Source organism: Lytechinus pictus, chromosome 7, assembly GCF_037042905.1.
Source record: "Lytechinus pictus isolate F3 Inbred chromosome 7, Lp3.0, whole genome shotgun sequence".
NCBI lineage: Eukaryota > Metazoa > Echinodermata > Echinoidea > Temnopleuroida > Toxopneustidae > Lytechinus > Lytechinus pictus.
Genome location: NC_087251.1, coordinates 28198110 through 28342288, shown reverse-complemented (window position 1 = coordinate 28342288; position 144179 = coordinate 28198110). Strand labels below are relative to the sequence as shown.

Sequence of the window (144179 nt, the reverse complement as noted above, 5' to 3'; positions counted from 1 at the left end):
CTGATAGAATGACGTTAATTACCCGTCGCCATCACACCATATATGAAAAAAACGAAGATATAAGTGATCAAGACTTGTCTGATTTGGTAAACACGCAAGAAACTGAATTTGGAAACCGCGCGCTGTATAATTATGTATAGGCCTACAGTACACAATACAACCAGGGAGTTGGGAGTCTCCCTGATACAACATCACGGCAGACGGTACAGTACACAAGTCTATGGCTAATGTTGTGCTGCTTTGTGCGATCCGATTGATTATGTGTGTGTGTGTATTGTATATGTAATCTATATACGATAGTCTACGCTCAAAAACCTTATTGTAGGTATCAGGGGAAACATACACGATCCGATTCATTTATGATGTTTTTGTGTGTTTAATTTGATTTCTTTTATAAATTATTTACAACAAAAAGTCCTTTCTTAGGTAATTAATATTCATTTTATCGGTAGATCACACCATATTTCTCAACCCAGTAATCTTCCCTGCTGTTAACAAAGACTAGCGGCTGAACGGGAGGCGTGTCCACTTTTAACGACTTTCCCTCAAAAATCTGAGGGAGTGACGTCACCGCTGAGCAACTGTTCTAGACGATATTTTTCTCGGAGTACAGGTTCTCGGTTTTGCGCGCACACTCGGCGGGGCGTACGCACGGAATAGAACGTATATATCGGTGAAAACAAATTCGTTTAATATCGTCTAGAACTAGACTATGGCCAGGGGGGAGCAAGAGCCAAAAATTTTCCGGTCATTTCATGGTATGAACAGGCGTAATGGTGTAATGAGGAGACGATTTTGAGAGGGTTAGATATTGCGTATCGGGCAGAATTTATCTTTTTTTTTTAAAGTTGCGAGCGAGCGACCAAAAATTTTGACATTTTTAATACAAAAATCCAATTTTGTGATAGACTTTGACATGATATCCAGAAAATAATATATTCCTTTTTTGTGGTCTGTACGCCACTGTGAACAGGATTCTTTGGACAGTAGCGTGAAGAGTACAAAAATAACAAAAAAACAAGGGGCGCAGTATGGTGTATGTGCTAAAAAGCTGCTTAATATAAGTCCCGAGCGAGCGAAGCGAGCGAGAAAAAAAATCACCTCTTCATGAGAATCTAACTTTACATTATATTCAGTAAATAAAATCATATCCTACACTTTTCCTTTGCTTTCTTTCCTCCTTTTTTTGTTCTTGTTTGTGGAACTTTTGGGGACCATGGCCAAAACCTTCCAAACTCATATACGGCAGTGCTATGCGGTTGGGGTCTGGGGCGGAGCCCCCGGAACTTCTGCTATCAAAGCCACTTAAACCTCGCAGATTGCCGCTATTTTTAATCAAATCTTATTTTATTCAACCCAGATGCGTAATGAACCAAAGTTGGGGGGTAAAACATAACAATGTGGGAAAATTTGTAAAAGAAGTCTCCAGCGAGCAAAGCGAGCTTAAAATAAAATTGCCTAATGAAATTGAATTATAATTATGTGATAGTTTTTTCCATTATATTCAGCAAATAATACATTTTATTGTTTCCATTCATTTCATTATACGTTGTCTCCTATAATTTTCTTTTATTTCCTCTTGGATGTGGAACCAAGACACCCCCGCCTGTACGCCAGTGATTGAACGTAAAGCTTAATGTAGGAAGGGTCCCTACAGGGGTGGGGGTGTTATAGAGCCATTTGAAGGTTATAGATAAAGAGCCCCTATTGCGTGGGGTCTGGGACAAATCCCCGGTAGCTTATTTGCATAAAATTTAGCAAGCTTATAGCACAATGTTGTATATGCTGTTCATCTTTCTTCCCGTTTTTTTTTAAATTTTCAATCCTCGGCAGCCCGGTTGTGTTATTAAGATTTTTTTTCTTGTCCCTTTTCTTTGTTTTCCAATTTAGCTTGTCCAATTCCATTCTACCTTCGCTTCCCGCTATTGTTTGCCACTTTGTCATCTTTTAATTTATTTCCAATCATGCTATTGCATTACATAGGCCTATTTCGGAATGATTTGTTCTTTCTTTCGTTCCTTTCCCCGCTTTCGTTCCTTTTCCATTAAAAAAAATTTCTTCGTTTTCTTTTCCCTTTTCCCTTTCCTTTCTTCCATTCTTTTTCCCCTTTCTTTCTCCTTCCTTTTTCTCTTTTTCCCGGTTTTCTTTATTTTCCCGGTGAAATCCGCCAGGGTGGCAGCTTGCCCCCCTGCCCCCCGCCTGTTACGCCACTGGGTATGAGTCATTTCTTCTCTGAGTCAGACGACTAATCCAGGTTTCAAAGCAAACAATCTCGACTTCACACTTATCTCGAGGGGGTGTTATTCAAAGACTCTGTGAAAATCAAATATAAGATTTCATATTTGATAATGGGCAATTCAATCTTTCGATACGAGTGGTATCATAGAGTAAGATGAAATTTGATAAACTTTGTTACAGGCAGTACACAGATGGGAGGAGGGGGGGGGGAGGATGTAGGGAAGTTGCCCAAGAAATACCCTTTTATGCTAAAACTTGAAAAGATATTGGCAGTATATGTATTTGATTATCTGATTTCAAATTATCCAGAATTTTCCAGGGGGTTGGCATTTTGGTTCAGCAAAACTTTATTCAACTCATCTTATTTGTTGAGATGGACTTGGCCTTTAACTGAAGTAAAAAGGGGATTTTGGTTTAAAAAAAAGGGGGTGGCCAGATAGCATATTATAGACGCTTATTGTCATGACGGTCATTTAGGGATGTTAAGAGTATTTCATTATTTTTTTTCAAGCAAACAATATCAACAGACAATGGTTTAAATAACATTTTCGATAATTTTGATGGGGAAGGATTTTTTTTTTTTTTTTTTGGGGGGGGGGGGGCTGGCACAACTTGACCTTGATTCAATCGAGACATAGAAATCTCTTATACAGGTATTGTCAAAGAATATTGAAATCTAAATCAAGAAATCTAACTCTCGAGTCAGTTTCAAAAGATCAAATATTTAATGGTGGAATCGACAAACTATCTTGTACATTTTTGTTGATTTGCAGCAAAAATGTGCACTTCCTCACGGGAAAGGTGTGTTCGGCATAGAAGCGTTCCGAAAGATGTTGGTATTGAAAAATAAAACTAAATGATCTCTAAAGTTCGCACCCCCCAAAAATGCGCAGGTTTTAAAGGCTGTATCTTTAGCTCAGCATTTAAAACTGAAAAAAAAATCTTGCGAATGATTTTTGCATCCCACAAACACTTAAACTATACAAGTATACATTGCATAATCTGCTTTTCAGTTTGGTGATTCTTCGACGCATAATTCAGGTGGATTTCGTTAACATTGTCGTATGAAGGGGGGGGGGTGGGGTGAGGGACTCTTGCCCCTCTCCAAGATTTTCAAAGCCTATTCTTCAATGGCAAATGCCACAAAATTCTACCAAAAGAGCGCACCAGATCATTAAATGAAATTCAAATTAATGTCCTCATTTTCAGCACAATCGTTTCGCCTCCTCACTTAACATGCTAAAGGCTTGGTCCCACTGCACTTACGGATGCAGAGAGGATGTAAAACGGAAGACAATCTTGCCATCGGTTGGAAAACGTTATGTATCCGTTGCGTACTCTTCGCATACGTCTTTCAAATCCTCTTTGTACATTGCCTGTCAAAGCGGATGTAAACGGATGGAGCCCAAAAATTTTGCTTTTCCGCCTTATCCGTTAAGAATATGTTTTTGTGTCCGTCGGCCAGTGGGACCAGGCCTTTATATGCAGGCATATTATTAAAGATATCATTTGATATTGCCGCCCCCGCATGTTCACCACTTTATTTTCGCAAGAAAAAAGTCCGTGTGCTCCACGAAAACAAACAAACATAACCATATAGAGCGACTGTAGGGTTGACCCCCACCCCCCGCCAATAAAATGTTGTACCCTCTCGGACAGTGTTGACCTAGACCCAATTATAGTAAAACTTGAGAACAAATCCCCATTAATTCAAACATTCACATTTTTTCTTCGACAGTTTAGGTAAACAATGACCCCCACAGAAGAACATCTCTGTTAATGATTAATCCATTCATGTATGTTTTAAACTCAATAATACTACACACGACACCGGCACCCCAGCTCACTGTGGATACGGAGGGGGAGTTCATGGGTCGATCCGTTTCATAAAGGGTTATTACGATGGTTTGTCATTATTATGCAGGGGCCGCGGAACCGAGGCGGGGGGGGGGGGGGGCTGGGGGAAGGGCTTCAACCCTCCCCATTTAAAAAAAAAATCCGTGTACCAAAACGTAAAGAAAAATGACCGTTTGATTGTATTTTTTGCACGGTCAGCCCGGCTCCACTTTCGGCTCAGCCCCCCTCCCCCACTTTCAAAACCGTTCCCCGGTCCGGTTCCGCGGCCCCTATATGGCAACTTAATACTATGGTAACAGAGCTCCGCAGCCAATGTAAGCTGGTAGCTAGTTAACAGAGTTTTTTCTGGAACGGGTCATGTATCATGCGATGGAAGACATGCCCGCTTTTCTTATTCTACCATGTCTACTTTCTCTCCCCCTCTAATTTCTTCTCCTCTCTTTCTTTACCTTTCCTTAGCCTTTTCTTTTCTTTTCTTTTGGTATTTGTTGTTAAGTTGTATACTCTTATGTAGGCGTATCCCAACACAAGCACCGCCTGCTGCTTTCTGGGCTTTTACGCCTTCTCCTATGTATTGCATTTACATTCATTGTTATATAAAATTGGATGTAACCTGTGTAATGTCCATTGGAAGAAAATAAATGTTGAATTGAATTTTCCCTAGATCAAATATTATTGTGGAGTTTATCAAGTGGAGCAATTAAATGAAACGAAGGTATTGACATGGTTATTTTAAAGAATAATCTGAGGGTGTTCTTTTTTTTTCAAAGCGTGGGGGCGCGATTCAGAACAAATGAAAATGAAAATTGACCAAACGTATTTCTGTTGATAAGTGACGGCACTATTATGTTACATTATACTATTTAAAAAAAATCAAGTTGCGATTTTCTAATGTGTGATAAAACTAAAATTCATAAAGGAATGAACTATAAACTAATGATTCGTTTTTATTTATCGAAGACTGCACTACCGATCTACAAACCCATGGTCTTCTTTTAGATTTTTTTTTCTCGATAGAGCTAATCCAGGCTGATTATGTTTCCCATAGCCAGTGGCGTAGCTAGGATTTTATCCCTGGGAGCACTGGGGGTCTTTGCCTTTTAATGGGAGACAATTTTTTCTGTGTGTGCATGTGTCACAGGGGCGGATCCAGCTTTCGCCAATAGGGGGTGGGGCCGATCGGCCGCTCAAGTTGATTTTTCTTTGTTTGAAGGGATAGTCCTCACAGTCACTTCTCAGCTTTATTCTTAAAAAACAACAAAAATATGAAATGATCTCTTATAAGTCCCATATAAAAAGTGCGAGTGCGAAGCGCGAGTTAATTTTTTTCGTCTAACTTTCATGCATTTTGTCCTGAAAATTCAACAATATGGGCAATGTTTGTAATCCTGAACGAGATGCGTATGTAACTATATAATTACCGCAAGCGCCAGCAGAAATTTTTAATAAACATTCTGGCCTGATCGAAAAGGGACCTGTTGAGGACTGTTTGCACTACCCATGAAGATCGTACATCTTTAAACAATTAAATAATACGAGCGCGAAGCGTGAGCTGAAAATTTCTGGCATTCCGACCTGAAAAAAATTAATTCTAAGCACTTTTCGTAATCATGAAAGGGATCAGTATGTAAACAACTGATGCGAGCGCGAAGCGCGAGCGGAAGAAAATCTAGATTTTAGACCTAATAACGGGACACTCATGATTTGTAAATCAAGGAAAAGAAGGGTAATTGGGTATATTCTTACATTAATATTGCGAGTGTGAAGCGCGAGCAGAAAATTATTGATATTTTGATCTGAAACTGGATAATTTGTGCACGTTTTAAATAAAGAACAAGCGACCTATATCAATAAACATGCGAGCGCCTGTTTTAGATTTAGACCTAGAATCTGGATATTCTGTATACATTTTTTACTCATGAAGATCTATATAATATCAGCTCGAAGCGCGAGCTGAAAAAATTATATTCCGATCTGAAAAAAAGGGCCAATTTAAGCAATATTTCAAGCAATGTGTATAGGAAAATAGTGAAGTGGATGTGGATCATACTAAATGATGCGAGCGAGAAACGCTAGCTTTATTTTTTAATTATTATTTTGACCTAGGACCGGGACATTCTAAGGACATTTTGTCATCATTTATGAAAATTATGACTATCTTCCTATTATTCCTTAGCGCGAGATGAAATTTGTCGATATTCCATTCTGAAAATGGCCAATTTAGTCATTAGGAATTCATGAAAATGTTATTTTCTTATTTATTAATCTAATATGCTAATAATGAGAGCGTGGAATTCGTTGATTATCAAGGCTTGAAAACTGGACATTTTAAGCATTTTGTAGTTATGAATAGGACGCATGGGTTAACACATTTTTTTATACATTGATAAGAGCGCAAAACGCAAAAAGATTTTCTTTTAAAATAAAATGTAATGAAAATGAGATTTTAAGTAGCTAGTAATAGAAATGATATAGCTCACCAATCAAAATGCGAGCGGGCAGCGCTGGCTGAGGCCTAGTACGTTTTGACAATCACATCTGAAAAGGGATATTTTGAGAACTTTATGGAATACACGAAGAAAATATCTAGAACTTGGCAAATCAGATAATGCGACCGCGCAGCGTGAGGTGAAAATGTTAATATTTAGACCATAAAACGGACAGAGCACTGACTTGAAAAAATCAATTTGTAAATCAGTAAAAATAATGAAAACTCGATATTCGAGCTGAAATAATATAGTTTGTATATTGACTTCGAAACTTGATATTTTAAGCTCCATACTATCAGCCTATATTGAGCAAGATATGAATCTCATCGAACAGGAAATGCGAGCGCGAGCGAAAATTTTATATAATGACATAAAAATATTTTTTTAAGGTCTTCCCTCACCTTATTTATTCACTCGTCTTCCTCCTTTTATTTTCTTTTATCTTCCCCCTTTTTGCTTCTTTTCTCCCCCCTTTTTTTGCTCCGCCAACTTTTTTTTAGGGGGAGGGCACCTGCATGGGGGCACACTAAATCTCAGGGGGGGGGGGCACGTGCCCCCCTTGGCCCCCGTAGCTTCGCCACTGCCCATAACGGTTGCCCTCGTCGGAGGGAGGGGGTAATTTTTTTCAGGATCCTATAAAATGATGGGGTTGTCATCCTCCGGCCACCAGATGAAATATCTCAAGTATTCGTTGTGTCTGGATGTTTCGATGAAAACAAGGTAAAAATTTGCTATTCAGTAGGGTAATATAGGCCTACACTTGCCCCGTATTTTTTTCTAGTCATAAACTAGCTGCCCAAGTGAATCACTGCATGATCGTTCTCCCCCAACTTTTTTTAATAAATCACACCCTAGATTTATACACATCAAAATGAACAGTCATATTATTACACGTGTAACACATTTGAAATTTTTAGGTGTCATAAGTGATGAAAAACTTTCATGGAGAAACCATATCTTAGATATCACAAACAAAATTTCCAAAAATGTTGGTATTAATCCACAAACTCAGCATCTTTTTACCCCAAAACAGTTTTACTCTGTATAATTCTCTTATACTACCTTATACATTATCTTATTGCAATGTAGTATGGGCTAACACATATCCCACGAAGTTGAACCTAATATATATGTTACCAGGATGTTACAAAAAAGATTATTCGCATAATTATGTTCATTCTCATCTAGATTAGCCCAGTCAAAAGAATTGTTTATCAAATTCATATTCTTACTGTATTTCAACTAAATTCTTATCACTGTGCATTATTACTTTTAAACATAAACATAAATGACTTCATAAATCATTATCATCAATGCTGAATTGTAAATTCATCTGTGCATGATTATAACACAAGAAACAAAAATAAATATGATTTATGGGCTGTTATTAAATTGTGAATCATTTTCATTTAGACATCATGCACAGTTGTGTTGAATAATCTCCCCATCGCAAAAAAGTATCTAAAATCAGTGTATGTTTTTTAAAGAAAATTGAATTCTTATTTTGTCTTTACTGCACTGCCTGTTTTTGGTTTGGGTTTGTGCGGACTTCGTATTTTGTTTTGTTCTGCTTGTTTGTTTTCATTGTACAATTATATGCCCATTACCTATTCATAATTAACCTTAAATATAATCTATAAATGGATTTAATCTAATTCTATATTGTATTATCATGCAAGGATGGTTATCTAGACAATTCCTTTTGGTTTTGTATGACCACCCTATTCCAATACTGATGTAGTATTTTTATATAGTATAATCTTGAATATTATAATTTTAATCTTTCTTTGCTCAAGTGTTCCTACAATTGTATGATATATGTATTTTTAGTGGAATTAAATAAATGAATTGAATTATAAAAAAAATGCTATCATAATTGCCTTTGCACAAGAAGTGACCACCCCCCCCCCCTCCTACACACAAACACACACACCAAAAAACCCAAAGTTTTATTTGATTTGTTGCCGTTAAACAAGTTGCCCCTGTGTCACATGATTTAAGTCTAGTATTACATTTTATTTTATTCTATTCAAAATACTCCTCCATTCACTCTATCGCTGATTGTTAATAAGGAATCTTTTAATAAAGTTTTTATACCATGCTTACTTTGTTATGGATTTTTTTATTCCTGACCTTACGGAGCCCGGTGTATGGAGATAAAATCTATCGACCAAGTAGCCCCATGCCCCACCCATAGAAATAATTATGTACACACGTGGATCATCATGGCTGCCTGTACAAACAACGTGGAATTGGGATTCGTTGAAAAATCACCACCGTGGCGTCTGCTCAGTCAATTTTTCCCAAGTAAAGTAGGTGGAAAGCCAGCATGGTTGAATCTCAAGGAGGTCCCGAAATCTAAAAATTTGTTTTGTCCCAATTGCAACAAAACAATGACATTTTTACTGCAAATATATTGCCCACCACCAACCGGCGACGAGGATGACGCGACCGCAGAAGCGACGGCGCAGAGCACCTGTTTCCACCGCACGCTGTACGTCTTCTGCTGCAGAGAAGCGACTTGTCACCAAACATCAAATTCGGAAGACCAAAAAAGTCCATTTGCAATCTTTCGGTGTCAGCTAGAGAGGAGAAATGATTTCTACAGTTATGAACCACCGGATGAAGACAGTCAAGTTCCAGAAAAGGACATAATTTCTCCCAAGCAGTTTGATGTTTTGTTGTGTGACGTTTGCGGGTGCAATGCAGGTGACAGGAAATGTGGCAAATGTCAGAAGGCAGTATACTGCTGCAAAGACCATCAAGTTATGGATTGGAAAATCGGTCATAAAGCAAAATGTGGCAAGGAATTTGGTAGGTTAATTAGCTATCGTTTAAAAAAAAACTTTTACTTTTAAATATTTTGGAGAAAATGATGTCACTCAACTTCTCAAGCAGAAGAGGCGCACGGCCAATATTGGAGACTGTCTCCAATGTGGGAGATTATCTCCAATATCAGAGACTTTTGTAAAGAATTTGGGTATCCAATTTCAGAGACAGTCTCCAATTTTGGAGTCCAATTTCCTTTGTTTACATTTGCTGCAAAAGGATTACCTTGGCGGCAAATAAAAATGTGATAAGCAGATTCCTCATGAAAAATTACCCCTTTTCACCGTCTACTTTAAATATTCACCGTCTACTTTTGTTTTGATAAGGATTTTTGTTGTCAATCACACACAAAACAAATGGGCTTCTGACCTCAGTGAGACAAAAAATTTTGGGGAAAAAATCATGCTTTTGTTGGTGTTGTTTTTTTTGTCCTTTTGCAAAGCAAGTCTCCAATGTGGGAGATTGTCTCCCCTATTGGAGAGAGTCTCCCATATTGGCCGTGCGCCTCTACTGTCAAGTGATGAGTAGACTCGTGTCGTAGTCAGGTAGGACAAAATAAAATTGAAACATCATTTTACTAAAAAGCATTACCTAAATATATTCTTTATTAGCATTATAATCACAGACATTGCTCAAAACTTACCTCAAAATTCCCTAAATAGTGAATAATAAGGCTTAAATACTCCATAAAGTGTGCTGGAAATGCATGTACATGTATGTATGTACATCCCTATGGCTATAGGCTGTACTGTGACTCTGTGTGGGCTAGTGGATGAAAACAGGCATTTTAAAGTCTTTTTGTTGACATAGGACTGTGAGAGTCTCTGAGAGGAGCTCTAGAAACATGTCACATAAATAGATAATCAACTTGGCTGCCAGAAAATGTGAAGATGTCGCCAAGTTTAACTACATTGTTCACTCAAATTTTAAAGAAAATTTGAGGCCAACTCACCTATTGACTTTTTGGACACATGTCTACAGCTACAACACAAATCTTGTAAACTAGTGTCAGTACCTAATGTAGTCTACAGGGGCTGGCCCACGGGGCCAAGGGTTCAAGAGGGTCTATAATCTTAATAAGATTATATCTTATAAGAAGCTTTGGTAAATCGGGACAATCATCTCACTTACCCATCATTAAAAAATATAGCTGTTGAATCATGTTTCAGCTGTTTATTTGTTGTAAAAAAAATGAAACATTTTCTTCTTATTATTTTTCGGTTATGTTTTTTTTTCTTGGAATGTAGATTTTATTCCATTTCAGAACAGCAAGATATAGGCAAACATAAATTGAAAAAAGTTTAATGTACCAATTTTGAAGAACGAACGCGTATAGAGGGCGGCAACATCATGAGCAGTGCTAGATAAAAAAATGTGTGTATTGGCCGATAAATATGAATCTCAAAAAGCGAAAATATCCTGTTGAACACGTTTAGTATGTGGGATATTTTCGCATCGTAGTGAGGTTAGTGCTGTTGTCGGGAACAAAAATCCATGTCGACATGTCGCTTAAAAATTAATCCTGACATCGACAATGTCAACATGAAAAAGGGACTGTAATTTAGCCTAGGCTCCCTAACATAAAAAAAAATCATTAGATCGTGGAACATAACACTCTCAATCAAATGTATTCACCTTGACACGAGTGATATCCCCACACTAGATCTAGATCTATATAATACAGGCTCAGTTCGGGAAACATTTTCACTAAGCTAGAGTGAATTCACTTCCAAAATCACCGATTAATCCACATTTTTTTCTGGAGAATCAAGTTTTTGTACCACGATCCGGTCTCGAAAGCATTGCCCAATAACACTCGGAGCCAATTTGAAAATCACCAATTACAACAGTGATCATTGCGTATTATACGCTGGTACACATGTGCTGCAAACGCAAGCTCCTCAAATTGACAATAAAAAATAATGAAAATCGACCAATAATTTCAGTATCACTTCCGCGGCAATCCGTGCAACGATCTCCAAACGAAGGAAGTGAAGTTTTCTGTGACTTCGTGATATGAAGTAAGCGCTCAATTGCGGCGGTCACGACTTTGACAAAAACACATGTTCGTTGCTGCTCACGTTTATGTGAAAAGTAATGCATTCGAGGAGCAACGTAATATCAAGCACGGTGAATAGCGATGGGTACATATTTCCGTGGATGGGTACGGAATGCTACTACGCTACGCTCGCTATAGCGCTAGATATAGATCTAGAGCTAGAGCGATCGTCGGGATCGAGGGCGGCTCGATCGGGCAGGCCGGCCCCGCACGCGCACAGACGAATTACTGCTGCCGTGCAGCTCGCAGGTATTCTTTTTTCATTTAATGCGCTGCTAAGCTGAATAAACCTTTTAATCGCGCCAATTACTGTGGATAAATGCTTCTAACTTTTCAGCTAAGCTTTACACTCGTGACTTTAGGCTAGACCCCTTTTTATTTTATGTTTACATGTCGATGTGGGTGCGTGCATGTCGACATGTCGGAAACGTTGAAAATCCTTTGTATGTCGACATCAATGTCAATATGAGGCCTATCGACAACAGTACTAAGTGAGGTATTCATAAAATTTGGCTAGATTGTATGATAACAGTTTCAAGATGTGGAAAGACTTACAATTTGATGATTCTGAATTAAATATGAAAGTCCATATTTTGACACAATTCTGATGCCATCAGACAAAGTAAAACTTGATGATGAAATTTAGTGAAAGATATTTACTTTTGTTACCCTTTCAAGCAGGGTTGGCACGTTTTAAACGGTGTGTTTTAAAACATGTTTTAAAACGCGTTTTAAAACACCCGTTTTTTTTACCAAAAAAACGTGTTTTAAAACACCTCATAGACTTGTGTGTTATAAATATGCATGGTCATGGATGTGATTTTAGATGAATATTTTTTTATACTTTTATTTCTTAAGTGGCACATTATTTTCTTCTAACTAGATCTCTTTCTCGACACCACTCTTTTTCTCTTTCCCCCCTTATCCCCCTTTCTCCATCCCTTTGTCATGTTCCTTGAAATCCTCTTGTTCAATTGTGCACATCAATCTATATTAAGAATATTCTCATTATAACAAACATGAGTGTTGTGCTTTAAAATAAGCTCAAATATGGAACTTGAATGAAATGGAAGTGTTGCACAAGCATAATATTTTACAAATAGACTGTAAATTTGACATTGTATTCTTGAGGTACACACAAAAGCAGGTGAAACTTTGCGCTTTGTAAATATGAAGAAAAGTACTTAAATTCAGTATAAGATAGTCAGCAAGCAAACCTTAAAAGACAAGTCCACCCCAAGAAAAATGTATGCTGAAAATTTCGTCAAAATCAGATGCAAAATAATAAAGTTTTGCTTAATTTTGCATAACAGTTATATGCCCATCTTGGTCGGTATGCAAATGAAGGGGACTGATGACATCACTCACTATTTATTTTGTATTTCATTATTTTCTCATTGTCATGTGAAATAAAGTTTAATTCTTCCCTGAACATATGGAACTACCATTGTTTTAACATTTTTTGGTTCAGTCAAGTAGGTCATCTGAAAAAATTGAAATTGTATTGTTCAAACAATAAAAACAAAAGAAATAGTGAGTGAGGGACATCATCAACTCTCTCATTTGCATATCACTGAGATGTTATTACTGTTTTGTGAATAAAAGCGAAACTTTACAATGTCATACATGTAACTTATTTTATATCTGATTTCGACGAAACTTTCAGCATTACATGTATGCTTGTTTGAATTTTCTCTACAGATTGAAATCAACATTTTTCTGGGGTGGACTTGACCTTTAACCCTAACAGTCCAAGGGGACCGTAATGGCCCCCTAAAATTTCTATGATAAATCCATAAGCACGACAGGGCCATGCCATATTGTTCAAGACTATTTTTGGGATGCATGGGTATGCGAATATGATATTACACAAGTGCATGTCAGACCCTGAATTGCTCAATAACGTGATTTCATGTATAAAGCCAATGCGAATTTTTCGCCAACATTCGTATCTGTATCAATATTTGTACGATTGGAAAAATATTGCCAATAATTTCCATTAAAAAACGATTGAAAAAAACCAAAACTAACCAAAAAACTGTACAAATATTTAAATTTTTTAATTCCTCAAAATTAAATTCTTTAATTCCTCAATTAAAAAAATAAGCAGTTCAGGGGGTTTATTTATCAATTTAAACCCAAACTTGTATTTCATGCACTAAAATTGGTAAAATTGATTAAAATCAAATTAAAAGGATGGTCCGGGCTGAAAATATTTATATCTTAATACATAGAGTAGAATTCACTGAGCAAAACGCCGAAAAATTTCATCAAATTCGGATAACAAATAAGAAAGTTATTGAAGTTTAAAGTTTAGCAACATTTTGTGAAAACAGTCGTCATGAATATTCATTAGGTGGGCTGATGATGTCACATCCCCACTTTCCTTTTTCGTATGTTATTACATAAAGTCATATTTTTTTTCATTATTTCATACTTGTGTGAATAATATGTCTCCCTTATAATGAAATAAGTTGCAGCAATGAATATCTAATGCACTAAATCAGTTGTCAATCCAATTTTTCTAGTTCTTGGAGGAAAAAATTTGAATAAACCTAATTTGATATAATAAAATACAAAAGAACAAGTGGGGACGTGACATCATCTCCCCACCTAATCTAATGAATATTCATGACGACCGTTATCACAAAATATTGCTAAACTTTGAAATTCAATAACTTTGTTTTTGTTATTCGATTTTGATGAAATTTTTCGGCATTTTGCTCAGTGAATTCTACTCTATTTATTAAGCTATAAATATTTTCAGCCCGGACCATCCCTTTAAGCTTTGAAAGCACATAGTCTATAGATTATGTTATTTTCTTACATTGTGCGAATTCTTCTTACCCCCTAGATTGACGAGACCCAAAAGTATGTACATGTATGTAAATGTATGAGGAATAAACTTATAAAATGTCAACTTACTTGTTTGCATTCAATTTCAATGATTTAGTAATTTGGGGGAAAATATGAACTTTTCTATTGGAAATTCAGTAACAAAAAATGTAGTTATCTTTTACTTACTCTAAAAATTAATTTAAAACATCAGCAGCTTAAATTGTACTGTATTAAGTGTATAGTTTAATTTATTTACAGAAAATTTCATCGTTCGTTGGAAAAAAAAACGTTTTAAAACAATAAAAAACGTTTTATTTGTTTTTTTTAATAAAAAACGTTTTTTATTACAACCCTGCTTTCAAGTGATTTCAAACCAGTTTTCGAAAAATATTGCATTGTGAAAGACTGCTTGAATAAACATTTGCAAATGCTGTACTATTCCGTTTCCCCATCAGACAAATAAGTTTTAGTTGCTCACCAGGTCAAATCTTTAGCTGAGTGTTGCTTTCTCAACAGCATTTATTTCTTTTGATTTGATAGGTCTTCATGATGCCACTCCCCCAGCCAACAATAAATTCCTCTTTCCAGAGTTTGAACTTGTGACAGAACCAGAAAGTGAGGAATATGCTGCTCAAGAAGCAGAAGAGAACATAGAGAAGGGTTCTAGTAATGAAGACCTTAGACTAGTTGGTGCCGGTCTGGTCCAAACTGCAGTAGAACTGGAGAATGGCTACATGAGCACCAAGGATCTTGATAGAATGGCTAGGAAAGAGACAGATGATGATGTACAGTTCATGAACTTTAAGAAGAGGATTTCTCATGATCCTGATCAAGTATGTCTGCTTTGATGTAAAATATATTCAAGTTAATAAATCAGGGGCAAGTAGTTTAAGATTCAATCCTGATGCACACCTGCAGAAACAAAAAAGATCTGTATTTACATGTAACTGTGAGCTGCTGACCTTATTGCATGAAATCTACTGATTGCAACCAACAGGCCATGGGACTGTTATAAGCAAATGAAATTATTCCAATTTATTTTATTGTCTACTTAAAGGTCAAGTCCACCTCAAAGTTACAAACAATATTCCTTGCAAGTGCATTTTCAACTTTTTTTTTCTGATTTCAGTGCAACCCCGAATTGAAGGACTGTACAACTGACTACTGTCTATTATGAAGGGAAGGGGGTTAGCAATTTCTGCCCCTTCCACCTCCCCCCCCCACCCCACAAATCGGGACTAAGCCAAGATGAATGCTACTCTTACTGTTTTCTTTGTCACAAGAATGATGCTAATTATTCAATGAACTTTTATTCTTTAGGTTCTACGGTATCAGAAGGGCGGTCGACCCCTCTTCGTATCTGCAAATGATCAGCCAAGTGAAAAGGATATCGTGCCTTGTTCCTGTGGGGCAAAAAGACAATTTGAATTCCAGGTGATTTGATGTTCAGGCCTAGAAAAATAAAATGGTTTATTTGTCTGTAGATATCTCATAGATTTGTGTTTATAAATAATGATTATGTTTCGTATTTTCTGCATGTATGATCTTTCATGGGAAATTTGAAACCATTCTGTGCTTAACCCATCAAGGATGGCATGGGTTTTATGACAAACAGACATCACATAATGCACTCTTCATTTCATGCATATTGTCATATTGTAAAGTCATCTGACTTTCCATGTAAATTTTCAAAGCTGAGGTGAAGAAATTCTTTAACTGGTACAATGAGTTAGCTAGTTCCACTTGTCTGGGTTTATTCTAATTGTTTCCAGTTATTTTCACAATTTTTGACAAGTTTATGATCTATTTCCCATGAATGCTGATGATTACAAAATGTGATCTTGATATATATATAGTTTTTTTTTTTTTTGGGGGGGGGACTTTGAAATTACACTGTATGTTATTATGATAACAGTATTTGAAAAAAAATAACTGAATTACATAATATGCATAGATGTGAGTTTTTGAACTAGTGTTTCAATCATTTAGTGCTGTTGCACACATGCACCTCACTGAAATACATTTATGGGACTGCATACAAATTTGACCAAAATGTTTCAGCTATTTTTTGGTCACATTTTGATCATTCGAGCATGTGAAGAGTAATCCTTTGCAGTGGACCCTTTCATGTATTATTCCACTTGAATTTACACGAAAAGAATGTGAAAACTCTCTGACATTTTCACTTACCCCACAATATGAACATCACTTCAGAAATTATTTTTCCTTTTATTGGAGAAAACATCTGTTTTTTTTCCCCCCAGATTATGCCCCAGCTCCTCACCCACTTGGAAGTAGATAGCCTTGATGCAAGTATTGATTGGGGGACACTGTTGATTTACACCTGTTCAAAGAGCTGTACAGAAGGACCCCCCTACCATCCGGAATTCTTATGGAAGCAAGACTATCACAACTCGTCCATCTCATGATGTCCTGGTGACACTAGATTGACAAACGGCCTAGGAAGACGACTAAAGCAGGTTACAAACCCAACTACAGTGCGAACTCTGTAAATGTTGGTCATTTAGACTATCAAAATTGTGTTATTTTATGTTTACATGACAATACAAAATATCAAATCAATATGAATAAGGAATTACTTATGTTCATTGGATGCAGAGTTTCCACTTCAAATGGTACCCTAAAATGCAATAATTGAAAGAAAAAAAAATTCATTCATTCATTTAGCAGCTCAAAGTTATTGAGATGCATAGAGTATTTTTTTCTTTATCAAACAAATATTTATTTACATTAGACTGATTAGTCTAGCAAAGTGAATGATGAGAGAGAGGAATTGTGATTACCTTATATTTATGCACAGTTTTCTTTTCGCCTGTGCTGGTTTGGCTTATGCTGGTTTTTACTTTTACAGTAAAATTCCAGACATCATTGAAAGAGACACTAAAATATATATTTTTCTAGGATAAAGACGTGCAAAAAGAAAAATAGGCAAAGAAGCGAGGCATCTGTTGTAGACGTATGATTAGTACTCTGAATGCAATACAGCTAATGAGTACTATAACAGGTAACATAAATGCATCCTCTTCTTTCCAAGACATTGAGCAGGAGACCGTTTTCAATCATGCTCATCATCAAATGATGGTGAACTTCCTGGCTGGTCCTATGAGGCTTGTCTGGCGTCACTGGCCATGAAGGCCGAGAATTCTGACAGAAAGTCACCACAAAAATCCTATGAAAAACAAATAATATATAATATAATAACGAGAATAGTAATCAGAGTTTGTATGGTATGGTTTTGTGTAGTACACTAGTTTAAAAAAAAACCTGTAAATGAAAGACTTTATTCTAAACAAAACTTAGAAAAGTTTACAGCTTGCTCAAGATTTGTCCTGCACAAAAAAAAGAAGAAATAAGTGATGTCTCAAGTGAACAGTATATTCTCTTTCCTTTACGTATTTCTATAAATACTTGCTTGAATTTTTTTACATGTGGAAAACCAAAATTAATATCAATCTTTTTAAATAATGTGAATCCTGCCAAACATTTCCAAATAGGTCTGATTGGGGGAATTATAGAAAAGTGATAAAATAACCAGCTTAGAAAAGAGGAACTTTGGGAGGAAATTTTTTTTAACCAAGTAGGTATACATTTTGATGAGGGCTAATGGATTAAAATTAGGATAGAGGCCTTCGTGTACGTACATAAACATTTCTGACGTGGTTGAACACCGATTTGTACTTTGACACGATCATATCACCATTCCCATCCAGGTTTGACGCAGAAACGATCCAATTAATCTGTATTGATGCCTTTAATTGAGCCGTATGTCCAACAACAGGCGCAAAGCAATGGCGGTTTAACTGTAAAAGAAGCAAATGAATAAGATTCATCTTTACAATGAACCAAGATAATTTTGAACCAAGTAGGTATTGGTTTGAGTGAGGGCTAATGGAATTAGCCACATTTTGGAAAAAACAGCCTTCATGTACTTGTACATCTCTGATGTGGTTGAACACTGACTTATACTTTGATACCCCTGATCATATCGCCATTCCCATCTGGAGTTGATGCACCTGACCAGTATATATGGGTCACCATTGACTCTTTCCACATATGGGTCACATATCAGTTCTTAAGCTTTGTAAAGGCTGTGAAATTCTTTTTCCTGTAAACAGATTTGTTTTGGTGAGGTCCAATAGAATTTGCCACATTTAGGAAACAAGCCTTCATGTACATCTCTGATGCGGTTGAACACCGACTTGTACTTTGATACCATCATATTGCCATTCCCATCTGGAGTTGATGCACCTGACCAGTATATATGTAGGTCACCATTGACTCCTTCCACATGTTGGTCACTTCACAGTTCTTGAGCTTTGAGATGGCTGTGAACTTCTTTTTCCTGTAAATTGATTTGTTTCAAGTGGACAGTATTCACAAAGGTTTCAATCTAAAACTTCTATTTTCCTATTGAGTTAACATTACATCTACTGTTATTTTCTATGTACATGTGATTTTTATGCACAAAATCCCTCTTGTAGCTGTGTCAGCTACATTAGGGTTGAAAAATTGCAAACACACACTTCTAATGTCTCTGTCTAGTAAAAGATCACAACAGAAATGATCCAGTTAATCTGTATTGAAGCCTTTAATTGAGCCCTATTTCCATCAATTGACATATAGCAACAGTGGTTTAACTGTAATAGGAACAATTAAATAAGGTTCTTCTATAAAATGAACCCAGTAGATATAGGTTTTGTTCTATAAAATGAACCCAGTAAGATATAGGTTTTGGTGAGGTCCAATAGAATTTGCCGCATTTAGGAAACAAGCCTTCATGTACATCTCTGATGCGGTTGAACACCGACTTGTACTTTGACACCATCATATTGCCATTCCCATCTGGAGTTGATGCAACTGACCAGTATATATGGGTCACCATTGACTCCTTCCACATGTGGGTCACTTAACAGTTCTTGAGCTTTGAGATGTCTGTGATATTCCTCTTCCTGTGAATAGATTTGTTATAAGTGGACAGGATTCACTAAGGTCTCAATCTGATAACTGCACAGCGATGTAGAAATTGGTCATACCTGGCATATTTGCTCTCTTCTCGCATGGATCCTTTACAGAATCTACAGTTGTCTAGTAGGTTATCCTATGATAGTATAGCATGACTTAATCATTTGATCCTCTAAACATTGACATATATTTATTCTTGTTCTTCTCAATGATTGAAAAAGATGGTCTACAGCATCATCCAGTCCATTGATCCCAGAGGCATGCTGGAGAGCAGTTCTGCATCTTTGGATTGAGTCTGGAAGTCATCGTCAGGGTCATTCCTCTCGACACTATCGTTGCCATTGTTGTTGCTGTTGTCAGTTTCACCTTCTCTTTGGACCTCTTTATCAGGTGGTAGACTGGTATATTCTATACAACCTTACGTCTATATGGCGAAATCTGTTGGCCGGCCATACCTGTATGGTTTTTCACGTTCTGATTGGTTAAAACTATACAACTTTGTATAATAATGGCACCAATGGCCCGCCATACAAGCTGCGCATTGATGGCCTTCATTTTCATTTCCATCAGGGCATAGCTTCCATATTTGGCTGAGTGCCTTGGTGAATCTGCATCTCCTCCCAAGACCAACTTTTCTCCTTCTGACTGTCTGAGGAGAGACCTTTGTTCTCATTCGTAGACCCTTATGATGGCAGGTTGTTGGTAGGTTGACTGGTACTCCAGAAAGGTGTTATTGGTGATCGCCTTCAGATTCATATGGTGGAGTACATGTAAGACCTTGGTTAGACTTGCTCCAGCATACAATATTGCCTCAGACGGCAGATTTCTAGTGGCAGCATTCCCAATCTTTAGGGGATATAGAAATAATAGAGACAATGTCCTCTTTGATGGCAGGTGTCACTGTTTCGGAGAGGAACTCTTGCCTGTATTACACTTATTTGCATATATTTGGGTCTGAAGGACTTTTCCCTGCAGATGAACATTTTGAAAAAAAAACCGAAATATTGAATAATCAAATACAAGTTTTGTAAAGGTAGGGCTGATCATTTTTAATTACACAATGAGTTGTTTCTCCAGAAGTCATGGTTATTTTTAGACTTCAACATTATTTCTGGCAAACAAAACCAAGAGAACACATGCATCTGTTGAAGCATCCCTTTCCCCAAAAATTGTCATGATACATGTAGGTGGAACGGGTCTGTCTGCGCAGCCCCTCGAGCGGTTGTAGTGACCGCACCTGAAGTTCTGCATGTTATGCAGTGGATCAATAGGCTATCAGCCATTTCACACAAGATCCAGTCCTTTTTCCAATGCAGAATTGTCTTTTCCCTGAACACCTTTTTTTTTTAAGTAGAGGTCGAAGCAGAAGGCTGTTGAGATGTACTTTGACGCTGTCAAACTAAGAAACGATCCATATCATCAACCAAAACAATCAAAATAATACAATAGCTTGAGAAGCTGAGTTTGATAATTAAAACAAATCACCCTCGCTCTCAAAATGATGTAATTTTCCTTGTGTGTGTCTGTGTGATTTTTTTTCAGATGTGTATCAATCATTTCAGCGTGGCGATAGCCTTTTAATCAGTTCAGTGAGTTCTTCATTCTTAATTAGTTTGTCAACTCTTTGATTGATATCACGTATTTGAGTTGGTTTCGGCAGATATTTTGTGACCTTAACAGGAGTCTGAGCTAGTTATGACATTCTTAAAATCATTTCCATTTGTATTTTGCTTATACAAGGTAATTTCGGGCTACCTTTTTTCTTTCATTCACAATTTCACTCACTTCACCATACCTCGAATGAATTTCTTTGATAAGACTTGTTGGGTTAATTTGGCCTATGCAAGTTTGTTTACCAACACTTCTTATTACTACTGCTATTGACTTTTTCTCATTTCTGATTTCATTCTGCTCCTTACTTCTTATGTGGTCTGAATGTGGCCCTTCTTTGTTTTCAACACTTCCTTTTGTCATCATTTATTCTTGTTCTAGCTATTCTCTTTTTTCTTTCCATTTTATGCCACTCCATCTCACTCTCAACTTCATCTGTCAAATTCTGTCTATTATTTGGTTTCTGGAGATGAGATTGGAATATTGGTTTCTATTACTACTTTGAGTATACATTACTTTACCAATAGCAGCCTGGTGAAGAAATATCTGACTCTTTTGTCTCTCATTACCCTTGGTTTGACAGTTAATATATCAGAAGTACCTTAGATATCAGAAGTCCCTTTAATATCAGGTGTAGTTAGTGTGTTGGTCAGTTTACAATAAAAGCCAAAGTGATGTTTCCGATACATATTTCATTTAAAAATGTGAACAAATATCTCTATAAGAAATTGGTATTTCCAAACTACTACTAATTAATGTTCCTCAATGTTCAGGCTATTGCAATAGTTAAAACACAATATAAAAAAATATTGGACAACCCGATTTCCTGCAAAATAACCGCATAAATTGCATTTGGTCTGGAAAATCATCACTGGTGTGTCGTTGTATAGTGAATTGAACCATGTTTTAGCTTATGCGGGCATTTTAATACCGATTGATAAATTTGTAAAGTTGCTTGACATAAACGTATTACCTACCCCACTCCCATCCGCCGCTCGTTCTCACTTCCTAGCATTTGATCTTTCAACAAAATAAAACAGATATGATGTTAAGAGGAAAGAAGAGAGAACGAAGGAGAAAATGAAATAAAGAGAACCATCTTCAATTACAACGCATTCGAGTATTGAAATTGAATGGACCCCCCACACAACACTGCTAAAATGTTTTTTTCAATTTGAAGGAAAGTACTGCAAGTACATGTAGACTTGATCGATTTGCTAATACGTTGTCCTGTCTACTCTTTATTAATAATTTTCGCTTAGATGTGGTAGACATTGTTGAGGTGCCGTTCAATTTGCTCACGTGTCGGTGGTGTTGTCCTGCAGTACTTGAGACCTGCTATCAGCTGGTCTTTCGTCCTTGGCTTGTCATGCTACATGTATTAAATTGAAAGGACCAAGAAAAATAAAAACGTTTGTGAACCAAATCGATGGTGTGTGGTTCTACGAAGAAGCAATGATCCATATTACACTTATAATAATGCTACTGTCATACCAATGAATGATTCTAACAAACCTACCGGTGAGAATTGTACATCATGATAACATAATCGATTTCACCAGCATGACCCCGCATTACTTGTGATGCAATAATTCTGTGAAACAGTTCCATGTATGTGAAGTAATTTCGTGAACACATTTGTTTCCCCATACCCACATCTTATATGGAGTAACAGTAATTTCAATATGCAACTGCTTTAAGAATATAGAAATAATTGACTAAGTGTATTAAATGTAACTCATTTCAATACCAGAGCGATTGTATGAATTAAATGAACTTCCAAAGTAAAACAATCATCAGTTCACCAGTTCGCATATATTTATGGCCGACAGTATGGTTTAGTGAAGCAATGCATCTTATTGAATTATAAATATCTAGTTGTTCATAAGATCACTTTAGGCTTTATTGTGACTTTGTGAGTGTATTTAAGTTCCGTGTGTACAAAATTTGAAGTTATCTTGATTTCATAATATCAATGAGTAAATACTCACTCTCCTTTTGTAGACTTTCATGTTTCCCCAGATGTGTTCTATCAGGTTTGCATCAGGACTCTCTGCTGGGTTGCGCCACTGATTGATGTTGTTCTCCCTCATGAACTCCATAGCGTACTGACTGCTGTGCTTGGGATCATTGTCCATCATCAGTCTGCAACCTTCGGGATAAGCCTCACGGATGAAGGGGAGCAGCAGGTGCTGCTGTAGCAATTCATCGGTGAAGAACTCTTTACGCATAGTACCGTCAAAGATGGCCAGACGAGTGGTTCGTTTTCTTGAAACGCCACCCCAAACGGGCACCTTGTAGGGGTGTTTAGGCTTCCCCACCTTCTTGTTGGCTGTACCGACTCTCCCATGATAATAGCGAGCATTGTTCTCCACCCAGAATGTACTTTCGTCTGTGTAGATGATATCATGGGAACTGCTCATTTATCTCGTACATCTGCAATGCGAAAGCCAGTTGTGCCACCTTGTTATAGTTGCGGATCAGTTGACCATACATAGCTCTGGTTCTGGACATCTCTTGGCAAAGCCATTTGATATAGCTTATGCTTACACTGATGACCTGTTGGTATGAATTAAAACAATTAGGGATGAGGTGATGGATTGGAAACATAATTGCAAAATATATACGTGAGAGCTTGATATTAATTAGGAATTTTCAAAACTTAAAAAAAAGTGATAATTCTATCATTGATTGATTTGTGCATGCATTATTAAATAGAGAAAAAGCCTTTCCTGTTGAAATCATCATATTTATTGTCCACCAGTTTGGAATATGTGAATTATCAATAGTTCCATTAGCATGGGGAATCCTTAAAGCAACAAATCCTTGCTTTACCTTCTGCAGATATTCAGCAGCTAGAACTTGAGGTATCTGGGGAGGATCCTATTCCTCCCAAACATCATGAGCTATAGGCCATGCAGTTGTTCTGCCAACAGGGAAGTGTTTCTTATTATAATGTACCTGAATGCATTTTTTACAGGCCCCTTGTAATCTTTTTCAATAAGCTCCCATAATTCCTCCACTAGCTGTTGTTGCTAGCTCCTTGATCAAGAAGACATCAGGAATGACAGGCTCTCCTCGAAGTAGAGAGGCCTAGTAACGTGCCTAGAGTTTTAATTGAATGATGTGAAGAGCTTTGTTCAGGTCAAGGATATTTTCTGCAGCTGTAATAAGATGCAACAAGGGTTTGGTTAAGAATTTACAGGAAATTCCCAGGGCCTTCAATTCTGCTTGTTTCTCCATTTTTGCTGCATTTCTCTTTACCACCCACTGTGAGCAGAAGAATAGAATCAGGAAGCATTCCAACATAACTAATGATATGATCTATGTGGAAGTAAAGTGCTGCAGCACCTTAAATATGATGTTGGCATGATTCTCCACAGTGGACTAATTGGTTCTTCACATCAGTCATTATCCAGACATGCTGTAAAGGAGTCTTCTACTCCACTCTTATCCGCACTAGGTCATTTGTTCTAACAGTAGTAACCTCTCCCCTTGAACCATCAACCTGAATAAGCTGGAATCTGTCTCCAGATTGAAGCGTCAATGTTGGTTAAGCTGGCCAAAATCTATCCTTTAGATATAGCACCATCACACGGGTGAGAGAGAAATATACAAAGATAAGAAGAATACTTGAAGAACTCTTGTATTGAATTTGTATCCATGATTCCATGAAATGCCTTTCCTACTGGTGAAAATTTCAATCATTATTGAAGATTCTTACCATTGATGAGGACATGTTGATTAATGTCTTAAAACTGTAATTTGGTGTTGGATGTGACATGAATAGAGGCAAGGACCCTGCTTCTGATTGTATTCGTGTGATTCTTGTCCTCTGAGGAATGTTTCCTCCCTACTGCCTCTTGTGCTCTGGGTAATTAAATTAAAAATTTGAACATCAAATTCTGTTCAAACAGGTCCTGAAATCAGGAGGAGATTTCCTCCTGCACGTCACAAGCACTAAGAGACTTGGACAAGTTAATGGCACTGACCAGCCCCTTCCCATCCAGGTATCCAAGCTCATTTGCTGATGGTACGCCGGTTTTGCACCAGCAAACGATGGTCTGACCAAACAGAATACCGTTTTTGTTGTGGCCTTACCAGCCTTTCTTTTTGGTGGTCTGCTTGGTGCAGATGTACTCTTCCTCTTCAAAGCCGTCCTATATACAGAAGGTAAAACTACCGATGGCTGAAAAATAAAATTAAACTAAAAAAATTAGAGGGCCTAACTAAAACTACAATCATTGATTGGAACAATGAAGCAGGAAACATTGCCAAGGTAATGACAAAATGTACCTCAGAAATTTGAATTATGAAATTTCACATACCTTCAAAAATTTGAAATCCAGCTTCTCCTCAAACATCTCTTGAAAGCAGGAGGAAATTTCCTCCGGCATGTCAACAGCACTGAGGGACTTTGAAACATTGATTGCACTCTCCAGCCCCTTTCCATGCAAGTACCCAAGCTCATTGGCGGATGGGACTGGTTTTGCCACCAACAAACGATGGTCTGACCAAGCAGACCAGCGTTTTTGTTGTGGCCTTACCAGCCTTTTTTTTTGGTGGTCTGCTTGGTGCAGATGTATTCCTCTTCCTCTTCGAAGCCGTCCTATATACAGAAGGTAAAACTACCGATGGCTGAAAAATAAAATTAAACTAAAAATTAGAGGGCCTAACTAAAACTACAATCATTGATTGGTACAATGAAGCAGGAAACATTGCCAAGGTAATGACAAAATGTACCTCAGAAATTTGAATTATGAAATTTCACATACCTTCAAAAATTTGAAATCCAGCTTCTCAAACATCTCCTGAAAGCAGGAGGAAATTCCCTCCTGCATGTCAACATCACTGAGGGACTTTGAAACATTTATCGCACTCACCAGCCCCTTTCCATTTAAGTACCCAAGCTCATTGGCGGATGGGACTGTGGTTTTGCCACCAACAAACGATGGTCTGACCAAACAGACCACCATTTTTGTTGTGGACTTACCAGCCTTTTTTTGGTGGTCTGCTTGGTGCAGATGTACTCCTCTTCCAAACTGTCCTATATACAGAAGGTAAAACTACCGATGGCTGAAAAATAAAATTAAACTAAAAATTAGAGAGCCTAACTAAAACTCCAATCATTGACAGGAACAATGAAGCAGGAGACATTGCCAAGGTAATGACAAAATGTACCTCAGAAATTTGAATTATGAAATTTCACATACCTTCAAAAATTTTGAAATCCAGCTTCTCCTCAAACATCTCTTGAAAGCAGGAGGAAATTCCCTCCTGCATGTCAACATCACTGAGGGACTTTGAAACATTGATTGCACTCACAAGCCCCTTTCCATGCAAGTACCCAAGTTCATTGGCGGATGGGACTGTGGTTTTGCCACCAACAAACGATGGTCTGACCAAACAGATCACCGTTTTTGTGGTAGACTTACCAGCCTTTTTATTGGGTGGTCTGCTTGGTGTACCGGTACATGTTCTTCTCTTCCTCTTTGGGCGGTAAACCGACGGTAATACTACCGATGGCTGTAAAATAAAATTAAACTAAACATTAGAGAGCCTAACTAAAACTACAATCATTGATTGGATCAATGAAGCAGGAGACATTGCCAAGGTAATGACAAAATGTACCTCAGAAATTTGAGTAGATTAGAAAAAACAAAAGGGTTGGATGACAAATTATATACTATTAGACAAAATGGCATCTTTACCTTAACTATTTTACAAAACAAAGAATGCTGTGACAATTTGAAGAATGTCTCTCCAAATTTTTAAAGGTATTTGGAATAGGAAATAGCCTCAATTTACATACACTGCATCCCAATAAAACCTACACACTAATTTTGAAATAACTCCAAAAAAAATTTATGGTTACTGATGCATGAAAGATGCAGACATGCTCTGAAAATGGAACAAAATGGAATTGAGGTAAGAATGTTATGCCATTTTACAAGTTTTTAGTCTTGATTTGGGGATTCAAAACAGTAGAATTTTTAATTTGAATTTCGAATACAAGCATGAAGACAGTTTTTATATAAAAAGTTGTTGGATGCATATGAAAGGCCAACTCATAAACTATTTAATTGATATTGTTCAAAGTATGTAGCATCAAGGATAATGAGAATATGGAGGCTGAAATAATACAATGTATATGGAGCTTTCAGATGGACAAAATAGTGGATGGATGGTCACATAGGAGTGATTTTAGACAATGAAATGTAAGGGGGTCAATAATGGATCACAGACACTTGTCTACAAAATTTTAACAAATTTGAACGAAACGAGGAATGGGACCTAGGCAGGGCTAACGAGTATTTCATGTTAAAGTGATTTTTTTTCCTTCCTTCAGGATCTTAAGAATAAGTTAATCTTCCAGCTAATGTTGTAATGATATCACACCTGAAGGCCAAACAGGAATCGTATGAAATTTTAAGCCAATTGTTGAATTCATTGTCAAGATATTAGTGCATGAATATCACCATTTTATTAGCTTACCCTTTGTCCCTAAAAATAGCACTACAGTCTATGGACAAAAAGATAATCTGGTAATTCCGGTTACTTGCACTTTTTTTTAATTCTTATTTTCAAGATTGTAATGCTGCTCAGCATGACCTATAATTCGGGGGTATTCCCGAGATTTGTTTCTTATACACACTCTAATACAAAGCTGTATCTTTTTGGGTGACATATCGTGATAAATCCCCTAACATTATTGCAGACCACAGAACGCAAGTTGGTAGGTATTCACGGGAGAATTTGGAGAAAAATGGTTCATTGTATTCTGGGATTTCTTGAAACGATTCATCACAACCTTCTATCTGGAGGCTTTCTTTCATAACTGCGATATGATCAGTAAAAAATGATTTGAATGGAGAAGGTACATATATCAATCTGCTTCGGTTGTAACCAAATTTTTTATTTTTGGGGGGTGATTTGACATGGAATGATCCAAAGATAAAGAAATCATGTATTGCATTTATATCCATGATTTCATGAAAGACATTTCCTTCTGTTGAAAATTTCAATCATTGTAGAAGATTTTTACCATTAATCTCTAATAACTGTAACTGGGTGTTGGATGTGACATGAATAGAGTCAATGACCATGCTTCTAATGTTCTTGTATTCATGTATGATTCTTGTCCACCGAGGAATGATTCTTCCTCACTGCTTCTTGTGCTCCTGGTAATAGCTGCACAGTTGACTGATGATGTGCTCCATAATACTGTTGGTGTGACGCGGGTCAAGAATTGCTCCCAAGAAAGCATCTGTACAAGATTAGGGAGAAATAACCAAATTGAGAATGTATATTTAAAAAAAATCACGTATCGAATTTTTAACCATGATTCCATTAAATTCCTTTCCTACTGCTTAAAATATCAGTCATTGTAGAAGATTTTTGCCATTGGATGAAGACATATTGATTTCTCTCTAAAAACTGTAGCCTGGTGTTGGGTGTGACATGAATGGAACCAAGGACCCTGCTTCTGATGTTCTTATATTCGCGTATGATTCTTGTCCACCGAGGAATGATTCTTCCTTACTGCCTTTTGTGATCCGGGTAATAGCTACACAGTTGGCTGATAATGTATTCCGTAATCCTGTTGGTGTTTGGTATGTAGATGGGTCCAGAATTACTTCCAAGAAAGCATCACACGGGTGAGAGAGAAATATACAAAGATAAGAAGAATACTTGAGGAACTCTTGTATTGAATTTGTATCCATGATTCCATAAAATGCCTTTCCTACTGCTGAAAATTTCAATCATCATTGAAGATTCTTACCATTGATGAGGACATGTTGATTAATGTCTTATAACTGTAATTTGGTGTTGGATGTGACATGAATAGAGGCAAGGACCCTGCTTCTGATTGTATTCATGTGATTCTTGTCCTCTGAGGAATGATTCCTCCCTACTGCCTCTTGTGCTATGGGTAATTAAATTAAAAATTTGAACATCAAATTCTGTTCAAACAGGTCCTGAAAGCAGGAGGAAATTTCCTCCTGCATGTCAACAGCACTAAGGGACTCTGACACATTGATCGCACTCACCAGCCCCTTTCCATGCAAATACCCAAGCTCATGTGCTGATGGGACTGTGGTTTTTCCACCAGCAAACGATGGTCTGACCAAATAGACCACCGTTTTTGTTGTGGGCTTACCAGCCTTTTTTTTGGTGTTCTGCTTGGTGCAGATGTACTCCTCTTCCTCTTCGAAGCCGTCCTATATACAGAAGGTAAAACTACCGATGGCTGAAAAATAAAATAAAACTAAAAATTAGAGAGCCTAACTAAAACTCCAATCATTGACAGGAACAATGAAGCAGGAGACATTGCCAAGGTAATGACAAAATGTACCTCAGAAATTTGAATTATGAAATTTCACATACCTTCAAAAATTTGAAATCCAGCTTCTCAAACATCTCTTGAAAGCAGGAAGAAATTTCCTCCTGCATGCCAACAGCACTGAGGGACTTTGAGACATTGATTGCACTCACCAGCCCCTTTCCATGCAAGTACCCAAGCTCATTAGCGGATGGGACTGTGGTTTTGCCACCAACAAACGATGGTCTGACCAAGCAGACCACCGTTTTTGTTGTGGCCTTACCAGCCTTTTTTTTCGGTGGTCTGCTTGGTGCAGATGTACTCCTCTTCCTCTTCGAAGCTGTCCTATATACAGAAGGTAATACTACCGATGGCTGTAAAATAAAATTAAACTAAACATTAGAGAGCCTAACTAAAACTACAATCATTGACAGGAACAATGAAGCAGGAGACATTACCAAGGTAATGACAAAATGTACCTCAGAAATTTGAGTAGATTAGAAAAAACAAAAGGGTTGGATGACAAATTATATACTATTTGACAAAATGGCATCTTTACCTTAACTATTTTACAAAACAAAGAATGCTGTGACAATTTGAAGAATGTCTCTCCAAAGTTTTAAAGGTATTTGGAATAGGAAATGGCCTCAATTTACATACACTGCATCCCAATAAAACCTACACACTAATTTTGAAATAACTCCAAAAAAGATGTATGGTTACTGATGCATGAAAGATGCAGACATGCTCTGAAAATGGAACAAAATGGAATTGAGGTAAGAATGTTATGCCATTTTACAAGTTTTTAGTCTTGATTTGGGGATTCAAAACAGTAGAATTTTTAATTTGAATTTCGAATACAAGCATGAAGACAGTTTTTATATAAAAAGTTGTTGGATGCATATGAAAGGCCAACTCATAAACTATTTAATTGATATTGTTCAAAGTATGTAGCATCTAGGATAATGAGAATATGGAGGCTGAAATAATACAATGTATATGTAGCTTTCAGATGGACAAAATAGTGGACGGATGGTCGCAGAAGAGTGATTTTAGACAATGAAATGTAAGGGGGTCAATAATGGATCACAGACACTTGTCTTCGAAATTTTAACAAATTTGAACGAAACGAGGAATGGGACCTAGGCAGGGCTAACGAGTATTTCATGTTAAAGTGATTGTTTTACTTCATTCAGGATCTTAAGAATAAATTAATCTTCCAGCTAATGTTGTAATGATATCACACCTGTAGGCCAAACAGGAATCGTATGAAATTTTAAGCCAATTGTTAAATTAATTGTCAAGATATTAGTGCATGAATATCACCATTTTATTAGCTTACCCTTTGTCCCTAAAAATAGCACTACAGTCTATGGACAAAAAAAATAATCTGGTAATTCCGGTTACTTGCACTTTTTTTTAAATTCTTATTTTCAAGAATGTAATGCTGCTCAGCATGACCTATAATTCGGGGTATTCCCGAGATTTGTTTCTTATACACACTCTAATACAAAGCTGTATCTTTTTGGTTGACATATCGTGATAAATCCCCCAACATTATTGCAGACCACAGAACGCAAGTTGGTAGGTATTCACAGGAGAATTTGGAGAAAAATGGTTCATTGTATTCTGGGTTTTCTTGAAACGATTCATCACAACCTTCTATCTGGAGGCTATCTTTCATAACTGCGATATGATCAGTAAAAAATTATTTGAATGGAGAAGGTATCAATCTGCTTCGGTTGTAACCTAAGATAACTCTTCGTCATTATTTGTTGTATCAATGTTTGATTTTTCTGTTTCTTGACTCTGTCTTAAGTCGTAGTCCGACTGTGGATCATCCTTACAATTCTCTGCAAATACCCACTGTCCTTTTTTTACCCTGATGGAACTGAACAGAGCAGAGAAAGCCTTCATACACTTAGTGTATATCAAAATCTTTTTTGGGCATGAATGATGATGCCCCTCCTTTAGCTCATCCACAATACAATCTAGGAAGATTTCCACATTGTCCATTTGTTTGGTCTGATAGAAAGTACAAGAAAATGAAACAAAAAATAATTTGGTATGGAGTTGGGTCCAGAAATGCTCCCAAGAAAGCATCTGTGCGAGGTGAGGGAGAAATATACAATCTGTCATGTACTGCATTTGTATACATGATTCCATGAAAGACATTTCCTTCTGCTGAAAATTTCAATCATAGAAGATTTTCACCACTGGATTAGGACATATTGACTAATTACTGTAGCCGGGTGTTGGATGTGATATAGGTAGATGCAAAGACCAGTCACCTAAAAATATGTCTCTATGTGATCATCTGTATGTCGTTTCAAAAGAATTTCCTGCCAAATTCTTTAGATCTGATATGAAATTCATTTAGGCCTGAATTTCAATCTCACACTCACCGTAATAAAATCAGTAACCGGTGCTAAAAATTAGTTAAGTGAATTTCCTTTCAAGTAGACTATATATTTTAATTTTGTTCATATTTTTCATTTAAAAAAAAATTAAAACCTACCTGCGACAAGCATTATCACTGCTGTACATGGACCCAAGATTCAGTCCATTTTTCTGCTGGAGGGTCACCAGTAGGCTGAACTTCTTGAACGAAAGTTCTTCCTTTGCCACAAAAAGGGCGGTGGTGAATAACTGTTTCATCATTGTCCATTCGGCCGCTTCCAGTTTCCTAACACAGGATGGCAGTGTGGAAGGATGTAGGTTTGCCGACGTTTCTGTCCTCATCGCATCCATGCCCCTGTTGTATTCTTTACTCTTGTTATGTGACTGAATCATGGATATCCTGAATACTGCTGTCCCTTCAAGATTTATCAGTTTTAAGCCGTTTCAATTTCTTAATGACTTCCGATATATCAGTCGCTCTGTCTAATTCCTCTGTTGAAAAATCTTTATACAGATATGTTACAGAATCATTATTGCTTGATGATATGTTACCATTACCTAAATTTTTGAAATGGACATAAAAGTCCTGCAAAGATAGTTCATTTGATATATAATCTGAATCTTTTTTTCTTCTTATTAATCATTTTCCAATAATTTTTCCCGATTTGAACTCTTTAAGTTCCTTATTACTGAGTGAATTTGCATTGAATACTTAATGATTTTTATGCTATGGTACTTTGACCCTCCGTGTTGGACATAAACTGATCCAATCAAAATAGAAAATCCTTTCAAGTCCAGTTTAACCCATAAGATAGATTCTGACTGAGTATCGTCCAGAATTTCAAAAACGGCCCACAAATCTATCAGAAATAATTATGGCTAATCCATGAGTCCCACAGAGGGCAATAGAAATGTTCCTTTATGGGCTGTAACAAAAAACGATAACCAGGAAAATATTCAAAAATTCAAATCGGTTTTCTTTTCGCTCAGACGAACTATATCATGTTTTCCCATGAAGTCTTGTGAAAAGCCATAATCATATATCTTATTAACACCACAAACATTAATTTAAGTCCGGCAATTTTCATTTTAGTTTTCGATGAACAATTATGATTATGATCAGTATTCATGTTAGTACAGGCATTTGCCTCAATATCCTAAATGTCCAGATAGACATGAAGGTCTTTGATCCTGTCATTCCATATCTCGTGCAGGTTGTCAAATGAGTCCACAGACTCCAACAATGTGACTTGCTCTTGCACAAATACTTTTGGGCCCTCTGATCGACGGTCAGTTTGTGAAGTCGTATAGCTTGTATAAGGCAGGCTTCTTTTTCCCCATCACGTGTGACTCCGAGAACTGGCTTCATTGTGGCTAGCATGACAACATTCTGTGGCCCCTTTGCTTCTAGTCTTCACAACAGGAGGGATGCTCATGTTTTTATTGTCTGTCCCTCAACACCTTGTGGGAGAATTCCTCCCTCCCTTCAACTGTCTTGCATGAGGATGGCATCCCTTTTCTGTTGCTCATCATGTCATGGTTCCAGTGATTGTAATTCTGCTTTTAAGTAGGGATTCTGCTTGTGGAATAGGCTCTTAATTTATAGCTTTATGAAACACCCACCAGGAACTTACTAAACCCAAATTCTAACGTGATCTTTGTTATAACCAATGCTCACACTTGTAGCAAGTTTTGCTTTAGTCCTTGCATTTATCTGCAATATTATAATTGTCACACCTATCCTCCAAAATTAAACAAGGCTTGTTAAATGAAGAGAGCCTGCTCGTCTTTACCAAGGACAGTTTTTGTCCTTTCATGTCGATTTTTTTTTCTCAAATAATGAAGAAAGTTCATCTTTCAGTAATTGCATTTACCTTGTTTTTCAATTACTTTCATATTCTGTCGTCCAATAGGGAATTTGTTTTGGGATATTACAAGGTGTGTATTAAAAACATCATACAACACTTTCTATTTTAGAAAACTAACAGACCGACACAATGTTTAAGGACTTGACATTTCCATTAATGAACAGTGGTCACGTTGAAGACAGCGAAAAGCGGTACATGTTGTTCATAAGAATTGTTGACAAATCTGATGAAAATGTGATAAAAATGAACGAGAAAGTAGAATATCCCAGGTCGCCACGAAAAGCAGTCCCTCTATCCTGTTTGGCTCTTACAAAATTTGTTGTCAAGGCAGCATCTTTTTGTAAAATTTTGTTTTTGATTCATCAGGCATTAACTGATCAATTCTGACACATCCAAATACGGTAGTTATTGAATGGGTAGAAGCTGGTGATTTTGGGGAATTCTGACCAGTCTCATTTGTCCTGTACTACATTGTATTCCATTTCTGTCTTTGTTCTTTAATACTAACATTGTATTTATCTTACTTTTACAAATGATGATAAGATTCAAAAGCCCTGGCCAGACATGGGGAGGGGTGGGGGTATTGCACATATCTTATTTACCATTCATGATTTATATAGAAGACATCCTTTGTGACTAGGACATTCTCTCCTACAATCACTCCTGTCTCAAATTCTTAAAAGAATACAGGGCAACGGTTAGTAAAAGCAATGGTGCTGGTACTAGTTTGCTTTGGCTTAGATAATGACAATATATATTTTGGTGTCTCTTTCAATTGGTGATAACGATATTTATGATATATTTATAAACCTCTCTTCCAAAATTATATTTGTTTAACTGGACTGTGACATAGCAGCCCAACCTCTGACATATCAACCATGATTAATAAATCATTTTTATGCTACTGGTAATACAATGTTTGTGTTCTCTGTCAACAGTGATTAATAAATCATTCTCATGCTACTTGTAATACAATATTTGTGTTCTTTATGCTGAGAGGATTACAATATGTTGCGTGTATTTATATTGCTTTGTTTTAGTCTTTATACACAAAACTATCTTCTAACATAAACAGATCAGTCATATAGCAGCTGTATTTTAGGTTCTCACTGTTGAACCAATTAACTGTATTAAGAAGCCTAGAGTAAGTGCAATATTTTTTACCTATTCATAGTTGGTCCTACTTTTCAAGGTGATCCATGATTGGTCTCGGTCTATTTAACCCTCAATCTCCCGGGGTATTTTGATTCTTGTCATTCCCGGGGGGGGGGGGGGGGGGGGCCATTATGGCCCCCCCTTAAGATTTTGGCCGCTGATCGCTCGAGCGACGCAAAAATTTGCACGCTGGTTGTGTGCGATGTAATCTACAAGGCTGTATGGTAAAATTTTCCAAAATAATGAGATTTTATTTTATATGAATTAATTATGCTAATTTATGCATAAATCATACTTTTTGCTCTAATTCACTAAATAAAGCTCCTAGAATGCTAATTTTTGGTTAAAATATTCTTTGTAGCATTCTTAACAATCGCAATTAAAAAAAACTTCAGTTTGGAAATCAATTTCTTATGTATTTTATTGTTTTATGAATTTCTTATGTATTTCCTGGTTTTTTTTACTTTTTGTTTTTTTATTGTTTTTTCAATGGAAATCGTTCCAGACTTAATTCTGATCACAAGCAAGGCAAAATTAATTAAATTCAATCAGTAAAAGTAGAAATAATGATACATTTATGAATTTTGGCTAAATACACAATTTGCATTGGATTTGTACATGAAATCACGTTTGTGAGCAATTTTGGGTCTGACATGCACTTACGTAATGTCGCGTAATGTCGTAACCACGTATCGGGTCGTCACAAATTTGGTCTCAAAATTTGCGCGAGACTTGAAAGTAAAAAGTCAGTGAGCGGCGAGGTCAAAAAAATTTGCGCAGCGGATATATCGCGAAAATTGTCGAGGGGGGGCCATTATGGCCCCCCCCCCCCGGGAGAATTAGGGTTAACATCATTTTGGTGAATTTGGTTATCATCACAAGTATTTAAACATGTCTATACTATAAAGGTAGGGAGCCAGAAGTAATTGAGGTCCATGAATGGCCTCCATTTAAGTTGATTGTTATTATCATTATCACCCTGTTAATTCACAAGTGTTTTAATATGCCCAAAATGTGATGTCTTTGAAGTCTCTATCATTTGCTATGCCTTCAAATATTAGAGAATGGGACCTGATGGGTGTTTCATAAAGCTGTTCATAAGTTATGAGCAACTTTAAGAACCACTTTAATATGATCCTTTCTTGTGGTAAATGATACACCAAATTTTCATTGTTGATTTAGCGCTTAATAAAAATCACCAGTCTGTCGTAAAGTCACTCATAACTTATGAACAGCTTTATGAAACACCCACCAGAGCAACATCAATCGCACGAATCAAGGTAGACCTGGGGGGTGTTTCTCAAAGATTCAAGTATGACTTGATCTTAAAGACCTTGGGAAATGCCGAAGCGTATCTGAAATACAACGCGCAATCTCATTGATCAATACGCAGTAGTGTGCATTCTCTTTGCATGATCTGACCAATGCGGTTATGCCTTTCATAACGTACGCAACTAGGTAAAGTGCGACTCCCAAGTCATACTTAAGTCTTTGTGAAACACCCTCCTGGGTGTTATTTCATAGAGCTGTTGGTAAACTTACGCACAACTTTACTCAAGACTGGAACATCATGTTCTTAGGTGCTTAAAGCTACATTGGGATATATCTTCTAGCACTAGGAAGGATCATCAGTCGTGCGTAAAGTCATTTGTAGCTTACAAACAGCTTTATGAAATGCCCCCTGATCATGATTACATTGCCTAGCTAACCCGACCCAGTGTAAATACACTTGATTTGATGGTTCATCAGTGAGAACCTTTTTTTTTTCATGTGTTTTATTGAATCAAGATGATCAAGCAAGTAAACAAACTGCTCTTGTCATCAAAAAAGGCAAAAAAGACAAAAAATAAAGTCTAAATAAACAAGAAAAAAAATACCTAAAAGGGGGGAAAAACCATCATCATGATCAAAAGTGAAAAAAAAAGCTATTAAAAAGGAAGTATATACAAAAGGTTGTCAGCATGTTTTGCATAGCAGCCTGGCAATTCTCTTTAGGGCTTTCTGGGATGCCGTGAAACACCAGATTACACCTACGGCTCCTATTTTCCAAGTCATCAAGTTTGATTTCAAGATTCGATCTCTCCTTCTTGAAAACTTGGATTTCCTTCTCCAAAGTGTCAATTTGAAGTGAGCAGGCTGTGACAAATTCATCATGTTCCTTTAGTTTAAGACACACTTCATCCAACCTTTTTGCGATCTCCTCAAAACCCTCAAAGAAACATAAAAACCAGCTCGGGGGGCCGTCAACTACATCTGCATATTTGTCAAATTCACCAGTTAAGTCCAGCGGGCGTGCAATAGAAGCCTCGCCCGACTCTCCCTGGACACGTACTCCTTCGACTGCCACTCGTTTGGGTGCTGGTTTGGAGGGAGTGTTTTGTCCGTCCAAGCAGGATTACCTTTTCTGATCTATCTTTTTCCTTTTTCTTAACACCAAAGAATAAAAAGAATACTTCAAAAAGAAGAACTTACTCGTCCATTACACAGATTAGGTTGAGCAAAATTAGAAACGATTCATCAGCATCGGGCGCTCTCCGATCAGGTCCTCATCAGTGAGAACCTTCCATAACCTCCAACATGTTTACCATGAAAAATACTGGCACTCAGTTAAGTTGTCCTCGGGCTCATGTAAGTTTGTTGGCTAAGAACCTTGTTTCATTTGTAAAGCTAAGGAAAAATTCACAGTTGCAGGTGAATTGTACAAATTCTTGCCATTTACAAACATTATGGCCCATAATCTGAAGTAAACTTAGACTGTGGTATAAGTCTGTGCTAAAATTATGAGCCAACAAAGTCCAAATGTTGTTTACATTCTACGCTTGTTTTTAATCAAGTAATTTTTCCATGCCTTAATATTAAAGACTACTATTTTAGTTATTCTCACATAATTGAGAATGATTGGATTGCCAAATAAGTTAATAAACCTTTACTTTTAGAGACTTGTCACAATTAGCTATCCATAACCATAACTTTTAGAGTTTAAATTAAATGAACGTTCAGAGTACGGACCTATGAGTGCACAAATATTAATCTTTTTAGATTGAATGTTTGGTCTTTGAATATTTTTCAATGACTGTTTTCTGTACAGGGAATCATGTTGTAATTGAAATTACTTATCTGTCAGTATTTTTGTACTTTCTTTTTTTGTGTCTATTTTATGAATACTTATAAATTTTATTTATTTTGTTAAATAAAATTAATAAAACCAAATAAATACAAATGAATTTATCATGGTTGTCTTGATTTGTCATTTAAGTGCATTCTGTAGTGTATGGTATGATTAAGGGTTGTTTCACATAGGCAAAGCTTCACTTCAAATTTTAATTGTGAACACTTTACATTTGATTCCACTTGATGATACACCACCTAATCCAGTTTAGTTGAATCATGGAAATCAAAACAAGCATAAGAAAATTTCATGAAAATGCATTACTACTGTGTTTGAAAAGCAAGCAAAGTTTGAAAAATGCCATAACTTAAATAATTTGTAAACAATTTTGACGAGGTTTTCAGTGTTATGCTATTGTCAAACCAACAAAAACCAACTCTAAACTGACCCAATAGAATTGGTCTTTCTTAACCCCATTACATAAAACTTAGCAATTGATTATGGGTTTGATTTCTACAACTGATTGCATTGATTAGTGTGTATGATCAATTGTAACAATCAGCCCCATGATCAATCACTAAGCTTTATGTTATTTGGCCCTAGAGTCTGTTTCACTGGTGTGACTGTTAGGGTTGTGATTTCTTCTCTCTGTTGATTCAAATCAACTTGTTGAGGTGGACTTGGCTTTTTACGGACAAGTCCACCACAACAATTTTTTTCTCAATTTGAATAAAAAGAGAAGAATCCAACAAGCATAACAATGAAAATTTCATCAAAATCGGATGTAAAATAAGAAAGTTATGACATTTTCAAGTTTCGCTTAATTTCACAAAACAGCTATATTCACATCTTGTTCGGTATGCGAATAAGGGGACTGATGACATCACTCACTATATCTATTTTTATTCTATGAAATGTTATATTTCAATTTCCTCCCTGTTGTCCTGTGAAACAAAGTTTTATTCCTCCCTGAACATGTGGTATTACCACTATTTTAACATTTTATGGTTCAGTTAAGTTGGTCTTTATTATCAAATCTGTAAAAATTGAAATATTTTATTATTCAAACAAAACAAAAGAAATAGTGAGGGACATCATTGACTCTCATTTGCATGTCATTGAGTTGTGCGTATAACTGTTTTGTGAAAAATAAGCGAAACTTTAAATTGTAACTTTATTATTTTGATGAATTTTTCAGCATTATGCTTGTTTGATTTTTCTCTTTTGATTAAAATACAAATTTTTCTGGGGTGGACTTGACCTTTAATGATCAAGGATGAATTGCCCTCTCAAAAAAAATACTTGTAATCAATTCCTTTACACATTAGTTGTTTATTATTCAATTATATTTTGTTCAAATATACACATGTATGACAAAGATAATATTTACAAATGATTACCTTAAAAGGAATTAAATATCCATTATATCTAAATTTATACTTAAAACATTTATATCATAGATATTGAATACAATTATTAAAAAATTACATTTACTGACAGGCACTCATCTGAAATATCAAGGTATGTTTTGTTCAATCGTTAAAATTATGAATCCACTTTTTAAATGCTGATAAAGTACTAATAAATATTAATTATATGTTCTTATATAGTCATTGCTTAAGTCTTTCATATATGACACTTCTGACGGTTGTTTCATAACCCTGTTTGTAAGTTATGCATGACTAGAGCATGTTCTTGAGTGCTAAGTCAGCTACATAGCGATTATATCATATACATGTAGATCAAGTAACGGTGGGAGGGGGGGTGTTCCTGGAAGTATGACTAAGAGTCACAAAGTCCAATCTTATTGATTGCAAATGATTAATACGCAAGGAAACGTGTAATCCAGCATGATTTAATCGCATGCAACTTGGCATTTTAAATTTCACTCAAGGTCACACAAATCTTTGTGAACCACCCCCCTGGTCATCGATTGTGTGTAAGTTCATGCATAAAATCATGCATAACTTATGAACAGCTTTATGAAACGGCCCCCTTGTGCTCTACAATTATTATTCTGGCTAAACACAGGTACATGCATTTAATTGAAGAAATATCCATGTTCTTCGTAAATATACAATGAATTTGCTTGCTCATTAGAATAGGAGAATTAATTTGGGAACTGCATTTATCCCATAATTCTTGTTGCACAGGGCATGCCAAAGACATGCCACTAGTTTTGTCATTGATAGTAACATACAGAGTTGCACTGGTAGAAAACAGACCGACTAGAATACACTATGTGTTCACAACAGTTTCCATTGTCCTTTTTCCTGGTCTCTTAAGCTACGGGTAAAAATATTTAAATATACGTGTATATGGATTCTATTCTTGGGCTCAGTCATCCAGCATTATTTTCAAAGCCTTTACCCGACAATCAACACCTAAAAGCTGGGGTTGTGGCTAATGTGTGATAAAATGACCATCAATGCTTATCAGTCAACGACTAGATAAAAACTGTTTGGCCTATAAATAGGCTAAATATTTGTGTTTTTAATCGAATACAAAGCATGGTCATAATTAACTAAAACTTTTGTAATATGTTAAACCAGATTTCTCTTTGCATCAGGAATAAATAGAACAATATAGTATGCCACCATGCAATAAAATGAATACCTTTAAAGAATACAATTTAGAATAGAATTGTGATTATCCCACGTTCTTTAAACACAGATCAATCAATGAAACTTTTCATGACAACATGCTTCCAATTCTTTCTCTGATGGACTCAAGTGTATATTGATTTTTCCTCAAAAGAAGATTGCATCAGTTGAACTCAAATTTTTAAACTTCTTTTAGTTTTCTGATTTATGAGCCTTACCTAAATAGCAGGCTAACCCCATTACATCCAACCCAAGCAGTCTAGAATACATAAAGGTAACAAATTTTAGCTGTAACATTTTAATTTTGGAAATATTTCACCGTCTTGTTGATTTTGCGATCAATTGTGGAGGCACAGAAATAAACCATCATAAAATACATAATGGACGTGGTAGCCAAAAAAAAATTTCTTTAAAACAATTACCTCAATATCCAAGTTTTTTTTTTAAAGCTGACAAAATAAAGAGAAGTGTGGTGAAAAATTAAGTACTTGGCATTCACTGTGCATACATTAATTGCTGCAAAGCCTAACAAGCCTCTGTCAAACATTATCTTGTCAAGAGCAATTTATGAGTAATAATTATGAGCTACATTTGAACAAGTTAGTAAATAAGTCAACTGGCAAACTAACTGTAGGCTTACAGATGTTTGATAAATAGACCAGTTCTGAAACATATTCAAATTTATTCATACTTCTATGAGCATCAAGCGCTCAAAAAAAAAAAGAGAAGTGGATCTCACTGCTTAGCATTCAGTTTGCATGTATTACTTGTTGATATGTCTGGCAAGCCTTGGGCAAACCACTGCATGTTGGCATGAAGTAACATAGTGTGAGAGAATTTGAAAATCTTACCAAACGGTCTATTACATTGAATAGTAAAATGATCTACGAGCAACCTACAAATTATTTGGCCCAGAAAAGATGGTTTCTCCTGAATCTATCCACTTCCAAGTGAACTGAGATGTACATGTGTAGATATCATTCATATTGAGATAACAAGAAGATAGGATACAAGATAATAATAATGTCATATTTTACCCAGGGAAGCCACTTCAATTCTGAAAACTGTTCTACCAGCGGGCCCTGCATAACATGATGATGTTATTACTACCCCGGCTTTAGCACGCCTACCTTGATTGGGCGCTCGAGCATTTGAGGAATTTCTTCCTACCTTATTCACCTTACCTGGGTCGAGTGCAGCACAGTGTGGATAAATTTCTTGCTGTAGGAAAACAGGCTGTGGCTAGGATTCGAACACGCAACCCTCTGTTTGAAAGGCGAGAGTCAGAACCACTAGACCACCACGCGCCCACAAAATGTAAAGTTATTCTTCATCAGGAAGATACGACAAGAAGATCATGTTAATCTTATTTGTAAAAGATGATAAGAAACTGGATCTCATCAAGTGACCTGTCAGGATAACGAGATGACAAACATCGTGTCTTCTTGTCTTTGTGTTGCCATCAAATCGATATGATGAGATCCTTGATCTTGCCTTTCTTAACCAAGTCAATTAGAGCTCGCCAGGGATCTAATCTTCTTGTCCAGACCATGTCCACTTGATGAAACCTGGTTTATTTTTTCATTGTTCTCTCAACCCACTCTCCCCGTCTTCTTGTCCTAACTTATCTCGTCAAGCCAGTGCACTTTTAAGAAGTATCTAAAGCGTGTAGTTGTCTAATCAAAGGGGCTTCCATATTTCGAACATAAGGCAGTCTGTAGCAGCACACACCAGCTTGAGTTGTTTCTCAGTTCTCATACAAATTCAAATTGAGATGAAGATAAAGTGGTTTGGATGTTAACAGACTCAGCTTCTTCCTCTTGAAGTCCGTTGGCTTCCTATATCTGTGAAGTGAAATACAAGAAAAAAAATGGTGAAAATCGGAGTACAAAATAGGCAGGTTAGTGAGTTAATTCCATATTTCTCACAAGTTAGAAATCAAACTCATTAAAAATCAATGGAATGCTTTTATTCCAGGTATTTCACTGCTCTGGTCTCTGCAACCAATAAATGAAGCCAGTAATATAAATTAGAGTTTAAAGAATCCTGAAAATGGTAATATAAAGTCTGAGGAATATTTACATTTCATTTCTGCAAGAATAGGAGCACACAATGCACATAATCAATAACACTACAGCTTAACGAGTCACTATAGCATGGGAAAATTAAGTATTCAAAGTATTCTATCAAAATATGGTGAAAGAAATATTGAATTTCTGTATAGATGACCTAAAGAACTGTACCAATGTACGCCATGAGCGTCTCTGGACGGTGTGTGCGCTCAATAAGATATCACTATTATTATTATTCGAACCAAGTGCATTACTATGAAAAATGGCATCTCTGAAGATTTGAGAATCCAAATTGGCTTTAATCTTTTCAAATCAGTCATCATCACCAAAACAACACAATCATCATGATGCAAATCTCAAAATTCATAATATAATATATCAATATCTAGCATTAAAGCACTTGAATGTTATTATTGCCCATCTCATTCAATTAGTCTTTCACCCAAATGCAATTTATGGACATTCTCCTCTCCCTGTGTTGTCATTGAGGCATAGATTCATATCTTATGCAGCTTTTGATATAAAATATGTCTGTTTTTCAAAAAACATCTCATCCCTTATTTTCACTGACAACTGTAATAAGTTGCTGAAATCATTTGATAAGATTCGCCGAGGGCAAATTTGTGACCGAGATCACGGAATAGATGCTTCATATAATATTCTTCAGACCTGTATCCTGTGACATAACAAAAATGCATTTAATAATTTCATTTGATTGTAAATTTACACATAATTTACCATATAGGCTGATATTTATGCTAAATTCGGACATTCTATTAAGAAAATGTCATAATTCATGAAAATCATGACTCGACCATCTTTCCACCCACAGCACCCAACACACACACACAAGAATGAAAAAAGAAAAACAAATCTGCACACTGCAACCACTTCAGTGACTAGCGATTCACAGATCCAAATATAGATGCAAAATTACAAATGATTGTGTAATGTTTTGGGTATTGAAAAATTGCTTGCATTTTCACTGGCTATCAAGAAAATATGCGTAGTAATTGCCATCTATCCAAGCAGACACCATGCAAGTTGCATCTGAATATAAATGCAAACTGAATGATTTTTTTGTTCCAGACGTTACTGTTATGGATGTGAACTGATAGTCATTTACAATCATTTCAAGCTAAAGCATTACTGGCAACCAAGTACATATGTGATGGAATGGCCACCAATCCATTAAAAAAAAACAGAAATCCTGCAAGATTGCAGGTCTACAGGCCCGCAATTGGTTGAGACAGTGAATTTTTTTTCTTCTTTTTTTAAATGACAGAATTGTACAATTAACTTACAATTCTATGACAAGTGGTCCATTCTTGATCTCATCCATCTCCATGAATGCAAAACATTTACAGCTAATTGTTCTCTTCTTTGCTTTGTAATGCTTGAACTCAAAGAACACTGCTGTACCTGTGAACACATTCAAAATAGAAATCTTGATAGTAGTGATATTGACAACAACAATGATAAAAATTGTGAAATATACATGTATGTCCATTCCTTATAAAAATAACCCTTTTAAGATAAATGTATCACTATTATTCTCATTAATAAACTACATGTATTAAAATTACCATATACCCCCCCCCAAAAAATGCCAAAAATATTTGTGGCTTATAATATCAAATGAACTTATAGCATTTTTGTCTCTCTTTTTCCTTCATTGTTTTTGCTCTTCCATTCTCTAGTAGCTTGTTTGTAGGTACACATATTTACACTACCATACTATAAAACATGTTACATACATTTTCCGTTGGAAAGTAAGTTTATTTTCCGCATACCTTTGGGTAATTTTTCCAGGGGTTTTTGTAACTCCACATTTGCCTTGTAGATGACATACTGGTCCTCTCTCTTTGTAGCAACGGGTGTATCTTGTGATTTCATGACATCAACGCCAGCCATATCTAATAAAAGAAACAAAATAATCAAATTTGACTGTTACAGTAATCTCAAAACTCAGCTCAGTGAAGCTATACTGGGACACCAATCATGTCATGTTCAGATGGAGGAGACAAAGTGCAGGACATTGGTTGGATGACAAGAAAAATATAAGAGTAAGCAAGGATGCAAGTGAAAACCTGCATATTTCCAGTTACATCATAACAGAGCCAATAGTACGATATATCATGCTGTTGATAGGTAGTGCAGTCTCTCTGTACATGGCTGGGTTTCCAACAAGAATGATGTGGTCTACTCCAGGTTCATACTGTCTTGGGGAACATATTTGTTGGTGTCTATTGTAGTGTTGGAGATGGTATATTTGGCTGTATGTAGCAGAATGAGAAAGAGGATCAGGAGGAGGAAGAAGAAGTAAAAGTAGTAAGAGTAGTAGTAGTAGTAGTAGTAACAGTGGAAGTAGAAGAAGAAGAAGTAGTAGTAGTAGTAGTAGTAGTAGAAGTAGTAGTAGAAGTAGTAGTAGGAGTAGTAGTAGTAGTAGTAGTAGTAGTTGTAGTAGTAGTAGTAGTAGTAGTAGTAGTAGTAGTAGTAGTAGTAGTAGTAGTAGTAGTAGTAGTAGTAGTAGTAGTAGTGAAAAGTGGTAGTGAAAGTAGTAATTATAGTAGCAGTAGTAAAAGTAGTAGTAGTATATAAGTAGTAGTAGTAGTAGTAGTAGTAGTATTAGTAGAAGTAGTAGTAGTAAAAGTAGTAGTAGTAGTAGTAGTAGTAGTAGTAGTAGTAGTCGTAGTAGTCGTAGTAGACTTAATAGAAGCAGCAGTAGCATTAGTAATAGTATAAATAAAAGGAGGTGAAAATGACAAAATAAAAAGAAAAGAAAAAAGAGAGGAGTTATTTGATATGGTACATCTCTCACCTTTAACAGATACTGTGATGAAGGGATCAAGGTACGAAGTAGAATCTTTCAGACCAATCTTTTCGATATGAATTGACATTCCCGTCGTTCCAGGCTCATGGGCTATCCTTGGTAAAAGAGTGCCTATGGGAAAAAAATATCTACTGTTGACATCCTCTTTGAGAAAAGTAAACGAAAACACAAAGTAACATATATCCTACTTGTGTCTAAATGTTCATAGTGGTTTATTCATTTAAATTATAAGAGCATATCTTCAGAAATGCTTCTACTTCTCTTTATGGACATTCCTACTCATGTAGGCCACATTGAAATCTTGATTGTGCTCATGACTATCATCATTAAAAAATAATAATAAAAATAAGAAACAGTAATGTCAGGCCAATTAATACAGTATAGACCAATAAATGCTTATTGTATATTAAAGACAGATAAGTAAAACGAATCAGGAATGCAGACTAATACTTTGCCAAAAGACTACTGTCCTTCATCAGGGATAAGATTGAAAGCATATTTGAATTCATCATCTTACCAGTAGGTTTAATGTTTTGAGATTTGGATTGAAGTTGTGGCGTAGCATCTTCTTCTTCCTCCTCCTCCTCTTCATCTTCCTCCCCCTCGATGTCAATCTCAAAGTTCTTTCTTGGTGAATTTTTTCTGTTAATGAAACAAGGATGATAATTAATTAATTTGAAAATAAATTTCAATTCTACCAAGCATACTCACAGTTGACAGGAAAAAGGATGAAAACCCAATCAATAAGAGAATATAATAAAAAAAAAAATATTGCACACTTGATCTTCACCAAAAGAAGCCAATTGCTGAAATTGATTGAAGCCAATAGGTGAAATAACGCAACAATTGAGTTTAATTTCTAATATAGATTCATATTGAAGACAACTGGAAGTATAAGAAAAATTTACATCAGTTTGGTTTTGAACTTATTAATGCAATATTATTTTTTCATAAGTGAAATGTAGACTGTTGAAGTGTTCTTGATGCATTTTTCTATCATTTTCAAAGGCCAATAAATTCCTTTTACTGAAATTTCTGACAGCTTCCTTTATCTTTATATGAAGTATATCAAATAAATGTTAAATGATGATTGTTCATCTAATGTAACATAATATTCATAGTCATTTTCATAGCCTTGTAGAAGTAAAAGAGGGAGTAATCCTATTTTTTTTTCATTAAACAGAAAACAAGAGACCATCTATAAAGTTATGTTTTATAATGTTCCTTGCTCTCAAAAGGGCACAGTTTCAAAGTAGAATGTTTTTATTTTATGTTTCTTGGCTGCCCAATAATATGAAGGGATCATTAAAAGTTATATTGTTTTGAGTGTGTTTTCATACCGTGTCCGTAGTGCTCCTGCTGGCAAGTCTACTGGAAACTGAGAAGGTGAGCTTGACAGCAAATCTTGCAAGGCTGGGAATAAACAAAGGAAGCAATAATAGGAGGTGAGCATCTGGATTTGTAGTGATCAAACATTCTTCAAATTGGCAATGGTTATATTCTGACTGGTCCTTTTTTACAAAATGAAATTCAGTTTATAGAGTACACATGAAATTATATCTTTTAATCAAATACACGGTCTATCTGTCATAGAGTACTCTTTGTCCGTGATATAACCAAAATTTTCATTTCTTTATTATACAATTGCTGGATATGAAAACTACACAATTATGAACATGATCACTTATGAAAAATGGTGAAGGAATTTCAGTCCTATATCTAAATCCTAGAATATTAAGTTGACTTCATGAATGTAACATACACCAAAGATTAATGAACATAGAATTATGTCATAGTTTTGTGAAAAAAGAAAAAATGATGCAGCACTATGGAATGCAAGCAAAAAAGTTTCATACCTCTATCCACTCTTTTCAACTCTTCAAGTGAAAGTTCATCTGTTGCATTTGGTGACTGTTGAAATAATAAAGACAAAGAAAATTTTATATTTTGAGATTTGGATATTCAGCTCTTAGAGCTTCATTGTAACATTAGTGCACATCTGTAAAAAAAAAAATGAATATAAATTATTTCATTCCAGGTTTGGCAAAAGAGATCACTGTGCTTATGTAATAATTTACAAAATAAATAGCAGCATATATACTTTAATTGACTGCATTTTGGCAAATTTTAAAATAATCAAGATAGATTGTCAAGAGAATGAAGAATCTTGGAATTTATAGATGGGCTTGAGGCACATGATTGTGAAATATTCATTTTGAATGTGTTTACGAAAACTTTCTGCCAAATGCGCATACATGCAGCGCATCCCACGCACCAACTGCACGTCATTTATTTACACATATCGCTTGTATGATATAAAGAACAAATGCAATGCATGATTTACTGTCTGGAAATAATGGGGTGAATGAAATAAATTTTTGCCCAAAAGTATAAGGTTTTGAGAATTTTAGAGGCGATTCAGGCTGTCATTTGGGTTGTCGCCCACAAGTATATATATCTGATGATGTAGGTATAACCTTTAAAAAATATGATAAAAGCAAGTTGTCAATAGTAACAGCTTCAGATTCTTTACTGGTGGCAACAGATAACATTACAGTAGATTGCTACATGAGGAAATTGTGTGCTTGGGTATTGCAATTAGTTGACAAGAAATAGTGAGAATGACTTAAACAGATCTCCAGATAAGGTTCTTGTATGATCATAAAGATGTAATTATACAATAAATTGTAATCATAAGTCTATGCCAAATCACACATACAATTACAATCAATTCAAAATATTAATCACATGCCTTTACGATACAAGGTTCTGAGCTACCATACGACAGTAGCAATAAACTGCCATAACTACATGTATATTGGTGTGTATATTGGTATGTATATTACTACATGCATTGGCACGTACACATATGAAACACTAGAAATTTGACGTGTCCAAAGGACACAGATGCCCCCGCTTAACGCGATCAGAAATTTATTCAATACGATTGAACTTAGTATCGTGCAAAAAACAATATGCATATATATAATGAACAAATTTAGACCTTTGAACAAACTCACATATATAATGAGCTGTGACCTTTGACCTGCGGACTCCTAATTCAAATTTAGCCTGTATTTTGGTGTCATCTACCTACACACCAAATTTTTTTTAAATCCATCACATATTTTTTGAGTTATAGCGCGGAGACCAAGTGGGGGGACGGACGGACAGGGGCAACGCTTAATGCCCCCTCCGGACTTCGTCTGCGGGGGCATAAAAATACACTGTATTTCACACAAAATAGACAAGCTTCTCACCTGTAATGTTTCAGCTCTGAGACTCAGACAGGCCATGATTTGCTGCAGAGTTTTCTATCAAATAAAACCAAGAATGAGAATACATAAATGCTGGTTCAGTAATGTCAAAATCTTTGACAACTCAATTAAGCAATGAATCTTAATTTAGCTTCTAACTGAGCAGGTACATACATGTAAGAATGTGTTACCCTGTTGCATTCATACCATGCATGAAAATTAATAGACCCTGTTTCAAGTAAATTATTTCCAATGCATATGTTATTCAACATTTGTATATTTTTGCTCAAAGGCAATCATATAATGTAACAGGATTTCAGTACTGTAACAGGTGTAGAAGGTCTATAGGGAAAACATATTCAAATTTGTGTACGGGTGTGAATTTTCTTGATTATTTTTGCTCTATATTACATTTTGTAAGAACTCAATCATATTTACATTTGATATATACAATACCAGTGCTACTCTGGTCTAAATGTAGTTATTTCATGGAAAAATTCGATAATAAATATCGAAGTGAACTAATTGTTCATATGCAATCTAAAAATTTCAACCAGAATTAAGTTAAATGTTTTATCTGAATTTTGATCAATAGACTGGTTTACTAATATAGTCAAATTTATGGATTTTTCTTCCCTCGGGGCCTAGTAACGAGTTTATATTCCATTAACCTGTACCCAACAATGGCATTTCAATACTTGGAATCCACTTTGCATACATTAGTTGTTGCTATGTCGGGCAAGCTTTCCGGTTGTTAGGGGCAACCTTGTTAAACTGGTATGCATAAAATTTGAATATGTTAGTAAACCAGACTATAAACTGAATGAGGGTATGCTGATTGGTGGGATTGATTGTGTTCATGAATATTCATAGGCATATGATGAAAAGGATCACAAATCAGATAGCAAAAATAGTTAGTGAACAAGTAAATTTGCATTGAAATGAGGGGAGTACAATAACATTTATAAATTACATCTATTTTCATGACTTTTACCTTTTGACTTTCAGAGAACACAGAAGGTTTTGCATTCATTTCCTTGTTGAGCTGCCTCTCCAACCTACATTTGCAAGATAAAATTCAATTCCATTCAATTAATGTAAGCAAAGGTAAAGATTGTACCATAATGGGGAACTGCATACTGCCAATAGGCTTGTGTTACAAAAAGATACATGTATAGTTGAATAGAAAAAAATTCCAGGAAGTGTTTAGTAAGAATTAAGTGTGACTTAGTCTTGCTTTAGTGCCAACATGCACATAATATCTAATGGGTAATCTCATTGATGATTACACAGAAGAGCCTGTCCCCTGAAATCATCTGACCAATTTAGGGCAGTGTTATAGTCTAAATCCAACTCAGAATTTAAAGGAAACTTTTATAAACTCACTTAAATCTTTCTGAACCATCCCAAACTAATATTACATACTACATCTGTGGTTGAAATAGAACTTTATAAAGCCATAAAGTGTCACAAGACTAAATGATAATATCATCTTATGCATGTCATGTTAGAATACTACATGTAAGAGTAGAAGTCTTGGCAAATCTGTGAGAGTTAAAGGAGTAGAGGGATCAAGTCCACCCCGGTAAAAGTTGATTTGAATAAAAATAGAAAAATCTGACAAGTACAACACTGAAAATTTCATCAAAATTGGATGTAAAATAAGAAAGTTGTGACATTTTAAAATTACACTTAATTTCACAAAACCGTTATATGCACATGCTTGTCGGTATGCAAATGAGGAGACTGATGATGTCATTCACTCACCATTTCTTTTGTATTTCTTTACATGAAATATTCTAATTTTCTCCTCATTGTCAAGTGAAACAACAAAATCTTACTTCCTCCCTGAACATGTGGAATTAGCATTGTTGAATACTATTATGGTTCAGTCAAAATGGTCCTTATTGTCATATCTGTAAAAAATGAAATACTGTATAATTCAAACAATAAAAAACAAAGAAATAGTGAGTGAGGGACATCATTGACTGTCTCATTCGCATGTCACCAAATTGTGCATATCACTTGATTCGTGAAAACTAAGCAAAACTTTAAAATGTCATAACTTTCTTATTTTACATCTGATTTTGATGAAATTTTCAGCGTTTTGCTAGTATGATTTTTCCCTATTTATTCAAATCAACATTTTTCTGGGGTGGACTTGACCTTTAACTTACATTTGGTATTCTTCTACTGCTTCCACCACCTGACCCCAGGAATCAAAATCTGTTCCCTTGCGTAATGATGTTTGCCATCTTGTTACTAGCTTGCCTCGCTCTCCCATCTTCAGTACTGGTTTTCATTGTTAAAAATACAAATTATATAAAACATTCTGGTAATAGTGATTTATTTTCATAAAACTTAGAACTTAGATGGGTCTTTTCATTGAAAAGATATTAATAATATGCATTAAATCTAGAAATGATTGTTTCTATATTTTGTCTTTGATATTTTCTTGTAATCAAACTACATCATACTTTTCATTTTGTTTGAAGACCTTTGTATTAGACTTTGCTGGAGCAATGGTTGGTCAGTTAGTTTTAAAATGCAAGATCCAAATTTGCAAAAACAAAACAAGAAATGAACAAACAAACACAATTCTTTCTTAGAGTAAATACATTAACATTCCATAACCAACAAATATGTTCACAGAATGCAACTTGTGACACTTCAATATGCTGTACCACTTTCAATTTTATAATGCATATCTATATATATATACATGTGTATATATATATATATATTACATTATCTTAAGGCCATTATGCATACCTGCCAATATTTAGTCATTGAAAATCCTACTCTGATCACACGATTCCCAACTTTTTTCCGGGATGGTCAACACCATGCCGGAAAAGGACAAAATTTATAAACGGCAGCGAGCAAGCAAAGCGAGGAAAAATGTTGTCCATATTTACCTTTTTACTTTCATTTTCTACTAGTTATCACTAAAAAGCAGTATAAAAGCACAGTTTGTGCAATTATATTTCTTCATTTTCACAATTATCCATTGATAATGTAAAAATAATTTAGAAAATATGAATCAATGAATATTGACAAAAATAATAAAAAACTTAAACACATTGCGAAACTTACTGATTTTGGCTCAAAGTACATATAGCAGTACATTCAGTTTATTACTATTGATTGATATCATACAAGTAAACTGTGATTTTTTTTACCTGCACACTTAAAAAAAGAGTTTTTATCATATTTGTGGCATAAATAGGCTATCTCTTGTGAGGCCCTCTATTGGTGATCTAGATTTGGATTCGATATATTTTATTCCTTAAAAATATATTTTTACATAAATTCTTTTCGCAGAAGAAATATAATTGTGCTTATACCTCTAACTGTTTTGTTAGATCTAGATGATCCTGGCCTTAGTCTAATGTTAGAGCTGGAGCCAGTTTTGCAGCAGGCACCGGGGGCCTGTTTCAGGAAATGGTCTTTGGCAGAACCGCTCTACATACAAAGGAGATATCGCTCAACTATTTCACAAAGTCGTTTTGGGTGATACAAAGAATGGTCCTTGGAAAGACACCTCCAGACATGTCCTACGTAGGCATGATCTTCTTTGCACACCTCCCGCCACTGTCGGCATTGAGAGAAAATGCGTTTACAGCAAGCCACACTGACATATCACCTTTAAACATTTTGTGGGGTCATTCGATTGCATTCTGATGCATTTTATCTGGGATGGCGCCAATAGGGGCTGTCATCAATTTCACGGCAAAACTGATGTCATTTAAACTTCTCCTGGGTAATCTAGGCCCAAATTAATTTTTTTTAACATATTTTTTTCCTCACATTTTCTCCCTCTTTTCCAATTTTTTTTCAATTAAACTTGAAATATTGACATGGGCAGCAATCTCTCTGACCCCTCATGCTTTATCATTAGATAAACAACATGAAAACGAATTAAAAAAAAGAAATTATGTATGGTACAGAAAACATGTTTTTAACGTTCAGCAAAACAACCCCAAACAAAGAAATGAAAGCAAAAAGAAAATCAAGATACAAAACTATGATGTAACAAAATATGCTAAATCATTTATTTGTTTTTATTTCATTTTCATTATCATTATTATTTTTTTGTTGAGATTAATAATAATCAATGAAACTTAATTGGGCTAACTTGAGATGATGAATGAAACAAACAAAAAATCTGCTATAACAAAATAGCTAATCAAAATATAGATTAGGCCTATTATAGCTTACGAATCCATCACAATCATTACAAACGAAGATAAATTTGTACTTATAAAAGAAATGGTTATGGAAAGTCCATGCGAAAAGGGGCATTTTAAATCTTCGGGTAGGCCCTACATGTATATCATGTCAAAATAATAATGTACGTCTCGAATAATTAACTTTGAATTGTTGAACATATATTTCTTATATTCTTGAAGCTTATGTTCTTATATAAACTTCCATAAAGTTATCAATTTTAAATATGACCAACGTTTATGATCATTGTCAAATGGTATTTTCTTTTTCCACTGTGGATTGATTTCACACATTTTTCTGTTTTATTATTGCAAAGCACTTGACATATTTGCAGCAATTTTTATATTTTGCTTGTCTTCGATTAATTTTCATGCAACTTAGGTATATGTTTATACTCTAAACACTCACATTTGTATTTCTTGCATTATATCTGACAAAAAATACATAAATTTGATTTTTTAAATGCAGCCTCTCATATTTTCCTTTTTAGTCTCATACAATCAGACATGTTGATTTTGTTTACTCCATTCAAACCTTATTTGAATACCTCAACAAATAACATTTAAAGCATAATTTGCAAAATTATCACTATAAATAAGTATTCTATAAGAATTCAGAATATTGAGCTCATATAATGTTGAAATTCATGAGTTACATCAATTTTTATGTCGGACAAGGGTCGCTTTCGCTGAATTATCAATGAAAGCTGTCTTTAAAAGGGAACCGTGTTCTAGATAAGGGAAATAATGAAAATTTAGATTTTTTTTTCCAGTTACGTTTGTGAATCTTTGAAGTTTTTTCTCTTTTTACCTCATAAAGTAGGCCTAAGCTCCATACCTCGATTCTACAATCAGTAATATATAAAAAATTATTTGATCTCCATTTCTTGAAATACACTGCAGATCTAGATCTGTATAATTTTATGAAGTCGTCATTCCGAAATAAAAGGTTCAGGTGATGGTGAAGACTGAATATTTTGGAAAGACTTCCATATGTCCCCTCCACTTTTGAAAAAAAAATTCTACTACAAAACCCCCTACTTTTCTTATCTTTTTCTTTGGTTTTTTTTTTTTTACTTACTTGAGATTTGAACCTCTGACTTGCAGAATGAGGCATCTCTAGTTCGTCGCCTTACTCACTGAGCTAGCAGGAATTGTTGAAAGCTGTGGGTTTCACAGTGATTATAAGCCGATATTACGACTAGTCTACTCTCCAAGAGTATTGGGTATTTATTTTTCTGACTAAATAAACCGATGCCATTGGGAATTACACACACTCGAGATTTTGACGGAATAAAGCCATATTTTGGTATGTAACCAACTTTTCCTTCCTAAATCTCTTATAGATCTATGCCCAGGGGGGGCAGTCAAATGTATTACTGTACACATGCATGGCCAAATTATTTCCAAACACCCCCTAAACGAGTTTTTCTCTGTGTGCAAAATAACCCCCTAAACAAGTTTTTTGCGAGCTTCATTAACACATTTTGGCCCCTAAACAAGTTGTCGCTAGAATATGACCCCTAAACAAGTTTTGTCTTCTTGCTAACAATATATTTAAATATAGACAAAACTATATTCATGGGTATTGCATACCCCCAATTGCAGTTAGGGTTAGAATACCACAATCAGGAAGAACCTGAACACTTTGCAGAAACGAGGAGGAAAATGCCCTGGGGGAAAAAGCTTGGGAAAAAAACATACCCTAAACACGTTTGGCTAGTCTTAGAAAAAAAAGCGTTGGAAAAAAAGCATACCCTAAATACGTTTGACCCTGCGATTGACCATTGACCAGTCTTTCAAAACTGAAAAAAAAACCCACCCCTTTAAATGCGTGTGTACAGCAATATATTTGACTGCCCCCCCCCCCCCCCGTATCTATGACTATGTTTGATAATTCTTGATAGACCTTCTCTATATTTTTTTGTTCATTGAATGAGTGGTGCAGAGGTGTGTTTGATTCCATGTTAATGTTGATGTCAATTAGGTGCATGACAACAAAAGAAAACGCTGAAAAACTCACTCATCACCACGAAAGAAAGAAATAACAGTGACTTTCAATATTGTGTCATTTTGCAACTTTTGAATTTTGACCTTGCCCCACATTTCAAGGCACTGCACTTCCATGTGAACCATAATCATATCATGTAGGGTATCATTGAAAAAATAATTAAATGATCTATGTATTGATATTAACACATTGATATTTAATAACAAGTGGAATGCCTCTGGCCGTCTCACCTGCATCACGCGATTCGATATAGCAGCAGTGCTGATTTTGAAAACTACTATAACTCGCACAAGATGTTCAGTGATACTTGGTTACTCTTATTTCCACGTTTTATGAACTAGACCAATACACTTATAGAGATATGATGGCAATTCAACAAATACCCCCAACATGGCCAAAGTTCTTTGACCTTACATGACCTTTGACCTTGATCATGTGACCTGAAACTCGCACAGGATGTTCAGTGATACTTGATTACTATTATGTCTAAGTTTTATGAACTAGACCAACACACTTTCAAATTTATGGCTGTAATTCAACAAATACCCCAATTTGGCCAAAGTTCATTGACCCTAAATGACCTTTGACCTTGATCATATGACCTGAAACTTGCACAGGATGTTCAGTAATACTTGATTATTATTATGTCCAAGTTTCATGAATCAGATCCATAAACTTTCAAAGTTATGATGGTAATTCAACAGATACCCCCAATTCGGCCAAAGTTCATTGACCCTAAATGACCTTTGACCTTGGTCATGTGATGTGAAACTCATGCAGGATGTTCAGTGATACTTGATTAACCTTATGTATAAGTTTCATGAACTAGTTCCATATATTTTCTAAGTTATGATGACATTTCAAAAACTTAACCTTAGGTTAAGATTTTGATGTTGATTCCCCCAACATGGTCTAAGTTCATTGACCCTAAATGACCTTTGACCTAGGTCATGTGACATGAAACTCAGGCAGGATGTTCAGTAATACTTGATTAACCTTATGGCCAAGTTTCATGAACTAGGTCCATATACTTTCTAAGTTATGCTGTCATTTCAAAAACTTAACCTCAGGTTAAGATTTGGTGTTGACGCCGCCGCCGCCGTCGCCGTCGGAAAAGCGGCGCCTATAGTCTCACTCTGCTATGCAGGTGAGACAAAAACCGAGGAGAGATTATCGATAAAAGTCAGATTTCCAAACTTTTTTTGAGGAGTTTATATTAACAATTTGTGTAAATCAAACAAAATAATGAAAACTTGATGTGCGAGCTAAAATATTGTGGGCAAACTGATTTCAGAACTGGATATATTAAAGGGGAATCCAGCCTTGGCCATAAATGTTGTGTTGGGAAGGAGAAAAATAAATTAGACAGAATGGTGAAAGTTTGAAAAAAATCGGACAAGCAATAAGAAAGTTATAGCTGCTTTAAAATTGAGATCACTAATACTATGTAGATTTCAAATTGGCAACTGGGTAAGTAAATTATGACAAGGTGCAAGGACAACTTTCCCATAGGCCATGTACTTTATTATCAGGGATTTGTGGTTTTCTCCCTAGTACCCATTCCCTGGGGCAGTAATCTAAATATAACCCAGGTAGTATATTGTTTTATGTCCTCATGAAAGAAAATATAATTTGAAATGAAACTTTTGGGAAAAATGACATTTTAGCCATAATATGTATTGGAGTACATGGAAGAGGAGTCCTTGCCTTACATCACTATGACATCACACATGCGGCCAATTTGAAGTCTCCATGGGATAGTGATTACAAATATTTACAATTTTTAAAAATTCACAACTTTCTTGTTGTTTGTCCAATATTGTTCAAACTTTTACCTATCACCTTGTCTGATTTTTCTTTTCCTTATAAAAACAAGTTTTTATTTGTGTTGGATTCCCCTTTAAGTGCCATTTAATCCTTTTGAATGAGATTCATTACACAGGCAATGCGAGCGTGAAGCGCGAGCGAAATTTTTTATATGAATTCTATTTCTAATTTCTATTTCGGGTCGGGCCAGCCGTTACAAGGCTGTAAATCACACATCATGGGTATAATACCTCTTTCTTACTTTTCTTTCTTTTTTCAATCGTTTCTATCAAGTTAAAAGGTACACTTTTTTCTGCAGATTGCCAAAAATAGGGGGGGGGGGGCCGGGCCGGCTCAGCCTCCTCCTGCCGGAGTCCTGGGGCCTGTTGCATGACGAGATGAGCGATACGTAGGAACGTCCTAGGACCATTCTTCCGAGATAGGAAGATTGGCGAAAAATCAGCGCTTTCCGTTTCACGAAGGCAATTTTGTCTTCCAAGTCCACGACATCGTTTGATATTGTCACGCATTTTGGTTGATGTTCCGATATTCTCTTGTTATGTTTATGTATATAATTCCATTCTTATGCTTTAATTAGTGTTTATTATATTAAATTGTATTCGACTCATTTATGCAATGAATGTCTTGCTAAGATAAATTGTGAATGTCACTTTCAACTTGCCCAGTAACCTGCACACAGCCAAGCCCTCTCTTGTACTGTAATCCAACTTGCTCAGGGTCAAACTCTACTGGTCTGTCCACTCTGTTTTCTCCTCATTTTGGCTTTCCTTCGTCTTTCAGAAATCGCTAACAGTGCATCTCCCTTCTATTCGACCTTTTACTCTCCTCACTTTCTCTTTCCTGTGACTTTCAACCCTCCTCATTTTCTCTTTCCAGTGACTTTCAACCCTCCTCACTTCTCCTTCCAGTAACTTTCATCCCTCCTCTCTTTCCCTTTCCAGTGACTTTCAAACCTGTGTAAGTTCTCTTTACCTTGCGACTACTTTCAGAAACTCGTTCTTGTTTATTACCTTGGCTACACATTTATGTTCAGTAACTCCCTCGCTTTCTCTCTCCTCACTTCGACTTTGCCCTGCCCTTCAGACTTCTCTCCCTCAACTCCTAATGTCCGAACTCCTAGTTTAACCTTGTGGTCAGTGTATTGGTCGTTATGTGCTTATTCTATTACTTGTTGGAATGATTTATCCCCTCTCTCTCTCTCTCTCTCTTCTCTGAATCTGGGTTTTCGCTGTGTGCTGGGTATGACCTTCATGCTATGTCCAGAAATTGTATATAAGCAGCAGCATCTCAGTCAAGTTTAGTTTTTAGAGTTTTCCTTATGATTCCAGTCTTACACGTACATTCGAGTTTTATTTCGAGAGTCTTTTCCGAGCATAGTCTTACATGTATTCCAGTTTAGTCGTCTGAGCCTAAGTTCAGTTCAGAATTATCACAAGTTAAGTTCTTATAATTGTTTCAGCATCGCTCGACGTTATCTCTGTTATCATATTCCATGTATCGCTGGAGTTTGTTTAATTGTCATCATCACATACTCTGTTTCACCTTCATTAAGTTTTGAACAGTAATAAACTACTGAACTTTAATTTCCTGTGTAATGACTGTTATTCGCTTCAACTGTATTATTTAAGCTCTGGCCATCCTCGACATTTATTTTAGACTCTTATAGCGAGACTCGTAGGACAAACCGGGTCGTCGTTACAATATCGATAGTATCGGAAAAATATTTAGTCTTCATCGTCACCTGAACCTTTTATTTCTGAATGACGACTTTACATAAAATCCGATATTTCAATAAAACGAGAACAAATAATGTTTTATTTATTACTGATAGTAAAATTGATGTATGGAGCTTACTTTATGAGGTTAAAAGAGAAAAAACTTTAAAGATTCACAAACATATTCTAAATCAAATCGAAATTTTCATTATTTCCATTATTTAGAACACGGTGTCTTTTTAGAGACACCTTTTATTGATATTTCAACGAAAGAGACCCTTGTCCGACATAAAAATTGATTTAACTAAGTAATTTCGACATTTATAATTCAATATTCTGTATTTTTATAGAATACTTGTATATAATGATAATTTTGCAAATTATGCGTTAATATGTTATTTGTTGAGGTAAATATAGGGTTTGAATGGAGTAAACAAAATCAACAGTGTCTGATTGTATGAGACTAAAAAGGAAAATATGAGAGGCTGCGTGTGAAAAATCTAATTTATTAATTTTATTTGTCAGATATAACGCAAGAAATTATACAAATGTGAGTGTTTAGAGTATAAACATACCTCAGTTGCATGATGAGTAACAGAAGAAAATGAAAATATGAAAATTGCTGCAAACATGTCCAAGTGGATAAAGAAGTACTTTGCAATAATAATTAAAACATAGAAAAAGGTGTGAATCAATCCGCAATGGAAAAAATACTTTTACAGAAATAATGCTAAATATGACAACGATCATAAACGCTGGTCATATTTAAAGATGATCACTTAATTTATGGAAGTTTATATAAGAATATAAGGTTTAAGAAATAACATAAAAGATATATATGTTCAACATTTCAAAGTTAAGGAGTATAGAGATTATATGCTATGACATAAGGGCCGAAAGGGGCCTACCCTAAGATTTAAAATGCGCCTCTTCGTATACATGGACTTTCCATAATCTTTTCTTTAATGAACTTATCTTCATTTGTAATGATTGTGATGGATTCGTAAGCTATAGGCTTAATCTGTATCTTAAATTCAATATTAGCTGCAAGTTTTTTGTTTTGTTTCACTGTTTCAAATCCAACAATTAATTTTCATTGATTAAAATAAATCTCAGCAAAAAAAAATAATTATACGGTAATGAAAATAAAATAAAAATAAATAAATGATTTAGCATGTTTAAAGAGAAATTCCAGTAGTTGCAGTAAACACTGATTTCATGAGAAAGTCTGTAAAACCAGGCTTAATTGTCAGTATATCGAGGATCTAGATCTGGTACAGTTACATAAACTGAACTTTGTGAAATCTTGAAATCTACGCTGAAAAATGTTCAGACTGAACTTCCCCAACACAGATAAGCGCACGTGGGACAGTGTATAATTATTGCTTTGGGCGTCGGGCCCGACGCTCTACCCGAATCCTGTGCTTATTTCTCAGCAATTACACAATTTCTTCCAGAATCCTTTGGCACATGCGTTTTATTTATACAAACAGACACTTCGGTGGTCATTTCATTGGATTCTGTACGAACTCATTTTGATATCGTTACCAAAACTAGAATTTACCTTTAACATCTTAGTTTTGTTTGTCTTGTTTTTTTTTTTTGCTGAATGTTATTGAACACGTTTTTTACCTTACATAATTTCTTTTAAAGAAATTTGTTGTTTATCTATAATGAGAAAGCATGAGGGGTCGGCTAAAGAGATATAGTGCCGCCCATTTCAAGTATTTCAAGTTTATTTTTTTAATAGAAAAGGGGTGGGGATAAGACGGAGGGAGAATAGATTAGAAGAAAACATATTTTAAAAAATATTTGGCCCTATACTATACATGTAGTAGGCCCTACATTAGACAGCTGGCAGCCGTCTGTTTCGAGGAGTTTTTTAACATTTTTTTATTATTTTTATTTCTCCTCGTACACAGACGGCTCGCTATCGTGCAGCCACCATTAGGGGACTTGCAATGCAAAATCCCCCCGTCGGGGCTCTTCAATTTTTGTCTTTAATGAATAAAATTTTTTAAAATTAACGAGACCAAAATGCAAATTAATATTCCCTCTTGGCATTAATTGCCAAAAAACAGAGAAAAATCAAGTTAAAAGGAACAAAAACAGTGACTTACCTCGGCTGTCGCGCAAATTCACTTCCCCGTTTTATCCGCTCTTAAGAACATAAACATATGGCCATTGAGTCCCCTGTACAGATCGCGCTAGAACTTCGCCTTCGGTCTCTGTATTTGGTGAGTGAAGCCAACGGAGTTCAGCTGAACAACCAACATAACAGAGACTGAAGCTTTTGGTCTAGCCCTACATTACCCCCGGGAATAATACATGTACCCCGGAGAAGTTAAAATGACATCCGTTTTTGGTCGTCCTGCCGTGCAAAAAGACGACCTGAAATTGATGACAACTAGCCCCCATATAGGTTTATTATAAAAAAATAACTTGCCGCCATCCCAGATAAAATGCATCAGAGTGCAACCAAAAAAATGTTTAGAGGTGACTGATATGTCAGTGTGGCGGGCGGTGTGCAAAGAAGATCATGCCTACGTAGGACATGTCTGGAGGTGTCTTTCCAAGGACCATTCTTCGTATCGCCCAAATCGGCTTTGTGAAACAGTTGAGCGATATCTCGTTCTTATGTAGAATGGTTCTACGAAAGACCCTTTCAGTTTCAATGCAACAGGCCCCTGGATCCGCGCCTGTGTAGGGGATTGACAGGGTGTGAATTCGGCAGATCGCCGCCGCACCGCATATTATAATGTACACTGTAGAGTGTAGCACTTACCTATTTTATTTCCAATTACGGTACGTTGTTGTAGATTAGATTGCAGCCAGTCTTATGTTTATCATAGAAATAGATCTACCGTATGTCTACTTTTGTTCCTTTTCTTTCTATCACTCTCGAACGTTAGAAATGGCGTGAAAACAGAGAATTGTTTATGAACTACTATCATAACGTAACATGGTATCTCAAATTAGGCAAATAAATTTTCCGATTAAGTATGGTAGTGGATCGTATTACCGAACACTTATCATGAATTCAATCATATCAAACACATTATTCTCATAAAATTTACCAAACTTTGAACATAAATACACAATTACCTACAAAATATAAATATGTAAAAATTTTGCCGAAATCGTTTTTCCTTTTTACGATATTAGCTTCTAATCGGACCCCTCTTCGCACGTGAAATATTTTGGTCACTTGAAAAAGGTATCGTATTACCGAACGTGTGTTTTCTATGGGAAAAGTTGAGAAAACAACAAAAACACTTATGAGCTATTTTGACCATATTTTATTATTGTTAGAATATTAAGACTTTGAAAATGTATTTTTGACCATTTTTCATCAATTTCTATTCAAGTTCTCTTTGGAAGGATGTTGCAAAATTTTGAGCATATGAATTTATTTTCTGATGCGTATGATGCGTGTGTTCGGTAATAAAAGGCCGGTCGGTAATACAATCACTCACTATACCGGTACCGGTCATAGAGTTGGGTAGCTACGCTTTATCCGTACCGGTTTACGTACGGTATACGATCGACGAATCGAACAACGATTTTTGTGGAATCGAACCCCTCCCCGGGCCCCGCGAGCCTCTCCAAGTCGTTTGAAGCCTTGCTCATTCAATATATCGCCCATATCATATCCCAATGGCAAAATCTAGGGATAGGGGGAGGGAGGTTGGTATAACATTGCCCCCTCTAAATAATGGGGAAAAAAGGCTCCGGAGCCCCTAATTTTCTCAGTAAGTTACAAATATCCATCAAGAAAAAAAATGAGTTAAAAAAGAAATAAAGGATATTCGCCATAATTATGTATGAATTATGTGGAAAAATATAGTCAATCACTACTGATTGCCAAACAAAATGAAATTAATAACAAAAAAATGAACTACCCCCCATGCTCGGACCAGACAATACCACTGCAATGGGTCGAAGCAAGATTTTGTTTGTGAAAAGTGAAAACCTTTTCACTTTTAAAACCTCTGGCAGTACTATTAAGACAACATGTGTAATAAATAAATATCTTAAGCGCCCCTAGAAAAGAAATCATCCCGAGTAGAAGTTCTCCTAAGCTATTTATATAGGCCTCCAATTCTTTATAATAACACTTTACTTTCAAGAGATGTTCCTTAAATTATAAATATCATGTTTCTACAGATGCATGTGTAGTCTTGAATCCATATTTCTTACCAGAAAGGAATGCATTAGGCCTATCTACAGATCTAGACCCACTCTACGCTGAAGCAATCTATATTTACAATTGACTTTAACTCATATAATTTCAACCTACTCAATAAAGACTTCTTATTTCTCATTCAATATTGTACTCATCCCCTCCGAGAAAACATACACTTTCTGGATTATGATCAAAAGTCCTTGTTTTATTTTAGAGTAAGATTTTGAAATTCGAGATGGATCATTGTTAAACAATCAGAGGTTTGGCGAGTGTCAATTACTACTATTCAGAGAATTGAGAGAAATAAAAGTTAATGACCTTCACCGACAATGGCTCCATGACCTTTCAATTCTGTTATCATTCATTTTGCTCTTCCGTACATTATTTCCGGTAAAAATGCAATCATTCGGTCACTGCACTTGGCTTTTGTTACAGGAAAAAATAAAAATCAATATCCTATCAGAACGATAGCAACGACTGTTGCAAATGATGTGTGAAGCGAGCATGGGAGTTCAGAAAATAAAACCCCAAATATTTTTGTTAACAACGTTAGCGAAAGATACAAGTACTACATGAAAAGAAAAAAAACGCGCCTTTAGATAGAATTAACAATAGAGTCAGGGAATAGAGTAGGCCTACAGAGATATGCATTTCAGTTTAAAAAAAAAGGAATATCCCCAAATACATGTAAATCTAATTTAGCGCCACAAGGTCCTATCGTTGAGAGTATGTAAGTGCTGTGTATATAGAGTGGACCCGAGAGTGGATTAATAAATTGTATTTTCATATCTATTGTTCTTGCCAATGTTGTCAGTATTATGCATGGTGATTGTCAGACATTAGTGATATTATCATTTGTATTATTATTCATGATTGCTATATGTATTTGTATCATTACTATCCTCATCATGATCATTATTACATTAATTATACTATTACAATGATGAATATCATAGTTGTTATCATCATTAGATGGTTATCATGAGTATTGGTTGTCGTTTTTAATTGATTTGTAATTGATATGGTTGATTGTTGATTGGTTAATATGTCATTTTCAAATATTATATTCAACTATCGCTAAAGACCCCTCCACCATGCCAATATAAGATCTTTCATCTATTAAGGGTCAGAACTGACACACTGTTAGAAAATTTATCCTTAAAATAAAAGAAGTTCCTGCAGCATGTCTCGAGAACACCTGCAATCTTACCAGATTGCGTAATCTTACATTATATCATGTAAAATTACAGAAAATTGGTGTATGGAACCTTACAAATTTCCTTAAATAAAACACCCCTTCCCCTTTTTAAGCAGACCTGTTCTGTTAAATTGTAGAAAAATTCTTGTTTTATGAATTTACAGAATGATTCTGTTATTGCTTTCTGCAAAATCTTCTCTTTTCCCCTGTAAAATCAGGGTTTTTTAACAGTGCAGAAAAGAAATGTCTGTTTAAAATTTGTGAATATTTTAGTCTACCTTCAAAGGATACTCCGGGCCGAAGATATTTATATAGAGAGAGTAAACAGAGCAAAATGCTGAAAATTTGATCAAAATCTGATAACAAATAACGAAGTTATTGAATACATGTACTAAGATTCACATTATTCCGGTGAAACAGTTCTAGGCAATGTCTTCATGAATATTCATTAGGTGGGCCGATGATGTCATACACCCACTTGTTCTTTTGTTTATAAAGTTAGGGTTATTAAAAAGATTTTCTACCAAGAACTTAAACAATTGATTGATAACTGATTAAGTGCAGTAGTTATTTATTGCTGCAACTTGTTTCATAATAATGAAGACACATCATTTACACATTTATAAAAAAATGAAACAATTATGATTTCATGTAATAACATAAGAAAATGAAAGAGGGGATATGACATTATCAGCCCAACTAATGAATATTCATGAGAAGTCATGCATCGCTAGAACTGTTTCACTGGAATAGTGCAAATCTTAAAAATTCAATAACTTTGTTATTTGTGATCCGATTTTGATGGAATTTTCGGAATTTTGTTATGTGAATTTTACCTTATTTATTTAGATATAAATATTTTCATCCCAGAGCATCCCTTTAAATTTTAAGTTCTCGTTTTTTTTTCTGAGCATACTGAGGACGGTCCTACAACGCTATCAATGTACAACAACTAAAATGACGTCATCCTATGTGCCATCCTACCCCATACCTGATGCCACCTCTGACCTTGCACACTTGGCACTTTACAATTCCATCAAAATAACAACGCCCATTAATTCTAAGTATATGACTCAGATCCATTAAATCACGGATCTGCTTTATTCATACAAGCAAAGTGTGAAAATAATGCGATTCATTTCCACCTAAATGATATGTTTTACAGTGCATTCTAAAAAATAAAAAAAAACAGGAAACCCATTTTCATAAATAGATATCACAAGTATAAAGTACGTTTTGATTCTGAAATTCTATTTTTTTAAGCCAAGGGAAATACTGAACAAATAATTCACGCATGTAAGATTACATGAATACTTAGGCACATCATAAACTATTCGAGCAGTAATACTCATGTTAATCTGAATCAACTTTGATTTAGAGGGTAGTTACAGAAACTTATCAAATAATATACCAAAAAATAATAATCATAAGCCAGTACTCGAACAAGCACAGTCATTTTTCTGCGCTTCTTGGTTTTGATTTTGAACATTTAAATTCTTTTGCTCATTGACGCGTAAAATTTCCATCTCATATTCGGATGAATTGTGAATTATAGTTAAAATGAATCAATTATCATAGCTCTGTTTGTTGTTTATGAAGAAAACATAAATAACTACGAATCCAGGTTTCCTCTTTTCTAGAACGCACTCATTGCAGGTCCATATTATCGTTTGAATCGTGTTTGCAATTTTTTAGAGTAAAGTGAAAAAAAATACTATTTTTATAAATAAATCTATTAGATTTATTTATTTTGCTTTAAAGTATAAATATTAAAAATTTTGATGTGATATTTACAAAAGCCAGTTACATTTTCTTTAGTTCAAAGTGAAATGCCACTTACCACTTCCTTTCCAGAAGTGTTATTACTTAGACATGAGAGCAGCACCTTTCTTGCAAACCAGTTTAACGCAGGGGCAGATCCAGAATCTTACTAGGGGGGGGGGTATTTTTGTGAAGGAAATTTTTGAAAAGCCACCCCCCCCCCAAAAAAAAAAAAAAAAAAAAAACGTTTTACTACAAAATGGAGGTTATTAATTTATTCCAGGAAAAATTTGACAAGAAAAAAAAAGGGGGGGGGGGGTTCCTCACTTGCGTATGTAGATCTACGACGTAGAACTACGACATAGATCTATTCCCCTAAAACAAATCTAATTGTGCCTCTGAAATGGGGGTGGGGGGCGGCACGGACCGGATGTGCCCCCACCTGGATCTGCCACTGGTTTCGAGTATAATATGACATTGTGTAAAGAGGTTTGTTGGTGTGTAGAGATGTGTGCATTTATACATTGGCGGCGGAAGCAAAATGAATTAGGGGGGGGGGTCCACCTGAAATTTTGGGATGGACACGGGTAAAAAAGTTGACAAGCAAAAAAAAAAGAGGTTATCAACCAAAATTTTAGGGGGACCACAACATTTTAGGGGGGGTCCACCTTAATTTAGGGGGGACGCAGGAAACAAAATTGACAAACAAAAAATTATTTGTTCAAACTTTCGGTTCTTGCAGTGAATTTTTGTTCACTTCCTTCTTAGCTCTGAACAAAAATAATGCGTTTTGTTACTTTTTAACGTAAATATGTTTAATTATATGTGGTTCAGTTTATGGCTCAAATTCTAATATAACTTTTGAAATATTTAAAAAAAGTGAATTTCCTAATTCCTGTGAGAATTAAGTCCACCCCAGAAAATGGTGATAATCGAACTAGCATAACACTGAAAATTTCATCAATATCATATGTAAAATAAGAAAGTTATTTTAAAGTTTCGCTTATTTTTCACAACTCAGTGACATCCAAATGAGACAGTCGATAATATCCAGCACTCACTATTTATTTTGTTTTTTATTGTTTGAATTATACATTATTTCATTTTTTTCAGATTTGACAATTAGGGCGAACTTGACGGAACCATATAGTATTATACAATGCTAATTCCACATGTTCATGGAGGAAAATCGTTGTTTCATTTGACATTAAAGAGAAAGTTAGAATATTTCATAGAATAAAATACAAAAGATATAGTGAGTGGATGACATCATTATAGTCTCTTCATTTGCATACTGACAGAGTGTGCATATAACTGTTTTGTGAAATTAAGCGAAAATTAAAAATCTCATAACTTCCTTATTTTACATCCGATTTTGATGAAATTTTTAATGTTATGCTTGTTGGATTTTTCTCTTTTTATTCAAATCAACTTTATGTTGAGATGGACTTGTCCTTTATACTGCATGCTCACAAAATTTCCCTACGTCTGTGCTTCACTGATCATCAACAGAACGGACTTTGGTTGTAATTTGATTCCTACTTATTTGGAGACCGCCCGCAAAATTACTTTTTGATACTCTATCTTATTTTTTGTGTAATTAATATGCATCATGTCATATTTTTCTCAGACGAACTTTAGGCCTTTATATTGTGTATCGTTCGTCGTTTTCATACTTTTTTTTATTCTGTCTTGTTTATTTTACCGTTTCTATATGGTTATGTGACAAGCCCAAATGACTTTCTTTCTCCTCTTTATCCTCATTCCTTGCCTTTTCCGTTTTTGTTCCGTTTAAGACGTTGTGTCATTAGTTTGTCTCATGCCAGTCACACCAACGAAACCGCCTCCAAACCAATCGATGATATGCCATTCGGAACAACGTAAAAGCTTTGATCGGTCTGGATCGGTGTGGTTCGTGATTGAATATGTAGCAACACGAGTGACATTCTCCAGCCATTCCCAGTTAAGCAATCAAAGAACTAATAAAATGTAAATGCCTGAAACATGATGTCAAAGGCTATTCAAAGAATCCGCCACGTATGTTGATAGTTGATCGTGCATGGCGTCTCGCTCGGATCGCCGATCTTCTATTACGCAATATTGATATACACTACAGTAATCGACTCATTAGTAATGGATAGCCTCACTGGCGGAGGCGGGGGGGGGGGGCAAGCCGGCCCGTGCCCCTCCCCCTTTGAGAGGCACAATTAAAATTTGTAATGTAATAATGTCTTCAAAACAGAAGTGTGCCCCCCTATTAAAAGTGAAGACCTTTTTTTTTTTTTGCTTGTCAAACTTCATCGTGGACGAAACGTCTTTAATTTTGGTTAAAACCCCTTTTCCCCCCCTTTCTTTTTTTTGTTTTTTTTGTTGTTGTTTTGCTTGTCAAATTTTCCCTCGGGAAAATGTGTCCCCCTTTTTGAAAATCCTGGATCCGCCCCTGGATAGCCAATAAACGTGACTAATCTTATTTCCATTGTTCGATCTGATCCATGTAGTTGATGGTTATGTGATCAAATTACCTGCCCCAAAAAACTTACGTCTTTCTTTTGTTTCATCGGATCGGGGGACCGGGGGGGGGGGGGCTCTCAAGTGGATGGTATATAGACACGCGCGCGAACAATAGCTTCACAAATCTGCATACACGAAATGCTGAAACATCCTGATCTATATACCGATCCGAACTTGTTAGCACGCTCGGACGCAGTTTACTCGGTATATTCAGATCAAAGAAATGACCTCACTGTTTCCTTTTCAATTGATCGAAAGCGCTAGACGTACGTATAACAGTATTGCAGTTACGTTATCATCAACAGAGCAAGAGGAGAGAATAAAATGGTGGCCATAATAACGTCTCGTAGATTCTTCGTCATTTTGTCTTTGTTTTATAAGGGTACGTATTTCATTTTAGTTTAAAAATTATCATGATAACTTTACATTTGAATAAATTGACAACATATATATATATGTATCACATCTGCAATCCCCAAATTGAGTACACGATTTTTTATTTATCATGTTACTTGTCCTGGGAATTATTGTTGTGAGTTTTGACGGATTACAAATACACAAAGCTGCAGTCTACCCGGAAGTCTACCATGTGAGTAAAAAAATGAATAATCCCCAATTTTAGGAGAAAATACGCCATGAACGCATAATCATATATCTGGAAAGAGTATGATTTGGTACTATAATTATGTGGTATGTCTTCACGCTTGGAAAATGAGTAGGTATATTTTTTTACAATAATGTAACTTTTGATGTGCACCAAAGTAAGGTATGACTGCAATGAATGAAATCATATGCTTCAATCCTATTTTATTGATACTTTCGATAGACAATCAAATATAAATCGATCCGGATACATTCCTAAATGTTGTGTTTGTTCATAGTAAAATATAAAACAAAATAAGTTCAGAAATGTTGTATGATATAAAAGAAAAGATAGGTTTAGAAAATTAGAGTATAGACATAACTAAATCCAATCGTTTTTTGCAATGACTAGAAGTAAATTTTCTTTAGTGGAGATACAATTTTCCTTTCCTTTTAGCAATGTGCACTTCTTCTGTATACGAAGAAAATAACGTTCTTTTATTAAAACAGTCCATGCTTAGATGATTATTACTATCTACACTCGTGTTAATACATCTTTTTGCAATAAGTAAGATATGATTCTTTATTTTTATATCTTGTTGTTTTTCTAAAAATCCTACAATTACAGTCTGTTTGTTCAGAGTAGAAATATCAAACATTTAAAAATAAACTTTATATTCATTCCAAAATGTTTGTACGTAGCTACAATACCATAGTGCATGTTCTAACGTTTCATAATCTTTACATCCCAAAGAGCATTCTGGTAAATCTTTTATTTTCATTATAAACACTTACATAATTGAAAAACAAAATGTTATTTATGACTTTAAACGGAAATTCTCAAGTTTTTGTATCGATGGATGTATTTATCATTATTTTTCTAACTTTATATCATTCAGATTCGCTTAAACTGTGTTTACCCTTTAATCGAAAAGAACTAAGAGATTGTTCTCTCTTCTTTTTACCAAATAATCATATAAATGTTTGCTATGTACAGACCTGACTTCTCTGAAAGTATTGTGCATTACTATCATCTTTTAGAAAATTAATTTCATCTGCATGAAAATGAATAACATTTTGATTCCTTTTCTTGTATCATATAGCAAAGTACATTCCGTTTTATAATTAAAAAAAAAATCATTTCCGTTTATTTCAAATTGGTCTTTAAGCAAGTCATAACATTTTAGTGAGCCATTGCATGATAACATGATGTGATATGCCTGGTTATAATCCCTTATCAAATAGGTGTTGAGAAAAAATCATTCTTTTATTGAGTTGAATCTCAGAATTTGTTCCAAATAATCTGATTAATGAGATATTCATCTTCTGTTGAGGAACGGATGAATTGCCAATCTTCCAATACAAAAGTATAAAAAGAATGTAGCTGGTGAATGCATTGGTTTCAAAATTACAGTTCAGGAGAAATCTACCGCAAGCTTTTCGTGTATGAAATTAAAAAATATTAAACCAAGCTTGGTTGCTTCCACTTTTCATTCTTAAAATCCAGAAATTGCCGATTTTGTCTACCATTGTCTACCATTTTGAGACCACCCTCTTCAATTCCTTGAATAAGAACATTGCCAATTATGTCATAAGCCTACATGAGTTATTATACATATATTTGCAAATCCCTTTTCGATGGAGTATTGATATTACTCACAACAAAGGGCCAATAAATGGGTTTATTCGGATGTTTCCGCATAATTTGGATCATTCTTTTTGCAATGGAATCTGCATACTTTGGGGGTCACAAAAATTCCAATACCAATTTGGGGCCCAGACATGCAGCCCACCGGGCCCAGATGTCCCACAATATATTTATTCAGCTTAAGACATACGTGGGATTATTATTATTATTTGCAATGAATCCAGTATACATATAGGTTTTTTTTCTTCAAAATTATCAATGGCAAACCACAACAAAGCGTCCACAAAACGTATATGTTTTTATCTCTGTTCTTATGAACACAATTATGCCACCATATTTTTACTTAATCATTCATATTTCGATGGTATAATTATATTTTAGCATTTATTGTTTCTAAGCTTATATAGCGTGTACAACATCACGATATAATTATGTGAGTGATCACTAATAATGGTATCGACTGTCGTTGCTGACAGTCGCGGTAGATTTTGTGTTCAATCAATTAAATTGAGAGTGGATACATAATTTTCGACTAAGCTGAATCATAGGGCAGAACCGTGTAGGTTGCTTAGCAACCATATCTGTTACTACGCAACAGTGGTGCATATAACCTTGAATGACTATTCTGTTTGGGTCAATAAATGCTAATAGTTAATGGACGGCGTCTCGTTATATATATAATTGTATTTGGTTGCTTATGTTAGAGTTGCATGACGTCTAGATGAGAAAACTTATTCATATACATGACAATATATCATTGCAGTATATTACTTTGCCTGATTTGTACTTGGCACTTCCTAAAACAAATTTCCTCGTCAAATGTAGATACAAGTCATTTGTTCATTCGAATATATGTGTAATTGATATCAAACTACGCATGAATTTCTTTGCCGGCTTTCGCTAAAGCTCGGGTTACAAGAAAACCGAATTCTCCCCAATAAATTCGGACCGATTCTGCCCGAATATGACCTGATGCAGATGGATTCGATGGTTTCGGAACCTATTCGTCTCTGATTCGGGGAGCTACCCGATCGAATAGAGACGAATTGGTCCAGAATAGGTCCCGATTCAGACAAGAATTGACTAATTGAATAGAATCAGTTTTTGCCATCCCGAATAAAGCCGAATGCCATCCGAATAGTGGCGAGAATCGAGCCATATTAAGGTACCATCGAGCCGAATGTGATCCGATTGCTCCGATTACAGCCGACTGACATCCCGAATATTGACCCGAAATATGGTCAGAATACTCCAAATGCCTCACCTAATCCAACCGAATATCATCCGAATACATCCAAAATGTGGCCCGAGTGAAATTTGTTGTGGTCACATTCGAGAGTATTTTGGGGGGTCTTCGGCTGGTTTTGAAAATTCCAAAACGAGCCAAATTCCTTTGCGAATCTTCCCGCATCTCCTGAGTTTTATCGAATTCGCGGAGGGAGGACAGAATACAGGATTTTTGGAAAGGGGGCACATTTTCCCGGAGGAAAATTCGAGAAGCAAAAAAAGGGGTTTCAACCAAAAATTAAGGAGAATTTCGTCCAAGAAAAAATTTGGCAAGCAAAAAAAGAAAAAAAGATGTTGATTGTGCCTCTCAAAGGGGGGGGGGGGGGGGGTACGGGCCAGCTGTGCCCCCCCCCCCCCGGATCCGCCAGTAGCCGAAATCACCAGAATGATGTGTATTGAGATAAAGTCGCAGCTGATTTCGTTCCGGTGTAACCCTAGCTTTAACGCGCTAGGTTTGTTTACGTGACCTTATTTCTTTTCTAAAAATCTGTTCTATTACTTCCCTGATCTAAATATCTTTTATCACTGAATTTGTATATATCATATTCCTTGTTTTGTTATCTCCTCGATACTAGTCGTGTCGCTATGTCAGGCCCAGTACCATGGCAAGCTCATTGGATCACTCAGTGATCTCTCATCCCATCGCATTGCCGGGACAGTCTACGCTGAAACTTCGACTCAAATCAGGATCATCGGCTTTAATTATGATGGCACTGCTCCAGGTACGAATCAGTTCGGTTCCATGACATTTGCCCTGGCGACAATTCGCTCTAAATTCCACACACTCATCTAATGACTGTGTTTAAATTCTATACCCTATTACTTTTGTTGAAGCTCCACATTTCTTGTTGAGAATCTGTACTGCTCCACTAGCGCTAACGAGCGAAATATTGCTGAGGGGCCCCTGGTGGGCTCGAATGGGCGGAGCCGCGGAGCCCCTTGAAGCTTTGGAATATGAGGCTTTTTTAAATGGCCAAGAGGGGACCTTATTAATATATTAAAAATTAATACCCAACAATACACACTATACTGTATGTGATCTTGTTCAGCACAGTGTGATGACACACACACACACGGTACCACAGTGTGAAAACATGTTCCAGTTTGTCATAATGGAATGACAACGATGTGAACACAGTTTAAAAAATATTGTTATCACACTGTATTTCACTGTGTAGTAACTGGAATAATTTTTTTCGGGGGAGGATAAAATGACGTTACGAACGATAATTATTTTCTTAAACAAATTCTCGTCAACTCACTAGTTTTCTCTCCTGTTCCAGATGCTTTCCTTTGGGCTGGAGTATCTGGGACACCGTCTTCTGATGGTTTTATCATACCGGACGAAACAGGAAGGTAATCTTTACAGATTTTGAATATATGACTTTCACATATTTTCCTCCAAGTATAGATACATGGCATGCATATATAATAAATGCATTTAAATAAATATGCACTGAAAATATTGAACTTCCTATCATGTAGGCCATTGTTGTTCGTCATTAAGTCATGTTTTTGCAATCATGATATTGATCACGTCGTTCCCCGGAAAGAAAAAGAAAGCAAATGCGCACAAACGATTATGTTTCTCTGCAATAGTATTCATGGTTGATGTGTTAAAAACTGTTTTCGTAAGTAAATCAGCTTCCAACCATAGGTTCCAGGCACTAGCATAAATATGGGGGCTTAGGGGCCATGTCCCACCCCGCCAAAAATACGACCAAGGAAGGAAAGAATAAATATGTAACCTGCCATCCCAAAACCAACGTCGACCAAAATGAATAGTGAGATTTTCATTGAGCTTAAAATTCACTTCCTAAGCTTTAAAATGATATATAATATGTTAAAATTGACCAACAATAACCATTACTCTAGTACTTGATTGGATGCAGAGGAAATTCAGCAAGACCTTCAAAAATAAGGAGTAAACAAGGTTTGAAGTTGGGGTTCACTCAAGCATGAGATGTGCATATTTGTAATCTCAGTGAAACTCCCATTCAGTCCGAAAAATTAGTGTCCAAGAAACTATTGTAGTTTTTCTTTTATTCAACTTCACGACTTCAAATGTTCATAGTATGAAGAAGAAGAAGAAGAATTGTTCTTTCAGATGAGCTATTTTTTTTATATACTAAATTACTATTTTGGCTATTTACGGAGAACCTTACCTGGCGATTTATTGGTGGTTTGGGGGTGGTACATGTAGGTCACACTTTATAATAAGAAAGAAAAGGAGAGAGAAAGAGTGATATATTACATTATTTTCTTAATATTGTGTCAAAATTTATCCCACATATTTTTTCTTGTATTAAAAAGGTGAATAAATTGCTCACTTGCTCCGCTTACTCATTTTTTCAGAGCACGATCCATTATCTGGCCCCTCAAATTTTTGGCTCATCACCATGACACCAATCTTTCACGACATATTGCAAAGTTCATTCCAGATTAGCTTTTTGGAGCTGCAAGAGAAATTATCGCATCAAGTATTACGACACGTGGTTCTGATCTCCCGGTTCCAACCATCTTTATGGTTCCGACGTGCAATTCCCTTCTCGTTAAGTCAGACCAAGGAGCTTTTCCTTGTACAGACGTGAACTCCCATTAGCAATTTATAGGGAATGTATTATATCACAATGATGCACTTTGAACCAATGAAATTAGCATATTATTTTCATTATAATAGTAACTAAATTGTATTGTGCTTTCCTGGAATGCGTCAGTCCCGTTTTAGTTCTGGAAATAACTTAAAACCGTTGACATAATTATTTCAAACATTACTTATACATAAGCCTTTGAAATAACTTGGTAGATTTAATGATTAACTCCATTCATGAATGATGAAATGATTAGATTATAATCCATCTAATCATGTAATCATTTTCTTTCACCCCTCCCTCATTTTCACCTTTCATTTTCTCCCTCTCTCTCTTCTATCCCCGCTCTTTCCCCCTCCCTCTCATATACAGCCTTTTAAAGCTTGAACAGTATGATAACGTTGATATTTCAGTCAGCCTTCCTGCTGGAAGAACTGTATCTTCACTTGCTTGGATATCGGTTTGGTGCCGAAGTTTCACGGTATCAAGACTTATTTATTCTTACGCCTTTAAATGGGGTAGTCCACCCTGACATCAAAGATGATCGTAGTTAAAAATGAGAAAAAAGTGTTAATGAAGCTCTAAAAAATCCATGGAAAATTGATGATAATAATTTTAAAGTCTAATTTTGTGACGCCTCGTTAATAGCAGCTCCTGCATGTAATGTAATCTTAGAGGATTCCAAGTTTCCTACTCATTCATGATGACTGAATTTGAAATATTTTTATTATTAGAATGTATAATAGTGTGGTTGATTATATTGTAAGGAGAAATAAAATCAATGATATTTTTTTCTGAGAAAAAGTTGTTTTGTGCAATTTATACCACAGTGCTCGTAAGTGATATCATTAAATAAAAAGAAAATCGATTTTCTGTCATTCTTTGCTAGAATTTCAGCAAACGTTAGGCACAATTTCCCTTTTAATCAACTACAGGAAACATCGAATAGGTAGATGAGAAAGGAAATGATAACCGGAAAATATCCCTGTGACCCAAATGATGTTTGGGTTTATGAGACCCACTGCCCCCAATTGGCGAGCTAATAATATGGAAAGTCTATACTATTCTCTGGATTGATTTCTATAAGGGAGTGGTTAATACTACGAGACATGAGAGACGTCGCTTTTTCCTCTGTTAGTAAATTGATAATCAGCATTATCCTTACCCAATCAGTTGCTTGTATCTACCTTGAGTCACATAGTTTCATGGCCGTTAAATCGACCACCGATTTGACGAACTTGATCAATCGAAGTGATTTTCAAGGAGAAAAGATACCCCAAGCCCTCAATCTCATATTAGAAAAATTATTGAACATTTTTAGTACTGATTCTCATGCCAATTTAATTTCAGAAAGATCTCAGTCAAAAACATCATAATTTTGTTTTATCATTAGATAATAGTACGCATGTATACAGTTGTTGTAAACATGTTCGCTTCATGATTTTTCTGTAAAGTGAATAAAATCTTTCTATGAAAGAAAAAAAGTTTTTGCATTATTACACTTGTATTGATTTTCCTTATAAATATATATTTTTGTGCGCCGTGAGTATTTCTAATTGGATGCCTAATTTTATGACGTGTTCTCTTCTACAGGCAAATTTTGGACAAGTGATTATTCCGGGAAACTTCGTAGCCCCCTCTCCTTTAAGCCTTGGTCCACTAGGTTTTTCACCCCTTGTTCATAAAACCGAAGCATCAGACGTGACCATCTTAAATTCAAAGCAGATCCGAGTTACGAATTTGTTTTATGATGGCCTAGGACCTCGTAAGTTTTTGAGAAGCTATTTTCTGTGGCAAGGGGTTTAATCGTTCAATTTCTGGACGAATTTTATTTGTGTATCTCTCTCAACCATTACGCAATCTCCCGAGTTACTGCAAGTCGAAAACGGCGATATTTCATAATCGCAGCCCCCACTGAATTCATAAAAACGCTCCTTATTCTTTTGATGTATTGTAGAGACAATGATTTTGCTAGAATAATTTGGCTTTTGTAATTGTGAAGATTTGTGTTTCCAGAATTAACATTCAATAACACCGGCCATTTGTAGACCAAAAGCTTCGGTCTCTATTATATTGGTTGTTCCGCTGAACTCCGTTGGCTCCACTCACCAATTACGAGGAGAAATTTAAACAAAATGTTAAAAAACGCCTCGAAATAGATGGCTGACGGCTGTCTAAAGCCTACCTGTGCACCAACTACATCCCGTTATGAAAAAAAAATCATGTGACACTTTTTTACGGTGTATAGTTACTTACTAGAGGCTCGTGTTTCGACTTTTCTCATAATCCCTCGAACCGATCTGCAGTTCAACCATTTTTTCTACTTAATACAAGTTAAATGATTTGAATACTCTCTTCAACTCAATAAAAATACACTATCAGGGATTAACGATATGATGAACATAATCTTCTTCTTTCCTTCACGGTATATACTCCGCCTTAATTTTTAACAACAATAATTATAGTGAAAACTCACCATAGTGACACGATAAAAACACTAAGCAGAGTTTCAAATTACTTTAAATTGGTTAAAGCGAAAAAAAAAGATGTCGAACTCCATCTCCCAGATAAATCCAATCCACTCAGTTGAGCTAATGCACCCCCTTCATATTGGATACGAGCATATGGATTAAGATGTTCCAGTGGCGTACGCACAGCACGTAAGAATTCAAAATCTCATCTCTGGATATTAAGCTCTACATATTTAATTTTCAACTTCCACAAATTGCTAACTCCGTTTTGATTTTTCATACATTTTATGTATTTTCGTTCTTTATTACCGCACTTAGGGGCTTATTTTTGGGTAGGACCCGGAGGGACTCCTTCCAATGGAGCCAATGACCGTTCAATACCAGACGAAAACGGAGGGTTAGTTGATTCCATTTTTTTTTACGAGTTAGAGCTAGTTTTGCTGGTGAAAACGCGGTCTTAGATTTTTCTATTTAGGAAACAAGGCTATCTCTGCCCCGGGTCTCTGCCATGGTGTACATTGTGCTGTTTAAGAATTGAATTTATTTTAATTTGGAGATGCACAATAACCCTAAACAACTTTTATAATAAAGCCCTGGGTTTGTTCACATACGAGCCAACGTTAATGTTCATTAGCTGAGTTAACCGCATTTTGATTGTATTTGAGTAACTCTTTATTCTGGGAAGCTTTTCATGAAAGAACTTGTCAGACATTTTATCCGACAATATTTTTTATCAGATAGTTAACGTAAGAAATTTGTCGTTAATGAAACGCTTCTCTTGGACCCCAAATAGCATAATCAAAACAATTTCGCATGCACAATGATAATATTTTGTTTAAAGTGTTCTATATTTTGAGAGTTAAAATCAAAATCACTTTAATCCGATTTTATTCCGTAAATCCCTCTATTCTGGCCCAATTTCTTTATCTTGAATGATTGTTTTTAGAACATAGTAGTATTTTCATGTCAGCATTGCATATTGTTGCTTTATTTTCAATAATTAAATCAAATAAACTGTTGATATTCATGCTCGGAAATACAATGTCTCATTGCATCAAATTGACACATAAATTGTACACATTCATTTATTAAGGCTGGTGATGGGATATGCTGTTGATATTATAAACATTCTTGAAATATTCACAGAACCGGTGTTATTAGGAGATACAGTGGGGAAACGATCGTTCTAACTCTCCCTGATGAGTTAACGGTGTCCGATATTGGGCATTTTGGTTTGTGGTGCATAGCTTTCTCCCAAGATTTCGGACACGTTGATATCAGCATACCGAACAACCATGACCTGCCTCCACTACCTTTTCACAGTGGGACCAGCGGACCAAGGAGACTGGTAACTATGACAATGGTGTTAATGGTGGTGGTTAGGTTGATGATGATGATGATGATTTGGATGATGAGAATAGTGGCAATGAAAATAATAATACATTTAATACAACACTGTTTATAATAGCGTGTATCACTTTGATAAACTGACGTCTCTATAATGATAATGATGAGTACACAGATACACGCACACACCCATGCACAAACACACACACACACACACACAGATGCGCACCCACATACTCTCATCATGGGGATTTGATGGCCCGTATTCTGAAGTCGGGTTTAACTTAAACTCAGGTTTAAAATTGTGGTTTAAGTATGGGAAGCCAAAAGTATCAAAATTTTTATCAAGTTGAACGTTTCCTATGTTTACTCTGCTCTTTCCTGATTCATCGATGGTGAAAACAATCATCTCTTTATACTTCCTAGATAATTATGAATGATTTAAGAGCCAAATGAGCTGAAATATGATATCTCTACTGTTAGTGATTTATGTAACAATTGGCCATCCATACTTAAACCACAACTTTAAACCTGAGTTTAACTTAAACTCGACTTCAGAATACGGGCCCATGTGTTTACCAGGGTGTCATAATTTCTCGTTTCATCTCAGACATTTCCGAACTGCGAAACGCTGGTCGATGAAAAGTTTCAAGTGAGTTGGAAAATCGACGGGAGCGATATCATCATCAGACTGAGCAGTCTCAATGGTACCGACTACGCCGCATTCGGTCTCAGTGGATCGACAACGGGAACGCAAATGATCGGCGGTGATGTTGTCGTGACTTTCATGGATAACCAGACTCCACGGGCCGTCGACTACTATCTGAAAAGCCAGGCCCAGGTACAACATTCTCGACAATATTATTTGCGATATTTAACAATTTGAAAAATCGATCGTAATTCACATGAGAAGCTCGCGCTATGTTTAGTCAGCAGACACAGTCCGTGTCCGTGATTGAAACTATCAACAAGGTGGTCTTCACACAAGACTAGCACATGCACTGCAATTTGCAGTTTCATTTATAAATGAGAGGCAAATTCTTCACAAAAGTTATTGGCAGTGAGTCCAGGCTGCATAATATTCAGACGACTTTCTAAGATTGAAGGGTTTGCACAATGTTATTGGTTTATAATGTAGGCCTACATCCATGTATTATAATGTAATAATAATAATTGATGATAAGTCCATTTTAAAATTCATTGATGACCCAGAATAGAAAAACAGCAACACAATGTAAATGGAGCTGAAATGTGTTATATCCGCCATATTATGTATTGGTTTTCATTTTGTCATGGGGCCTGTTGCATAAAAACTTTTGCCATAAAAAGAACTCTGACAAATAAACAAAAACCTAGGGGAACAAAATTATACCATTGACAATATAACACGGTAAAACCTCTGGCGAAAAAAATGGCAAGAGCAACAGGCCCATGGAGTGACATTCATAATTCCTTGCAGGTGAGTATTTCATAAAGCTTTTCATAACTTCCGAACGACTAGTATCCTTCTGTTACGGTATATGATACACACCAGATTTTCATTATTCATTTGGAATTTTGTCTTGGGTTGGTCTTGATTTAGTTCCCAATAAAGGGTCACCAGTCGTTCGTAAAGTTGTTCGTAACTTACAAACAACGTTTTGAAACACCCACCAGATAGGGTGATTGACGAAAACGAATTTTCACTTTTTTTTACAGTGTACCCCTCAAAATGGTGACGGAGCCTGTCCAGATACAATATCATCAGAACAAGGAAGCAACGACTCTGTAGTAGTGGAATCGTATGTAGAGAACGGCGTTACACATATTACCTACCGTCGGCCTCTGGCTGCAACAGGTGAGGATGTCGGAATACGAAACTGTCCTAGATACAAGCAGCCAATAAGAAAAAAAATTGTTGATTGCAGTCAATTAATTGGGATAGTGTAACTAACATAATCATGTCTACGAGATCCCCGAATTTGCGGACATCTCGAACGTGGTTTTGATTAGAATAAGAAATTTCAAAGTAGGACAGAATATCATATATACAACTATCATAGTTTGCATTGAATTGCTTGTCATAAATAATTTTCTTAATTTGACAAGATCGTATTATACATAAAGAATCTGATTGAACACCCACGAACGATCAAATCGTACGTAGTCTTTCGAAACTTTACAACGGCTTTACTAAACGGGATTCATGTGAATTATTGGGGCTGAGTTTTAATACCATGCATCTTTCTCTTACCTGCGAAGCAGTGTGAGACTATATAGGCGCCGCTTTTCCGACGGCGGCGGCGGCGTCAACACCAAATCTTAACCGAAGATTAAGTTTTGGAAATGACAGCATATGGACCTAGTTCATGAAACTTGGCCATATAGTTGATCAAGTATTACTAAACATCCTGCCTGAGATTCAGGTCACATGTCCAAGGTCAAAGGTCATTTAGGGTCAATGAACTTAGACCATGTTGGGGGAATCAACATAAAAATCTGAACCTATAAGGTTAAGTTTTTGAAATGTCATCATAACTTAGAAAATATATGAACCTAGTTCATGAAACTTAGACATAAGGTTAATCAAGTATTACTGAACATCTTATCTGAGTTTCAAGTCACATGACCAAGGTCAAAGGCAAGGTCAAAGGTCATTTAGGGTCAATGAACTTTAGCCAAGTTGGGGGTATCTGTTGAATTACCATCATTACTTTGAAAGCTTATGGATCTGATTCATGAAACTTGTTATTTTTTTGTTTATTTATTGGTATATATGCTCATAAAAATTGACCAGCAGCACAAGCTGAAAGGGCCAATTTACAAAAATTCATAAAGTACAATATACAGATATAACAAAGCAAATGAATAAAAACGTAAAGACAGTATTCTATATCAAAACTTAGATCCAATTAAAAGATGTATCTCATAAATAGAAGTTTGAGAAAGAGAGAAATAAGCAAAGGGGAAGAGGGAGAGAGAAGAAGAAGAGAGGGAGAGAGAAATGAGAGTATAGGAAAGAAAGAGAGGGAGAGAGGGGGTATGTCCTCTAAATAGAAAGAGAAAATTGAGTGAGGTAGAGAGAAAAACAAAGTGGTGAAGAAGAGGAGAGTGACACGGAGAACATAAAAGTCAAAATACTGTCAATTATGATTGACACTACATAAAGATATGAATATCCTATATGAGATACAAAATGAATTATATATATAAATAGATTCAACATAAGAACAATTAGTATAATACATTTTAGCAAGACAATAACTAATCATTTCAAATTTTCCATGTACGTAGGCGTAACCTACAAAAAACCGATAGAAAACCGATGGACATAAGAGTATTCAAGAATCACTGAACATCCTGTGCGAAATTCAGGTCACATGACCAAGGTCAAAGTTCAATGAACTTTGGCCATGTTGGGGGGTATCTGTTGAATTACCACCATAACTTTGAAAATTTATAGAGCTGATTAATGAAACTTTTAACACAAGAGTAATCAAGTATCACTGAATATTATGTGCGAGTTTCAGGTCACATGACCGAAGTCAAAGGTCATTTAAGGTCATTGAACTTTGGCCATTTTGGAGGTAATTATTAGATTGATGTCATAACTTTCAAAGTTTATAGATACAGTTATGAAATGTGGATATAGGGGTAATCAAGTATCACTGGCAAGTCTTAGGTCGCATGATCAAGGTCAAATGTCATTTATTGTCAATGAATGTAGTATTGTATTATTATATGAATGGTGTTTTTTGTGAATAATTATTTTATAGTAGTTTTCAAAGTCAGCACTGCCGCTATATTTAATTGCGCGATGCAGGTGAGACTGCCAGAAGCGCAGAGGCGCTCCACTTGTTAATGAAAACATTTCGCTTTTTTTTAAAACTCTTTTTATCATTATGATTGTTTATTCATATCCTTGAATTATTTTCCCTGCTTAAGATGCTACTTATGACCAGGCTTACACTACCAATGGCCCTGTCTACGTCATCTGGGCGCGAGGACCTATTAACGCTGATGGTCGTGTTGCTTTCCACAACATAGGATGGTCAAAAAGTAAGTTTGTAAGGGAATCGATATTAAACCTCGTCCATTATGACTTTCTGCCTAAAATAAAAAGGTGTCATAGGGGGAATCGGCGTAAGGGGGAACAATGGGTTTTTTCCGTAACAGTTATGGTTGGTGACATTTAGAGGGACTGAATCTACATGGGGGTGAGGGTCTGAACAATGCAAGAGATAGTAAAGAATTTCTCCTATAGTTTGATGAGACCAGTCAGTCTGCAAGCCACTGTGTTAATGAGCAAATGAGCAAGATTTATCCAAGTCCTCTCATGGCTGAATTCATGTCCCTGCAAAATCTTGTGAATTGTGAGACTTTCTTTCTCAAAGAATTTAACCACTTTTTCCTTGAGTAATATTGATTATTTTTATACCATGGAAAAGAGTAAATGTTACTCTTTTATATTGGTTATTTCTTTTGAATAAATTATTTTGATAAATAAGTGAATTTTTTACCTGAAAAGATGCATCAAACAGAATTTTCTTCTTCTATTTTTACTTGCGAATTGTGCAACATTTTGTGTTTTAGGCACAAACATTATTTATATCATCAGAAAGCTCAAACTCTATACTTTCTTACAATTTCACTCTTGATATGTGGCATCTGTTAGATGGGTCAGCAGCCAGCTTTTTCCATCAAGATGCAAGACAAGATTTCTGAAATTTCTGAGTAACATAAAATCCAGAGTTCTGATTGGCTGAATAATGTTTTCAAAACAACAGGCGCGGGTAATGTGAAGAGATTACCACATGGTGAGTGTGACCTTGCACGGGCCCAGTGTGGGGAACATTGGAATTTGCGTGGGTGTGTGGTCTCTATGACCAATCAGAGCGCAGTATTCTTGTTTTTGAGCTGCTTAATGTACTTGGCCTATGAAAAGCTGGCTGCTGACCCATCTAAAATACATCTTCTTATAAAAATTATATCATATTGAAGCTTAGATCTTCAGCTTTATCATAGTCTAAAAATCATTTGTGCTCAAACAGAAATTAAGTGTGAAAACAACAAGTTTTGTTGCATGAAAAAAATTATTTTGTTTCATGTTTTAGATCAGAAGTTCCTCCTATATTACAAAATCCTTTTAAAAATCCAAACACATGACCTGAAAGAATGATTCTTCTTTACAAAGATACCAAAAACATGAAATTCGGTCAATATTTAAAGCAGCAATGGCCGAATAAAAAGAGGTGTTTTTGGTCCGCATCAAGCTCATTAACAATGCAAAAACCCTCTAGTCATGAATATCACTTGGATAAAAGAAACTCCTTTTTCAGGGCTTGCCGACTGACTGAGACGTAATAACTATATCTAGTTCGTCTAATTACCAATTAGTTTCATTACCACTTAGCCGGTTCACCATTTTCTTTCATATATAAACGTATGGCATCGAATTCATTTCATTTTTCAAGTGGTGATATTAAAGAAGCCCTCTAACGTGTCACAAAATGTATTGATAATTCAAATTCCAATTTAAAATGATCATAATGATTATTGTACTCAGAATACTTAGCGAGATCGATGACACTTAAATGCATTAACATAATCACAACCGTATAGGATGGTATTGCCGTACGTGTAGCAGGCCGTTCACCTATTCATTTCTTGATATCACGCTATTTCAAATTTGTGATATTAAAATGTAAAACAGCTTACCGTATGGCTGCGATATGCTCATGATATATTATCAGATCGAAATAATTTGATATCGAGACAGACAAAGGGGAAATGAGCCTAATTTTTAAAGCCATATAATTAGAACAAAATGATGTCCATGAATCAGAGTTAGACCAAACGGGCAGTATGTAGACAAAGTGACTGTGGATCCAATAGCAATTTACATCAATTATCGTTTGTTTTAAATTCGAAACAAGTAGGCCTATTGCGTATTTGTTATCCAAATATACTTGATATTCTGTGATGGGTGCTGAAATATGATTTTCCAATAAAACTTGCAACTCATTTAATTATAGGCCTATTAAACATGAAGTTATTCTATAAAGAATTATTGATTGCAGAAAATAGCAATCACATAGCGAAATTTTATTTTCCCAGATTTAAATTTACAAAGCATTCTTAATTATGAACGATTTATTCACTGTTTTGTGTAGGTAATTCCAATTTGCAGATTGATTTTGGACGCAATAGCAGCGCTTGCTCACCCCTAGGACAAGGGGGTATTGCACCACCCGTAGCAGATGGCTGGGAAATACCTGGTATCACACGCCTTGAGGAAGCAACCTTTACCGTGGAAATGGGACTCTCTGGTGGACGCAAAGGGTACCAGGCCATCACTGGTAAGCAAGGGTAGATCCCAGGGTGGATCCAGGATTTTTGATAGGGGACGTAACATAGGGGCGGATTCATTTGCATTGTAAATGAAATAATTGGTGTCTTATATGGTCCAACCCTCACTTATCTTCCGGCATGAAGCTCATATTCTTTTTCAATCATTTTATTTTGATCACTTAAAATAAAAGTCACTGGAGGCAACGACAGGTTGGTGAGAATCTCTCAGATAGATTGACACATATCCATCTAACCTTCCAAAAGAAATTCATGCATTGTCAAACCCCCTTTTCCCCAATTCTCTTTTCATATCATTTTAATTTTGTCTTCGTAGATCCTCTGAAATTTGACGTCACTCGCCCAAGGTGTGGCATGTGACAAATTTAATAATGATAATAAACGCGGTTCTTGTATAGCGCATATCACATTACTAGTATGTCATAACGTCCCTATGCGCTTCAAAAGGACTTGGATTTGTCAAACTTTTTATTGCAAATGAAATAACATTGCGAATGGCGTCACTGGATCATCGGATTCCAAGTAAGAATTCGATGATCTAATCACGACTGACGTTGAGGCAACGATGTACCAACTACACTGTTGGAATCATGACGTAAAATTCCTTTTGGTGCAGGGCGGGCGGCGGGGGGGGGGGGGGGGGGGGGGAGTAGTACAGAATTAAAAAATAACAACAATTCTTGAGAATGTAGTTTTATTTGTTTATGTACATAAAATATTTCCTCTTGATAGATTCGTCATATTATTTGTTTTGCAATTAGCGCGTACATTGCGCTGGCCATACTTCCATCTCTTCTAAAAATAGAAAGACGTAATATAAACGGTAATAGACAACTCAAAAGAATCTTTGAAGCTTTGGATATTAGACCAGACATGGCTAGTTCAGAATTAGTCTGGAATAATTTGGAAAAGATTTTACTGAACTATTTTCAGAAGTATAATCATACCCGCGTTTCTTTATGACAAGGTCGTGTTGGATGGGGAATCGCATGGTTTATCAATGGTATTCTTATCCCCGAGTTAACCCTCAAACGCAACGTCACCTACACATTCCGTGTATTCGGTGGAGATAATGCGAATTTCAGCGGCAATTATCATCCTTTCTATATTACTGATGACATCAACGGTGGTTACGGACAACTCTCTGAAGCAGACAGAGAGGTAAGACAATATTCTTGATTCAGGAATATTAGAATAGATAAGAAGTATATATGGGTATATTTATATATAAATGAATTTACATGAAACGTACCTTGGACATCAGACCGCCTGACGATCACAACTAAGCGTGAAACCTGAGGTAGCGGAAATTGCAAGGTCCGTTATATTTTCTACACGCTCTACCTACACCCCCACACACATATATATGTATATATATACATATATATATATATATATATATATATATATGTATGTATAAATATGAGCACTTTCCTATTTGAGACGAGAGAAATCTGCCAGTCAGTAGCATACCCAAATGTTATATAACGTCAGGAACAGAGGTTTAAAAGGTTTTTGCTCTCTTTACTTCTAACTCCCTCCAGTGGGAGAGGGATGGTGGTATTGCTTATTTGTCGCCCGCACCTGGTAGATGCTCCAGACATAATGACCATAATATATGACTATCTAATACCTGGGACCAATTGCATGAAAGGGTCTTTAAAAGAAACATCTCTCGTGTCGTCGATTTAATGTGATACATTATTGTAAATGTTTATAATTATCAAATATCAAGAGTATTAGGCTCACTTCTAAATGATAATGACATAAAATTTTATTCATAATGACGGTTTTCGTTCATTTCAATGGATGAACAAAATTGGTTTGTAATTTGTTAAACAGCTGTCTCATTTGGCGCATCATGATAGATTAGCGACAAGTAAGACGGTCCCAGCAAAACATATGCAATCTGCCCCTTTTTTCGATTTGAATGCAAAAAAAGGGTTCAAATATTCCACCTAAACATCATTTATCTCATCTGCCTGTTAAAAATGAAAGATGTTTTTTAGTAGTTGTCAATGTTTTATCAAAGTGCTAATCATTTTTTTGATCCTCATCCTTCCAGGGTATCAAGATCTATGCAGGCCCCGTTGGTGAGTTCAATAATTTCTTCCGTTTGAATGTTGTTTAGTGTTTGCCTAAAAAGTAGAACTAAAATTCAAAGACAGAATATTCTACAATCACCTATGTCATATGTGTATTTGAGTGATGCTTTTTTTTATTTGGCAACGATAGACAGACACGCTAAAAACATGAAAGAATCATGAAATATATTTAAACAGTTCAAACTAACTTTATACACACCGAGGGGATCTATCACGTAATTTACTTGACTCTCGATATAAAAGTTAAATGGTTTTTATAATACCAACCTAATCATTTTACAAGAATATAAATCCTAATATGCCTCTCGATGGAGTATACCTGATCTGAGCCAACTTGCTTAAAACACTCCCCCTTAAAACCGCTTCATGAACAATAAAGATAGATTCGAAAATCAGCCTTTATTATTTTGTAAGCAGTCCATTTTCATAAAAAAGGACAGAGCAGTAAGAGGAAGTTGTTAGAAGAACATCAGATTATCAAAATGTATAAGGGCCAAATGAAACTCCACTGGATGAATGTCCACCAATTGCATTTTTTTTTCTACAATGCGTCCCACAAAAAAGGAAACCCGTTTCAGAGATACAACTGTATATTTCACAATTATTGAATATGTTTTTACTACAAATTTGACACTTATGGTAAGAGTGGACTCTCGCCTTTCATTTGAAACCAAAGGCTTAGCAAACCTATCACGCGTGGTAGATTTAAAAAAAAAATGAATACTGAGGCAAATCAGAAACGATTTGTGCAGGTACTCACAAATGAATCCGAATCCACTCTCATTTCAGAGATCAGTGAGAGAAACTTACAAAAAATAAAAAATAAATGCAAATCAGCGAATAAGCACGATCGTCGTATCATTAACCAATCTCGTCCAATTTTTTTGCGTAACCTGATTTTGACATTTGAATTTAAAATTCGTCTTTCTTAATAATGTGTGCTGTGCTTGCCTCATATTAGGTATCAGACTATAGAGGAATAACTGAATATTATGATGATGAAAATAAAATATCATAATTCATTTGCGTTTGAAGGAGAAAGATATGGGAATCCCGGTTTTCTTTTTTTTCTGGGACGCATTGTATAGTTTAAGGCAGTGATTATCGATATTTGGAAGAGTCACTCCTATGTATCACCATGATGTATCTGTAAATCCACTTTCTTTCTTTCTTTTTATCTTTCTTTGACAGAGGGTCCTCTTTGTCAGTACATGAGCGATACGAACCCTGATTCGTATAACACGTTTGACGAGTTTAAGGCAACCTTAGAAAAAAATTGTTTGTCTGGTGATCCTGGTGTACTCGAGTGGACTGTTCCTATTGATGCTCCCGATCTCCTGTACTATCATGTAAGCCAAGTTTTATTTGAATTTTTCTCCAAACGTCCAACTTCCTTGAATTTTACATTTTTGTATGTATTATGGCAATTTATGTATCATTTTACATGTTATATATGGCTTCTAGGAAATATTGAATAAGGACTTGATTTTAAAAAAAATTCCAGTTGGTCGATCGATCGATTCATTTCATAATTTGTCGGTCAATTTATCGATCAATATATCATTAACAGAACACGATGAATACATAATAAAGAAAGATAGTTTGTCTTTGAATCAACAATCAGTCAATGATTGAACCGATCAGCGAATCTGTCAGTCGGTCAATCAATCAATCAATTAGTGAATGGATGGATCAATAAATCAGTAATTCGATTTGAAAATTAATCTCGAATCAATCTGTTTATCTATTATATATATCAATCAGTTAGGGCATGAATGGGTCAGTGAATCACTATTCCGATCAGTCAATTAATCAATCAGGAATTGATATATGTATTTAATCTATAATTAAATCCATCAATTGATCACTCAATCAAAATCATTAATTAATCAATTTATCGGTCAATCATTTTCTCAATACATTTACCAATCAGACTGTCATGTCATTTAATCAATAATTCTATCAAACATTCAATAAAATGATCAGATAATCACTTAATCAATCATTACGTGAATCAATTTGTCAATCGACCAGTCGATGAAAAGAAAAATCAGTTATACAATTTACATAAGTCGGTCAATTTATCAATCAATCGCCAACCTTCAATTAAACGATCTGTCAGTAGAACTCTAACGTTTTTTATTTTATTCACTTTGAATTGTGAGTAAAATTTGATAGTCCAATTATTGTCTGTAACGCTTCCTCCAAATCTTGTTTAAGTATTGAGCTGTTATTTTTCCTGCTTTGCTACTGAACCGGATATATGTGATTTGTGAGCCCCTTCGAGCCTTTGATATTTAGACTTATAATGGAAAAGCAAAATAAACCCTTTATCTTTAGATATCATTTTTAGAAAAATAACATTTTCAATCAATAAAGATCCAGATTTAAATGATTTCATTTTACAAAATTTCTTCCTATATTTGCAGTGCTACACTCATCGTTTCTTGGGTTGGAAAATTCACATAACAGACAGCGCCACCACCGTCTCCTTGTCTTTATTCAACATTGCTGTCCTCTTCCTCCTTTACCTAATCTTGTAAAAAGTTTAACGAATGCAATTACATGAATATTCCTTTTAAAGTGGTGAGTACACTTTACAGACAAGTCCACGTAATGGACATGACTTAAGACACAGTTTCGAATGATCATAATTCATAAGTTATCATATTTAAAGTGTTCTTAGTTTTATAAAATATATTCAGCGGTAATAAAACTTTGAAGAAAAAAATTATGGTTGTGACCAAATGTGTTTGATAAACTTAGTAAGATTCGGTTGATTTTTAAAGTATTCAAACAGTTCTAGCCGGGTGTATCAGACACATTTGATGTTCAGTTACACACACACTGATTTGTTTTTTTTTACCATATTATTGAATAGTGATAAAACTTTGTAAAGTGCATTGTATATGTGTCTGAATGTTAAATGTGTTTTACTCGGCAAGAACTGTTTGAAAAGTGTCAATCTTAAAGTTTGATACTTAAGAACTATCTGAATGCTATTTCCACATGCTGAAATGTGTTTCCGAATGTGTGCAAAGCTCATCAAGGATTCCACAAAGTGGATTCGAGCTCTTTATTAGCTGCAATATCGTTAACACATGTGTTACTTTAAAAGTAGGCTCTGTATATACACTAGTCAAAATGACCACATTGAAAAACTATACAGGTGTCTTACCTGCAATAGAGACAACTTATATATACATGTATATTTAAATTTAAAAACATTTTCCTTCTCGAGTTTGGTTACTCATTTGTTATATACCCTAGACTTGTAGTGAAAATGGTATAGGCCTACATGTACATGTAAGCTAGATCGTTTTATGCAGAATGCACAAAGATTTAATACACTTTTTTTTTTTTATCTCTTTCGTTGTCATGTGCCTTAACGTGACGAATATGGCTATATATGTCCTTTTTATTATCCATAAATCACAAAAATGTAAACAAATTATTCTGCTGAGACAGTTTCAGAGCGTAATATTTTTTAATCCTCTTAAGCCATTGTTTTGTTTCAGCTTCAGTCCTAGCAGACCTTTCATTGCAATAACTAAAGTCAGTCCAACACCAACCCGGAGTCTATATCTATTAGCACCATAAAGGTCTCTAAACAACACCATATTGGTCTGGGGCTAACTCCATATAGGCTAATAACGTCTTTCTTTAAACAACACCAGCAAGCTTTCATTCAAACGACACCAGATTGATTTTAAACGGATATTTTTCCAACACTTATGTGTTGACAGATTCCGGGCTCATGTTAAATGGACACACAGTGCTTTTTACAGGGTTGCCATTACATACCATACCATGCGTTATTAGAGTCAAATGCAGGTGATTTATTTTTGATTTTTCGAAGTCAATCCTTTATATTCGTCAAATATATACGAAAATATTTTGTTAGAATTGAAATTTCAGAACATCGGCTCACTCAGCACTGATTATGATATTGAATCGTTTTGCACATCTTGCCATCCTTATTAGGAGACATTTCCATTGTTGTGATAGCAGTTTTATTAATGCGACAATTTTTATTGATAACTTTGATATCATGAAATATAGTCGAAAACATATACTATAATGGAATACATGCTCACACGCAATCAGTATAATTCAGTACAGTTGTTTAATCACACTGAAGAAACTGGTCTTTTTTACAAAAATTCGCATTTTTAACGCAACTCCTAAACCTTAAACACAGTTTTATACGCACTTATTATTATTGTTTGGTATTCCAGAGTTGGATTGAAACGCAATATTATTAAAACTCATGCCAAATGTCACTGTGCACAAAGTAAATAACATGAATGAAGGTTTAAAACATGAATGCACAAAATATGTACATATAATAGGGCTTAAAATCACATTTCGATAATAATCGTAAGACGACCAAGGTCATCAGTTTACTTTTATTAAGCCATAATTTGTACTTTATGCGTGTGGGGTGTGTGTGAGGGTATTGAGAGAGAGTGTGTGTGTGTGTGTGTGATGCTGTGTGATATATTACTCTATGTTCTTTACTAATTTTTATCTGTATGATTTCACTAAGTGATATAAAAAAAGTGTACTTTGTATATTTGAGTGTGTGTGTCGGTGTATGTGGGTGTGTATTTGTGCAGATGTTTGTTATTTTTTTGTATTTTTCATAGTCTTGCTCTTCTTGAATAGAGAACAAAATGTATTTAAACTATTTTCTATAAATTAGTCATGTAATAAATGTATAAGTAGTATATTTGATACTCTCTTTCTGCATGGGAATTTTTTAAAGAAAAGTTGCACTCTACTTCTCTAGCAGAATATTTCTACTTTCTCTAGCAGAATATTTTCTTATTGCTTTAATAAAGGTTAGATTTCAGTTGTCATACTAGCGTACTATATATATTGCAAAGTAAATAACTATTTTAAGGTGAAGTTGTATGATTATGTAGATTTTTCTATTACTTTGTACTATTTGCTATGTTTATTTTCGTATCTGGAGGCAATAAAATGTTTAATGTGAGTCTTTAAGGTATTTTTTTTACTGTCATCGCACCAATCATTCGTTGTATGAGTGGAATATCAGACTTTAACATCTTTCAAAACAGCTGTATTATCATGATTGCTCTCGATTAAACAGAAAGGGTGATAATCTAAGCTAGAATATAATAAACCACGCTTCTATGGAAAGCTTGGTGTTATAATAATTCTTCTATATTCATGGTTAATGTAATGTACCAAGTAGAAGTACATTGAAACTAATTATATTTTCCTTTGCTTCTCATTTCACGACACTTCTTGACGCAGAATCAGAATGACTTGGCGAATGAGTTGACAACTGGCAATTCATAATGTGTAGTCTAAGTTGTAGGAAAAGTCCACCCCACCAAAAGTTAATTTGAGTAAACAGAAATATCCAACAAGTGTGACACTGAAAATTTCATCGAAATTGGATATAAAATAAGAAATTTACGACATTTTAAAGTGTCACCTAGTTTCACAAAACAGTTATATGCACATCCTGGTCGGTATGCAAATGAGGGGACTGATGACATAATTCACTCCCTATTTCTTTTGTAGTTTATTATATGAAATAAGCATTTTAATTTTCTCCTCTTTGTCCTGTGAAACAAAGTTTTATTCCTCCCTGAACACGTGGAATTACCATTTTACGGTTCAGTAAAGTTGGTCCTTATTGTCAAATCTGTAAAAATTTAAATATGTTGAATTCAAACAATAAAAGACAAAATAAATTGTGAATGAGGGGCATCATTGTCTGTCTCATTTGCATGTCACTGAGTAGTGCATATCCTTGTTTTGTGACAGTTCTAAATGTCATAACTTTCTTATTTTACATCCGATTTTGATGGAATTTTCAGGGTTATGCTCGTTGGATTTTTCTCTATTTATTCATATCAGCAATTTTCTGAAGTGGACTTGACCTTTAACCTTGGCTATCAGAATACCACATTTTCCTTTACAATACAACTATCCCTATTTCCGCTGTGGAATTTACTTAGCTCGATTTTCCTGTTTCCACTTTTATTCATACAGGAAAGGGGGAAAGGACAGATAAAAAAAAGGACTTGAGAAAATATTGAAAGTGAGTGTTATGTGGGTGTGTGGGATGTGTGAGTGAGATAGCAAGTGAAATGAGAGAGAGAGAGAGCAGGACCTGGATAGGGAGAGGGAGAGGGGATACAGAAAGTGTGTGTGTGTGTGTGGAGGGAGAGGGCGAGAAGAAGAGAGAGGAGAAAGAATGCGTGTGGGTGTGTGTGTATGTGAAGGGAGGGAGAGAGTGAGAGTGACTGAGGGGAGGGAGGGAGAGGGACAAATTTAAAAGTACAGTCAGAAATGTTTTGTCCAACCTCTCATTGAACCTACCAACGGTTGGTTAAAACAAAATCGCATCCCATAATGAATTGGAATTATTGAAAAAAACAGTTGATCGTTTGATACTTTAACCAACTTTTGGGTTGATTAAAACAATTTCTGAGAGTATTAAGAATAAACATAGAGAGCATCACGTCATTAGTTTTGTCATAAATTATCTCCCTTCACATATCCCTGATTATCATCATTAAATTATAGTAGAGTCTTAACGCTACAATCATCAGATCATTCTGCAAATAATACAGATTCAAAATTTTATGAAAACCGAGACTCGGCAAAGTTATCAATTTCCATTGCTAATTTATTTGTGTAGTCTATCTAAGATCATTAGGGGAAGAATAAACATCAGATTTCTAATAATAATAATATATGTGATTTGTAATGCGCCAAATCCACTCGGCAGAGTGCCCAAGGCGCAGTGAAAGAAGAGAGAAAGAACGAAAGAGAAAAAGTACAAATACAATGGTAATAGATTCAGGAACAATTAAGAGTAAGAGGCATTGAATAGACGAGTCTTAAGGTATGTGTCAATGGACGTGCATTCACGGATTGTCAGGGGAAGATCATTCCAGAGAATAGGGCCAGCGTGAGCAAAAGCCCGAACCCCTCATGTCTTAAAGGAGAAATATATTGATTATGAATATGGCCTTATTATATATCAGTGGAAAGGTAATGATGTGTGGATTACCATTAGGTCATTAAAAAATAACGAAAATAATACATAAGGTGGAAATCGCCGATTAAAAAGCGCTAAAATGCCTCTCCGAAATATGCCTCGCATCGGTCTCTGAATTGACTCGAATTTGATGACGTCACTGTCTGTACGAGAGGCGTGATTGGCTCTCCCACGTCAAGCTCCACTTGCATGCAAAACCTGTTGCGAGGGTACGTTTTCTCCACACTGACACTGAATACTCCCAATACTTCGATCATGAAATGAAAGAAAACCCAGAAATTTATCTAGATTTGGATTTTCAAATTGATGATTATGAAGATGAAGAGAATGATGATAAAGTTTCTAATTCTAGAAAAACAAAGTGACGTGGATGGTGGTAAATTAAGGGAATTACGCCGGTGATGATGAGTAAGACAATTCAACTTGCAAGCCGATTCGCTACCAACGTACGTATGCAGCTGCATGCTAGCTGCACCGCGGGACCGCGGGTCAAATCCATGAAAATGAATTCCATGCAGCATGACCACATCCAGACAGAGTCTCTTTCCTCTATCAACAACATAATGAGAAGGAAAATAATAAAATAACTGTACTTACAAATAAGTGAATATATCCGAACCTAGGCTGAAGGTAAATCAACTCAAGGAATAGAAGCAGACGATATGCACCGACGATGAATTTCACGTGGCTGGAATAGATGTTCACTCGTTCTGTTAGATAAAATTTATATCTCATTATTTTGACTAAATTACGAAATTCGGAGAATTAGTATTCTACATAAAAATTAAGTAACACCTGGTACTATTTTTTGAATTACGATAAAATATTTTTGAAGCAAAGAAATTGAGGTAAATTAAAATAAGATATAAAGGATCATCCACTTAGCCGCATGCGATTGTAAACAAACAATCAAAAGCACATGGCCAGCTTGCTCCACTGAACTGAAAATACGTATTTTCAGTTCAGTGGCTTGCTCGCCCATAGAGTTGGAGCGTAGCTTTATCCAACTCTATGTGCTCGCCTTGCTGATTGTTTACAATCGAATGCGAGCTAGGCGGATGATCTTTTATATCTAATTTTAATTTACCTCATTTTCTTTGCTTCAAAAAGGTTTTATCGTAATTCAAAAAATAGTACCAGGTGTTACTTAATTTTTATGTAGAATACTAATTCTCCGAGTTTCGTAATTTAGTCAAAATAATTAGATAGAAATTTTATCTAACAGAACGAGTGACAATCTCCCAGCCACGTGAAATTCATCGTCGGTGCATATCGTCTGCTGTTATTCCTTGAGTTGATTTACCTTCAGCCTAGGTTCGGATATATTCACTTGTTTGTAAGTACAGTTATATCATTATTTTCATTCTCATTATGTTGTTGATAGAAGAAAGAGACTCTGTCTGGATGTGGTCGTGATGGAATTCATTTTCATGGATTTGACCCGCGGAGCAGCTATCAGCTGCATGTGTTGGTAGCGAATCGGCATATGCAAGTTGAATTGTCCGACTCATAATCACCGGCGTAATTCCCCTAATGTATACCTCTATCCACGTCACTTTGTTTTTCTAGAGCTAGAAACTTCATCATCATTCTCTTCATCTTAATTCATAATCATCAATTTGAAAATCCAAATCTAGATAAAATTCTGGGTTTTCTTTCATTTCGGGCTCAAAGTATTCAGTGACAATGTGGAGAAAACGTACCCTCGCAACAGGTTTTGCATGCAAGTGGAGCTTCACGTTGGAGAGCCAATCACGCCTCTCGTACAGAAAGTGACGTCATAAAAAATCCCCAATTTCGCGGACGTAATTCTGCGTGTTTGAAGCATTCAGAGAGAGAACTTTAAACTATCAATTAACTGAGTTCCATCGGTCTCCATGATAAATGATTTACACCATCGTGTTCTCCTTATTTTCTCCTTTAATTTGATATATGATTCCCCATTTTTACGATTTTCAATATAGTTCTACTTTAACGGATTTAGGAATAACTAGGGAACCAGAGTTGGATGAACGTGTGACCGGGCTGTATTTGCTGATTAGATTAATATTGTACTGTGGAGCAGAGCCATTAATTGCGTGGAAAACAAGGAGAAGGATTTTGAAGATGATGCGATCGTTGACCTTTAACCAATGAAGATATTTTTTAGAATGGGTGTGATGTGAACATACTTTTTAGATAGGGTGACCAAACGTGCTGCAGCGTTCTGGAGCTTTTGGAGTTTAGACAACTAAGTACTTATCACTTTCAGTTTACAGTAACAATGAAGGAAATTATCACCATTATGATTTCCCATCTACATTTTATTTGATTTCTTTCCCTGACTTAAGAGCAGGAAAGTTTCAATGGGTTATAGCAACAAAATTACCCTCACACGCAACAATCAAAACCTCGATAAAGAAAAAGAGCCCAAACTTAAAAACATTTTCTTTTACAGTAATTCAAATTAGATGGTTATTTTCTGGTGTACCTTCTAACTCGCCCAGTAACATTATAATGCTTTGAAACAGAACAATAAATTGACACATTCAAACATGGGTGTCGATCGGTATTCTTGGTTGGGGGGGATGATTGACACAAATATTCTTGTGGATGGGGATCTTTCAATATAACCCCCACTAAAATCACAAAATTCAATTTGTGTTACAAGTAAGCCCAGTGGCGTACCGTGGGTCATGGCATAGGGGGGCACCAGCAAAATTTTTGAGTCAATTAGTTTATTAGGTCAGTTGCCAGGTATACTGACCTAATAGACACACTTTAAGGACAGTGCCATATATTAAACAGATATGTATCTCACTGATGAAATAATGTGAGCACGAAGCGCGAGCTTAAAATTTGTGATATTCGGACGTAAAAAGGGACATTAATCAACTTTTTGTAATCATGATACTTACCTGTCTCGCTTAACAATGCGAGCGCGAAGCGCGAGCTGAAATTTTTGTATATATTGACCCCAAAAAGGGAGATTTTAAGGACTATATTTAAGGAATCCACTACATATCTCACCACAGTCATCTATTGCGAGTGCTAAGCGCTTGCTGATTTTGTTAGAATTACACATGAAGCACTTGAAGTCATTGTAATCATGATTATTAACATACGCATCTCAATAATCAAATATTGCGAGCGCGAAGCGCGAGCTGAAAATTTAGAAATTCAGACCTGAAAAGGGGCATTCTAAAGCTTGTTTGTAGGAATTCACTAAGACCATACGTATTTCATTAACCAAATGATGCGAGCGCGAAGCGCGATCTGAAAAGTTTTGATATTGAGATCAGAAAAAGGGACATTTTAAGGACTGATTCTAGGAATTCATGGAGAGCAGACATATCTCACTAATGCGAACATAAGCACGGACAAGAAATGTTTTATATTAAGACCTTAAACTGTGGCAATCACTTTAAGTAGTCATTAAAAGAAGCATACTATTGCACATAAAATAGTAATTCGAAGTGCGAGGAAGTATATTGAAAACAGAAGCTTTTAGTCCCACAGGATTATATATCTCGTTAAAGTTAAACAGACAATGTGAGCACCAGGAACAATGAAGACATGGGCCCTAATCAAATTATGATTCATAAAGTTATGAAAAATGCGTCTTATGTAGTATAACAGAATTATAGTATAATCTAACATCATAATGAACAATAATTTCTTCTTTCCCATTACATTCCTTTCCTCTCTCCCTCTTTTTCTCCTTTTCCTCATTTTTGGATGGGCATGTGCCCCTCATGCCCCCCCCCCCCGTAGTTACCCCACTGAGTGAGCCTATTCTAAACTCATACGAAAGAAAAAATGACAAAAATTGTCTGGACCATGTACAAAGTGATCTGTTTATTGAGCATGATGTAAACAACTTCTCTCTTAAATCTAACCCGACTGGCAATATTTTTTTTCTTCTTAATGCGTGATGATAAAATGCAGATTCGGACAAATTAAGACTAGCACAAATTACAAACTGTGTGGCTTCTCGTGCGCCATCGGGCTTACCGTCAGACGATTTTTACCCTGGATTTTAACACGTTTTAAATATTTTATAAGTGCATGAAACAAAACAAACATAAAAACAATCAAAACTCAACTGTCATGTTATGATATTTCTCCAACATCTTCTTGAATCATCAGTGTGTAATATCAGCTAATATATGTGTTAAAATGAAATTAACATACCGCATGAGTGTGCTCATATAGAATGCAAAACTGTCATCCCTTTCCAAACTCAAAAAAGATTTTTTTTTTGCCAAAATAAGAAAAAATCAACCAAGTTTAGTTATTCAAGTCCATAACAATTACAAGAATAACATGGGGAAAAAAACCCTCCGATGTTCATATCCGAAGATACGCTTTAGAGAGAAATGAATGATTATTCTTTCTGAAACCATTAATTGATTTCACTTATTAAAAAAATGTAAAAATATGATCATATTATATTGAGCTCACTGAACCTCAATATTTTCATGAGAGGTATCTGATGGGGTCACATGATAAAATGTTTAATATTCAAAAGGGTTGTAGATTAAATGGGACAAACATCATGCACTTGCATGTGGGGAGGGGTAAATCTGAGAAAAGTTGTTTTTGTTGTACTTTTTCAAGATCTACCCCTCTAGGATTTACGTCCATGGAGGTTTCCCTGTTTATCTTGCCACCCTTTTATTTTTCCACCCTTTTTAATCAATTGATTTCTTAAAATTAATTTATTCACCACTGGTGGGATGGAACACCCTATCAACAAAAGTTTTTTTTCGGCGGGGTCCTTTTATGTCATGTGTTTAAAAAAATATCATATACCGGTACATAAACTTTCATTCATAATTTCATTCTTTTTCATCTTGAACCTCCACCCATCTGTTTAAAAGCCCTGGAAAAGAATGTTTTTTTATTTAATAACAATATACACAAATTGCGGGGGAAACAAACTGATTGATGGCATACTATAATCATCACTATATAATCATCATTATCAAACTTTTCATTTTTTCATCATCATTATTACAATTTTTCTACCCTGAATTATTGGGGGGGGGATGATAATACAGGCCATCCCCCCCACTTGAAATATTGGGGGGGATATATCCCCCCCACCCCCCCCGTGATCGACACCCATGCATTCAAAGTATATTGGTGTCCTTAAACAGTGGTTGTAATTAAATTCTGAAAAAATAAGGATTGTCATTGAATACGAAATATTATTACAACTTAATAGCATTAAAAGGAGTTTAAAAGCTGGTTTAACACAAAGTAAAGCAAAAAAGGAGAATATAATTGAGATTATATTTAACTATCTCCATCTTCAGGGATGTAATAATGTAACAAAACTATTTACATTGAAACAACACTGTATTGAGAGAATCAGGGAAGTGCCCTAGAGAATACACAATAAAGAATAGCACGATTTAGATCCTTCATTCTAATAAGTAGTTGATTATTCTGAAGGAAAAAAATTGTTTAAACTTTTTAACCTACTTGCTTATAACTTTACACAATAGTTGTTACAGTGACGGGCTTAAAGAACGTGCTTAAAATTTTGAAAGGGAGTTTTCACAGAGTGAAAGAACGCATTGTGTATGTTCGTATTTACCCACCAAATCAAACCGAACTCGAGCCAACAAAATGTACACAAAGGTCTCCTGTATTCATTTATAAATGTTTTGTCACTAGGGTATTGAATTCTTGTCATCATGGACCTATGTAGTAGGTCCGTGCATTATCACACAATTCGATTTTCATCATGTTCGTTTTCGACCATTTCAATTTCGTCATCACGGCCTTGGTCGACACCCTCACCATTCTCCTCGTTTCTATCCGGCACTAAGGCATGAAGGGTCGCAATGAGCTGTCCCCAGCACCTGTCCTCGGCCACATGATCCCACTCAAGGTACGCAACATGGTTCAGAAGCATCCGCAAAGTGTTATTCACTAATTCGGGGGCAATGACTTCCATCATGATAAGGATGATACGCTGCCCTCCAGGACCCACTTCGTCTTCCAGCATCCTCGTGGAAGCCATCTCCAACTCCAGCTTGCATTGCCCATTCCGCATGAAGCGTTCGTTGATGATGAATATGATGGCCCGACTGGCATCTTGGGCTGAAGACACGTTATCCAGGAGATGGGAACCCAAACGGAAATTTCGGAAGGAGACACAGAGATCAAAGCCGCTTTCGTCTTCGAGGCGAGGGAGCATTTCATCTTCGACGAATGGTTTATCATCTTCGTGGTGGCTGACGTAGGCATCAAAGACATATTCACGGTCAACATCTTCAACTGCTCCGTAATTGGCCTGGCGCTGAAAGGCATTTCCTAGGCGGCGATGATAAATGTTTATCAACCTGAATTTCCATACAACAAATGACACAAGGATGACGACGAACAAGACTATAATAATAGCAACGGAAAGTATCACGAGATGCAACTGCATTTCGTTAGGAGGAAGAGTGGACGGCCCGGGATCGGGTAAACATGATTCACCGAAGAACTCCTGTAGAGACTGCCCATTGCTTTCACACTGATATGGACCCTTTCCCGGAGGAGGACTTAATGTGATAAAGGGGATAAAATTAGGACTTCTTGTAGTTATAGCGGGCCCTGGAAGACTTACATACCAACTTGCAAAGGAACAAAGATCTAGGGTACAGTTAAACGGGTTCCCATCAAAATTCGCGACAGTAAGACTTGGTGAACCTTTAAGTTTAGCAACAGCAGTTGGTGATATTTCAGAGATGGCACAGTATCCCATTTGGAGTACCTGCAGTCTGGTCGCATTTTTCAAGATTATTAGATCCATCAGATTGACTAAGAGAGTATTGTATGAGAGGTCCAACTTTAAGAGAGAATTTAGTGTGAGTGTTGCGGGCGGTATTTCTACTAAAAGATTGTAACTAAGATCCAATTCTTGCAGTTTGGTCAACCCCCAAAACGTTGTGTTATGGATCTGTCCAATATAACAAGCAGATAAGTAAAGGCCTGTTAAGTTTACAAGGCCAGTGAATGCACCCGGTGATATATACAGGTGGTTTGTGTTATAGGTAATGGTCAATGATCGGAGGTTACTTAATTCTCCAAATGCATCTGAAGGAATGGTCCGAAAATGTTGATTTACAAGTTGGAGCTCATGCAGTGAGGTTCTTAACTTGGAAAGAGCTCTTCCTGGTATTTCATGAAGACCATTCGTTTCCAAAGAAATATCTGATAAATGGTAAAGTTTTTCAAATACAAACTGACCGACGAAGGCGACTGGACATGTATGAATCCTAAGAGAGTGTAAGGCAGGAAAGACGTTCAGTGTATCATTCGCCAATATCACCGTGTCGTCCGATGGGCCGATATTAAGGTATTTCGCGCTACTGGAGACTGCACTTGGAACAGAATGGTTTAAGGCTTCATTAAAGTTTACTTCAACGCAAAATATTTCGGATGAATCACATTCGCAGTATTCACAGAAGTTTATAGAATTGCAACTTCCAAAATAAAGCAGAAAACAGAACCAGAGACAAAAGGTGATGTCCATGGTTATCCTCAATAATGTTCATGTCCCGATGATGAAAATATAAAACAAAAGTTCAAGCGATGTCTCTGGTAATAAATACTCGCTTTTATGCTGGCTGAAATCTTAACAAAACTTACCCATTCCTGTTAGATAGAATGTGTATATATACCAAAAAAAATCAGCGTGAAAAGATTGGCTGCACATCCACTCGTGATATCGAAAGTACTTTAAAAGTGTAATCAATATGATTATTGCTTCCACGAAATTTTAAAGGCTCTTTCCTGTTATGATGTGGTTAAAAATATAAGTAATACGTTTTGATTCAAGTCGATCTCAGCTACGGAAAGCCAACAGCGCAATTATTTCAGCAAGAATCCAAATCTAGAATTGACGTATTGATGCATTTATCATGACCATCCCGCCTTCTCTAATTCCAGTAGGCCCTACGTATGATTTCCAAAATAAAATGATAATGGCGCCGCGGATTTTGCAAGTTACCAAGTTGAGGTACAGTGTCTCATTCATGACACCTTTCTTTTAATAGTGAGGTATATCATGTGCACGCTTTAATACAATAAAAATGCTTCAAATCACCCTTCGAGGGGAAGATCACCCGGACGAAACGTTTGTTGTAGAATACCAGAAAAAAAGATCCTGGTGAAGGTTTCAGAAAAATCTATCAAAGATTAAGAATGTTATTAGACCGTTAAGCTTTTTGTTTGTGGCGTCATATACAAGTAGCTGTCCTATATGTTATGTAACATAAAATGCATGAATTTCAATATTAATGGTTCATGATGAGTAAAATATTTTTCTTCTCTCAGGAGCGGGTGTGAAATGATTTGTCTGTTGATAGACTGAAGAAGGTAAAATAGAAATCATTCAGAATCTTATGAAAAATTTAATTTCATTGATTTTTTTTCATTCACGATACATGGAAGGCTGCTGCATATGAGGTCATAAATATAAAAACTTAAACTTCTAATAACTTTTTGAATCTTTTATATATTTTCCTCAAACCTTTACCTCTATTTATCACTTCCCTTTCTGCTCTTTTTAAACTAAAGGATGGGAAGGGAAAATCACCCTTTAGCTATGTTAATGATCAAGCACGTGCGCTCAATAAGTGAATCACATTTTTTTTCGCGGCGGCCAGCCTCCACCCCCCCCCCCCCCAACTAATGCAGTGACCCACGGTACACCACTGTCATGACTGTGCTACTTGTTCTATGTCTAACTCTATTTAATCAGCTTTCAGCTTTCACTTTGGTATCATGATCATCTGGATTATCAATATCATATGCATTTGTTGGACTCGGTCTTTCCTTCCTGTTTTTCATATTTCCTTCCTGTATGCTGCGTTGCTTGTGCAAATCAAAGTACATGTCTGTACTGTATTTACCCCCCCCCCCCCCCACCATTGGCGGATACAGAATTTGGGGACATAACATGGGAAATATTAGGTTGATTAATGTAAAATTCCCTGATCACCAAAGGGGTTTCCCAGTTACCCACGGGCGTAAATCCGGGCGTGTATCCCCCTACTTTTCGGAGAGGGGGATGGCATATTCAATCATTCCCCCATGCACTTTGAAGACAGAAACGATTTTTTTTAAATCATCAAATGATTAATACTACTAATAATACGTACAATTATCTTTAAATGCAGTGAAAGTGCTTAAATTCGCAATTTTTTGCATTCTATGTAATTTTATATTTAAAAAATGCAAATTTCTCGCTCACTCGCCTCCTCTCCCGCGTTCAGTCTAATCTGACAAGATTTCGGCCGTGACAAATCCCTGCGTTTAGCATATTGTAAAAAATATATTCTCTGCATCATGAGAATGTGGTTGATACGTCCATTTATGAATTGTATGAAACAAATATGGTTAAAACTTTGATCATAAACCAATCAAAACATGATTCGAATACGTTATAGCGTGAATGTGGGGGAGGGGGGTTATACTATCCTAGCGTCTTTGTGGAAGCGGTGATAATTTTGTACAAAAAATAGGCATACTCTACACTCCAAGTTAAGTGTACGATGAGTTTAATTGACTAAAATATGCCGTTAACAGAACACAGAAGCAAGTTAGACCAGCAATATTCCCCACACACTTTACAATTTCCGTTTATAGGATACTTTAAATCACATTAATTCCATAATATAAAAATATTTAAAATATGCATTTTGTTCGAGATTTTGACAGTTACATCATCTCCCAATATAATCTTAAAGATTATTGAAAATCTTTCCTTTCTGCTATATTTTTCTTTTAATTTGCATCATTGTGTTATTTCCACCTTTTTGGAAGTTTAAATTATGGCCTGTGATGGCATATAATCATATCATAAAGCACCGATCATCATGATCCCTTTTTTCATTCTCATCTCATCTTTAATCAGTGAGCAAATGAGCTTCCGTTGAACAAAATACGGACTTAATTAATACTTATTTGCTATTTATTATAAAGTTGTAATTATTGATAATTTACCTTTACCATCCTCTGTAATATATGCACATCCTTTTAAACGACTGAAGCAACCTTTTCAAGGCTCGCCCAACACGCTCACTTGCTGCATTCCTCCCATAATTACACACCCCTTTTTATCTTTTGTCATTATTCTGTCTTCCCACTGTTGAAATTTGCTCGCATATTGATACTTACTGTAATTCGTTAATTTAAATCTCAACAAATCCAATATAGCCATAAAAAATATGATAGGCCTTTAACTGGAAGATGGTATTTTAATGTACACATTGTGATCTGATAATTGTTTTGAAAGAGGTGTTTGGACACCATTTTGTCTCCAAACTACTGAAAATTTGCTCGCTTCGCTCGCTCGCATATTGATATTAACTGTAATTCATTACTTTACAGCCATTGAAAAATCGTTATATGTATTTAACTGAAAAATTGTAGTAATATGTACATGGTTATATACCCCCGTATTAATAGCCCTTTATGTAGGGTGTTGATGTTACCAAAAAATTGAATTTTCAGGTCAATATATTGCTATCATCCCCCAATGCTCGGACCGGATTTACGCCAGTGGGAACTTCCCACTAAGAAGGAACCATGGAAGGAAGTAGTCGTTCCCCCAAAATCTGATATGTATATCTGATATACATCTTAAAAGAAAAACTGGGGGAAAAACGAGAGCCGGCCCTCACTCCTTCCAATATCCAAAGCTAACTCGGGGCCGAGTAACCAGGCTTCCGCTCCCTGATTTTCAATAAACATGGAGGCCGACAAAGTGTTGGAAAATTACAACCGATTTTTCATTGCGTGGTCAGCCCCCCCCCCCCCCCCCCCCCCCATTTTCAAAACCGTCCCGTGACATCCGCGAAATTGCGCATGCTCTCCACATGATTTCACTAATTTATTGTCTTCTGCCTGCAAAAATCTGAAGAAACGTGCAGCTCATGTTTTTTTAACGACATGAACGGATGGAATCAGCATACATGAATTCATTAACAAAAGGACGAATGTCAACTCACAGTAGATCAATGGCAATATGCACTGGGGTGGAAACTAGCACACGATGACAATGGCGGGAAATTTTGAATAGCTGATGGACAGACGATCCTGAATGTATTTTGCCGAAAGGAATGCAAGTCTTGTTGTATCTTGTTTTCCCCTCTGTGTTGCTTTCGAGGATCAGTCCAATGGATTGGGGGCAGTGGTTTAATTACTATGCAGGGATTAAGAAATACATGTGGTTTGTCTCTAACGCCGAGAGAAGGAATAATGTCCGACCGAGGCGCCACAACGATCGCGGATACCGGTGTTCATATAACTGCACATCTGACAGAATGTCTTATCCTGATAATATAACTGCATATGAGGGGAAAAGATAGAAACATCAGGAAATGATTTCAAACATCGGTTTGGTATTAGACAATTCCGACAAGTCAATCTTGACATTCATATGCCATAATAATCAATATAGTGATTGTGGGCATTAAAGGAAAGACAAGACAAGACAAGGTAAGTGAAGTAACTATCTTAATTAAAACAATGTTAACAACTTTTGGAATCTTCTCAAAACGGTTCCATATATCATAACCTTGTTCATTGAATGAGTGCAAGAAATCGGTGTTTGCCAAAGCCTGTTATACAAAATGAAGTCACACCATTACAAAAAATGAGGTTTGCTGAGATTATTTAAAAGTACAAATTTTTGCAAATTCGGGGAAAATTTCACAAGATTATAGATTTACACTGCATGATGTTATGGCACAGTCTCGTTGTCAAGAGACAAGAGAAGACTTGCTCATGTCAGAAGATATGTTTTTATATAGATATGATAAAGTATATGAAGGATTTTTTCGGTAGTGAAAATTGGTTTCTTTGTATAGATAAAATGTGCATTCATTAATAAAAATACAATTGTTCAGGGGCCTGTTTCATAATTATGTAGGTATTGTGGAAAACTTTGATTTTGGTTAGCTGGCTGCCCGAGCTGTTGTCATGGTAGTTGCCTGTCATAATGACAAAGCTAACATAATTTTAAGTCTTTATGGAACGAGCCCAGATCAAAAGGATTAAGAAAAATTCTGGAAAGTACTTATTTCGGCTCAATCCACGCCATCAAAAAGTCTATTTTAATAAAAAGAGAGAACGAAAACATGATACTGAAAATTTCTTTAAATCAGATGTGGAGTATAACAAACTATTTTTTTTAAAGTTGCGTTTGATTACACATAATAGTTATGCACTTCCTGGTCAGTATAAACTGAAGGAACGAATAACGTTACCCATTCACTATTTTTTTTTACTTTATGAAATATGAATCCCCCTTTAAATGAAATGGTTCGATTTCCCTGAACATATGGAACTGCCATAAAGTATGAAATCATTCAACATGTTCTATGAAGAGCTTTTGGAAAGGTCACATCTGGACGTTAATTTTAGCCAGCATATAAAAATGTTGTTTAAATTTTAAGCACGTTGTTTAAGCCCATCACTCTAACAACTGTTGCTTACCAAGTTGTAAACTTTTAAACTAATTGTCATGAACAATTGTTTAGACGATTAAACAATAGTTGTTAGAGTGACGAGCTCAAACAACATGCTCAAAGATTTAAACAACGTTTTTACATGCCGAATCACTGCACGTGTAGACAGTCATTTTCTCCCTTAATTCTTTTTTTTTTGTAATCAAGCATTCCATTCTTGAAAGCAAGAACGGCATTTTACTTACACGATAGAATATGAAAAAATATGATTCTTTATTATGGAGAAATCATAGTTTTTAATAAAAAGCAAAAATTCTGATATCAAGAAATGTTATTTAAACAAAGACTCATTGTATTCTGATGGTCATGGTTTAACTTAGACCAAAATTTTATGGAGTGCCATTTGTTAACTCATTCACCAATTTAAAATGATTCTTATCCTGCTGCAAAAAATTGACAAAGAATTAATTGAGTTGTGAAATGGAAAGAATAAGAAAGTAAAAATTATTGTGAATTTTAATAAATTACTTGACACATTATAATTGTCGCGGATATGGAAGAAATATTGTGAAGCTTAGCACTCCATAGAGGTGAGGTTTTACAATTCTGGTTTAGACCACTCATTCAATGAACAAGGTTATGATATAACCTTATTCTCTGTTACATCTCCATGTGTGGCAAAATAAGGTTGGAAATGTTTGGCTTATTTTCTCTTTTTCTTTTGGACGAATGCTTGATTTTTTTTACACTATCAGTTTCCATTACAGATAATCATCATATAACTTGGCTCTTAAGTAAATTTGATTCTTTGAATTATTTTTTCTTAAAAATAGAGATTGAAAAATGAAAATTTTCTTGCCATATTACTTTCCATCAATAAAGGGCGTACACAAAAATATGCCCCAAATTCAAGTTTTTTAGCGTTCTGGTGAATGCAAAAAATTATTACCAAGTTACTAATGAAAAATAAATTGCAACTGTACAAAAATTACTATTTTTGAGCACAAAAGTGATATCTTAATGATTTTTTAAAGTGTGTGCTGTGTACAGCATTGGCATACCATAGTCCTTACTGTAGATTCCCCACAGGCAGGATGGTTGCAGTGAGCATGGACCATGCAGTGAGCAAGTGGTTTAGACTAGGGTTAAACCATAGAGATTAATGGGTTAAAGCTGGGTTTAATTATCAGAATACCACTTATCGTCTACACACGTCGGCATACGCTAACGAAAACGTTTGGGTATGACACCCTCGGTATACTTATCATGCTTATTGTCAAAACTGCAAAATGACAATACTCTATCATAAAACAAATAAAAACAGAAAGAGTAAGAGCATGCCACCATCGGTTATCCCATTTGTATATCACATATGCTGTGCATCCCACCCCATCCACATCCTTTACTTTCTACATTTTATCTTTATTTTGCCGTACTTTGATATTTGAATTTTGATTATTTTTATCTTGATTGTACAGCCTTAAACCAACAAGCTTTGCTTTTACTTTTGGCTCCCTCATATATTCACACCTCTCATTTTCTTTCTTTGTCATTATTTTAGAACCAGTTACAAGAATACATTTTAGTACTTTTTTTCTATTGTTGTATTATGTATACATTTCATATTTTACGATATTTATTTATGCTTATCTAACTACGAAAATTTTTATTGTATAATATTATTGTTTGTATTGAGTTGTTGAATTTTTTTCTGAAAATGTGAGATGTTGATGTGAATAAACCTTGAACCGTGAACCTTGAACATATAAATGTATTTTATTTGATTGTGGTAAATACAATGAAATAAATGAAATAAAATATAGCTTAGCCTGCTAAATGTTTGTGAAATTTGTAAAGTAATTTTCTTCATTTACGTCCCTTTTTCAGTCCATTCAGCCTTCTACACAGAATTCTTAGATTCTGACTAGAAAATTATTTACGCAATATTTTATGCGAAATCTATTAAAATATCCCCTAAAATGCTTCTGCTCATTTATTATTTTGTCGATCACCAAACTTTTATTTTGAAATTTTGAATAGAAAATAATCCATGTTAATGCAAAAAAAAAATCGTTTAAAGTAATGCATCTTCTCTTTCGTAATTATGATGATCACTTTCAATTTCGTTTGTATTATATGATAGCAATAAAATACTAAGTAGGGGATACACAACTTCGACACATAATTTTCAGAGGCATTTAGTATGGTTATTTATGTGCATTTAAAAAAAAAATCATCTTCATTTCATATCAGTTTTAGGTTCATTGCTCCATTTGATAACACTAGGTGGGAAATTCTTCTACACAGATTTCTTTTAAAAAACTCATTAGATATACTAATTTATGCGAATTTTTTTTTTTTAAACTCTGCTTTTCCATTTTTTGATCGACTTCGATTATATTTGCTTCATATGAAACCACTATACAAAACTTAACATAATTTTGAAATTAATTTAATATACCAAGTTATGCAGATGTCAAAACAACATTCTATCATATTCTATCAGGCGCTTCCACAGTATATTTAACCTATATGAAAAACTTTTTTTTTTTCATTCACTACAGTGTCAACCTAGTTGAGATTAAAAGTGCGTTCATTTCTTTGTCATGTGGCGGACGAGCACCACATCATTGATGTGCTAGTTAAGATTTTGTTTTATGATTTTGTTTTCATTTTTTTTAATACAAATTTTGTCGACATGAGAAAACTGACAACCTTCTCTAAAGCAGATGAAGGCTATCTTTCCATTCCAGTCCGGGACCTTCTGTATATACGAGTGGCGTACAGATGGGGGGCTTGGGGGCGTCTGCCCCCAAATAAAAAATAAAAATCACGACCAAGGAAAGAAAAGAGAAAGAAAATGAAAGAGAGAAGGGTAATATACATCATTTTCTGAATACTATATCAAAGTCTATCATAAAACTGGATTTTCCTAATAAAAATGTCTAAATTTTTGCTCGCTTACTTCGCTTGCTCCCAACTTTTTATAATTTTGACCCCGCTACGCCGTATCTGGCACCCCTCAATTTTTTTGGCTCTTTACACCACTAGAATCTACTCTAGCTGTCACCAGTCGAACCAGAATATCTCACCATTATCAAATTATATACATCGAATCATTTCAAAAGAAAACAGTTTTAAATATCTTACCTTCCTCGAACACTTATAAATAGATTGGAATTTATTACCTGAAACCGTTGTGAATAATCAAGTTCCAAAATGATTCATGGCTAAAATTTGAACAATATTAATCAATAACATTTCTTGCTCTCTCTAGTTTAGTTGTAAGGGTGTGCGCATGATTTACCATTTCAATTTTTCTTTTCTGCAATCACCAATGTATAATTGCTTTATGTAAATTTTATTGTTATATGTCATATATTGTGCATGTATCTGTAATTCTTTTATTAGTCCATTACTTCGTCCTAAAAAACAAATAAACTGGACTTGTTTTCATTGTATGTAACTTCCCTTTGTTTTGTTTTGAATAAAGGTGATACTTAAAAATAAATATCAATAACAGTTATAATGATAAAAAAAATAATAGTAATCATAATGAATAACACAATACTAATAATAATGATAATAATGAAAATTATATTAATTATAGTGGTGATTTCAAGCATGATACTAGTAATATAGAAATGAACAAAGTAATTGTAATACCTATACAGTATGTGGTTGGCAGATCATTTTCATTGATTTTCAACTTATTTTTTTCTCAGTGCGACTGGTCTTACCTTTGATTTTCTGGGATACGATGGTGTCTTCAATGTGGGCATATACTGATATAATCAATATAGGTGAGCTTGTACTAAACTTATTCAGATTTCTCAAAAGTATTTGAGAATATCTGTGATGAATCCATTTCGTTTTCATTAGTTGAATTGTACAGAAAAAAAATCTGTATGACAGATATGGGGAGAATAGGAGAAAGATGACGAAAATGAGCAAAAAATAAATAAGCTCTCTTTCCCCCAATAAATTGTATGAATGTGGACACAATTACTTCCCATTTTCTCCCCCCCCCCCCATCGGCCTAAGGGGCCTGTGACGCGGGACTATACTAAATCCGATCGTGTTTCCAAACATTCTAACGTTTATTCTTTGCTCTAATGTGTTGCTTTGATTATTGTACATAATGTAACTCACTTTTTATGGCAAGGAAATAAATAAACTTGAACTGAACTCCCTTTTCTATATTGTTTAAAATGTTCAAACAGAGAGGAGGCCGGAAAGAGTCTTTCATGAGTCGAATTATCCTAGTGGGAATATGGCTCATCACTGCTGCATCAGGTATGATCACGTGGTACAATTTGGAGTGACGCTCATCAAAATCTCTCAGGTGAATATTGTACTTCGGTAATCGCCAATTGGAGTACAACCATTTCGTCTATTTTGTATTTCCATCCTTCATTTAAACATAATTCGTCTAACAACCTGATCGTCTACTAACCATTTGGTCTAATTGCCATTAAGCCCATTTATCACTTTGTCTTATTTACAGTAAGGCTATACCCATAAGATCCGCTTAGTCTAACAACATTTAGGCGTTTATGGTTAGATGAACTGTTCATGAACCAAATATTTATTTGACAAAGTAAAACGCAATAAGTAGACAAAGGGTACAAGGTAGACCAAACAACAAATAGACCAAATAGGGTTTAACCCATTTATAATCGGGCTATCTGATTACTAGACCAACTATATTAATTTGGTGATCAATTCCAATTTTCTTTAATGATAACACTAGGGATCTAAAACTTCTACAGAGAAGTTTGAAACTCATATTATAAGTAAACTTATTATTTTATGCACTAGCTGTTTTACAAATTCACAAAAAACTTCTAGAGCTACATGAGCTTTACCATTTTTTTACACAGATTTTTAAATTTTGACTAGAAATTTATGAAAAAATCATATATTACCATGTCAACAAAACTTCCAACACATTTGAAAAATATGTATTGTATGTCTTTACCCAAAGACCGATGTTTGTGCCAGATTACAGGAGCATTGGTCAAAACCATGAGCGGAGGAGATGGTTCGATCCGCAAGATTTGTATCTAATGACATGTTCCATAATATGCTGTTACCATAGCATTGCAATTTCTGACACATGCGAAACATATATATCTTTGTCTCAAGACCAAAGTTTGTGCCAAATTTTATGAGAATTGTTTAAAAACTGATGAAGCACTTCGATCGCTCGGCAATATTTGCAACGGACCGTCCGCCCAATCGCCTGACCTTATTACCACGATTCCTCCTCCCCTTCAAACTTCGTTTATAATTAGCGTGGGTATGGGTTGTATTAAGCTCTGTATAATTATATAGGAATCAAAATTTTCAGGGGTCACACCAGATTAAAAAAAATTATCAAATGTTAAGAACTATGTTATCTTGTTACTACACCTTGGAAACCTTTATGTGATTGGCTGCTGAGTTTTGTTAGCATGGTAGTTGTAGTTCCCATAATTAAAAAAAATACCGTTGGCTAGTTGTAACTCTATGAAACTCTATTGGTCCTTGGTCTGTTATTTTGTTGCATGACATAAACAAGAAACGGAAGATATGTATAAGACTGTTTCACTTCTTTTCTTATTTGTTTTGTTTTTACATCAGATCAAGAATTAACCTGGTATCGATCAAGACGTCTACTACAGTGAATACGATCGAATTCCAGCTAATCCATCTAGAGCCAAAATTGGAAGTGGAATAGGTCTTAACTCGAGTACACTTCACCATGGACCTATGCGGCGTGGTCATCGAGGAATGGCGCAGGTTTTCATCAAGAGGTGATGATGAATCAGTTGGATATTGGAATGTTGTTTTGAAGGCATCCGAGTGTGGGTATGTTACGACGAGAATGAGGTCTGATGTCTTGACTAGCCAATTCAATTTCCAACAAGAAAGCGGCCAATTTTACAATGAGAAGGAGTAGCTAGGGGCTAGGGCATGTCTGGGCGATGGACTTTGGTCGATGAAGTCTCATAGTCAATCGTGTGAACACAGTTTGTTCATATAGCATACACATTGTCAACTGTATGATGAACACAGTGTGTAATCACAAAGTCAAATGTATGAACACTTGTGTGTCCACACTGTGACAAAAATGCGTGTGTAAAAAAACTGATGAGAAATAGTTGCCACACAGTTAACTTCGCTGTGACGACTTACACTGTGTTCCGCACAGAGTCAACCTATTAAAAAAAAAAATTTTCAACTCTGTCAAATTCATTTGTCAGTGTGTTCACACAATGCATGCCCACGCAGTGAAGGTAAAAACCATTCTGTGTCTTTTATGAAGATAGCCACAGCGTGTCATTCATTGAGTACATCGTGTTCATATAATTCCACACAGTGACCACATTGTGAGGAAGATAGCCACAGTGTATCATTCGTTCAGCACAATGTGTTCATATAGTTACACACACTGACCACACTGTGAGGAAGATAGTTACTGTAGTTTATTTGTTCAGTACAGTGTGTTCATATAGTTACAGTGACCACACTGTGAGGAAGATAGTCATAGTGTGTCATTCGTTCAGCACAGTGTGTTCATATGGTTCCACTGAGGAACCACACTGTGAAGAAGGTTTCCACTATGTGGCATTTGTTCAGCACAGTGTGATCAAAGTGTGATGATCAATTATGCAGATTTAAATTACATGGAAACAAAAAAGTCAATTCCATATTTTGAGGAAAAGGTAAATGGCCTCTGTGCATTTTTCATATATAATGATTTATTCAAGAAATATATTTTCTAACGAAAATTCAGATGGAAAGATTAAAAAACACATCCGTTTTTTATGGTAACAATATGATTTACTATCTAAAATTATAAACAGCAATCAATATAGTTGAGGAAATAGGGTGCCTTATCAGAATTTTTGCTGGTTAAGGATTGACAACCTGATTCCAAAAATATCAGTTTCATTAACTACTATCAAGTCACTCTTGCAATTCCGGTTAATTTTGTACCTAAAATCACCTATTTGACCACAGTTAGGATAAAGTAATTTCAAAAAATGCTTTTATAACACCAGCGAAATTCAAAATATTATCCGTTGTAGAAATAAACCCAGATTTTTTACAGAGTAGTTTCACAGGCAGAATCATGACTGCAATGGTCATTTAAGCCATAAGTTTACCGTAGATTACAGTTTAATAATTCTATTTTCCAAAATATGATGAAGTAATTAATCGTATTTACGGTTTTGATGTGAAAGAAGTATGCGGTGGTTCCTATTCCTCATTAATTTCAACAGTTTTGGCCCATTATCATATGGTCAGGCCTAACTGACAAATTGCCTGGTCAAAAAAAAAAAAGGGGGGGGGGTAAACATCACAAAAAAACTCAAAATGAAATACTTAAGCGGGATTTACTCACTGTTATTCTTAAAAGACAACTCCACCCCAACAAAATGTTGATTTTAAGAAAAGGAGAAAAATCCTTGAAAATTTCATCAAAATCCGGTGTAAAATAAGAAAGTTATGACATTTATGTTTTCGCTTAATTTCACAAAGTAGTTATGCACATCCTGGTCGGTATGCAAATGAGGGAACTGATGATGTCACCCACTTACTGTTTCTTCTACATTTCATTACATTTAATATGAACTATTTTAATTTAATCATTGTCACGTGAAACAAAGATTTATTTCTCCCTGAACACGTGGAATTACCATTGTTTTAACATTTTTTTGTTCAGTCAAGTTGCTTATTATTTTCAAATCCATTAAAATTGCAATATTGTGTAATTCAAACGATGAAAAATAAAAAAAAATAGAGAGAGACATCATCGACTCTCATTTGCATATCACTGAGTTGTGCATATAATTGTTTTGTGAAAAATAAGTGAAAATTTAAATTGTCATGATCGATAACATTTCGTTTTATTCGAAAAAAACTTCAAATCTTAACCTTAATCGGTATGGATGTGTTATGAAACCTAAAATTTGTGCAGAAGTTTTTATTAATAGTATACTTTAAAAACACTTTTGTTATTTTGGCCACCTTGATCACGTCTATAGGCCCATGAAAACTACATATGTACAGTGTGTGTCAATCAAACCATTACATTTTGGGGAAAAAACTGTCAAAATTCTGTTTAAAAGTATGAAGGAGTTTTTACAAATATGATTTTTTTGTTCGCACTGTATGAGTTGCAAATTTAGGATTGTGATAATTTTCATGGTAATTATGTTAGGATGGGTCAGGTTTGAATACTTTCTAATGTAGAGTCATGTGAGACATCAGTCTTAATGACCCGATTTATGAGCCTCTGATAATTCTAGCCACTCACAATGACAAATTACATCATTCCTAATTATCCGAAAGCAATTATGATTTTAATAATGGTTTCTCTTTCGTTCTTTCTTTCTTCTTTCACTGCGCCTTGGGCACTCTGCCGAGTGGATTTGGCGCATTACAAATCACATATATTATTATTATTATTATATAAGTGTGTGCTTATTAAGTTTTTATGAAGGGTTGTTTTACATTCAGGGTATGTTTAAAAGGGTATTCTGTACATTATAAAAATATATGTAATATTATCTCAAATCAAAGATGGCACTGTCAGAGCAACCTGCAAGAGAAAAAAAATGAAATATACGTTTATCTCTCAAAATTTACGATATATGTCATTTTATGGCAAAATTTACTTTCGTCCCCCCTCCCATTTTTTCTTCTAATTTTGAGTCCCCGTTGAATATTATAAAATCATTCGGGATTGTTTGACCAATCATTTTACCAACCATTCAGTTTTGATTAATGAAATTTGATTATTCAAAAAATGAAAACCTCCAAAGCTTCAGGTAATTTGATTTTTGTTGTGACTATCAACCAAAAAATGGAGTGTCAATTTTGGTCCAAAAAATTATTGTCCTTTCAAAATTCGGCATTTGTATGCATTTTGACATTACTTGATTACTATTTTTTTTGTCTATGAGAAAACTTGTGTGCGTGTGTGTATGTATATATGCAAGAAATTTAGAATGTTCAATTTGCCCAAAATCCGCCTACATTTTAAGACAGTTAACATTCAAACGTTGTAAAATCAATTTCTGTCTAAAAGTATCCTCTCCGAAAAATGAAGCAATCAACAGATATTGTTTTTAGTCAAATGAAACAGGTATGTATATCCTGATCCTAAAACATCCCTGAATACTTTCCATGCATTTTAATAGTATTTTTATCACTTTGGTAAAACAAATGCCACATTTCTGGAAAAAGCCTGACAAAATTAATAATCTGAATATGAAGGAGATTTTTTTATATTGATAACTGTTTTAAAGTCTTCTCTATCAGATGACCTTTTTGTCCAAGAGGTAAAAAAAAAACGGCTTGCGCCAAGATGAAAGACATAAATTAAGCAGTAGTCTGGATTGAATACTCAATCAAATAATTGGTCCTTGCATACATTATGGTTATGTGGATGTATTTGTTGTACCCATTCAATTTATGCATGATTGGGGATAAGTTATGTGTAATAACATTTTCACTTTAAGCAAGAGCGTGACCAAACTTCTTACTCGAAGTACACAAAATAAGGAGAAGTTAGACAAATCAATATCGGTGATTTAATCATTACAACTGATTGATTATTTTCTATTGCTCAATATGCAATATCTTCTTATAAAGTGATTTTTATATAATTCCTTTCTGCTTTTTTCATAGTCAAAATGAATGAAACCATCTCATTAAAAACGCTGATAACTATTTGTATTCATTTTCATGTATTCCTTGGAAGATCTTAAAGATAATTATCCATCAGTATTCAACTAAGCACAACATATATAGAATATTACAATCATAATAATTTGACTCATAATTCCAACATAATCACAAATGAATGCAAATGGGCAAGTCATCTGATTGGGCGGAGGAACCTACTTCATTCACACTGCTGCTTCAACTGTGCACATTTGCTTCATTTTGGCGAAAGTCATTTTTTGACACCCTGAGCAACAAGGGTCAGTGTCCAGTCAAGCATTGTTAAAAAATTGAACATTTTGTATCATCTGATAAAGAAGACTTTATTGCATGTAGCAATATCAAAAGATTGACCATTAAATAATAGTGTTACACCTCCTTTTGGCTACTTGTATTTATTCTTGTTTCATTCAAATTGATCTCCCCCTCCTCTCCCTTCAAATTTTTCGTATTTTCATTCATCATTTCTTCTCTTTCATTATTAACGGTTCTCACCTGATCGATGTTGGGCTTTAACTCTACCTCGATCATATCCAATTTAATAACCCATGACCGTCATTCTTCTCCATCAAACAATCTCATCTCATCTTTTCTATTTCCTTTTCTCACTCCTTGTTCTCTCATCTCTTCCTCACTCCTCTCTCTAATATCTTCTCTTACATCTCATTATTAAAAAATTGCTTTATAATCTATTTATTGATTTATTTGTTTATATTTATTATTTTTTAGGGGGAGGGGGGTTCCAAACCCCCTCTCCCCTCCATCTCCTTCTTCCACCTCTCCACCCCCTCTCTCTCTCTGTGGTTATTCTTTGCACATGTGCAAAAAAGAATTCTAATCACCCTCTAAAGGGACTTTCATACTTGGTTGTGCGATCATTTGGTTATATTTATATATATGTTATATTGTTTACATGATAGCAATGCTCACAAACGGTCAAGCAACCAATTTTGGAAGCCCCTTTATGTGTATCTTTTCTACTCCATTCTCACAAAGCTCTTGGGGGGGAAAGAGTGAACTTCATGAAACGTATGTCAACATTAATAAACCAGGTCCAATAATCACTTCAGCAAAATAAATGAACAAACTTCAAATTATCCTCGGATGAAAAACTCTTTTTGATAAGATTGTAAGAAACATTACCTAAAAACTATACCTATTACTCTTTGTAAATCCCCTCTATCTTGCGTCACAATGCAATGATTATTATTCAAGGATGCAGTGTGGGGAAAATATACAGCACATTGTCAGAAAACATACGAAATCTTAAATATCAAAATACAAATGAATTGAAAAAATCATTTTGTGAAGTTCACTCTTGTACAATAAATACTATGCAACGTCCCTTAATTTTTTTATTTATTATTTATACTTGGTATGTTGCAAAGTGCATTGTTATTGAGGTATTTACTAATGACAATATTTTACTCAATGATTTTCTTATATTATTGAAAAACTTTGGAATTGATCAAGTCTTTTTTTCCATTTGGGCAGATAAAGAAATACTTCATCTAAAAATAACAGGATAATGCAGTATTGAATGCCATGTTATTAATTGTAATTTATTGAAAAGAAAAGTTTGCCATAAATTTCAATCCATTTTGCAACAGTTATCAAAATGTAGAATCTGGTTGGGACAGGGGGGGGGGAGTTTGAATCTTAAGCCTGCCGCACACTAAAAGATCCGTTGCAATCTGATTTTTTAAAGCAATTGTAATTCCAACATATAAAGATCTTAAAGATATTGATTTAAATACTGACATCGTAATTCTAGTCTATTTTTAAGCTCCCTGAAGGAATAAAAGCAAATGCAACCCAAAATAATGTCATCGGCTATGACTTTATGCCGAGCATCTCAATCCTAGCATTATGCCAAACTTCATTTAAAATTCTTTCACTTCTTCACATTTAAATGGAAAAACTGATATGTTAGAAAAAAATTGTGTTGTATCAGATTGTGTAGAGTGCGGCAGGCTCAAGTGCTGCATGCCAAAATATGACGTTCTTGAAATAGAGGTTTTGAATTTTGCCAATTTCTACCTCGATAATTTCCTGATGCTTTTAAGTACTTGTACAGTGCGCAAAAAGGTAATTGAAATAATGAAAGTTGATATTAGAAAAATAAAATATCAAGCCATTAGTGGAAGTTTTATCTTGGTCTAACATGAAAAAAAAGAAGGAAATTGTATGATGCACATCAGCTTTCAAAATTTTGATTACCTTCTTCACTCTGTACAGTACCAGTGGCGGATCCAGGGGTGCAGATAAAAATTTTCCTAGCCTTAAGCTGTAGGCTTATGCTCAGGGTGATTCTGAAAATATAAAGGGAGGGGGTGCATGCTCCTGCTTGGATCAGCCACTGGTGATAAATGCAAGAGCAAGAAATTTCAGGAACGTCCGTTTTGGCTTGCAAAAATAAAGGGGGGGGTTGGGGAGATGGCGGGCTTAAACTGGGGTACAGGGCAATATTTGACAGACAGCATACAGGTACAATGTGTACAAACAAGCATTACACTAAGACAATGAAATAATTTTTCTTCATTTTCAAAGTGATTTATTGGATATCTTCCTTTTAAACTTGGTAATATTTAATACAAAAAAAAAGTGACCAGCAGCCCAGAAGATTCATCCAAGTTGTATCACCATAGCAACTGACCCCTTGATTTAATGGAACATAACCCCAACCCTCACAAAATGACCTCCTGTCTGAGCTGGGCCTTCTTACCAAAATCACTCAAGTGTGACACCATTACCAATAGTCCTATTTTCAAGTGTACAGAGTGAAACACTGGACACCGTCATGCATGGTATACCGCATCTTTAATGCAGGTGCTTTATTTTCAAGTTCAATGTTACTTTGTGTATAGCTTAAAGTACGCAAGACAATAGCATTGGTTTTGCATCACATTTATACTGGGGGTAACAATATCACTTGGGGAGAATTTAGGCCCCCCATCACCTCCCCCTTATCTTCCCCCATACCCTCCCCATTCTCTTTTCAATACTATGAATCATTATGTTAATCCCCTTTGTAGTCTTTTTATTCATCCTTGAACAAAGCCACCACCCTATTTCCTTTAATCTGCTCCCTTCCTCACTACCATCTTCCCCTCCCCTCTCTTTCCACTTTTCTCCTCCTTTTTACAAGTTTAGCAGTTAATCTACTAATTGTGCTCTCTCTCAATACCTCCCTGTACTATCCATCCAAGAAAGCATTTCATGAAGATTTTTTTCAGTGATTTTCTTGCATGTGACTGGCTACGAGCAAATTAGTCTGTGATAATCACTGAAAAAAAAACCTCTTCATGAAGTGCTTCCTATATCTGTCAATCTTCCATCATTTCACGTCCTTTCAACATTTATTATCCATGACTGATATTACAATGTTTTTGTTTTTAATCTTTAAAAATTTTCTTGTTTATTTTTATAATACTTTTTTAAATATAAACAAAAAATATATTCTGCATATTTATTCAATAATGTATTTGAATGATTTCACATATTTTTGTTCAGTGATTTTTTTTGGGGGGGAAGGGGAACATTTTTTTTAAAATGAGTAAATGAATTTTAAATTTGTGAAATAAATACACCCTTTTCTGTACATGATGCTATAGTGTTTCTATGAACATTGCATTTTGGTTAAAATATTTAGCAGGAAAAAGTATTTCTTTTGTTTTTCACTGTTTCCCTGTCAAGGTAATTTTATTTCACCATCACAAAGGAACCAATTGTTTGTTTGCATACTACAAGGGCCACAGTTTGAAAGTGGGGGACAGACCATGCAAAAGGTCAATCAGATGGTCATTTTTATGTTTTTGTACACGTTTGAAAAAATGGGGGCTCCAGTCCCCAAGCGGAAGCCCCCCACCCCAGTTCTTAGGCCCCTGTATAGTATCCATCATTCCACCACACAACTCTGAGAGATAAGGCGAATAGAGATGGCATTGGCAAGGTATGTGAATCTAGATCTAATAGGTTAGACCCTCAACATAGGCTCATCCTGAGTAAGTGCGCTTTATATCCCATAACGGTTTATAACCCCCATTAATCATTACAGTACAATGCATCTACCCTAGTCATGAAGTGCAATGTCAAATTTCACATTCGGCAACCAATACAATTTCTAAAACTCATTCAAAACTGGAATTAGGAATCCATTTCTTTAGCCAAAGAGTTGTTCAGAAGCAAATTCTTAGACTGCACCCAATAAAATTTCTAACATTCGTTCCAGATTGGATGAAGGAAACCACATCTTAAGCCAAAGTGTCATTAACATCCTGTGCGAGTTTTAGCTGGAACAATCAACCAATCAAGTGGAAGACAACTGGATCAACAAAATCAGTTCCATCCATCAATGCTTGCCCAATATAGCAGCCTCTCTCGTATAAATCCAGCCAAGCAAACAAATGCGATTCTCATTCACATGGGATATGACTTTAAGTGTTTCCAACAGAAAAAAAACCCTTGGATGATGCAACAATTAATTCAACATGAAGAAATGGAAACTGGAGAAAATATTGACAATCTGGTGGATCACTGCCCCACTCACAGACTAGAAGGTGGATGAAGAGCCCAGTACCGTATAGTTATGTCAGGACCAATAAGAAACTTCAACTTCACTGAGACATGATCAGAGGGACCAAAAAGAAAATGAAGGAACTGATTCTATGAAGGTCTCCAAATATGCTTTGTATGTCATTACAAAAAACATGCAATATCCCATGAAAGATTTCTAGATGGTACAAGATCAAGGGATGCAGCTGTTGTTATTCTGGATCGTTTCCAGGGGAGGTCAATGAACAATCAATCACCCTGTAGTTTGGCATCAAAGATACTTGGAAGATTCAACCACCCTGAATAACTGAATGGAAGCCATAGGTCCAATATAACTGATGAGGGTAAGCAGGAGTACCTTGAGCACATTAAACCAATGATTCCCCTCACTTTTAGGGATGTTTCTGAATGCCTTAACTAGATGAAATTTTCTATACACAGGAAACATGATCAAATCCTTTCCTAGGAAAAAGTGTTGCTTCTAGACAAAGAAAAGGAGTGTTGACAAAGACTTCAAGAATCTGTCTTACAAGAATTCAAATCAATACACAGTACACTGACTTGCACAATAAATGCAAGTGTTCCAGATAGCACACATATGCTGAAAAGAAAACCATTCCTCTTGGTCAGGCACCAGGGGGGGGGGGGAGCTGGGTCAATAACCACACCACGCTCTACCCAAGCATGTCCACACACTTTAAAAAATGAACTTCGATGCCATTCCCACATGATTCCACAAAGCCTAAATTTTTACCCCAAATGGCATAGCACATTTAAAATTAATTTTAAAGGCATATTTCATGTGATACCACTTGGTGAAATCTATATCCCTAATGGTGTATGTCATACAATTCCATTAAGTCCAATCATACCTCAAAGGCATACAACATTTTGATTTAAAAAATGGACCCTAATATATTTTCATTTTATTTTTATACCCCAACATAAAGGACTTGATTTGATATGATACCCTCAAGTCGAATGAAGATGAAAAACACCCCTTTTGTAAGGAAAACGTCAACAATGCTTTCAGGCTGAAAACAGATTCTTTGCAGTGATTCGTGTGGATGCGCTTGCATAGCTCGCAGTGTGGCATACATGAGGATTATCAAAACTTTGCCAGATTTCCAAACATCAAAACCCAAAGATGTCACATGCAATAGGAACAAATTCCAGAAGTCAGCAGCACTGTCTTCAACCAGGTTGACAGTTCTTCTGTTCTTTTCTTTGTGCAGATACAAATAGTATCCTGGATCAATTTGGAGAGCGAACCCATTCTCGATGGATCTTAATCAATGCCGAGCCCCAAACCGTTTTGGGTGAACTGCTCCATCGATGAAATTTGACAAACATGCAAACATTCCATTACAAATACTGGTAAGACTTGACTAGAAACATTACAAAGGCAAGGCTCCTGCATAATGGCTTGAACAGTAAACAACAATTGCAGGCAAGGTGGAAATCAAAATTTGACATTGCACTTCTGAATCTAGAATTCAGACTAACATGTATTGCTCTGATTTAAGGAGCACTTTATTTTACACATTATGGAACAACCATTGAAGCACACAGTGCTCATTTTAATGGGTTGAAACGTTATATCCGACATTGGGTAATTTTTTTTTTAATTTGCAGACGAACCAATATTGAGAAGCTACCTTCATCACGGTACCTTTCCAACGGAGCCATTGAACCTCTACACATTCTGTAATTTCATGATGGATACACATTCAGCATTTACAAACATGAGATTCGAGGTGAAAGGACCAGGATAAAATTTGAAAAAATAACCCAAATTAGTCTGTCCAAAATATTAACATGTACAGAAATAGGGAATATATTTTTCACAAAATAATTCATACTGCTCAAAGTTTGTATCAAAATTTCATTGTAAAAGAGAGTTGTGTTTTTAGCACATTATTATATCAGTCATGGTAAATATCATGTTGCAACGGTGTGAAATGAAGATAATTCAGAGAAACAGCTTGAACAGATAGTACATGGATGTATATAAAGAAAGGACACAATCAATGGATCAACAGATAATACAAGTATTGTCAAGGTGAAAGGAGAGGGAAAAGTGAAATATGAGGGGAGGAGGGTGGAGTAATGAGGAAGAAAGAGGATTAGGGAATAAGAAAGGGAATGGCTAGTACATGGAAGAATAGAAAGACTGCAATAAAGATCAACAAATTGAGACACATAGCCAAAAAAAGGATATGGGGAGAAGTATTACATTAAAGAGCAATGAGGATTTTGTCCCATCATATTTTACAAAATTGCCCTCAGGACTAATGTTCTGATAGATTTTCATGAAAAGAATTTCATTCAAAAGATAAAAAATATCATTATTCAGAAATACATTTGTTTCAGAACGTGGATAATTAGCCCAATTTGCATGATACCACTTTAACAAAATATTAACCCTAAGAGTAATAATTGCTGGAAAACCTATCGCATTGTCTTGCATACTCTAGGCCATACAAAATATCATTGAAATCAGAAATAAAGCACTTACATTATGGAAGCTGTATACCATGCCCAACTGAGTCCAGTGCCCCATTCTGCACACTGAAAAATCTCTTGGTAATGATGTCACTAATTGAGTGATTCTGGCAGGAAGACTCCAGCTCAAACCAGACAGGAAGCCATGTTTGTGAGTTCTAGGGCCTATTCCATCAATCAAAGAGGTCAACCGCTATGGCCTTCCAACTTGGATAAATCTTCTGGGCTGCTGGTCTTACATTGTTTTCAAGAAAGAAAAATAACATCATGGATACAAAGCAAGTACCGGTATATAGTACAGACAATCAAACAAACACTCTAGGGCAGGTCCAAGCTATATGAGAATATATGTAAAACAAACCAAAGGGGTGTTTCGCAAAGTTTTATGTGTTACTAAAAATCATTGATAAATTCCAAGTTTGTTTTAAAAATAGCAGACCACCAAACAGGTTGGGTCACACTCATGGGAAATGCTCCACTGCATAATAATCAATGAAACTTAACATTAACTATCATCTGTTTATTTAATTGTTTGTGAAACACTCCCCCTGAATTGCTTTGCAACAATCATAAACTTTTCATGGATCTAAACTGATCCAATAATATAAAATCAATTTTTCCACACTATATACTTTTTTTTTCTGAATTAAGAAAAAAAATATATGACTGGCATAATATATCATAACTGGGTCTTTGGAAAATTTGAAAAAGAAAATCCAAGAAACAATAAATCCCCTAAAAACATGTCTAAAATATGGTCATGTATACATCAAAGCATTATGTATTGTCAGTCAATGTACAAGAATTGACTTCATAATCCTGATATCAATGAGATGAACAAAGACAGGCTGATTTGATATCATTGGCATTCATCCAAATTCATTCATCCAGGTTTGGGGTCCAGTCAACTTATTTTGCACAAAAATTCTACTTGGCTTCTAGAGATTAAAATTATAATTTTAGGATGTTTTTAACTGATGAATAGCTAAGAAATTCTTATGGCTATTTTTGTTGACATGTATGGCATCAGTAGTGTTGCATATAAATAGTTTGAAAATAAGCTCTTTGATCAGATACAGTTATGTTAATGTTAAATCTGATATTTTGCCCGTAACATACAGTGTCCAACAACAAAGTATATTTGGACCTTTTTTAAATTTATATTACCGAAGATGCAATATTCTGTGTATTTAAATATCTGTTCTCTCATTAAGAAATTGAAATAGATAATATTCAAATTAAAAATGTTCACAATATAAACTTTCTTGGTGTATAATTAAAGAAATTTGACGGAACTATCAATAATATTAATGGAAAAATAGATATGTATATAGGTAGTTATGGGCAAAATACAAGGGGTATGCTTGTTTTAACGATTCTACGACAAGTAGATCCAGGGTAAAAAACCAGAGATAAAACACTAAAGGCAAAAACTCTGGAAAACCTTTGGATCCACTTTTGCAGAATAGTCAAAACAAAACAAAACCCTATTACAAAATTACAAAAGGTACAGGGTGTTATCACCACACCATCTTCATTTTCATGAAGCCTAAAGCCCAGCTCACACTATGCGATTCATTGCGATCCAAATTTCAAAGAAATTGTGATAACATTTGATATGGACATTCCAACAAATACAATCTTACAGATCAGAGTTAAGAATAGTGGTAGGACTACTGAAATTGAAATTCAATCCAGTTTGAGCCTCCCTAAATGAATAAAAACAAATTCAATTCCAAATTGTAATGACGTCCTCTTTGGCTGCGACTTGAAGCCGTTTTGGACTTTACTCGGACCACAGGGCTTGCTGCAAAGTAAAAATATGATTCTAGTATTTCTAACATTGTGCCAAACTTTAAATGAAATAATTTTATTTCTTGGAACTTTCATATTTAATGCAAAATGCGATTTGTTGAAAAATGATTTCGCAGTGGATTGCACAGTGTGAAAAGGGCTTTAGCCTCACAATACTTGCAAGTCACTTCCATCCCAGTGCACAAATTAATATTTTGACTACTAGTAAGCATGCCTTACAGAAACAGATAATTCAGATATTTCGAACTGTAAGTAAAGAGAAAATAGCTTGGACCTGCTCCTTAGAGCTACACAAAGTCATCATATAATACATAACAAAAGTGATTTCATGAGAATTGAATGCATATTAAAGTCTCATAATTGTGACCTACCACCCCAAAACCAACAATATGTTGACAAAATGAATATCAAGAATTTTATTGAGTTTGAAAAAGCACAACCTCAAAGTTAAAATAATACAGAACTTGCCAAAATCGATTTAATAGTCAGTAAGCAAATTAAGTACTTGAATGAATGTAGAAGAAATTCAGTGAAAGTTTCAATTAATTAGTAGAAAAGGTCCGACGCTTGTGGTTCACTCAAGCATGAGATGTGCTCACTTTGTTATCTCTGTAAAACATCTCCTGTAAAAAAACTCATATTATTTGGTAACTTTACAACTTCTAAATTTGAAAGTATGGAAGAAAAATTTCTCTTTCCAATAGGCTAATTTTCTAGGCTTTACTTTTCAAATACCAAATTACCATTTTGCCTATATACAGAGAACGTTCCCTCACGACTTATCATTGGTTTTGAGGTAGTGGGTCACAATTTGATACTGCCACGGTTTCTGAAAATTGACATGCAGCTTAAAATGACGTTTGGTTCATTCACTTTGATTTGCATCACAGAAACCTCCTGTATTAAAGAGAAAACCTAAATTTGACTTCCAGAAAATGGTGTTTGCTCCTCTAGATACTTGGGCCTTTTAACACAAGGCTTTACGATGGATTGCAAATATGAAACAACTATTGATCAGTTCCTGGTCAGGGTTCCCAGCTTTTCAAGAAAACAAAATTCCCTGAAGAAGTTTAAAAATTCCCTGATAATTATTTAAACCCATTCACAGTTTCGCATGTTTTCTAAGTTGTTGCAGTGAATTACATGTATTTTCAGTGAAAAACAATAATGTAAAACTAATCAGTACTACCATAGCCAGTCATTCAATGGATGTTGTTTTGATATGCAACAAAATAAAACTGAGTCTGAATGATTACTGTGCTTTCAACTTGTGGGCTGATCAAAATTCCCTGATTTTTCCCTGACTAGAAAAAAGTAAAATAATTTTCCCTGATGGGCTGGGAACCCTGCTGGTGCATGCTATAATGATCGTGATTAGCCACTGCAATTAGCAATTGATTACTTAACATTTGCGTCACAGCCCTAAACAAAAACATTGGGTAGTAACGGCTGTAAATTTCTCCAGGATTAAAAATAGAAATGAAATCATCTTGCACTGGGCAACCAATACGGTCTGCCTGATGATAGGTGTTCTCGTGCCGTGTATGGCAAACCTCAATATCTACCAGCTTTTAAATGACTTCAATTTTGTCAAAATTGTTGATGATACATAGAATCATAAAACAAAATGGTGAGATTGAGCAAGAACTTACCTGTTTCAAGGTTAGTCAATACTTCATAAATAACGTAAGGGGAGCAGATACATCACAATGACAGCCAGTTAGTGGGTATAAAAGATCTTGTCTTCAATCTCAGAAGAATAATTTAGATTGTGACATCTGCCACTACAAAAAGGAAGATTACCAAGAACTTTGCCTGTTTTGAAAACCACTTAGGGTGAGAGGCAGGGGACAAAGTATATTCCCTTACATTACTTATAAATTAATGATTACACTTTGTTCGTCTTTAATCTTACTATATTATGAAGTAATGACTTTTAGAAATTACATCACAATGAGCCAGGTATGATGATCTGACCAGAAGTGTGTAAGCAACAGAGTTTTTTTCATGGAAAATATCTAAACTACCCATCTGCTTCATCCTCTGTCTCCATTGGTGTCCAACCGCTGCTGACACAAACCCTAGTTGATGTACTTTGTCCTAGAGCTTCCCTTGGTTTCTTAGAGTACTTTTGGAAAGCCTTTGCACTTGATCATCCAGCTTGGTCAAGAATCAGTTTCACTGGTATATTATCACTGCTAGCGGCTGACAAAGCTGTAGTCCTTGTAATTGTGGAGTGGACCTTGTACACGTCTGTGTTGGTTCCAGCTGCAGCCACAGTTTGCTTAATCCACCTGGAAGTGGTTCTGTCGCTTCGTCCTATCCTTTACCATGCATCTGGCAAAGCCTGCAACATACAAGATCAAAGCGATGATCAGTGGACATAGTTCATGTGTAACTGAATTAACCAAATGTGAGCATGATTAAGGTATGAACATAGGTTTCCCAAGTGTCAGGTTGATCAGAACCTTAGCTGGAACCATGGTTGACAGGGCCTGTCAGTGACAAGAACTAGCAGCATAGCTTTGTCCTTCCACATTTTCTGTATACAATTTCTAATGAGGCAAAGTTGGGGGGGGGGGAGGATCTAGAAACAAAATTGGCCCCAATTCACAGAGTTAAGGCATCCGTAATCTTGGCTCCCAGGTCTACTGACCGTGACATATACCTGTAAAGTTAAATCTGGTGGCAAATAGGTCAATACGTGGTAAACAGAAACTACTGACAACACTGGTAAACACTGTTGTGTCTAACATCCACAATGCTCGATCATTAAAGTGTCTAGTATCCACAATGCTCAATTATTGAGGTTCCGGGAAAATCTATCTGCTTTTTCATTTTTTTTTCCAAGTAGGTGGGATGCGATAAATAAAATATTGTGCCAACTGAACTAGTCCTGTATTTCTTGGGCTGCTATATATTGCAGTAAATGGATTTGGTACCGCCACATAATTGAGATAGGCACCCACTGTAGAATTATCTATGTGGAGTAAGATGATATAAGACCATAGGGGTTGGGGAATATCTCCGACTTGCCAACTTAATTTTGATCATAAACAAGGCAAAATCAATTGATTTTACTCAGTAAAAGTAGAAACAATGATACATTTATGAATTTTGACTAAAAAAACACAATATGCATTTGATATGTACATGAATTCACGTTTTTGAAAAATATGTTTAAAGTTGCATGAGACTTGAAAGTAATAAGTTATTGAGCAGCGTGGTTGAAAAATGTTGCGCGGTAGATTTATCATGAAAAATGTTGAGGTGGGGGAGGGGGATGGAATCCGCCCCCTCTTTAGGGTAAAGCTGGCTTGAGTCCACCTGGGGGTATAACTTTTGCGGAACTGAGGCTGAACCACATCCAGAGGTTGACTCAAATCAAGCCGGCGTCAGTCCAGCTTTTTAGAAAAAGGGGGGTGTAATACAGGTCTACGTAAAGCCGCCTCCGTGTTTGATACAAATGCAACAGGGGCCTTAAGCCTATAACCTTGCATTTGATTGGCTAAGTGAAAATTTAAGTCAGTGAATATCACTTTCAAATATTTTCATGAAACACTCCTCTGAAATAGGATGTGGGTTTTTACTTACCACCTGAACTTTATCAATCTTTAGCTGATCTGGAGATCGATGGCCAACCGTCTGCTGCAAGGGCAAGGGATAAGGATGCAGCTGGTTGGTTGGTTGGTAAAGTCACTAAGATTGTACAAAGGAAGCATAATGTAGAGGTCACACCTGGGTGTACGGGCACTGATGATCTCCTGACAGAGAAACCTGGTAAAAAATGAATTTGAAGTTATGGTAATAAGAGTGAAAAAATATACTTTTAAAAAATGATGAAATTTCTTTATCACATGGAAATAAAATATATGAACTACAAATTTAATATGTCATGAGTGGGCAAAGTGAACATTCTAGGTTATACAAGTGTTCTTGAAGACATATACACTACATCAATAAAACAACACTAACTATGAGTAAAAACACTGAAGTCAGAGATTTTAACAGAATCGGCACCCCATTTGGGTCAAAGGTCACAAAAACCCAAATTATCTGTAGCTTTTTGGGGTTTTCAGTTTTTAAACAATTTCATTTCAATAATCAATTCTGATTGGTAACACAATGCGAGATGACTGCTTGTGATAAAGATGCTAAGGCACAATTTGGAAAACAAGTGGAATGCCTCTGGCAGTCTCGCCTGCATTACGCGATTCGATATAGCAGCAGTGCTAACTTTTAACGCAGCTATTAAATAATTATTCACAAAAGAAAACACTAATATGATAATAAGATAATAAAATACTATGTCGATTGACCCAACATGACCTTTGACCATGATCATGTGACCTAAGACAGGTGCAAAACAATCATTAATAGTTGATTACCCTTATGTCTATGTTTCATGAACCAGATCCACAAACTTTCAAAGTTATGATGCCAATTCAACAATTACCCCAAAAATGGCCAAAGTTCTTTTACCCTAAATGACCTTTGATTTTGGTCATGTGACCTGAAACTCACACAGGATGTTCAGTGATACACTATCATCCTTATGTCCAAGTTTCATGAACTAGGTTCATATACTTTATAAGTTATGATGACATTTCAAAAGCTTAACCTTGGTTAAGATTTCATTGACGACGCCGCCGCCACCGCAAAAGCGGCGCCTAGAGCCTCGCTATGCTATGCAGGCGAGACAAAAACAAAAGGAGACAGTATGTTGGCCCTAAAATTCCAGATATGATCAATTTTGACAACTAAACATGTATTTCAATATTTTATTTTTACCTCTTGCAAGTTACTTTAACAGTACCCATAAGCTTGCCATCATAGATTCGAGTATACTCATTTCTCTATGATTTTTTTTATACAGAAGGCCATTTTTCGAAAGTATACTGATTGTAAAAATTCCCACTTGTGTATATTGAGATGGGTTAGCGACAATTTTACAAACACCTGGAATTTCTTTTTATCACTACTAAAGGATGATCACATGCCCAAGAATTTGACTCAATTGTGCAAAAAAAAAATCTTTGCCCATAGAAATAATCAATTATGAATGTTAGCTCCATATTTAAAATCTACAATTACAGCCATTTGTAAAGTTATACATAACTTTACAAACGGATTTGTAAGGTAAACTCTGCTTCTGATGAATTCCTTAATTTTTTAAGTATTGATTTTCTGATAAACATAATGCAACAAATCTTGTCTGAATGGGTCTAAATTCCGTATGTGTATTGTTATGATTTTTCTTATTTTCTCATTAACATAATGCAACAAATTTTGATGGTCTAAATGACCCATTTATACAGAGTTTGCACTGAAGTTAGCCTATAACCTACTTTGGTTGTCTTCCGAGGCTGTTCATAACTATGGTCTGAAGAGAACTGGACATCATGAGATGGATGAGTTGTGAGTCTTGCTTCCATATGAATTCTGGATGGTATGGTTCTCTTTCAGTGCAGCATTTTGGGCAGGTGAAGATCAGCAAAGTTCCCAAATCAAGGCGTACTTGGGCCGAGTCATTACATTTTTTTTTTGACGGGTGATGGCCCAGGATGTTGAACAAAATAATGAAATACAAAAAATTCAGTGTCACCAAAAGACTTTCAACCACTTTCAGATCTAAATTTCCTCATATATCAAAATTTTCCCATTATAATATATTTCAAATCTGGAATCAACCAAGTAGAGCTATGGAAATAATACTACCGAGTAGGATTTCTCAAGTTCCTTGCTTGAATTTATCGGCCAATGATGTTATAGTCCTGGGCCCCGTCTTACAAAGAGTTATGATTGATCCGATCAATCGCAACTATGGACGGCCAGCAACATCAACATCTATTATGCATTTTTGTTCAAAATATTTTCTAGCTATGATGTATATTCATGCATTCATTGTTTTCTTGAAAATTCACTGCGCTTCTCTTTGCATACAAAGGACATTGTGCAAATTTTTCATGTAAAAAAATTATGACACTGATGGATTTCCATAAGATACGACTGATCGGATCAATCGTAACTCTTTGTAAGACAGAAACCTGGTTGATGCATGGGCGCGGCTATGTTTTTTTTTTTCTTTAGACTCCTCGAATTGCTGCGGAGTAGGAGCTATAAGTCGTAAGCAAAATTAAATGGCAGCACCCATGCACAGAGACGTTTATCCTTATATGTTGAGGCTGATAAATTCAAGCAAGAAAATTGAGAAATCCTGCTCAGGAGTATTATCTATTGGTTGATTCAAGGTTTAAGATATAGTATCATGTGAATTTTTTTGTTGTATATTTTGTGACACTGAATTTTCTATGTATTTCTTTATTTTAGTGGTCCACCAGTAGGGAAAAAATTGGGCCAGTGTCTGGCGGCATCGGTTGGTCACTGACGGACTGCCCGCATAGACTCTGCTGTAGTCAAAGCTATCTGCATCCAGGTGTGTGAAGAGGTGGGGCATCATCTAGAGTAGAAAGAAAGAGAAATGTTTCTTCAATGAAATGTGAAATCATAAGGGATGCTCATATTGTGGGGAAGGCGAATTTTTTTTTATTGTTTCGAAAATCTTTTTTCATCTAAATTCAGGTAGAATAATCGAGTAAAAAGTCCACTGCAAAAGAATGCTCTTCATACATGTATACTCAAACATTCTAAATGTGACAACCAAAAAAAAAAAAAAAAAAAAAAAAAAAAAACAGCCGACACATTTGGGTAAAACTTTTATGCAGTCCCATACATACATGTGAGTGTGTAGTGCATGTGTCTGACAAAAAAAATGATAGAAAAATGAGAACATCACATATCTGTCATTGTTGTAATTAAAACATCTAAACTCATTACATAAATTATTATTTTTTGGTATAAATATTGTCAACAAACATAAAATTTCAAATAAAAAACTCAATACCCCCCCAGAAAACCCATCAAGACTACATCTGTAATCAGAGTAGTCAGAGAAATGTATTTTAACTTGACCCCACAATCGTGAAAATAAATGAAAATAATGGAATAAGCTCAAATCAGCAGAAATGCCTGCATGTAACTTACTGACCAGTGAAAGATTCTTTTCACTTCACGTCAAATGTTAGGTACATGGAAAGTGATATGAATTATTAACTGGATGACGATTTATGTGGGCTGTAGAGGGCATTAATCAACATTTTTTGGGGGGCTATAAAACTCATGCCACCCTTGATGGGGTCGGTGCAAGAATTGTAGGCCTATCCCATTTCTCATGAAAAGTATAAAGTACATGTACATGCAGAAAATACATCCAGAATAATTATACACATATCCAGAATATCCACTTCAGTTATAAACAAATAAACAATTTTTCAAGCCTTAACATCAAATCACCTGGCATCAAAATGTCTTTAACCGGAACAAAGAGCAATCTCTTATCACTTGCAGATACAAATAGTAGACCATCCTTCTGATACAACGGAGCCTTTAAAAAAGAAATAAAGAAGAAAAATAAATGATTAGTATCAAAGTGATTTAGTTCCAAGTATGGGGAAGGCTGAGTGGTTTGAGCATAAATTGTTCTTACTCTCTCCCTCCATAACCGACAGTTCCAGTGCTTTATACCTTAGTCATATTTTCCCTACAGCAGCCGTAAAGCAAGCAAAAACAAGCCGTTTTGTTCATTTTTATTCAAACCTCCTATACATGTAGTCAGTACAAAAAATGTTAAAATGACTTGCCGTACTGCCGCCGTACTAGAGGAAATGTGACTGAGGTATTAGTCAATTAGTCCTTCAAAATTAGCTTGCATATGAACCTTATAATGGACCTTCAATTTTCTTTTTGAATTAATGACAAGAGAAAGTGTCTTGATTTTTTGAAAGAAAAGTTGTTGAGAATGTACTTGAAACAATGGCCCAAATTCACAAAGGTGGTTTTGAAAACCCACGGTTGAGTCCATGGTTTATGCAGATTTCATGTATAAATTACGCTTAATTTAGTGCGTATCGGGCGCGTGTATAACAAATGTCCAATGCTGATGCGTGCTTTTGTCAGTGTGCCAAATTGACGCCTGTCACCATGGTTAGATACGCTTTATAAGTCCACTGTTTGAAGAGTACACTCATTAATTCAAAACAGTGGACTCATGAATAAAATAGCGTGGATAACAACGGCAACAGGCGTCAATTTGGCGCACTGTGACAAAAGCGCACATCAGCATTGGACATTTTTTTATACACGTGCCCGATATGCGCTAAATTAAGTGTAATTTATACAGGAAATCTGCATAAACCATGGATTCAACCGTGGGTTTTCAAAACCGCCTTTGTGAATTCGGGCCAATAAGGTGAAATGCATGTAAGATAACCTTTTTTTTGTGAAAGGTGGAGGGGGGTGCTATTTCGTCTCTAGCAAATGTCATGTAAGTGCCATATGTATATTCAAATTTGATTGATGGAGACAGAAAAAAAAAAATCTTTCTTGCCTCCTGTAAATACAATTCACCCAAATTGCTGGTTAGTTTTCTTCTATTATGATTTACCCCCCCCCTTACTTAAAAAACCTTAAATGCATTTTTTATTAAAGCAGACATACTTGATCAGGATCATGTGAAATCCTCTTCTTAAAGTTCATGAACTGCACAACTTTCGTCTCTTTCCTAGCCATTCTTTTAAGATCCTTGGTGCTCATATACATGTACATGTAGCCATTCTCTAGTTCTACTGCAATTTGGACCACACTGGACTAGACTTGCATCAGATCTTCATTGCTTTTACCATTCTGTATGTTCTCTTCATTTTCTTGAGCAGCACATTCCTCACTTTCTGTTTCCGTCACAAGTTCCACATCTGGAAAAGGGAATTTATTGTCCGCTGGAGGAGCGGTATCATCAGAACCTATAAATCAAAAGAAAGAATTTTGGTTAAGAATGCTACCTTCAGCTACGTGTACCTGGGTTGTGTTTCATAAACTGTAAGTTGCATGTATTTTTGGGTGCTAAATAAGATTCAATATTCATTCATCAACTAAATATTGAAATAAGGGGAGCGTTTCATGAACATTTCTGTCTGACAAGTTGTCAGATCTGACAACTATCCTTGAATATGATTGGCTGAAAAGAACTGTTACAATGTAACCAGCCTGATGTAACTGTCATATAAATCAGGACTTGTCGGATAAAACATCTGACAAGTCCTTTCATGAAACACTCTTCTGATTTTTCAAAATAAACAGTTATTTTGTATTTAACCTTTTTAAGCATTTGAATGCAAACTTGAAAGTTCATAATTTGTAAAAGAATTGATAAGGGTTACAGGAAATTCACTAACACTATAAAAAAAAACCTGATAAAACAGGGAACACATATCGGCTATCTCACGTAGTAGAAGTCTTATCTCACTTTAACTGCTGAAACAAACACTTGCAGGCCTTCAAATTAAATATTTTTAGGGCAAGGGCACTTTTCAAAATCTACCTTTATATATTGCAGCACAAATGAGAAAAATTAACAAGGGAAAACCCCCCAAAAGGCCAATGTGGAATCCAAGGCCACCATGGTGGAGGATGAGGTAATTTAAGACATGACCTTGCAGTGGAAATGTGGAAGTTTCAAGAAATTGAAAAATCATGGGGAAACAGAATTGTACAGCATTTGCACAGGTTTGTCCAAGCAGTCTTACATGGTGCAATATAATATTTCTTTAAAATATGGTTTTAAATCACTAGACTGCACATATAATGTGCAGCCACAATTGTGAAACATAGAGTTAAAAATAATACATTCAAACAATTCTCATCTTTTATCTGTTCAGTGTTGGAATCAGAAGTTTGACAAAATGTGGAGTTTAAATTGTCAAATTGTAAGTCATACATGTTGAAACTGTCATCATATAATCTTGCCACATTATAAGAATATGGCTTTGATATTTTCATGTATATGTACTTAAAACCCGGGATTTATTCAATGGAAACTGTACTGCCCATAATCAATTTCCCATAACTGGAAAGTTGTGCTGGTGGTACATGTATCTGAATTTTTCCCTGGAATATTTTTGTTGAACATTGTTGAGCAGCATCCTGAGTCTACTGTGTGTGCTGTGCAATAGAAAATACATTCTTACATATGTCACGCTTGAATCTATAGTAGTGGGGGGGTAGTTGAAGTCATTTCCATTTGGAACCGTCTGATATTAGGGAACTTTACTCTTAATCGGACTTTGGAATGCAGATGTCAAAACTCAATCCGGGCTGACACGTTCATATGCAGGGATGCACTTGGAGGGATGCATAATACAAGCATTGATTTACAAGATATTTTTCATTGTAACAATAAATTAAAAATTTTAATCTCATTTCATAATTTCAAGAGAAGGGGGAACAATACGCCTAATTTCATTTCTGAGAAACAGACAATACTCTTGACCCTATGTTCAATAACTAAAACCCCATTGAGATCTATTTTCTAACAGGTGACTTTGCAGGTAAATTTCTGTATTTGGGAGGTCATTATTACTTAGGTCAACTATTGTGATTTGGAAGACAATGAATCCAGAACAATCAAATCATTTGATTATTCTTTTAGGAAATAATTAATTATTAAAAATGACATTCATCCCAGGTGGCCAAGCCTTGTGCTACTACATGTAGTAACTAATGGAAATTCAAGCAAACTATGGCTTTCATGGATACTTATAGAACATATAAATTTGGTATAGTCCTTACAGTACAGGCCAAAAGTTTAAGGCCACAAATGAAACACTGCATGAATTCATTCAAATGGATTGATACTGGATGGGCTATGGCAGTTCCATGACATCACATTTTTAAAGGGGAATCCAGCCTTGGCCATAAAATGTTGTTTTGGGAAGGAGAAAAATAAATTAAACAGAATGGTGAAAGTTTGAAAGAAATCGGACAAGCAATAAGACAGTTATAGCTGTTTTAAAATTGAGATCACTAATACTATGTAGATTTCAAATTGGCAACTGGGTAAGTAAATTATGACAAGGGGCAAGGATAACTTTCTCATAGGCCATGTACTTTATTATCAGGGATTTGTGGTTTTCTCCTAAGTACCCATTCCCCTGGGGCAGTAATCTAAATATAACCCAGGTAGTATATTGTTTTATATTCTCATGAAAGAAAAATATAATTTGAAATAAAACTTTTAGGAAAAATTACATTTTAGCCATAATATGTATTGGAGTACATGAAAGAGTAGTCCTTGCCTTACATCACCATGACATCCCGTATGCGGCCAATTCGAAGTCTCCATGGGTATAGTGATTACCAATATTTACAACTTTTAAAAATTCATAACTTTCTTGTTATTTGTCCAATATTGTTCAAACTTTCACCTATCAACTTGTCTGATTTTTCTTTTCCTTATAAAAACAAGTTTTTATATGGGTTGGATTACCCTTTAAGCATATTTCCAACTGGTTTTGATTGCACTTCTGCCAAACCCAAGTCGGTTTTAATATATTCAAATTTTACATTTGCTTATATGCAGAATGCAGTGTTATGTATGATTATCTGCTAAATGTGAGGATGGCCCTAACTTTCGGCCTGTTCTGTAGGTATATGAATCCTTATCTTCAGTAGATATGAAATGAGTATCATTTTTCTTACTTTAGGATTAGAAAATAAAATCAGCGACCTACTGTCACCTACAAAATTAATGTTGGTCTAACACTAATTTACATTACAGTTAGAGTAAAGTGCCCAAATATTAGACAAAAATTACTTCAACTCCCTCCCAACAGCTATATGATCCAGGACTTAGATGCATCTCCTATATTGATATTATATTGTATATTATATTATCTTATTTTCTATTGCACTGCACAGTGCACACACAGTAGATCCTAATACGGCAAAAAAAAATCAAGCAATCTAGGGGTAAAATCTATGATTTTGATTTCCAAAATTCCTATTAATGACCATAGTTTAATTTTGGACTCCAAAATATAAATGATCCCCCCAAAAAAAATCCCATGAGGGCATTTTCACGGTAACTGACATTACACGGCACAATGTTTTCACACCTTTCATTGTGTGTATCTCTAAAACAACAAATGATGGGAGTTTGTTTTTGATAGAGTTAATAAAGTGAACCTTGCTGTATACTCTGATACTAAGTTTTCCTATGTAACCACATTTTTTTACGCATCAGCAAGCAAAAATGTGTCCGTAACTGACATTACGCTAAAGGACATGCAATTTCAGGGTGTTCATTAAAAATTGAAATATCTCATGTCCCTGAGTAGATAGAGTAATAATTTGAATATGTAAATATACCTCCGTTACTAGGTTAAGATGTGTCAAAATATTAAACAATTCGTTTTTGTCTTTTGGGGACTATGATAATTTTTCCACAACCATGCTGGTAACTGACATTACGGTAACTGACTTTGCACTTAATTTGCCATAGAGATAACACATGGAAGTCAAATGTGTGGAATCATTGCATTGTATCTTCTGTGCAGGGCTTCACATGAAAGTGAGCTTGATGTGGAAGTATACCCGAGTTTTTAGGAACATTTCAATGAAAAAACTTTTTCTTTTTCTTAATTCTTTTCTTTGATTTGAACATTTTTATCATTACTTGTCGGTAACTGACAATACACATTAACATTTACCAGTGCTATATGATTTTCAAAGGCATAATTTTCTTGGTACTTATATGTAAGGCTTTTTAAAATCATAAAAGTTTCATAATACTTCACATTTTTAATTATCCAAAGATAAGAAATGTATGTTTTACTTACTCCGGGGGGGGGGGGGGGGGGGGGGGGGGTCATAGCAGCTACATGTTTTCCTATAGTAAATTAATATTGCATTGACTGTACACATGGATTTTTCTGATTATACACCCATAATATATTCATCAGTTTTATATTGACTTTTTAAACCTTTTTCCTTCTCCAACCTCGCCCTCCCCTCAAAAAGGCAAAATGAATGAGGGTCTCCTCCCCTAGGCTACATGTACCCCTCCCCCGAATCTCATGCAGCCATGTAGTTTTATTGATTTCTATTCTGGTCAGTGCAAGCAATGCTTGTTCATATCTGTCGGATTTCAATTCTCTTCATAATTTGTTTAATCATTTTCTTTGCTAATTTCTTTTATAAGCTGTCAACAAAAAATAAACTCCAGCTTCTAAACTGAAACTGAACTATTTGTAAATTTGAAAAAAAACCCACAGTTTTAGTAGATCCATGCAACATTGATCAGAGCTGTCAAATTTCACTTTTCATCTATACTTGTAAACCAAAAACAAAATTGTATCACACATCCACACTACTAACAGGTATAAAAACAAGGAATTTACTTTTAGCGAGGCAATGCTCAAAAGAATCCTAGAAACTAAAAAAGGGACCCTGGAAATCCCCTTCATCGCAATGTTAAGCTTAAAAAATGATGCAGATTTAGGCAATAAGTTGGGGAAAGTACCCCCTACCCCCCCCCCCCCTGAAAACCAAACAAAAAATTGTCTGATACAAACAATTAGGTACTTGGTAAGTGCATGTACAAAACAATTTCATAGTATTTTTTTTTGCACGATGGAAATGCAACTTCCTTCATAATTTCATATAGTATTCCTTGTGAACTATACCTTTTAAAAGTCAATAGCAAGCTCCTTCTGGTGTGACTTTTAAAGTGAAAGACTTAAATAACAAGTATACAATATTTCTTCACCATAAAATTTACCACATATTTGCATTTCAATATTGGTAACCAACGTTTTATCATGGTAACTGACATTACATCTCGGTAACTGACATTACATTTTCCACTTGGTAACTGACATTACATATATTTAATGGTACCCTATGGCTTCATTGTTAATTGGTAATCTTTAATTTTGGTGTAGAAGGGAGGGGTGTTACCTAGAGAGTTTCATATAATATATCCTCTTTTCCAGGAAATGAAAAAAAAAAGTTCATGTTTTCGGTAACTGACAATACATACCATATCACATACTTCATCAATGTTTTTTTATCAGATGAATGAATTACTGGTGTTTCTTTCTGTGGGATTTAAAAAAGTGTTATAATAGCAAGCTAAATCACAGGCAAAAACATCATGATCAAACCTGTTCTTTAAAAATCTGTCAAAACAAAATATGTATCAATATACTATTTTCAACACTAATTTGTATCCATACTTTGGCAGCCATTTTGAAATAAAAAATGGCTGCCAGAGTCGGAAAAAAAGTTTGTCTCAGAAACTTCAGGTCTTGTTTTATTAAAAAACATAAAGCATTTGACATGAATATCAACTTGATTTTTTTGCCTCTGTGTCCATCTGTTGTGAAAATGCCCATGAGGGAAAGGTGATTTTCGCAGGAAATATTGCTGCCGAGATGGCACATTCCACTCAGTTTCTTCTTCTTTTTCCAGTCTAGTAAAGTATGCCACTGGCATATCATCGTACCTTGTGTTTATCTACTTATTGAGTGTACGGTACAAGTAAAAAATCTCTGCATATGGTCTAGATCTATGTGAAACTAAAAACCAGGCTGAAGTTTAACAATCCTTAACAAAGCTTCTCCCAAATATCGGACATCTCTGTCGAGTAAATAGGAAATGCGATGTGCTGTATCAAACACATGCGCTAGCTTTTCAGAGTGAATGTGTGATTGTGTGCAGAGCTGAATAAACATGTCAGTTGTTAGAGACGAAAGAGATTTTAAATTTGTATGTAATACAAATGTAATCCGGTAGGATGCGAAAGATATTGTATGTTTGAATTTGCCAGCGCCATAATGAGGCTGCGATGAATGCAAGGAATGCTCCCCAGGTAGTGGAAATTGTGCACTTTTCGTGCGGGATTGAAATGAATCCAATGACCGGGGTAATAATATGCTGTAACGCGCTTTGGGCCATTCTGGGAAAAGCGCTTTATAAAAATTGGCTATTATTATATCATATCAAAAGTGATAGTGACTTAATCAATATCAGCACTTGCGCAGCAGAAATAGGCCAAAGTTGTTGAATCACGGCACACAGCTTTATGTTTTGGATATTTGGCAATTACATCTCACAGACCTGCATGTATTTGGAGAAAGTAAAGCAATAACCCACTCACACTATTACGAGGTTATCTATACTAACCTAGTCTAAAATCAGTAAATAATTACTGTTAACCGCATTTTTTTTCCAATTATTTTTTCCATAAAATTATTCAAATTTGCACAACTATAATAGGTCAAGATCTATACCAGCAATTCCATGTAACTAGACACCCTAGGCTTCAAATTTCAAGTCAAACCAATCAATGAAGAATATCTACAGTCAGACTGCAGGTCCCAAGAAAGTGGCTTCTTTCATCCAAGTGATATTCATGACTTGAGATGTTTTGCATATTTAATGAGCTTGATGCGGACCAAAACACCTCTTTTCATTCGGTCATTGCTGCTCTAATTATGCATCGAATTTCATGAATTTGGTACCATTGTAAAGAAGAAGAATCATTCTTTCAGGTCATGTGTTTGGATTTATTCAAAGATTTTGTAATTTAGGTTAAAATTTTGATCTAAAATATGCTACAAAATAAATATTTTCACCTGACAAAAGCTGCTATTTTCACACTTTATTTTTGTTTGAGCCCAAATGATTTTTATATCATGATAAAGCTGAATATGTATGCTTTGAAATGATATAGGTTTCAAAATAAGAATTGGTTTAATCGGGTCAAGATCACACTTTTCATTTGCCAAGTACATAAAGCAGCTTGAAAACAAGTAAACTGCACTCTGATTGGTCAAAAAGACCACACAATGGCAAATTCCAACGGTTCCAGTGCTTGGGTTCGTGGGAAGGTCACACTTCCCATGTGGTAATCTCCTCAAATACCCCGCGCCTGTTGTTCTGTGAACCTTATCCAGCCAATCAGAACTCTGGATTTCATGCAAGTACAAAATTTCAGAAATCTCGTCTTGTACCTTGGCGGGAAAAGTGTGATCTTGACCTGATTAAAAGGTGCCGCATATCAAGAGTGGAATTGTGAGAAAGTACAGAAGTTCAGCTTTATGGTGATATAGATATCATTGAGGCTCAAAATAAAAAGTTTTGCACAATTTGCAAAAGAAAACAGAGGAAGAAAATTCAGTTTTGAGGCACAATTTCAGGCCAGAAATTTACTTATTTAACAAAATATTGTATACAAAATAAATGACCAATATGAAAGAGTAACTTTTACTCTATCTGATGGTGCAATAATATTTCATTTATAACTTGAGGTTAAAACAGGTAAATTCTTAGAGAAAGAAAATCTCACGAATCACAATATTTTGCAAGGAGGAGGATTCAGCCACGAGATGATTTGGATGAATCTGGCCTTTTTGCTCATTAGCATAGGGACCTGCGGTCTGACTGTCTATTTTTGGCTAGGACATGTCCATAAGGTGTAAATCTGATTTTTCTCTGCCTTTCACATACAAATGACCGAGTTACTGTACACAATCCTAAAGAGATGTCAAATTTGCATAAAATTATGTTCTGTTGTCTGTAAATACATAATTTTTTTTGGATTCTGTCTATTAAATCTTATAGCCATTTTAACTTATCACTTTGTTTTTTGCACCTTTTTTCAACTGAGCTGGACAATATTTCAAGTTAGAATCACCCTTGAAATATGTAACGCGATTCACAAAAAAACATCTGTATTTTAGTTTACCTAAAAAATATTAGGTACCGGTAGTATAATTTGTAGTTAATAAAAAGTAAGGAGCATAATGTCCTAACTCATTATGAAAAAACACCCGAAAGTGCTGTTCCGCGAGGTTTTTTTAGGGTCATGTGAGTCACATATCACAAAACGAGCAATATTTTGGGGAGATTTGGCCCATTATACTGTATAAAATCATGATAATTTGTTCAACTTAAGCCCTTAAGCTATTTGTTGGGATCCGAATTTCAAAGAAATTGTAATAACATTTGATATGAACAATCTAACCAATTAATATTGGCAATCAAAGTTCAGAACAGTGGTAGGACTACACTACGGAAATCAAATTCAGAGTAGTTTGAGCCTCTCTGTATAGGAATAAAAGTAAAATTCAAATCCAAATCGTAATGACATCATCATCGTCTGCGACTTGAAGACGATTTGGACTTTACTCCGACCACAGGGCTTGCCGCAAAGCAAAATTATGATTTTGTTATTCCTAACATTATGCCAAACTTTAAATTGAATCATTTTACTTCTTGTAACTTTTACATTTATTAAAAGTGCAAAATGTGATTTATTAAAAAATCGCGTCGCATCGGATCGCATAGATAGTGCGCGCTGGGCTTTATAGCCCAAAATGATACTTGTCATGCGCGTCACACTCCTGTGTCACGCGAGTCACATTTTCAAATGGCAATCGACTCAAATCAAAATGTCAGGCATTAATGAATTTTTAACATATTTCCAGATTTTCAAAATACTCTCCAGAAAATTATATCAAAATCTGGTCACTGGTATCTTCGGAAGAAATTACAGACATTCAGTAAGTTCAGTAATCTTCATAGTGTTTCGTCAAGCGAGTCACAGCATGCAAATAACTTGCAAAAGCGACTGTAAATTCAAAATTTTTGTTGGACAATGTGAATTAGCAATACCGTACTTTGATTGAAATAAATAGGAAAACCAAGTCTGCAATAAGCCTACGTAGGCCCTAACTTAGCCTTACACAATTTTAATCTTAATTCAAGAAGTTAAATTTTTTTTGTAAATCACGCGAGTCACAATGGAATCAATGTCAATGATTGTATTTTGGTTTAGGTCCAGTTATGTGTCTGACATTTTTCGGCATGTAACTTTAATTGACTTCAAAAGACATACGGTACATGTGGAGTAAAAAAAAATCAAACTGTAGTGCTTGCCTGGCTTGGGAATGTGTGTCCTGATCCTGCCCCCTGGTCTGGGAAATTCCTTTTTTGCAACTCAGCTCCGTTTTGTCTTTTCTCATACGGCGGTTATTCATAAAACTGTAGTTGTAGAAATCATTTCTTCCTTCTAAAGTTAGATCTATAGCTGACACCGAAGGATTGCATTATAGATTTTGTGGAATAACGCAATGGACTATGGAGTTTTTTGGACGATGGCTTGGTAATGGTAACACGTCACTTTTAAGCAGCAGAAGACCTTCATTTCAGCGTGCGGTAGAAACAGCTCTGCCCCGTCGCTGCGGCGGCCGCATCATCCTCGTCACCCGGTGGGCATATTTTGCAGGAAAAAATGTAATTGTTTAGTTGCAACTTGCAGTTAGGATAAAAACACATCGAGAAATTTAGGGACGTCCTTCAAATACAACCATGCTGGCTTGCCACCTCCTTTACTTGGGGAAAATTTGACTGAGCATGCAAAGAATCCAATTCCCCATTCACTACTGTTCAAATGGATTCAAACTGGCCACCATGATCCACGTGTGTGATCATCTGCTCAACGCGCAGGTAGTGGGGGGGGGGGGGGGGGGGGTCAATTATTGTTCATCATCATTCCTCTCAATTGGTTTTAATATCATACCCATAAATAATATTATAAAAATCATGAATTCCAACATCATCACCACTATCATCAATCATCTTCATCACCATCAACATATATATAGATCTTCATCACTATGATGAATATATCCTCACTGATCGGTCCTGCAATGTCACGGCCGGTCCTCATTCTATATAACCATCATATCTTTGCTATCATGATCATCATAACCATTATTATCATCCAAACCATCATTGTCCTCACATCATCATACTAACAGTTAATCATCCAACCATCTTCACTATCATAACCATCATTATCCTCATCATCATTACTATATAATCTTGATCATCCTCATATCATCCTAATCCTCAATCCTTAATTACCAACCTAACCATCATCATCTTCCATATCTATCATCCAAGATATCATCATCTTCACTTTCATCATAACATCGTCTCCTATAACCATCTGGCATCATTATCTTCACTTTCATCATACCTTGATCCTCATATCTTCCGATACTCCCTATTATTGAAATCATCATATCATCCTCCCTATCATCTTAAATGCCATGGATCATCTTCATATCATCCTAACTCCTCCCTATTAGCGTAACCATCATCATCCTCCCTATATATATCATATCTCTATCATCCCAACCATCACTATCTTTACCATCATCATCTAAACTCAGTTAACTGTTATCCTAATTAACCATCATCTTCATATCATCCTATCATTATCAATCAATATATATCTAGAAATATTATATTCCGAGCCGCCAAAGAAAAAGAAAGAAAGAGAGAGTTTGGATGAGTGTCAAAGTGCCAATAATAGTGTTAGAAAAGAAAATTCTTCAGTTTAGATTTGAAAGTCTCCAGTGATGATATAATTCTTAAATTCAATGGCAAAAGATAAGGTGCTGCGACAGAGAAAGCTCGTGAACCATAGGCTACACATGTTTTGGGAGTCTTAAGAAGCTGCTGGTGTGATGATCTCGGCTATGAGCTGGCGGTGTACAAGGCATGACAATGTCTTGTACATGGGTGTCGATCACGGGGGGATGGGGGGGGGGATATATCCCCCCCAATATTTCAAGTGGGGGGGATGGCCTGTATTATCATCCCCCCCAATAATTTAGGGTAGAAAAATTATAATAATGATGATGAAAAAATGAAAAGTTTGATCATGATGATTATAGCGATGATTATAGTATACCATCAATCAGTTTGTTTCCCTCACAATTTGTGTATATTGTTAAATGAAAACATTCTTTTTCAGGACTATTAAACAGATGGGTGG

At 35.5% G+C, this 144179-nt stretch overlaps 4 protein-coding genes and 2 long non-coding RNA genes across 9 annotated transcripts; 3 read left to right on the top strand and 3 right to left on the bottom strand.

The window, feature by feature from the left end:
• The first annotated feature begins 8798 nt into the window (after nucleotides 1-8798).
• On the top strand, nucleotides 8799-20280 carry LOC129265853 (programmed cell death protein 2-like). Of its 2 annotated transcripts, XR_010294155.1 has the most exons (5): nucleotides 8799-9398; nucleotides 14851-15143; nucleotides 15631-15744; nucleotides 16575-17307; nucleotides 17366-19297. XR_010294155.1 is itself a non-coding variant. In XM_054903780.2 (4 exons), exons 1-4 carry the CDS (start codon nucleotides 8810-8812, stop codon nucleotides 16737-16739), a joined length of 1161 nt encoding a protein of 386 aa, XP_054759755.2. In that variant the 5' UTR covers nucleotides 8799-8809; the 3' UTR covers nucleotides 16740-20280. The 2 variants fall into 2 exon arrangements, 1 of the variants encoding a protein (XP_054759755.2); XM_054903780.2 differs by having other exon boundaries at nucleotides 16575-20280.
• Nucleotides 20281-39063: 18783 nt separating this feature from the next.
• LOC129264614 (axin interactor, dorsalization-associated protein-like) lies at nucleotides 39064-94098 on the bottom strand. 3 transcript variants are annotated; one of them, XM_064102405.1, is made up of 11 exons: nucleotides 93984-94098; nucleotides 50702-50816; nucleotides 49519-49582; nucleotides 48528-48581; nucleotides 47124-47178; nucleotides 46608-46680; nucleotides 45785-45909; nucleotides 45256-45378; nucleotides 44228-44350; nucleotides 43739-43856; nucleotides 39064-42206 (listed from the first exon to the last, which is right to left on the bottom strand). In XM_064102405.1, the coding sequence occupies exons 2-11, from the start codon at nucleotides 50806-50808 to the stop codon at nucleotides 42110-42112; spliced, it is 939 nt and encodes a 312-aa protein (XP_063958475.1). In that variant the 5' UTR covers nucleotides 50809-50816; nucleotides 93984-94098; the 3' UTR covers nucleotides 39064-42109. The 3 variants fall into 3 exon arrangements, with proteins under 3 accessions (XP_063958475.1, XP_063958473.1, XP_063958474.1); XM_064102403.1 differs by lacking the exon at nucleotides 93984-94098 and adding an exon at nucleotides 61416-61542; XM_064102404.1 differs by lacking the exon at nucleotides 93984-94098 and adding an exon at nucleotides 57253-57540.
• On the top strand, nucleotides 67939-91352 carry LOC129264620 (protein Skeletor, isoforms B/C-like). Its single transcript, XM_054902528.2, has 15 exons — nucleotides 67939-68344; nucleotides 72055-72201; nucleotides 72763-72835; nucleotides 74443-74551; nucleotides 75664-75835; nucleotides 76860-76938; nucleotides 77688-77889; nucleotides 78499-78729; nucleotides 79587-79725; nucleotides 81813-81926; nucleotides 84041-84226; nucleotides 85204-85397; nucleotides 86302-86329; nucleotides 87533-87690; nucleotides 88771-91352. Exons 1-15 carry the CDS (start codon nucleotides 68287-68289, stop codon nucleotides 88882-88884), a joined length of 2004 nt encoding a protein of 667 aa, XP_054758503.2. The 5' UTR covers nucleotides 67939-68286; the 3' UTR covers nucleotides 88885-91352.
• Nucleotides 94099-97202: 3104 nt separating the features above from the next.
• On the bottom strand, nucleotides 97203-101513 carry LOC129265314 (protein toll-like). Its single transcript, XM_054903321.2, has one exon. It carries the CDS (start codon nucleotides 100897-100899, stop codon nucleotides 99100-99102), a length of 1800 nt encoding a protein of 599 aa, XP_054759296.2. The 5' UTR covers nucleotides 100900-101513; the 3' UTR covers nucleotides 97203-99099.
• Nucleotides 101514-104381: 2868 nt separating this feature from the next.
• On the top strand, nucleotides 104382-115939 carry LOC129264622 (uncharacterized). The gene is made up of 4 exons (XR_010294152.1): nucleotides 104382-104870; nucleotides 109567-109644; nucleotides 110065-110186; nucleotides 111467-115939. It is a non-coding gene; the product is annotated as an uncharacterized LOC129264622 (long non-coding RNA).
• Nucleotides 115940-126441: 10502 nt separating this feature from the next.
• LOC129265855 (uncharacterized) lies at nucleotides 126442-142820 on the bottom strand. Its single transcript, XR_010294153.1, has 6 exons — nucleotides 142271-142820; nucleotides 133174-133293; nucleotides 131789-131879; nucleotides 129784-130895; nucleotides 128030-128212; nucleotides 126442-126782 (listed from the first exon to the last, which is right to left on the bottom strand). It is a non-coding gene; the product is annotated as an uncharacterized LOC129265855 (long non-coding RNA).
• Nucleotides 142821-144179: the final 1359 nt, after the last annotated feature.

What these genes read in the sequence shown, in the direction of transcription:
- LOC129264620 (XM_054902528.2), top strand. Translation starts at nt 68,287, where the DNA reads ATGGTGGCCATAATAACGTCTCGTAGATTCTTCGTCATTTTGTCTTTG. An exon ending in ATCTGAAAAGCCAGGCCCAG is followed by an intron (nt 78,730 to 79,586) that starts GTACAACATTCT and finishes TTTTTTTTACAG; the next exon opens with TGTACCCCTCAAAATGGTGA. An exon ending in CCGATCTCCTGTACTATCAT is followed by an intron (nt 87,691 to 88,770) that starts GTAAGCCAAGTT and finishes CTATATTTGCAG; the next exon opens with TGCTACACTCATCGTTTCTT.
- LOC129265853 (XM_054903780.2), top strand. Translation starts at nt 8,810, where the DNA reads ATGGCTGCCTGTACAAACAACGTGGAATTGGGATTCGTTGAAAAATCA. An exon ending in AAAATGTGGCAAGGAATTTG is followed by an intron (nt 9,399 to 14,850) that starts GTAGGTTAATTA and finishes TTGATTTGATAG; the next exon opens with GTCTTCATGATGCCACTCCC. An exon ending in AAAGACAATTTGAATTCCAG is followed by an intron (nt 15,745 to 16,574) that starts GTGATTTGATGT and finishes TTTTCCCCCCAG; the next exon opens with ATTATGCCCCAGCTCCTCAC.
- LOC129265314 (XM_054903321.2), bottom strand. Translation starts at nt 100,899, where the DNA reads ATGGACATCACCTTTTGTCTCTGGTTCTGTTTTCTGCTTTATTTTGGA.
- LOC129264614 (XM_064102405.1), bottom strand. Translation starts at nt 50,808, where the DNA reads ATGGGAGAGCGAGGCAAGCTAGTAACAAGATGGCAAACATCATTACGC. An exon ending in GCAGTAGAAGAATACCAAAT is followed by an intron (nt 49,583 to 50,701) that starts GTAAGTTAAAGG and finishes TTGCAAATGTAG; the next exon opens with GTTGGAGAGGCAGCTCAACA. An exon ending in GCAGGAGCACTACGGACACG is followed by an intron (nt 45,910 to 46,607) that starts GTATGAAAACAC and finishes TTTCATTAACAG; the next exon opens with AAAAAATTCACCAAGAAAGA.